Genomic DNA, 142239 nt, shown 5'->3' on the forward strand with positions numbered 1-142239 from the left:
CTTTCCTCAGTCCTAGATGTTCAGGTGGTTCTCACTGGATGGACTTGCAGCCTCAAGTGGCCATTTGAGGAACTGCAGTGGCGTCACGATGAAACCCCACAGAGCGCCGCTTGGCCCGCACGGTCGCTCCACTCGTCAATCGTTTGGTGCCCGTGTGCAAACGTCAAGGTCACGCCAAGGTCACGCCAAGGCCACGTCAAGGTCACGTCAAGGCCACGTCAAGGTCACGCCAAGGTCACGTCAAGGTCATGACCCGTTAACCGGGAACCGGTACGACCAGGAGGATTAGCCCAGTTGACCTCCAAACCACGACACCTTCCACAGCCTCTCACCTCCACCTCTGGGTGTGAAGGTGTCTGTCCCCTGGTGGTCAGGAGAGAGAATGCAGCAATAACACATGAAGCATAGACTTCTATACAACCAGAGGAGTCGCCCCCTGGTGGTCAGGAGAGAGAATGCAACTTTAACACATGAAGCATAGACTTCTATACAACCAGAGGAGTCGCCCCCTGGTGGTCAGGAGAGAGAATGCAGCTTCAACACATGAAGCATAGACTTCTATACAACCAGAGGAGTCGCCCCCTGGTGGTCAGGAGAGAGAATGCAGCTTCAACACATGAAGCATAGACTTCTATACAACCAGAGGAGGCGCCCCCTGGTGGTCAGGAGAGAGAATGCAGCTTCAACACATGAAGCATAAACTTCTATACAATCAGAGGAGTCGCCCCCTGGTGGTCAGGAGAGAGAATGCAACTGTAACACATGAAGCATAGACTTCTATACAACCAGAGGAGTCGCCCCCTGGTGGTCAGGAGAGAGAATGCAGCTTTAACACATGAAGCATAGACTTCTATACAACCAGAGGAGTCGCCCCCTGGTGGTCAGGAGAGAGAATGCAGCTTTAACATATGAAGCATAGACTTTATGGGAGTGTGTGTCTTTATGTCTGTGCTCGTTTATGTTTGTGCATGTTTGTGTGTGTGTGTGTGTGTGTGTATGTATGTGTGTGTGTATATGTGTTTATGTGTATATGTATGTGTATATGTGTGTATGTGTATATGTATGTGTGTGTATGTGTGTGTGTATATGTGTGTATATATAAATATGTGTGTGTATGTATATATGTATATATATATATGTGTTTATATATATATGTATATATATATATGTGTATATATATAGAAATATGTGTATATATACATGTATGTATATGTGTATATGTATATATATATATATGTATATATATGTGTATATGTATATATATATGTGTGTATATGTATATATATATATGTGTATATGTGTGTATGTATGTGTGTATATGTGTGTATGTATGTGTATATGTGTGTATGTATGTGTGTATGTGTGTATATATGCATGTGTGTGTATATATGTGTGTGTATATGTGTGTATGTGTATATGTATGTGTGTGTGTATATGTGTGTATATGTATGTGTGTATATGTGTGTATGTATGTGTGTGTATGTGTGTGTATATGTGTGTATGTGTGTGTGTACGTGTATATGTATGTGTATATGTATGTGTGTGTATTCAATTCAGTTTAATTCAGTTTATTTGTATAGCCCAATTTCACAAATTACAAATTTGTCTCGGAGTGCTTTACAATCTGTACACATAGACATCCCTGACCTTTGACCTCACATCGGATCAGGAAAAACTCCCAAATAACCCTTCAGGGGGGAAAAAAGGGAAGAAACCTGCAGGAGAGAACAGAGGAGGATCCCTCTCCAGGATGGACAGATGCAATAGATGTCATGTGACCAGAAGGACAGATTTAGAGTTAAAATACATTCAATGAATATGACAGAGTGTATGAATAGTTCATAGTAGGCATATTCCACGATGGAGACCTCCACGATCCATCAGGCAGATGGCGGTGGGGAGGAGGAGTGGGCGGAGTCTCAACAGGACAGTGTATATGTGTGTGTGTGTATTGTATATGTGTGTATGTGTATACGTGTGTAAATGTGTATATGTGTGTGTGTCTGTGTGTATGTGTATGTGTTGTGGCAACCCGGGGGGCTTGGAGGTGAGATTCGGTATACAATCAGGAGACTCAGAGACGTAGCGCAAAATAAAGTGTCTTTTAATAAAACGTAGAGGAGAAGGGGGAATGGGCATCTAACGGCAACAGAGGATTCTTCCCGGTCGGGTCTTTGGTCTTTGGTCTCACACCTGGTGTGAGACGGTTCTGATCTCCTGTATGGGCCGAGCAGAGGAGAGAGGTGAGAGGGTCCAGTTCCCTCCGGTCTGTTGCGGCTGCTCTCCTGAGGTTCCACCGTTCCTTCTCCTCTCCTGAGGTTCCACCGTTCCTTCTCCTCTCCTGAGGTTCCCCCGTTCCTTCTCCTCTCCTGAGGTTCCACCGTTCCATCTCCTCTCCTGAGGTTCCCCCGTTCCTTCTCCTCTCCTGAGGTTCCCGTTCCTTCTCCTCTCCTGAGGTTCCCCCGTTCCTTCTCCTCTCCTGAGGTTCCACCGTTCCATCTCCTCTCCTGAGGTTCCCCCGTTCCTTCTCCTCTCCTGAGGTTCCCCCGTTCCTTCTCCTCTCCTGAGGTTCCCCGTTCCTTCTCCTCTCCTGAGGTTCCCCGTTCCTTCTCCTCTCCTGAGGTTCCCCCGTTCCTTCTCCTCTCCTGAGGTTCCCTCGTTCCTTCTCCTCTCCTGAGGTTCCCCCGTTCCTTCTCCTCTCCTGAGGTTCCCCCGTTCCTTCTCCTCTCCTGAGGTTCCCCGTTCCTTCTCCTCTCCTGAGGTTCCCGTTCCTTCTCCTCTCCTGAGGTTCCCCCGTTCCTTCTCCTCTCCTGAGGTTCCCCCGTTCCTTCTCCTCTCCTGAGGTTCCCCCGTTCCTTCTCCTCTCCTGAGGTTCCACGGTTCCTTCTCCTCTCCTGAGGTTCCCCCGTTCCTTCTCCTCTCCTGAGGTTCCCCCGTTCCTTCTCCTCTCCTGAGGTTCCCCCGTTCCTTCTCCTCTCCTGTTCAGGCTGCTCTCCCCTGATGCCTTCCAGTGGAGGGTAGATAGAGTCTGTGTCTGTCATCAGCTGATTGGCTGCAGGTGTGACCACTCCCATGTGCCCATTGGCTGCAGCACCTGCACTGGGAGGTACGCCCCGTGGATCACTTCCCCCAACCTGAGCTTTGGGATCCGCCTCCTGGGCCCCGTCTGCTTTACCCCCTGGTCTGCCACAGTGTGTATGTGTGTGTAAATGTGTGTGTATGTGTGTATGTGTATATGTATGTGTGTGTATGTGTGTGTGTGTGTATGTGTGTATGTGTGTGTATATGTGTGTGTGTGTATGTGTGTGTGTGTGTATGTGGTCTCTGAGCTCCACCAGGTGGTCTCTGGGCTCCATCAGGTGGTCTCTGGGCTCCACCAGGTGGTCTCTGAGCTCCACCAGGTGGTCTCTGAGCTCCATCAGGTGGTCTCTGGGCTCCACCAGGTGGTCTCTGAGCTCCAACAGGTGGTCTCTGAGCTCCACCAGGTAGTCTCTGGACTCCATCAGGTGGTCTCTGAGCTCCACCAGGTGGTCTCTGGGCTCCATCAGGTGGTCTCTGGGCTCCACCAGGTGGTCTCTGGGCTCCACCAGGTGGTCTCTGAGCTCCACCAGGTGGTCTCTGGGCTCCATCAGGTGGTCTCTGAGCTCCACCAGGTGGTCTCTGGGCTCCACCAGGTGGTCTCTGAGCTCCACCAGGTGGTCTCTGGGCTCCATCAGGTGGTCTCTGAGCTCCATCAGGTGGTCTCTGGGCTCCAACAGGTGGTCTCTGGGCTCCACCAGGTGGTCTCTGAGCTCCATCAGGTGGTCTCTGAGCTCCACCAGGTGGTCTCTGGGCTCCATCAGGTGGTCTCTGGGCTCCACCAGGTGGTCTCTGGGCTCCATCAGGTGGTCTCTGAGCTCCAACAGGTGGTCTCTGGGCTCCATCAGGTGGTCTCTGGGCTCCACCAGGTGGTCTCTGAGCTCCACCAGGTGGTCTCTGGGCTCCATCAGGTGGTCTCTGAGCTCCATCAGGTGGTCTCTGGGCTCCACCAGGTGGTCTCTGAGCTCCATCAGGTGGTCTCTGAGCTCCACCAGGTGGTCTCTGGGCTCCATCAGGTGGTCTCTGGGCTCCACCAGGTGGTCTCTGAGCTCCACCAGGTGGTCTCTGAGCTCCAACAGGTGGTCTCTGGGCTCCATCAGGTGGTCTCTGGGCTCCACCAGGTGGTCTCTGAGCTCCACCAGGTGGTCTCTGAGCTCCACCAGGTGGTCTCTGGGCTCCACCAGGTGGTCTCTGGGCTCCACCAGGTGGTCTCTGGGCTCTGGGAGTTACAGTGATCGTTCTCCCCGCTTCACATTCAGGGGACTTAAAGTTCCTGAAGGGACGTTGGTCTCATGCTCACTGCAGCCAGGGTGAGAGGTGGACTGAGGTGGACTGAGGTGGACTGAGGTGGACCGGTCCCTACAGGATCTGGGTCTGAGGTGGACCGGTCTCTGCTGGGTCCGGCACTCGGCCCTGGTGGTCGGTCGTGGTAATGCAGCCGTGGTAATGCATGCAACAGATATTTTGATATATATATATATATATATATTGATGTATATATAAAACAATCTAAAATAGTTTATATGTATACAAATATTTCACTTTGGTATATATATATATAAATATAAAAGTAAAGTAGACTAAAATCAAATACATTTAAATAATAAATACAAATATTGAAAGAAACTTTTCATTATATTATGTTAAACAGCCTGATCAATAGTAATAATACATGTACAAGTACACACATATATATATATATATATATAATGATATAATGAGCTTCACTGCAGCTGCAATAATTAGCCGTCTCTCGGCTCCTCCGCGGTCCCTGAACGCGCCGCCGCAGAACACACACTCTTAACACACGCACACACACACACACACGCGCGCGCGCGCTCACACACTTCCGCGTTGTATGCGCCGTAAAGCAGGAAGCACTGTAGTAACGTGGAAGTTAATCTGCTGCTGCTCACAGGTATGTCACCTTAACGCCGCGTCCCCTCCGGACACGCGCACGCGCGCGCACACACGGACACAGCTAGACGAGGGGGGGTTCGCGTGTCGTGACGTCATAGCGGCGGTGTTGACGGTTGGAACGCGTTTTCCGCTCACGGGGTTTCTCGAGAGGGTTTTAATGAGTTCCGTCAATTCCGATGCCAGGTGTGACGTCACAGCGGCGCGGAGCAGCTACATGGGAGGCTAGCTGAAGCCTCTGGACCAATCAGCGCGCAGAGGGGACGCCAGGATGCCAGCCGGTAAAATCCGTGTGCGAGAGAGAGAGAGAGAGAGAGAGAGAGAGAGAGAGAGAGAGAGAGAGAGAGAGAGAGAGAGAGAGAGAGAGAGAGAGAGAGAGAGAGAGAGAGAGAGAGAGAGAGAGAGAGAGAGAGAGAGAGAGAGAGAGAGAGAGAGAGAGAGAGAGAGAGAGAGAGAGAGAGAGGATCGATGGGTTCAGTTGTTCCAGGAGTACAAGGGAGGAGTACTGTAGTATAAGAGAGTGTCTCTTGTCTCTTTCGTCTCGTGTGTCTCATGTGTCTCTTTCGTCTTTTGTCTCGTGTGTCTCTTGTCCCGTGTGTCTCTTGTCCCGTGTGTCTCTTGTCTCTCGTGTCCCATGTGTCTCTTGTCTCGTGTGTCTCTTGTCCCGTGTGTCGTGTGTCTCTTGTCTCGTGTGTCTCTTGTCTCGTGTGTCTCTTGTCTCATTCGTCTCTTGTCTCGTGTGTCTCTTGTCTCGTCTCGTGTGTCTCTTGTCCCGTGTGTCTTGTGTGTCTCTTGTCTCGTGTGTCTCTTGTCTCGTGTGTCTCTGGTCTCATGTGTCTCTTGTCTCGTGTGTCCCATGTGTCTCTTGTCTAATTCGTCTCTTGTCTCGTGTCTCTTGTCCCGTGTGTCTTGTGTGTCTCTTGTGTCTCTTGTCTCGTGTGTCTCTTGTCTCGTGTGTCTCTTGTCTCGTGTGTCTCTTGTCTCGTGTGTCTCTGGTCTCTTGTCTCGTGTGTCCCATGTGTCTCTTGTCTAATTCGTCTCTTGTCTCGTGTCTCTTGTCCCGTGTGTCTCTTGTCCCGTGTGTCTTGTGTGTCTCTTGTGTCTCTTGTCTCGTGTGTCTCTTGTCTCGTGTGTCTCTTGTCTCGTGTGTCTCTTGTCCCGTGTGTCTCTTGTCTCGTGTGTCTCTTGTCCCGTGTGTCTCGTGTGTCTTTTGTCTCGTGTCTCTTGTCTCGTGTGTCTCTTGTCCCGTGTGTCTCTTGTCTCGTGTGTCTCTTGTCCCGTGTGTCTTTTGTCTCGTGTGTCTCTTGTCCTGTGTCTCTCTTGTCCTGTGTCTCTTGTCTCGTGTGTCTCTTGTCCCGTGTGTCTTTTGTCTCGTGTGTCTCTTGTCTCGTGTGTCTCTTGTCCCGTGTGTCTCTTGTCTCGTGTGTCTCTTGTCCCGTGTGTCTCTCGTGTGTCTTTTGTCTCGTGTGTCTCTTGTCTCGTGTGTCTCTTGTCCCGTGTGTCTCTTGTCTCGTGTGTCTCTTGTCCCGTGTGTCTCTTGTCTCGTGTGTCTCTTGTCTCGTGTGTCTCTTGTCTCGTGTGTCTCTTGTCTCGTGTGTCTCTTGTCTCGTGTGTCTCTTGTCCCGTGTGTCTCTTGTCTCGTGTGTCTCTTGTCCCGTGTGTCTCTTGTCTCGTGTGTCTCTTGTCTCGTGTGTCTCTTGTCCCATGTGTCTCTTGTATCTTGTGTCTCTTGTCTCATTCGTCTCTTGTCTCATTCGTCTCTTGTCTCATGTGCCTCGTTTCATGTGTCTCATGTGTCTCTTGTCTCATGTGTCTCTTGTCTCATGTGTCTCTTGTCTCATTCGTCTCATGTGTCTTGTGTCTCATGTGTCTTGTCTCTTGTCTCATGTGTCTCGTGTCATGTGTCTCTTGTCTCATTCGTCTCTTGTCTCATGTGTCCCATGTGTCTCTTGTGTCTCGTCTCATGTGTCTCTTGTCTCATTCGTCTCTTGTCTCATGTGTCCCATGTGTCTCTTGTGTCTCGTCTCATGTGTCTCTTGTCTCATTCGTCTCTTGTCTCATGTGTCCCATGTGTCTCTTGTGTCTCGTGTCTCATGTGTCTCTTGTCTCATGTGTCCCGTGTGTCTTGTGTGTCTCTTGTCTCATTTGCCTCTTGTCTCATGTGTCTCTTGTCTCATGTGTCTCTTGTCTCATTCGTCTATTGTCTCATTCGTCTCTTGTCTCATGTGTCTCATGTGTCTCGTGTCTCGTGTCTCATGTGTCCCATGTGTCTCTTGTGTCTCGTCTCATGTGTCTCTTGTCTCATGTGTCCCATGTGTCTCGTGTCTCATGTGTCCCATGTGTCTCTTGTGTCTCGTCTCATTCGTCTCTTGTCTCGTGTGTCTCATGTGTCCCATGTGTCTCTTGTGTCTCGTCTCATGTGTCTCGTGTCTCATGTGTCCCATGTGTCTCTTGTGTCTCGTCTCTTGTCTCGTGTGTCTCATGTGTCTCTTGTCTCATGTGTCCCATGTGTCTCTTGTGTCTCGTCTCATTCGTCTCTTGTCTCGTGTGTCTCATGTGTCTCTTGTGTCTCGTGTGTCCCATGTGTCTCTTGTGTCTCGTCTCTTGTCTCGTGTGTCTCATGTGTCTCTTGTGTCTCTTGTCTCGTGTATCCCATGTGTCTCTTGTGTCTCGTCTCATTCGTCTCTTGTCTCGTGTGTCTCATGTGTCTCGTGTGTCCCATGTGTCTCTTGTGTCTCGTCTCTTGTCTCGTGTGTCTCATGTGTCTCTTGTGTCTCTTGTCTCGTGTATCCCATGTGTCTCTTGTGTCTCGTCTCATTCGTCTCTTGTCTCATGTGTCTCTTGTCTCATGTGTCTCGTGTCTCATGTGTCTCGTGTCTCATGTGTCTTTTGTCCACAACACAACACCTGCTGGAGGCTGCAGATGAAAACACTCAAAACCTCCATCGGTATGATGTTAAACACACACATACACACTCACACATACACACACACACACTTAACATCCTCTTTCAATCTGCATAATTGCACTCTAATCAGGACGATTAAAACTCAACCCGACACACTCAGTCATTCATGTCATGTTGTGTGTGTGTGTCTGTGTGTAAGTGTGTGTGTGAGAGGGTGTGTGCGTGTGTGTGTGTTTAAGATCATACCGATGGAGGTTTTGAGTGTTTTCATCTGCAGCCTCCAGCAGGTCTGCTGCTGGAGAGGAGAAACGAACACTGCAAGGTCAGACATGATAGTCGGGGGGGGGGGGAGAGAGGGAGGAAACAGAGAGAGAGAGAAGGGGAGAGAGAGAGACTCGAGGTCCACCTGGCAGGCCGTCCTCAGCCTTCACCTCTGACGAGATGGATTCTGAGAACAACAAGTCAGGTAGGAGGCTTTAAGAGGTGTGTGTGTGTGTGTGTGTGTGTGTGTGTGTGTGTGTGTGTGTGTGTGTGTGTGTGTGTGTGTGTGTGTGTGTGTGTGTGTGTGTGTGTGTGTGTGTGTGTGTGTGTGTGTGTGTGTGTGTGTGTGTGTGTGTGTGTGTGTGTGTGTGTGTGTGTGTGTGTGCTGCCTGGTTTCCTCTTGACTGACAGATCAAACGGCTCAGATGAATCCCCACGTAGCCATAACCTGTGTGTTGTTGTTGTTGTTGTCCCCTGCTGCGTGGCCTCAGCAGCTCGTCGCCCTCTGATTCACACGCTTATGATTTGATGCGTTTGTGTAACGGGAAGTATCATCGGGTTGTTGGCAGCACGGCTAACGGCTAACAGAGGTCCCGGTGCGTTCAGGCTCCGAGTGCTAGCTGAGGGTCAATAACGTTCTCATGATGCGTTCACAGGTAATCCAGTAAAATGCTCTATTTCCAGTCTGTTCGCCCCCTGGTGGCCTGGAGGATAATGCATCAGACCGTTAGCTCGTTTTTTTGCGTTTTTTGTCTCTTCTGTGTGCGTCGAGCCGCCAGATGTTTGTGTTGGCCAGAGGTCATCCGGGGCCTTTCATGCAAAGACACACAGACACACACACACACACACACAGAGACACACACACACACACACACACACAGAGACACACACAGACACACACACACAGACACACACACACACACGAGGGTCCTGTAGCTCAGCGTCTCTTCATGAGGTGAACGAGCTCCTCTCTGGTTCCTCGTGGTTGACGAGCTGTGAAGGACTTCTTGTCTCTGTCAGTCGTCGATGTCATTGGCTGCTCACCCATTCACTCATAAATATATTAATGAATGTATTCATTTGAAAAAAATTCACTCATTTATGTTTTAATTCATTCCTTCATTTATTTATTCATATATTCACTTATTCATTAATTTATACATTTTTAAATGTATTAATTAATTAATGTCTTCATTAATGAATTCACTCATTCATTCTGTGAGTCGTGTGGACGTCCTTCACACAGCGAAACATTCAAATGGTGGAGAGCTTTATTTTGGTAAACACAAATTGCACTTCCTCAAACGGCCACTGGAGGCTCCAAAGCGACTCAATCTCCGGTAAAATGCACGTAAAGCCTTAAGGGGTTCAGACCCCTCCCCTTAAGGTCTAAACGGACCCCTCCCCTTAAGGTCTAAACAGACCCCTCACCTTCTAATGGCCCCTTATCGTACCATTCAGGGTCTCTTCTTCCGCTCTCTGGAAGAAGAGAACCGAGGTTCTCTTGTGTGTCGGTCACACTGAGCTGTGGACACCTTGGTCGGAAACCCGATGCCCTCCACGCCGCGTGAGGCCCGGCGGCCTCTCGGCTCCTCTGTCCCCGTCGGCCGGTCAGATGGAGTTTCCTTAGAGAGCCGGAGCTACGACGGAGAATCCCTCTAGTCCCTGAAGAACCCGTCTAGTCCCTGGAGGCCTCGCTTCAGATGCCGCCGGGTTGTGTCCCGCTGAGCCGGGGGGTCCTGAGGAGATACCGCCGGGTCCCCCTGGCCGAGGCCGGCGTGGCCCTCAGCTACAGCCGGGCGCCACGCAGGCCCGGCCTGCTGAAGTCCGGTAGGTCCACGGCGCCGCCCCAGAACCAGGCTCAGTCCAGACCGGTGATAGGGTTGAACCTGCACTCGACGTGGAAGAGAAGATCATGAGAGCCTCTAGCATTCATGTTGAGGAGACACGTAACGAGGAGCGTAGAGACGTCGTAGAGACGTCGTAGAGCGGGAGAGATGTCGTAGAGACGTCGTAGAGCGGGAGAGACGTCGTAGAGTGGGAGAGACATCGTAGAGACGTCGTAGATCGGGAGAGACGTCGTAGAGACGTCGTAGAGCGGGAGAGACATCGTAGAGACGTCGTAGATCGGGAGAGACGTCGTAGAGACGTCGTAGAGCGGGAGAGACATCGTAGAGACGTCGTAGAGCGGGAGAGACATCGTAGAGACGTCGTAGATCGGGAGAGACGTCGTAGAGACGTCGTAGAGAGAGTCGTGAGCGGGAGAGACATCGAGAGACGTCGTGCGGGAGAGACATCGTATAGACGTCGTAGAGCGGGAGAGACATCGTAGAGACGTCGTAGAGCGGGAGAGACATCGTAGAGACGTCGTAGAGTTTACTCCCAGAACATCACGAATGCGGAGCATCACTTCATTCTGGTCCTGGGTCGTGGATCCCGTCCTGTGTGTATTTGTGTGTATTTGTGTGCGTATGTGTGTGTTCATGTAGGCACCTCCACCCTCTCCCCGTGGAGGTCAGTGACGAGCCGTCGTGATGTTGCTGGTGTGGGGTAAACGTGCCAAGAGAATTGACCACGTCTTTACCGTCTTTCTTCTCTGAGTGACGTCGGTTTGATTCCCAAACAACGAGCGACCACCGCGTTACACTTGTTGGTATATTTGTCGGTTTGTGGGCGGGACTACGAGGTGATTGACAGGTCTCTTCGTCTCCTCCAGTCCAGACGTGGTCCCTCCTGGTTGCATCAAACCAAGATGGCGACGACCTAAGAGCCAAACCTGAGGCTTCAACGGCAACGTGGTTGCCGTGGCGACGGCTAATGTTTGTGGTTGCGTACGGATGACGTTGGGTTGAGCCGGTTCTTCTTTGTTTCTGGACTTAATGAACTGTAAGACAAACAAAACAAACTAAAGAGGTGTGACCATGTGTCTGCAGGAGTGTGCGGCTGCTGTGGGCCGCTGAGGCCGAGGTACAAACGCCTGGTGGACAACATCTTCCCCGAGGACCCCAAAGTAAGTCCCCAACCCTCCTGCTTCTGAGACCAGCTGGATGGCTCAGTCGGTAGAGCATCAGACTCTTCATTTGAGGGTCCAGTGTTCAAGTCCCTGTTCAGGCGGTAAATCTTATTTTGGTGCGACTATTGGTCAGTGGGTAGCAGGTCCGTCCTTCAATCAGGGGGTTGGAGGTTCAATGCCCGCCCTAGTCCATGTGTCCTTGAGCAAGACACTTAACCCTGAGTGTCTCCCTGTAGCTGCTCTCCGATTTATGATTGTAACAGGATTGTAAGTCGCTTTGGATAAAAGCGTCAGCTAAATGACATGTAATGTAAAGGCCTCTTAAGGCCTCCAATGGACTCTAAAGGTCTTTAAAGACATCTAAAGGCCTCAAAAGGTCTCTTAAGGCCTCCAATGGCCTCTACATATCTGTAAAGGCCTCTAAAGGCCTCCAATGGCCTCTACATATCTGTAAAGGTCTCTTAAGGCCGCCAATGGCCTCTACATATCTGTAAAGGTCTCTTAAGGCCTCTAATGGCCTCTACATATCTGTAAAGGCCTCTAAAGGCCTCCAATGGCCTCTACATATCTGTAAAGGTCTCTTAAGGCCTCCAATGGCCTCTACATATCTGTAAAGGCCTCTAAAGGCCTCCAATGGCCTCTACATATCTGTAAAGGCCTCTAAAGGCCTCCAATGGCCTCTACATATCTGTAAAGGTCTCTTAAGGCCTCCAATGGCCTCTACATATCTGTAAAGGTCTCTTAAGGCCGCCAATGGCCTCTACATATCTGTAAAGGTCTCTTAAGGCCGCCAATGGCCTCTACATATCTGTAAAGGTCTCTTAAGACCGCCAATGGCCTCTACATATCTGTAAAGGCCTCTAATGGCCTCCAATGGCCTCTAAAGGCTTCTAGAGGCCTCCTACAAACTCTAAAGGCCCCTAAAATCCTCTTATGGCCTCTAAAGGCGTCTAACGACCTCTAAAAGCCTCATGGCTTTTGCTGTCCTTGAGTCGTCTAGAGCCTTTCATGACATATCACCTAATGCTCAGATTAGTTTGGGTCTCTTCCCGTCTCAGGGAAGCGTTACGCGTGATGCGTTCAAGGACCGGCGGAAAGGGGAACACGCTCTGGCTTACAGGCGGTGCAGTCGTGTGTTCTAACTACTAATTAATCTGCGAAATGTGTGTGCTTTGTTCTCCCCCACACACACACACACACACACACATCTTCACAGGCTGTTAGTGGACGCTAACGACTGCAGTGGGAGATGGAAACGTGGTCAATTTAATTATCATTCGCTGAGCGCCCGAGGATGGAGCGCTCTCACGGGACCTTAAGCCCCGCCCCTTTACGCACGACACAGGTCGTCACCCTTTGACGTAAAGACGTCGAGGGACGACTTAAAGAACGAGTCGTTATCGATGGGAAGGGGACAGTCAGAGGTCAAGAGGTCATAATCATGTTCTAGAGCAGCAAATGCAAGAAGTTCTGAAACCTTTAAAGTCTTTATGTTTCATTAAGGATCCAGTTGTGTGGCGTATGCCATCACCACGAATGACATCACTATGTATGACATCACCACATATGACATCAACATGTATGACATCACCACATATGACATCGCCATGTATGACGTCACTATGTATGACATCACCACATATGACATCAACATGTATGACATCACCACATATGACATCGCCATGTATGACATCACTACGCATGACATCACCACGCATTACATCAACATGTATGACATCACTACGCATGACATCAACACGTATGACATCACCACATATGACATCGCCACGCATAACATCACTACGCATGACATCACCACGTATGACATCACTACGCATGACATCACTACGCATACCATCACTACGCATGACATCACCACACATTACATCAACATGTATGACATCACCACGTATGACATCGCCACGCATAACATCACTACACATGACATCACCATGTATGACATCACCACGCATTACATCAACATGTATGACATCACCACGTATGACATCGCCACGCATAACATCACTACGCATAACATCACTACGCATGACATCACTACGCATGACATCACTACGCATGACATCAACATGTATGACATCACTACGCGTGACATCACTACGTATGACATCACCACGTATGACTTCACCACGTATGACTTCACCATGTATAGGGATGAGAATTGATACGATTTTAACGATTCCGATGCCTTATCGATTCCTGCTTATCGATTCGATTCTTTTATTGATTCTTATTGGGCAAGGGGTGAAAAAAGAGCACAAACGTGTTTATTTACATTAATTTTTTTTTCTATAATTTTCTATAATGCTGCACACACCATATACAGTATGTATACGTACACATTTAAAAAATTAAAAAAAACCAAAAACATTGATACATATTCCTCTTGAACTTAAAATAAAACTTACATAACTTAAATTAAATGTATTCTGTTTAATTTAAACATGTTCCTAGAAATTACAGTGCTCCTTCCTCTTTTTAAAGGGTATATGAACTGAGCTGCCAAAAATGAAACTAGCAGTGGCAAATACCAAGTGTGCAACCATCAGTTGTATGGATCATCAACAATTCTTGTGCAGAAAAATAAGCATGTCTGCTTTCTCCGGGAGGATCCGCGATCTCTCAGGACTTCTTGTGTCTCCAGCCGTGGAGAACACTCTCTCAGATGGGCTGGAGGATGAACACAAAGATATGAGGAGGTGGACAAGACGTGCTAGCTGTAGCCCAGTGGTCCCCAAACTACGGCCCGCCTCCCCATGTGGCCCCGCCCCCTGAACAATACCAGAGACGCGTTGCGATTTATTATTGTTTTCACCCGCTGCCGTTGAGATTTGCAGTGAGACGTCGAGAAAATGTGAAGTGGTGCTCTTCGCAATAGAACATCTTTGATGGGGCGTGTCGCGTCTCGGCCAATCAGCGTTCAGATGTCTTCAGCGTTTGGGAAGTTAGGTTAGCTTGAATGTTAGTCCGCTACATCTACTGCTGTCACGCTGCACGGTGTAGCGATGCTAACAAAGTACCCGTACGTTAAACACGATGTGATTTAGCATAGTTTTAGTATCGATACTTCATTAAAAGAGCGATCAGAGCACGCGCTGCTCCGCTAAATGCTGTCTGCACGCGCAGCGCTCACAGCGAGCGGTGCGCGCATCGCTCAGCCGTGATGCACACAGGTGAGCACACTCTCACTAGCCAATGCCGGAGCTCAAATGTCTGCTTCAAACGAAGGGACAGAAGATTACGTGATCGACTACACACATTAAAGGCAAATTGCTTCACACAGTGAGTGGTTGTGATCACTTCTGAGGAGTTTACCTTGGACAGAAAGAGATGAAGCGCCGACGTTAGCTGAGATGCATTTAGAACGCCTCTGCCTCGTTTCCATGTTTGCTGCAGTCTGAGGAAGAAACTAAAGAAGTTCGCGCATGCGCAACGCCACAGAGGGAACCGGTTCTAAAACAGAACCGGTTCTCGATTCCCATCCCTAACCACGTATGACATCACTACATATAACATCACTTCGCATGACATCACTACGCATGACATCACTACGCATGACATCACCACGTATGACATCACTACATATGACATCACCACGTATGACATCACCACGTATGACATCACTACGCATGACATCACTACGCATGACATCACCACGTATGACATCACTACATATGACATCACCACGTATGACATCACCACGTATGACATCACTACGCATGACATCACTACGCATGACATCACTACGTATGACATCACCACGTATGACATCACTACGCATGACATCACTACGCATGACATCACTACGTATGACATCACCACATATGACATCACTACGCATGACATCACTACGTATGACATCACCACGTATGACATCACCACGTATGACATCACTACGCATGACATCACTACGCATGACATCACTACGTATGACATCACCACGTATGACATCACTACGCATGACATCACTACGCATGACATCACTACGTATGACATCACCACATATGACATCACTACGCATGACATCACTACATATGACATCACCACGTATGACATCACCACGTATGACATCACTTCGTATGACATCACTACGTATGACATCACCACGCATGACATCACTACGCATGACATCACCACGTATGACATCACTACGCATGACATCACTACGCATGACATCACTACGTATGACATCACTACGTATGACATCACCACATATGACATCACCACATATGACATCACCACATATGACATCACCACATATGACATCACCACGTATGACATCACCACGCATGACATCACTACGCATGACATCACTACGCATGACATCACTACGTATGACATCACCACATATGACATCACCACGTATGACATCACTACGCATGACATCACTACGTATGACATCACCACGTATGACATCACTACGCATGACATCACTATGCATGACATCACTACGCATGATATCACTACGTATGACATCACCACATATGACATCACTACGCATGACATCACTACGTATGATATCACTACGTATGACATCACCACGTATGACATCACTTCGCATTACATCACTACGTATGACATCACTACGCATGACATCACCACGTATGACATCACTACGCATGACATCACCATGTATGACATCACTATGCATGACATCACTACGCATGACATCACTACGTATGACATCACCACGTATGACATCACTACGCATGACATCACCACGTATGACATCACTATGCATGACATCACTACGCATGACATCACCATGTATGACATCACTATGCATGACATCACTACGCATGACATCACCACGTATGACATCACTACATATGACATGTGTGTGGTGACCCCCTGACCTCTGTGTGTGTGGTGACCTCTGTACGCGCGCTGACCTCTGCCCTCCCCTCAGGACGGCCTCAGTAAGTCCGACATGGAGAAGCTGACCTTCTACGCCGTGTCTGCTCCGGAGAAGCTGGACCGGATCGGCGCCTACCTCGCCGAGAGGCTGAGCCGAGACGTGCTGCGCCACCGCTACGGGTGAGCCCCGCAGGACCCGTGGTCCGGACCGGGCCTGACCTTTGACCCCGTTGACCTGTATGTGTGTGTGTGCAGCAACGTGGTGGTCGCCATGGAGGCCCTGGACCAGCTGCTGATGGCCTGCCACTCTCAGAGCATCAAGCCCTTCGTGGAGAGCTTCCTGCACATGGTGGCCAAGCTGCTGGAGTCCGGGGAACCGGACCTGCAGGTCCTGGGGACCAACTCGGTGAGACGGAGAACCTCCAGGAGAACCTTACGTAAACACTACGGATGATGACATCACAGCAAATAAAGACAATAAGAAAGGAAATCAATTAATATATGCATATATACATGATACATATATATAAACAAATAGTAATTAATTAATGAAAAATTTAATTTAAATAGAACAATTAATTAATATATACGTGATGAATATACACAAACAAATGTATAGAAATATATATATAAATGAATACTAATTAATTATAATTATAAACAAATATGAATAAATAGATGACACAGACACTCTGGTGAGAAAGGCAAGGCAGCGCCTCTACCACCTCAGGCAGCTGAGGAAATTTAAAGTTTCCCAGAGGATCCTTCAGTCCTTCTACTCTGGAGCTGTAGAGAGCGTCCTGACAGGAAGCATCACAGCCTGGTTTGGCAACTGCTCCGCTCAGGACAGGAAGGCTCTGCAGAGAGTAGTGCGTTCGGCTGAGCGCACTATTGGAACTACACTCCCCACCCTGCAGGACTTGTACACCAGGAGGTGCAGAACCAGAGCCGGCAGGATCATGAAGGATCCTCACCACCCCAACAACAGACTGTTTCAGCTGCTGCGGTCAGGCAGGCGCCTCCGTAGTCACGCTGCAAGAACAGAGAGACTGAGACGGAGTTTCTTTCCTCAGGCCATCAGGATTGTGAACTCCGACCTCACCAGGACCCCCACATAGACCCACACAACTGCCCCTCTTAGGCACACACACACACACACACACACACACACACACACTTACTGTAAATATTGTGTTGTTTTTTATTGTAAATAGTGTGTACTTGTTGCCCTTGCACATTCCTGCTGAGCATTGCCACTTTCATTTCACTGCACACCCTGTGTGTGTATGTGACAAATAAAACATCTTGAATCTTGAATCTTGAATCTTGAATATATATAAACAAATACTAATACATTAATTATTAATAAATATATGATGAATATAAATAAACAAATGTATATAAATAAATACTTATACATTTATTATTCTAAAACAATTATTAATAAATTCATGATGTATATCCATAAACAAATATATAAGTGAACAAATCATCATGAATTATTATATTTAAAAATAATAATAAATACATGATAAATATATACAAATACTAATTACTTATAATTTTTTTAATTAAATACAAGATCAATATAAATAAACAAATGTATATAAACAAATACTTATAAATTGATTGTTATTACAAAATAAATAAATGCATTTTAATTAATAATAAACAAATAGAAAAAAATTAATATTTATAAATGAATTATTATTAAAGAAAATAAAAAACGTATTGTTGTTGTTGTTCTCGCTTCATCCAATCAGGAAACTAAGTCGTGGCTTTGAACGTTGAGGAGTCTCAATTATTTATATGTGGTATTTGGAGGAGGAGGAGTCCTCCCCACCGGTGGGATCATGTGACTATAAATATTAAAAGACGTGAGACGATTCTTTCTTTTGAGGACTGAACGTCGTCGGCAGCTTTCACCTAGTTTGTGTTAGTTCGTTTGTGGTAATTTGTGGTGGTTGCTGATGGTTTGTAGTACTTTGTGGTAGTTTGTGGCACTTTGGGGGAGCAGATCTTCAGTTCAGGTGCGGGTTACGAGGTCTTGAACTGGACGAGGTTTCTACTGATGTGTGAAATAAAACGCAAGTTACGTATGTAACTATGGTTCTATGAATCCTGGATGACCGCCAGAGGCGGTGCTTAGCACTGGATATCTTCCATCTTGCGCATAGCAGGTCGAGTATTAATAACGACAAAGTCACCCGTGACCTCGGATGACCCGCCCACCGGGTATAAGTTCCGGTGTCATCCCGAGATCAGTTCTACGGAATCTTCTCGCGAACTCACGAGATTCCGAGTGACTAAGAACTCTGGCGGTCATCCAGGATTCATAGAACCATAGTTACATACGTAACTTGCGTTCTATTTCATCCTTCCTGACCGCCAGAGGCGGTGCTTAGCACTGGATGACTTATATCAACAGAGTCACGAGGAATCCCAAGGAAACTACCTCATATGACTCAAGCAGAGGATTTGGACGGAGAACCACCTGCAATGCATGGAGCGTGTTCCCGTTCACTCTGTAGTCTCTGGTGAATGTGCGCAACGATGCCCCTGAGGCTGTTGCATACATATGCACCTATATTCCCTACGGGCATACCTCTCAGGGTCGCCCGTGATGTGGGAACGCTGTTGGTAGAACAACACCCTGCTCTGGATGGCAGAGCATGGACGTTCACCACCTATGCACAGGCAGTGGCCCCCACTATCTAGTGGAACAGGCACTGTTCTGCAGTGGCATAGCCCTTCTTAGATCCACCCTAACTGACTAGTTATGGTGGTCAGGCTGGACAGGCTGGTTGAGACCCGAGCGTGCCAGCACCCCTGGGGGAAGCCACTGCTTTAGGCCGCAGGGTGACACCCGAGCCCTCTGAGTTCCCCTCAGACAAGGCTCATTGACCGACAGGGCGTGTAGTTTGCCTACTTGCTCTGCCGCAGTTATGGCAAGGATGAAAGGTCCTTGCCGACAGCAACCACAGCTCTGCCTCTGCCAAGGGTTCGAAGGGAGGCGAGCATAGGGTGTCCAGTCCCACGGGCGAGTCCCCTGGAGGAGCCCTCGGGGGGGGGGGCTCAGGGGATAGTCACTGAGGCCCTCCTTATGAAGAGGGACACCAGCTTGTGGCTGTTCCGCATCATTGTCGGCTTTAGCATGCTGCCCTGAAATGGCAGCTATGTAGGCCCTCAGGATAGAGGCAGACATGCCCTTAGCTAGAAGGGATGATGGAGGCGTGAGTACCGTAGGCACGAGGCACCGTACTGGGTCCCTCCGTCCGCTGGTCGGGAAGCGGCTTCGGTCTGCACATGTCTTGTAGACGGATGGCACTCTGGCATTTAGAATAGTCCTTTGGACTGATTCTGTTCAGCTGCTTCTGCTCTCCCCTGCGGCCAAGCCCTTTGTTGGGCACGGCCGGGATCGGGATGGCAGGTCCCACCATCTAGCTGTGCTAGGGGTCCCGCATGTCAGCGAGGCGCCGTGGCGTCTCACAGCGAAGTCTGTGCGGCCAGGGGAACCAAGTCCTGGCTGGACGCAAGTGGGCCACCAGCAAAATTCGGTGGCCCTGTTGAAGACCCAGAGTAGTTGGCAAGATCAGCGGAAATGTGGGGAACGCCCTGGTTCTGTTCTCCTGGTCGATACCTCGCCCGACAATTGGTCAGGTGAAGGGTTACCGGAGTAAGAAAAGTCAGAAGGGCACGGGAGCTCCGTAGCAGCTCTGCATCCCTAGAGACCCCTGGAGGTTCAAGCCAACACGTGGTTGAGGCGATGTCTCGCCCAACAAGTACATATTCCCTCCAAAGTATGGCAGGAACTGTTTGAGCGCTAGGTGCATGGCCTGTGGCTCCAGACCCAAGTGTCGCGAATAGACTGTCCTCTGGAAGTCCTGTACCGCCAGACTGCGCCCCACCTTGAGAGGCGGAAGTCTGCTGTGGCGACCTCCCGGTGGGGCGGACCCCTTCCCTGGGGATACCCTCTGACGGGTATGCTCTCACCCTCTACGGGGATAGAGCCGAGGGCACCACTGTGACCCCCATCTTGTGCCTGTGGCCCCGGGCGAAGGCTGTTAGGCCCTCCATGCGAAGGGCGCCGCTAAGCAGCCCAAGCATTTGCCCGATAGGCAAGGAAAAAGGGGATAAAAGACCACTGCCTGCCCCCTCAGAGAGTACCTACCTGCTTGAGTGACGGGCAGGCCCACTTAGTGGCTGCATCTAGAGCTATACCAATGAAGGTTATGCTCCGAGAATAGCTCAGAAAACTCCTTATGTTCACGAAGGCCCAACCGGGCAGCGTGAGAAAGAGTGTAAGACAGCTGATGCTGCTGTCAATTTACCCGATAGGCAAGAAGAGGATAAAAGACAGCCATCTGCCCCCTCAGAGAGGGGAAGGCTGCAGAGGATGCTGTCCACCTGTCTGAGTGACGGCCAGGCCCGCTTAGTGGCTTCATCTAGAGCTACACCAATGAAGGTTATGCTCTGAGAATGGCTCAGACAGTTGTTTGTTCACGAAGGCCCAACCGGGCGGCGTGAGAGAGTGCAAGTAATGCACTGTGTGGCCCTAAATGGGTATGGCGCACATATCAGCCAGATCATCCAGGATGGCAGTTTCCTCACGCCCTGGTGATTGCAGGGTGGCAGTAATGCCCTTTTGTAGAAACTCCTGGGGAAGTCCACATGGAAGAAGCCTGGGAATAACGGCTTTGGAAAGCATAACAGAGCAACCGTCTGTGAAGCATTCTAGGAGCCTGACAAAAGGCCTCCCTTAAGTCGACAGACATGAGCCGATCTCCTCTGGAGACCACACGAAGGATGTCTGCTGGGCTCAGCCTGAGAAAGTCAAGACGTGGCGCCCCCGAGTCTGCGGGGTGTGGACACGGTCCTGCGAAGACCAGATAACTGCTGCCTGGTCTAACCGGCTTGCACCGTGCGCTGCTGCGCCTGTAGAGCAGGTCCCCTGATTTCACTGGGACAGTAGGGAGGTTGTTCCTACATGCCTCCAACAAGGGTGCCTGCGCCGGCCAAACAGCTGGTCTGAACCCTGGAGAGCATTAGGCGCCCAGGTTCTCTTGACGTAAGTGCACATGCCTGCAGCGAAGCATCACTGAGGCTGTAGTCAAGTATGACATATGAGGGGGTCACCTGAGAACCGACTGGGCTCGAGGGCACCGGTCATCCGGCCTCGGAGTCCCCTTGGGGAAAAACCGATGGATGCGATAGTCAGCTCAATGGATGGCATGGGACGAAGGCCACATTTGGCCATGTCCTGCATGGACGCCGGGGTTCGGTGATCTATCGTAAGATGGTAACCCCTCAGTCTCTGGAGGGGAGACTGAAAAGGTGGCAGGGCCGGGAATGCCCCTGAAGAATGCACTAGCGTGCGTGGGGTTCCGGCTGCTGTATATCCAGCAGTTCCTGTGCCCTGCGAATGACGAACCCGATGGGGCCGTCGACTGCCCCCTACAAGGGGCTATGGCCTGAGGAATGGGAACCAGGCCCAGAAGCGTGGGTGGGCCGCTCGTCCCCGTCCTCCAGTAAGGAGATTGGTGGACACTGCCACTGGGCTGTCCTCCCTTGGGAATGGATCAGCCGTGGGTGGATCTGATGCTTCAGTCCTCCCTGCACTAGGGTGGCGACTTATCTGAGCTAGTTCTGCGGTCAGCAGACCTACTCTATAAGCTAGCATGCCCGATTGCACTGCTAGGGGAGCCCCTGCGGCTCCTAGCCGGCGCTTGCAACTGGTCGGCTGGCCTGGAGCTGACCTGACCTGTCTGTTGGGGTCCTAGCAGGAGCTAGAGCGAGCGCACTCCGCTACTGCAGCGCAGGTCCTGTGGAGCAGGACAGAGACAGCCCGTCTAGTGAGGGAGGCGTGCGCTGCCCTCACTCGTACAGTAGCTGTAGCTGCTGGGGGTCGCAGCAGTAGCACTCCGCTACTGTGGCCCAGGTCCTGTGGAGCAGGACAGAGACAGTCCGTCTAGAGCGAGGACACCTCTTCAATACAGTAGCTGTGATTACTGGTGTCCTATCAGTAAACTTCAGCGAGAGCACTCTGTTACTGTGGAAACGGGTTCCGTGGAGACAGTTTAGAAAGCGGTCTAGAGAACAGCCTCTCTTAAAGAGAGGAAGTGAGGACACGCTCGACTAGTCCAGTAGCTGTAATTACAAGCATCCCACGAGTAGCCTGGGCGAAAGCCTGTGCTCCGGGGAGCAGGTCCTGTGGAAAACAGTCGTAGTGAGAGGGCAGGTCTCTTCGAGGACCCTCTCCACTAGTCTGGCAACTGTACTTACTGGTGCCTCCCAGTAAGCCTGAGCGAGAGCTCTGCGCTACTGTAGACGCTGATCCCGTGAACACGGGTCAGAACCCAGCATGTCTAGTGAGAGAGTGAGGACACACTTCACTCCTCTGGTCTGTCAGCGTTAGCGTGGCATCAGTTAGCCTGAGTGGAGACGCTCTGCTAGCTGCAACAGCAGCGATGTCATGGAGGTACATGTGCAGTATGCATCAGTATCGACTTAGAGCCTCCTTAGCGTCCCCCCGGTGAGCCTGAGCGGGACGCTCTGCTCACTGGAAGCCGGTCGCGGTGTAGCAGTGTGGCATCCAGCCGCAACGAGCGGACGCGCTCTCGTTAGCGCTGTAATCGCCCACCAGTAGCCTGAGCGAGAGCGCTCCACTACTTGGGCCGAGGTCCTGTGGAACAGGAGGTAGCTGTCGGATTTAGCGTAGGCTCCGTTAGCCTGAGTGGACACACTCTGCTAGCTATGCACGGCGGCAATGCTACCAAAGTCAACACACACGCTATCTCAATCGCTACAGAGAGCCGGTCACGCCGGTGTAGCAGCACCGAGCGGACGCGCTCCCGTTAGCACACAGTTAGCAGGACGAGAGCTCTGCTCCTGTGGGATATGCCGTCATAGACAACAATTGTATTCGATCTCACCCGATTGAAGCTTCGCGGTGAAGGCGCTCTGGTGAAGACCGAAAAAGACTCGTGCGTTCTCCGGTCCGCCTCGACGGACCGCCGTAGAGAAACGCAACGTCCTCCCCCGAGGAGGAGAGCTCGTCGCAGCCTCTGGAGGGCGACGGATCGCAACTCCGACCATTTGGTCACAAGGCTCCCCGCGACGAGCTGCAGTTAAACTTCAGCCTTAGCTGATGCCTGCGTTTGCGAGAAGATGAAAAAGAACTGATCTCGGGATGACACCGGAACTTATACCCGGTGGGCGGGTCATCCGAGGTCACGGGTGACTTTGTCGTTATTAATACTCGACCTGCTATGCGCAAGACGGAAGATATCCAGTGCTAAGCACCGCCTCTGGCGGTCAGGAAGGATGAAATAGAACCCCTAAACTCTTACTCTCATGACATAATTTCAAGTTTCTATCACTTAATTATCACTTACTATCTCATAATATATCATTATTCTCTCCTCCTCCTCTTCCTCCTCTAGTTTGTGAAGTTCGCCAACATCGAGGAGGCCACGCCTTCTTACCACAGGCGCTACGACTTCTTCGTGTCCCAGTTCAGCGTCATGTGCCACTCCACCCACCAGGACCCCGAGACCAGAACCAGGTGAGGGGACCAGGACCGTGTGTAAAGTCGGCTCGTCCAAATGATTCAAGTCCCTTTTTCATTTATAATGCACACATGTAGATGTATATGTTTCCAGAACCTCTCCGGTTCTAACGGTTCTCCGGTTCTCCGGGTCCTTCAGGATCCGCGTGGCCGGGATCAAAGGCCTGCAGGGCGTCGTGAGGAAGACGGTGAACGACGAGCTGCAGGCCATCATCTGGGAGCCTCAACACATGGACAAGCTGATCCCCTCCATGTTGTTCAACATGCAGGAGGAGGACCGGTACACACACACACACACACACACACACACACACACACACACACAGACACACACACACAGAGACACACACAGAGACACACACACACAGAGACACACACACACACACAGAGACACACACACACACACAGACACACACAGACACACACACACACAGAGACACACGCACACACAGAGACACACACACACACACACAGAGACACACACAGAGACACACACACACACACACAAGTTGGTCGATACTCTTTCATTTGATTTCTCCCCCTTTTTGTTTTTCAGCTGCTCTGATTGATTTATTCTCTCTCTCTCTCTCTCTCTCTCCTTTATTAAACATATTCTGATGTGTAACAGCGGCTTTGCTGCTTTTATTACCGATATGAACTATTTTATTATTTTATTGTTTTATTTAATTACTTAATTATTTTATTATTGTATTACTTTATTTTATTATTTAATTAAATTATTTGTAAAAAAAAAATTTCATTTCGTCCTGCATGAGTCTCCCACTACTGTGTTGTTGTTGTTGTTGTTTACTCTTCCTCCCCTGTCTGCCTGGCAGGGCGGGGCATCCCAGCACGCCGTCGCCGGCGGGTCCGGACGGCGAGGAGAACCCGGCGGCGCTGGCGGAGAGCTGCTTCAGGGAGCTGCTGGGCCGGGCGGCCTACGGCAACATGGACAACGCCGTGAGGCCGGTGCTGGTGTGAGTACACGTTGAGTCCACATGGCTCTCATCATGGTGTGAGTACAGGTTGAGTCCACATGGCTCTCATCATGGTGTGAGTACAGGTTGAGTCCACATGGCTCTCATCATGGTGTGAGTACACATTGAGTCCACATGGCTCTCATCATGGTGTGAGTACAGGTTGAGTCCACATGGCTCTCATCATGGTGTGAGTACAGGTTGAGTCCACATGGCTCTCATCATGGTGTGAGTACACGTTGAGTCCACATGGCTCTCATCATGGTGTGAGTACACATTGAGTCCACATGGCTCTCATCATGGTGTGATTACAGGTTGAGTCCACATGGCTCTCATCATGGTGTGAGTACACGTTGAGTCCACATGGCTCTCATCATGGTGTGAGTACAGGTTGAGTCCACATGGCTCTCATCATGGTGTGAGTACACGTTGAGTCCACATGGCAGTCATCATGGTGTGAGTACAGGTTGAGTCCACATGGCTCTCATCATGGTGTGAGTACAGGTTGAGTCCACATGGCTCTCATCATGGTGTGAGTACAGGTTGAGTCCACATGGCTCTCATCATGGTGTGAGTACAGGTTGAGTCCACATGGCTCTCATCATGGTGTGAGTTCTCTCAGCTCCTTCTGTCTCCTTCTCTCAGCTCCTTCTGTCTCCTTCTCTCAGCTCCTTCTGTCTCCTCTCTCAGCTCCTTCTGTCTCCTTCTCTCAGCTCCTTCTGTCTCCTTCTCTCAGCTCCTTCTGTCTCCTTCTCTCAGCTCCTTCTGTCTCCTTCTCTCAGCTCCTTCTGTCTCCTTCTCTCAGCTCCTTCTGTCTCCTTCTCTCAGCTCCTTCTGTCTCCTTCACTCAGCTCCTTATGTCTCCTTCTCTCAGCTCCTTCTGTCTCCTTCTCTCAGCTCCTTCTGTCTCCTTCTCTCAGCTCCTTCTGTCTCCTTCTCTCAGCTCCTTCTGTCTCCTTCACTCAGCTCCTTCTGTCTCCTTCTCTCAGCTCCTTCTGTCTCCTTCACTCAGCTCCTTCTGTCTCCTTCACTCAGCTCCTTATGTCTCCTTCTCTCAGCTCCTTATGTCTCCTTCTCTCAGCTCCTTCTGTCTCCTTCACTCAGCTCCTTCTGTCTCCTTCGCTCAGCTCCTTCTGTCTCCTTCGCTCAGCTCCTTATGTCTCCTTCTCTCAGCTCCTTCTGTCTCCTTCACTCAGCTCCTTCTGTCTCCTTCTCTCAGCTCCTTATGTCTCCTTCTCTCAGCTCCTTCTGTCTCCTTCTCTCAGCTCCTTATGTCTCCTTCACTCAGCTCCTTCTGTCTCCTTCTCTCAGCTCCTTATGTCTCCTTCACTCAGCTCCTTCTGTCTCCTTCTCTCAGCTCCTTCTGTCTCTCTCAGCTCCTTCTGTCTCCTTCTCTCAGCTCCTTCTGTCTCCTTCACTCAGCTCCTTCTGTCTCCTCTCAGCTCCTTATGTCTCCTTCTCTCAGCTCCTTCTGTCTCCTTCACTCAGCTCCTTCTGTCTCCTTCACTCAGCTCCTTCTGTCTCCTTCTCTCAGCTCCTTCTGTCTCCTTCACTCAGCTCCTTCTGTCTCCTTCTCTCAGCTCCTTATGTCTCCTTCACTCAGCTCCTTCTGTCTCCTTCACTCAGCTCCTTCTGTCTCCTTCACTCAGCTCCTTCTGTCTCCTCCTCTCAGCTCCTTCTGGCTCCTTCTCTCAGCTCCTTCTGGCTCCTTCTCTCAGCTCCTTATGTCTCCTTCACTCAGCTCCTTCTGTCTCCTTCTCTCAGCTCCTTCTGTCTCCTTCTCTCAGCTCCTTCTGTCTCCTTCACTCAGCTCCTTCTGTCTCCTTCTCTCAGCTCCTTATGTCTCCTTCTCTCAGCTCCTTCTGTCTCCTTCACTCAGCTCCTTCTGTCTCCTTCTCTCAGCTCCTTCTGTCTCCTTCTCTCAGCTCCTTCTGTCTCCTTCACTCAGCTCCTTCTGTCTCCTTCTCTCAGCTCCTTCTGTCTCCTTCACTCAGCTCCTTCTGTCTCCTTCACTCAGCTCCTTCTGTCTCCTCTCAGCTCCTTCTGTCTCCTTCGCTCAGCTCCTTCTGTCTCCTTCGCTCAACTCCTTATGTCTCCTTCTCTCAGCTCCTTCTGTCTCCTTCACTCAGCTCCTTCTGTCTCCTTCTCTCAGCTCCTTATGTCTCCTTCACTCAGCTCCTTCTGTCTCCTTCACTCAGCTCCTTCTGTCTCCTTCACTCAGCTCCTTATGTCTCCTTCTCTCAGCTCCTTCTGTCTCCTTCACTCAGCTCCTTCTGTCTCCTTCTCTCAGCTCCTTCTGTCTCCTTCTCTCAGCTCCTTCTGTCTCCTTCACTCAGCTCCTTCTGTCTCCTTCACTCAGCTCCTTCTGTCTCCTCTCAGCTCCTTATGTCTCCTTCTCTCAGCTCCTTCTGTCTCCTTCGCTCAGCTCCTTCTGTCTCCTTCGCTCAGCTCCTTATGTCTCCTTCTCTCAGCTCCTTCTGTCTCCTTCACTCAGCTCCTTCTGTCTCCTTCTCTCAGCTCCTTATGTCTCCTTCACTCAGCTCCTTCTGTCTCCTTCACTCAGCTCCTTCTGTCTCCTTCACTCAGCTCCTTCTGTCTCCTTCACTCAGCTCCTTCTGTCTCCTTCTCTCAGCTCCTTCTGGCTCCTTCTCTCAGCTCCTTCTGGCTCCTTCTCTCAGCTCCTTATGTCTCCTTCTCTCAGCTCCTTATGTCTCCTTCTCTCAGCTCCTTATGTCTCCTTCTCTCAGCTCCTTCTGTCTCCTTCACTCAGCTCCTTCTGTCTCCTTCTCTCAGCTCCTTCTGTCTCCTTCTCTCAGCTCCTTCTGTCTCCTTCACTCAGCTCCTTCTGTCTCCTTCTCTCAGCTCCTTATGTCTCCTTCACTCAGCTCCTTCTGTCTCCTTCTCTCAGCTCCTTCTGTCTCCTTCTCTCAGCTCCTTCTGTCTCCTTCACTCAGCTCCTTATGTCTCCTTCACTCAGCTCCTTCTGTCTCCTTCTCTCAGCTCCTTCTGGCTCCTTCTCTCAGCTCCTTCTGTCTCCTTCTCTCAGCTCCTTCTGTCTCCTTCACTCAGCTCCTTATGTCTCCTTCTCTCAGCTCCTTCTGTCTCCTTCACTCAGCTCCTTCTGTCTCCTTCTCTCAGCTCCTTATGTCTCCTTCACTCAGCTCCTTCTGTCTCCTTCTCAGCTCCTTGTCTCCTCTCTCAGCTCCTTCTGTCTCCTTCTCTCAGCTCCTTCTGTCTCCTTCACTCAGCTCCTTCTGTCTCCTTCCTCACTCAGCTCCTTCTGTCTCCTTCTCTCAGCTCCTTCTGTCTCCTTCTCTCAGCTCCTTCTGTCTCCTTCACTCAGCTCCTTCTGTCTCCTTCACTCAGCTCCTTCTGTCTCCTCTCAGCTCCTTATGTCTCCTTCTCTCAGCTCCTTCTGTCTCCTTCACTCAGCTCCTTCTGTCTCCTTCGCTCAGCTCCTTCTGTCTCCTTCGCTCAGCTCCTTATGTCTCCTTCTCTCAGCTCCTTCTGTCTCCTTCACTCAGCTCCTTCTGTCTCCTTCTCTCAGCTCCTTATGTCTCCTTCACTCAGCTCCTTCTGTCTCCTTCACTCAGCTCCTTCTGTCTCCTTCACTCAGCTCCTTCTGTCTCCTTCACTCAGCTCCTTCTGTCTCCTTCACTCAGCTCCTTCTGTCTCCTTCTCTCAGCTCCTTCTGGCTCCTTCTCTCAGCTCCTTCTGGCTCCTTCTCTCAGCTCCTTCTGGCTCCTTCTCTCAGCTCCTTCTGTCTCCTTCTCTCAGCTCCTTCTGTCTCCTTCTCTCAGCTCCTTCTGTCTCCTTCACTCAGCTCCTTATGTCTCCTTCACTCAGCTCCTTCTGTCTCCTTCTCTCAGCTCCTTCTGTCTCCTTCTCTCAGCTCCTTCTGTCTCCTTCTCTCAGCTCCTTCTGTCCCCTTCTCTCAGCTCCTTCTGTCTCCTTCTCTCAGCTCCTTCTGTCTCCTTCACTCAGCTCCTTCTGTCTCCTTCACTCAGCTCCTTCTGTCTCCTTCTCTCAGCTCCTTCTGTCTCCTTCTCTCAGCTCCTTCTGTCCCCTTCTCTCGGCTCCTTCTGTCTCCTTCTCTCGGCCCCTTATGTCTCCTTCACTCGGCCCCTTCTGTCTCCTTCACTCGGCTCCTTCTGTCTCCTTCACTCAGCTCCTTCTGTCTCCTTCTCTCAGCTCCTTCTGTCTCCTTCTCTCAGCTCCTTCTGTCTCCTTCACTCAGCTCCTTCTGTCTCCTTCACTCAGCTCCTTCTGTCTCCTTCTCTCAGCTCCTTATGTCTCCTTCACTCAGCTCCTTCTGTCTCCTTCACTCAGCTCCTTATGTCTCCTTCTCTCAGCTTCTTCTGGCTCCTTCTCTCAGCTCCTTATGTCTCCTTCACTCAGCTCCTTCTGTCTCCTTCTCTCAGCTCCTTCTGTCTCCTTCTCTCGGCCCCTTATGTCTCCTTCACTCAGCTCCTTCTGTCTCCTTCTCTCAGCTCCTTCTGTCTCCTTCTCTCAGCTCCTTCTGTCTCCTTCACTCAGCTCCTTCTGTCTCCTTCACTCAGCTCCTTATGTCTCCTTCACTCAGCTCCTTATGTCTCCTTCACTCAGCTCCTTCTGTCTCCTTCACTCAGCACCTTCTGTCTACTTCACTCAGCTCCTTCTGTCTCCTTCACTCAGCTCCTTCTGTCTCCTTCACTCAGCTCCTTCTGTCTCCTTCTCTCAGCTCCTTCTGTCTCCTTCTCTCAGCTCCTTCTGTCCCCTTCTCTCAGCTCCTTATGTCTCCTTCACTCAGCTCCTTCTGTCTCCTTCACTCAGCTCCTTCTGTCTCCTTCTCTCGGCCCCTTATGTCTCCTTCACTCAGCTCCTTCTGTCTCCTTCACTCAGCCCCTTCTGTCTCCTTCTCTCAGCTCCTTCTGTCTCCTTCTCTCAGCTCCTTCTGTCTCCTTCACTCAGCTCCTTCTGTCTCCTTCTCTCGGCCCCTTATGTCTCCTTCACTCAGCTCCTTCTGTCTCCTTCACTCAGCCCCTTCTGTCTCCTTCACTCAGCTCCTTCTGTCTCCTTCTCTCAGCCCCTTATGACTCCTTCTCTCGGCTCCTTATGATTTTTCCCCATTTCCTCCTAATCTCTTGGTCCGATTCATACACAACTTGTTGGGGTTCATTGTTGGTTCGATGTCATCCAGTCTTGTCAAAAGAGTGTTGATATCTCATTGGGTTCAGAAGATATGGACCAATGAACGTCTAAGGGGTGTGGCCTAATATGTAAAGACGCATAGCTTGTGAACCTCCTGTCCTCGCTGGTCTCCTCTGTCCACAAGGCGTCCCTGCCCTGCTCTGAGGGGAGGCTACTGATGGTGCTTCTTGTTCTCCTGTGTTCAGCCACCTGGACAACCACCAGCTGTGGGACCCCAACGAGTTCGCCGTCTCCTGCTTCCGGATCATCATGTACTCCATCCAGGTGCCTCATGAAACGTCTGCTTGGTACTCCTTTAACATTGGAGCACGAGGTGAACTACTAGCCCCGCCCTCCCATCTCTTGGGTCTGGCTCCGGAACCTGTCGATCATCTTGACGAGCCGTCGTCCAGCCTCAGGCGTCCCTGAAGGCACCGCGGGCGGATGGAGGACACAGCTGATCACCGGCCGTCTCACATCGACTCTGTTGTTTAGATTCATTTCAGGTCGATACGATTTCTGCCACAGGAAGTTATTTTAGCCCCCAAAATACTGGTCGACATCCCTGAAAAGCCTTTGATGCTTACATTGCAGATATCAGGACCTTGTGGTTGACAGGTCTACGGCTCTCCTCCTCAAATATGGTCACTTCCTGTTTGCTGGTTGCAGCAGCAAAACATCTGGTTAGATTTGGTGATTTGGTTAGTTTGTGTTTTTATCAAAGTAATCCCCCATGATTGCAAAAGTTTGTCAAATTTCGTCATTTTAGAACATTTTCCTGCTGTCCAACATTTTAAGACTAACTAAAGTGAGTTGAGGTCATTAGTTTAGTCTCAATTTCAATATCTGGATTGACTAAAGTGTTTTTTTTAACATGGTCCTTAAATCCTCCAGGTTCAGCACTCCCACCACGTCATCCAGCAGGTCCTGAACCACCTGGACACCAACAACAAGAACACGCCGCGGGTCCGAGCCGGCATCGTCCAGGTCCTTCTGGAGACGGTGGCCATCGCCGCCAAAGGCTCAGTGGGTGAGTTCACAGGCCGCCTCCCACTATCGGACCAGTGGGAAGATACCTGAATACCATCCGTTTACAATCGATTTGTGTTCTTACAAACTGGTCCAACGGAGCCGAATACTTTCTTTACCTTCTTTACCTTCTTTCTGAAGATATATATGAATGAAATACACAGGTCACAGATCTGTGAGACCGGCGTCTTCTTTAACCGACAAGGGTGTCTCAGTTGGAGTGTAAAGACAGAAGTGTTTAAAAGAAGCTGCCAACGAGATAATCGGCTCTAGAGGAAGGAACCAAGGAGGCTTCCCTCAAAGGAAGGCACCAAGGAGGCTTTCTCCCATTAACATCTGACGCAAGGAACCAATGAGGCTTCCCCCAAAGGAAGGAACCAAGGATGCTTCCCCCAAAGGAAGGCACCAAGGAGGCTTCCCCCAAAGGAAGGAACCAATGAGGCTTCCCCCAAAGGAAGGAACCAAGGAGGCTTCTCCCAAAGGAAGGCACCAAGGAGGCTTTCCCCAAAGGAAGGAACCAATGAGGCTTCTCCCAAAGGAAGGAACCAAGGAGGCTTCCCCCAAAGGAAGGAACCAAGGAGGCTTTCCCCAAAGTAAGGAACCAAGGAGGCTTCCCCCAAAGGAAGGAACCAATGAGGCTTCCCCCAAAGGAAGGAACCAATGAGGCTTCCCCCAAAGGAAGGCACCAAGAAGGCTTTCCCCAAAGGAAGGAACCAAGGAGGCTTCCCCCAAAGGAAGGAACCAATGAGGCTTCCCCCAAAGGAAGGAACCAATGAGGCTTCCCCCAAAGGAAGGAACCAAGGAGGCTTCCCCCAAAGGAAGGCACCAAGAAGGCTTTCCCCAAAGGAAGGAACCAAGGAGGCTTCCCCCAAAGGAAGGAACCAATGAGGCTTCCCCCAAAGGAAGGAACCAATGAGGCTTCCCCCAAAGGAAGGAACCAATGAGGCTTCCCCCAAAGGAAGGCACCAAGGAGGCTTTCCCCAAAGGAAGGCACCAAGGAGGCTTTCCCCAAAGGAAGGAACCAATGAGGCTTCTCCCAAAGGAAGGAACCAATGAGGCTTCTCCCAAAGGAAGGAACCAAGGAGGCTTCTCCCAAAGGAAGGCACCAAGGAGGCTTCCCCCAAAGGAAGGCACCAAGGAGGCTTTCCCCAAAGGAAGGAACCAATGAGGCTTCCCCCAAAGGAAGGCACCAAGAAGGCTTTCCCCAAAGGAAGGAACCAAGGAGGCTTCCCCCAAAGGAAGGAACCAATGAGGCTTCCCCCAAAGGAAGGAACCAATGAGGCTTCCCCCAAAGGAAGGCACCAAGAAGGCTTTCCCCAAAGGAAGGCACCAAGGAGGCTTTCCCCAAAGGAAGGCACCAAGGAGGCTTCTCCCAAAGGAAGGAACCAATGAGGCTTCTCCCAAAGGAAGGAACCAATGAGGCTTCTCCCAAAGGAAGGAACCAATGAGGCTTCTCCCAAAGGAAGGCACCAAGGAGGCTTTCCCCAAAGGAAGGCACCAAGGAGGCTTTCCCCAAAGGAAGGAACCAATGAGGCTTCCCCCAAAGGAAGGAACCAATGAGGCTTCTCCCAAAGGAAGGAACCAAGGAGGCTTCTCCCAAAGGAAGGAACCAAGGAGGCTTCCCCCTTAAAGAAGCCCTCCCAGCTTAGATCACGGGGTCACAGAGATCAGAACTACATGAACAAATAAACCATTAATTCATTATTTATATATTTAGAATTCAAACCAACGATCTGAGTTGATACCTTAAAACAAACTTTATTTAAATTTGAGAAAGAATGAAACCACTTTCTAGCTTGAGGTCATGGTTTTTTATGGCGTTTAATTCCTCCAACCTGTGTTTTACTGCCTCTGCCCTGGGAAAAACAACAACAACAACAACAGGAATGATTCAGGAGTCCAAAAGAAGTGACATGTACACCCTGGAGCGTGAAGCCACGCCTCCTCCCAACCTGTGGCTCGGTGCGGTATGCCTTCCAGTGAATGTTGGGCCAGTCTGCACAGTCCTGTCCTGGGTGTCTGGTTCTGTGGTTCTGGATCCAGACCCGGTTCCCTCAGTAGACTAAAGACCCTTTAGACCGTGCAGTCCCTCTGATGTGTTTAGCCTAGCTTAGCACAAAGACTGGAAGCGGGGGTAAACTGTTAGCCTCGCTCCTCCGTTTAACCACCCCGTGCCACAGCTTCCATGTCTGTCTCGTTTACATCTTTATCTTATTTAAAATATCATATTTTAAGATAATTTAACCGCTCAGAAGATAATAATAATAACTATTGTATTTAAATGTTAAAGTGTGTGTAAATAACTTGTTTGTGACGCTGAACTTCAATTTGTGCAACTGCTACGTGTAAATATTAATATTTGGTTATACATCTTCTCAATTCCTTTAAAGAATTACAAATCAAAATATATTACAATAATAAAAAAATAAAATTACCAATAATATAAATTCCTCATGTTAAATATATTATAAACAAAGTATACATTTATTAATATTTGTAAATATTTATAAATTATTAATAATATTTATTTATACTTAAATATATTAATATTTTTAAATACATTTATAAATTTGTATATATTAATTGGTATTTAAATGTATACATTTATATTTATTTATACATATTTATATATATGAGTTAATATTTAAACATATCTAATAAATAAATCAGATTCTTCGCCTCATTCCTTCGAGCCGGTCGGCGCTGACTGAACATGAGGAGACGAACCCCCCCGTCTGGGTGTCTGGACGTGGTTCAGTCCCCCCCCCCCCCATGTGGTCTCAGGGCCCACGGTGCTGGAGGTCTTCAACACGCTGCTCAAACACCTGAGGATGAGCGTGGACCTGGAGCTGGGCGAGGACGGCCGCAGGAACTCCAGCAGCAGCGGCAAGGAGAGCGAGGAGAGGATCGTCCAGAACGCCATTATCCAGACCATCGGTACCGCCGCGACTTCCTGTCCCTCGACTTCCTGTCTCTGTTGTTGTTGTTGTTGCTGCTGAACACAGCGCTGTGTGGCTCCTCCCCCTCAGGCTTCTTTGGGGGGAACCTCCCTGACTACCAGCGGGCCGAGGTCATGATGTTCGTGATGGGCCGGGTGCCCGTCTACGGGACCCCGTGCCACACGTTGGACACCAGCAAGATCGGGTGAGTCACGCCGTTAGCCCTCCTCCTCTTCTTCTCGTCCTCTTCCTCACCTCCTCCTCCACTTCCTCTCTTCCTCACCTCTTCTTTCTCTCGTCCTCTTCCTCACCTCCTCCTCCACTTCCTCTCTTCCTCACCTCCTCTTCCTCTCGTCCTCTTCCTCACGTCCTCTTCCTCACCTCCTCTTCCTCACCTCCTCTTCCTCACCACGTCCTCTTCCTCTCGTCCTCTTCCTCTCGTCCTCTTCCTCACCTCCTCTTCCTCTCTCTCAGGCATCATGGCACCAAGAGGATCCAGACCATGCTGCTCAGCTCCCTCATCATGGTGAGTCAGATGATCAAAGAGCTCATTTATACTTATGTTTATAATTATATTTATACTTATATTCATATCTCTATGTTCGATGTAGTTTTTTGTGTCATAAAGACGTTAAACGATGTATGAGAGCGTTTACCAGTCGAGTGTCTTCAACGCTTCCTTCATCTCTCCGACTCAAGGAGGCCCAGGTGGCACACACACACACACACACACACACACACACACATACACACACACATCCTCAGAGCGATCTATGCCTCCTCTCCTCGGACCACCTGGCCTCTCAGGAGGAGGATGGTGCAGCTGGAGGAGGGGTGAAAGGTCAACATATTTATGACACTGTGTGTGTGTGTGTGTGTGTGTGTGTGTGTGTGTGTGTGTGTGTGTGTGTGTGTGTGTGTGTGTGTGTGTGTGTGTGTGTGTGTGTGTGTGTGTGTGTGTGTGTGTGTGTGTGTGAATCCTGCAGACAGCTTTCATTTCAGTGGATGAAGGCAGAATGGTAAAGTTACTTGAGGCTTCTTGAGAACTCCGGCGTCGGGAGAGACGTTGTTGCGTTGTGTTGTTGTTGTTGATCATAACTCATGTGCACGGGGTCGTTGGAGAGGTCAACATGTCAGCTGCTTGTGAACCTTCCAGAGCGGTTGCTGTGGATTGATTGCATCACGCTCTGACCCCCAGGTGACCTCTGGCTTCAAGTCCAAGTCCATGGCGGCCGCGCTGCCGGCTCCCTTCCTGGAGCCGCTCTTCTCCCTCTCGCTGATGGAGGACAGCGAGCTGAGGCAGCTGGTGTCTGAGATCCTGCACAACATCATCGATCGCCACGACAACCGCGCCAAGCTGCGCGGCATCAGGTACAAAGGACACACGAGCCGGCACCCCATGTACCCCCATGTACCCCGATGTACCCCCATGTACCCCCATGTACCCCGATGTACCCCCATGTACCCCCATGTACCCCGATGTACCCCGATGTACCTCGATGTACCCCATGTACCCCGATGTACCTCGATGTACCCGATGTACCCCCATGTACCCCCATGTACCCCCATGTACCCCGATGTACCCCCATGTACCCCGATGTACCCCCATGTACCCCCATGCACCCCGATGTACCCCGATGTACCCCCATGTACCCCGATGTACCCCCATGTACCTCCATGTACCCCCATGTACCCTGTACCTCCATGTACCCTGATGTACCCCCATGTACCTCGATGTACCTCCATGTACCTCGATGCACCCCATGTACCCATGTACCCCATGCACCCTGATGTACCTCCATGTACCCTGATGTACCCCGATGTACCCCATGTACCATGTACCCCGATGTACCCCTATGTACCCCCATGCACCCTGATGTACCCCCATGTACCCCGATGTACCCCGATGTACCTCCATGTACCCCGAGGCACCCCGATGTACCCCGATGTACCCCCATGTACCCCGATGTACCTCCATGTACCCCGATGTACCCCCATGTACCCCCATGTACCCCGATGTACCCCCATGTACCCCGATGTACCTCCATGTACCCCGATGTACCTCCATGTACCCCCATGTACCTCCATGTACCCTGATGTACCCCCATGTACCCCGATGTACCTCCATGCACCCCCATGTACCTCCATGTACCCTGATGCACCCCGATGTACCCCCATGTACCCCGATGCACCCCCATGTACCTCCATGCACCCCCATGTACCTCCATGCACCCCCATGTACCCCCATGTACCCTGATGCACCCCGATGTACCTCCATGTACCCCCATGTACCCCGATGTACCCCCATGTACCTCCATGTACCCCCATGTACCCCCATGTACCCCGATGTACCTCCATGTACCTCCATGTACCCCCATGTACCTCCATGTACCTCGATGTACCCCCATGTACCCCCATGTACCCTGATGCACCCCGATGTACCTCCATGTACCCCCATGTACCCCGATGTTGACTGTGTACTCCTGCACAGTACTTACATGTATTGAGTACATTTACTGAAGTACACATGCTTGAGGTTCTCTGCTTCTGTTTCAGGATTATCCCAAACGTCTCAGCGTTGAAGATCAAAAGAGAAAAGATCTCCAAGCAAGACGTGGCGTTCATGAAGAAGGTAGAACGTCTGACTTCTGAGCACTGTTTCCACAGAGCTCGCTTTGTTGTTCTGTAATCCTGACAGATAAACAAACAAACAAACAAACCAGCCGCCGAGCTGCTCGTGGCACCAGCCGGTTCTCCTCAGCACGAGACCTTCAGAAGGAAGAACCCCGTGAGAGTCGTTTGAACCTGTGGATCTCACCTGAGCCGCGACCTTTACGCCAAACACCTGAGCACCTGAACGCACCGCCGGCGGCGGGAAGCCGTCCGCGGCCCCCCCCCCTGGAGCCCAGCAGTTAGATGCTCTTCAGGCAGAGCGGTCATGATGGAGATAGTTAGTGCGCCTCTGAGCACCAGCTGTGTGGAGGGCCTCGCCGCGGGGCCCCGAGGGGCCACGTCTCGGGCCTCCAGCTGATGAGGGGGTCAGGGCTCGCAGCAGCAGAGCTCTCCCCTCTTGAAGGTGTTCTCAAGTCCAAACCCCACCAGCTCCACGGCGTGTGGTGTGGCGCCGGTGGAGCCGGTGGAGTCGGTGGAGCCGGTGGAGCCGGTGGCGCCGGTGGAGCCGGTGGCGATGGTGGAGCCGGTGGAGCCGGTGTAGCTGGTGGCGCCGGTGGAGCCGGTGGCGCCCCGGCGTCTCTCCGGAGTGCTCATGAAGGTCTCTCCTGCAGCACGGCCAGCAGCTCTACCGACACGTGTACCTGGGCTGCAAGGAGGAGGACAACGGCCACAAGAACTTTGAGCTGCTCTTCACCACCATGGCCATCCTCACCATCGAGCTGGCCAACGAGGAGGTGGTCATCGACCTCATCCGGCTCGCCATCGCCCTGCAGGTAACGCTCCTGACCACCAGGGGGCGACTTCTCTGGTTGTATAGAAGTCTATGCTTCATGTGTTAAAGCTGCATTCTGTAACCTCCTGTGACCTCCTGTGACCTCTGTGACCTCCTCTGACCTCCTGTGACCTCTGTGACCTCCTGTGACCTCTGTGCAGGACATGGTTCTGGCCAACGAGGAGAACATGCCGATGCTCACCCGCTGTGGCATCATGGCGTTGGTGGCGGCGTACCTCAACTTCCTGAGCCAGATGATCGCCAACCCTCCGTTCTGCCAGCTGGTCAGCAAGGTGAGGTCACTTCCTGTGTGGGAGGAGCCTGCAGTCACTTCCTGTCTGGAAGAATCCTGTGGTCACTTCCTGTCTGGGAGGAGCCTGCAGTCACTTCCTGTCTGGAAGAATCCTGCGGTCACTTCCTGTGTGGGAGGAGCCTGCAGTCACTTCCTGTGTGGGAGGAGCCTGTGGTCACATCCTGTGTGGGAGGAGCCTGCGGTCACTTCCTGTGTGGGAGGAGCCTGCGGTCACTTCCTGTCTCCTCCTCTCCAGGTGCTGGAGCTGAGGAGCATGGACGCGGCGTTCCTCCTCCCGGAGAACATCTTCAGAGATAAGTGTCCGTACGTAGCGCTGCTCCCTGTAGTTAATATCTCTGACACTGGACTACTCTGAGTCTAGTTGACCCCCCCCCCCCCCCCCAGACTCCCAGACTCCCTGGACCAGGAGGACCGGCTGCTCTACTTCCAGACGGCCGACATGGCCGAGTGTCTGTGTGGGCCGGGCTACAGCGTGGAGCGCCTCTCCATCCCCTACATCCCCCAGGTCACAGGTAGCGCCACTTCCTGTTGTTAATATGGACTGATGGACATATTATCATACGGATTATATTATATTATATCATATATATATATTAAATCATATATATTATATATATAGATATAATATATATATATATATAATATATATAATATATATTATAAGCGACTGAGTGTCTAGAGAAGCGCTATATAAAATAAATGATGATTATTATTATTATTATAATACATATGTATTATAACACATATACACACACATCCTCAGAGCGATCTATGCCTCCTCTCCTCGGACCACCTGGCCTCTCAGGAGGAGGATGGTGCAGCTGGAGGAGGGGTGAAAGGTCAACGTGTGTGTGTGTGTGTCTGTGTGTGTGTCTGTCTGTGTGTGTGTGTCTGTGTGTGTATGTGTGTGTGTCTGTGTGTGTCTGTGTGTGTGTCTGTGTCTGTGTGTGTGTGTGTGTCTGTGTGTGTGTGTATGTGTGTGTGTGTGTGTGTGTGTGTGTGTGTGTGTCTGTGTGTGTGTGTGTGTGTATGGATTCAAGATTCAAGATGTTTTATTTGTCACATACACACACAGGGTGTGCAGTGAAATGAAAGTGGCAATGCTCAGCAGGAATGTGCAAGGGCAACAAGTACACACTATTTACAATAAAAAACAACACAATATTTACAGTACAATATTTACACTAAGTGTGTGTGTGTGTGTGTGCCTAAGAGGGGCAGTTGTGTGGGTCTATGTGGGGGTCCTGGTGAGGTCGGAGTTCACAGTCCTGATGGCCTGAGGAAAGAAACTCCGTCTCAGTCTCTCTGTTCTTGCAGCGTGACTACGGAGGCGCCTGCCTGACCGCAGCAGCTGAAACAGTCTGTTGTTGGGGTGGTGAGGATCCTTCATGATCCTGCCGGCTCTGGTTCTGCACCTCCTGGTGTACAAGTCCTGCAGGGTGGGGAGTGTAGTTCCAATAGTGCGTTCAGCCGAACGCACTACTCTCTGCAGAGCCTTCCTGTCCTGAGCGGAGCAGTTGCCAAACCAGGCTGTGATGCTTCCTGTCAGGACGCTCTCTACAGCTCCAGAGTAGAAGGACTGAAGGATCCTCTGGGAAACTTTAAATTTCCTCAGCTGCCTGAGGTGGTAGAGGCGCTGCCTTGCCTTTCTCACCAGAGTGTCTGTGTTCGTTGACCATGTCAGATCCTCGGTGATGTGGACTCCCAGGTATTTATACCCGCTCACCCTCTCCACAGTAGTCCCGTTAATCCCCAGTGGTGAGATCGTCCTCTGTTGTTGTGCCCTCCTAAAGTCCACAATCAGCTCCTTAGTTTTGGTGACATTCATGAGGAGGCTGTTGTCCTGGCACCAGAGTGACAGATCAGCAACTTCCTCCAGGTAGGCCTTCTCGACGTTGTCGGAGATCAGGCCCACCACCACTGTGTCATCCGCAAACTTGATGATGGTGTTGGAGCTGAACCTGGCCACACAGTCATGTGTGTACAGGGAGTACAGTAGGGGCTGAGGACGCAACCCTGGGGATCCTGTGTTCAGGGTGAGGGGTTTGAGGTGTGTCTGCCCACCCTGACCACCTGTGGCCTGGCGGTCAGGAAGTCCAGGATCCAAGCACACAGGGGTGTTCAGTCCCAGCTCAATCAGCTTGCCGGCCAGTCTGGAGGGACTATGGTGTTGAAAGCTGAACTATAATCAATGAACAGCAGTCTCACATAGCCCCCTCTGGCTGTCCAGATGAGAGAGTGTGGTGTGCAGTACCTGGGAGACAGCATCATCTGTGGATCTGTTTGGGCGATAAGCAAACTGCAGCGGGTCCATGGAGGAAGGGAGGAAGGCGCAGATGTAGTCCTTTATCAGCCTCTCAAAGCATTTCATGACCACCGAGGTGAGGGCCACCGGTCGGTAGTCATTCATACATGCTGGAGAAGCATTCTTGGGCACAGGGACAATAGTGGATCTCTTGAAGCAGGCGGGACCACGGACTCAGCCAGGAGAGGTTGAATATTGTGGTGAACACTGGAGCTAGCTGGTTAGCACAGGTCTTCAGTACTCGCCCAGATATGCCATCTGGACCTGCAGCTTTCCTGGTGTTCACCCTCAACAGAGCCCTCCTCACACTGTGCTCGGTCACAGAGAGTGTGTGTTCATCCCCAGCGGTAGAACTCACCTCGGCTACGCTTAACGGTGTTGTTGTTATCCGGCGAGCTAGCGCTGTTGTTGCTAGCCTCAATCCGTGCATAAAATGAGTTCAGGTCGTCCGCTGGGATGCGTCGGCACTCACCATAGCGCGGGTCTGCTCTGGTAGTTTGTGATAGTCCGTAGCCCCTGCCATAGGCGCCTGGTGTCGCGCTGCTCCATCTGTGCTTCCACTCTGTCTCGGTACCTCCTCTTGGCCTCCTTCACGCCCTCCTCAGTCCATAGACCGCTGCCTTGTACTCGTCCATGTTGCCGGATACAAGACCGGAGTTATAGGCAGCATGCGGGCGTTCACAGCTTCAAGGATGGATCTATCAACCCACGGCTTTTGGGTAGGACTGGCCCCAACTTTTACCGTGGTGGCGATGGTGTCCGCTAGCGTTGCTATGAGGCTCATTGCTACGTCCCAAACTCGCTGACGTCACTGGAACTGGATTGGATCATGTCCCAGTCGGCGACACGCAGGCGTCCTGTAGCTCAGCCTCTGATTGGTCAGACCACCGCTTCGCCTCGTCACTACCGCTTCCCGTGCTATCCTTTGTTGGTACTCCGGTAGCAGGAAAATGGCGGCATGGTCCGATTTCCCTAACGGAGGGAGAGAGACAGCCTTGTAGCCTCTCTTGAATGGCGTATAGCAGTGGTCCAACGTTCTTTCCCCTCTGGTAGCACACGTAATGTGCTGGTGAAAGTTCGGCATTACTTTTTTTAGGTTTGCCCTATTAAAGTCCCCAGCCACCACCACAGCCGCGTCGGGATACTTGTTCTGATGCCGACATAACACATCATGTAGGTCCGATAGTGCTACGTCGGTGTCCGCTTGTGGTGGAATGTAGACGGCTGTGGTGATGACCGAGCTGAACTCCCGTGGAAGGTAGAATGGACGGCATGAGATCGTCAGATGTTCCAGGTTCGAGCAGGAACGAAAGAGTCTTAATGTTCTTGGGGTTGCACCACTTGTTGTTAGTCATGAAGCAAACCCCTCCACCCTTAGATTTACCAGACTCTTCCGTTCTGTCTGCACGGAAAACAGAGAAGGACTCGGTTGGGCATATGACTCGATCCGGCACCAGCGGGGTCAGCCATGTTTCCGTCAGACAAAAGATGTTACAGTCCCTCATGTCCCGTTGGAATCTGATCCTTGCCCTAACATCATCCAGCTTATTTTATGTGTGTGTGTGTGTGTTTGAACCGGCCACATTCTCTCATCCTCCCGTGTCACGTGACTCTGGATGATGACGTCATAGTTGACGATTCACATTTCATAGAATAAAAACCTTTTCTTGAATCGTCACGTTTAGGTTTCGGGTTCTTTTCGCCGTCGCAGCCGTTCAGCTCAAATGATGCGTTCAAGGGCCGTCGGGAAAAGACGGGCAAAGAAAACGCGATTTAAAAAGCTCTTTAACGAAGAAGAGTGAGCCTTGATGATGTCATCGGGCTCAAAACAAACAAACGGCCATGTTGTTTTTCTGGTGACTGGACCCGGTTGGTGGATTCAAAACAGATGTTAGAAGAGATGCATCATGGGAACAGATGTTGTCCTCCGTATTAAAACATCCCGTAAGCTCTTCTGGTCGGTGCACATTGAGGGATTGAACCTTTTTAAAGCTCTGGAATGATGAGAAAACTTCACAATAATGGATGCAAAGTTATTTAAAAAAAAGGTATTTTATTTTGAAGGTTAACCTGTAGTTGACCTCAAAGCTCATTTTATTTTGAAGGCTAACCTGTGTCTGTCCTTAAAGCTCATTTTATTTTGAAGGCTAACCTGTGTCTGTCCTTAAAGCTCATTTTATTTTGAAGGCTAACCTGTGGTGTCTCCCGTCCTGCAGATCTAGACCGTCTGAGCCGGAGGAAGAGCTTCGCCGACACCGTCTCCCTCCAGGTGGACATCGTGTCCACCGGCCTCCCCGACAAGGTCAACACACACAGCACGACACCACAGGTCATGGAAGGTCAAAGAGAGGGCATAGAAAGGTCATGGAGAGGTCATGGAAAAGTCATGGAAAGATCATAAACAAGTTATATAAAGGTCATGGAAAGCTCATAGAGAGGTTATGGTAAAGGTCATAGAAAGGTCATGGAATCCATTGGTCAACATGTGTATGAATCCTGCCGATTCTATTCTCACAACCATCATGAGGGGGACATTTAAAGGGCCAGCGTGCGCGGTGTAGTGCCCTCTAGTGGCGAGGGCGCAGGTTGCACTGACCGCGTTGTCCCTCCAGTCCCAGCTGGCGGAGGAGATCACGTTCGAGACGCTGAAGAAGGCCATCGGTGAGTCCACAACACGATGAGGTCGTGACCCCGATGCGGCGCTCTAGGAATCGAACTCACGACCCTGCGCTGCTGTTTCCAGACACCACCGGCCTGGAGGAGCAGGAGAGGGAGAAGAGACGTCAGCTCATGGAGAAGTTCCAGAAAGCTCCGTTTGAGGAGATCGCTGCCCACTGCGAGTCCAAGGTAGTTAATCAATGTTGATTACTATTCATGTTAATTACTATTCATGTTTAATTAATGTTAATGGATATTAATGGTTGTCAATGGTTGTTAATGGATATTAATGGATGTTAATGGTTATTAATGGATGTTAATAGTTATTAATGGATGTTAATGGGTATCAATGGATGTTAATGTATATTAATGGCTGTTAATGGTTATTAATGGATGTTAATGGATGTTAATGGTTGTTAATGGATATCAATGGTTATTAATGGATGTTAATGGATGTTAACGGTGCCTTCATGTCGACTCTGCAGGCCAACATGCTGCACGACCGTCTGGCTCAGATCTTTGAGCTGACCATCAGGTGAGTCGTGTTCACCTGGGGACTGTTGATCACTCCACTGGGATCTAACCCCCCCCCCCCCAGGCCTCCGCCCAGCCCCTCCGGGGTGGTCTCCATCTCCTCGGGGCTGTCTCAGCAGCACCAGTCCGTCCCCGTCTACGAGATGAAGTTCCCGGACCTGTGCGTCTACTGATCCTGATCCTCCAGAACAGAACCCTCCAATCAGCATCAGAGCCACTTCCTCCAATCAGCACGAAGGAGCAACATGTGGCTCCAACGGACCAATCAAAAGAAAGAAACCTGAACTAAACCTGAACTGAACCTGAACTAAACTTTATCTGAACCTGAACTAAACCTCAACTAAACCTCAACTGAACCTGAACTAAACCTCAACTGAATCTGAACTAAAACCTGAACTGAACCTGAACTAAAACCTGAACTGAACCTGAACTAAAACCTGACCTAAACCTACACCTGAACTAAAACCTGAATTAAACCTGAACTAAACCTAAACCTAAACTAAAACCTGAACTAAACCTACACCTGAACTAAAACCTGAACTAAACCTGAACTAAACCTAAACCAAAACCTGAACTAAACCTAAACCTGAACCAAAACCTGAATTAAACCTGAACTAAACCTAAACTAAAACCTGAACTAAACCTACACCTGAACTAAACCTGAACTGACCCTAAACCTAAACAAACCCGTGGAATATATACTCTTAAGAAAGTTGTAGATGATCCAGACTTCATTGCATCGTGTAGATTCAGAGGATTGAAGGAAGGAGAAGAAGAAGAAGGAGGAGGAGGAGGAGGAGGAGGTGGAGGTGGTGTTGGGTTTCAGATGGTTTTGTATGTTGAAGGTCGTAGGGCAAAGGGTCCAGAGTGGAGAGGGGGGGGGGCTCTAGTGGCCTCTATTGAGCTCTAGTGACCTCTAGTGGCCTCTAGTCACCTCGAGTGGCCTCTAATGGCCTCTAGTGACCTCTAGTGGCCTCTAGTGGCCTCTATTGAGCTCTAGTGACCTCTAGTGACCTCTAATGGCCTCTAGTGAGCTCTAATGGCCTCTAGTGAGCTCTAGTGAGCTCTGGTGACCTCTAATGGCCTCTAGTGAGCTCTAGTGACCTCTAGTGACCTCTAATGGCCTCAAGTGAGCTCTAATGGCCTCTAGTGAGCTCTAGTGACCTCTAATGGCCTCTAGTGAGCTCTAGTGGCCTCTAGTGAGCTCTAGTGGGCTCTAGTGACCTCTAGTGATCTCTAATGGCCTCTAGTGAGCTCTAGTGGGCTCTAGTGACCTCTAGTGATCTCTAATGGCCTCTAGTGAGCTCGAGTGGCCTCTAGTGGCCTCTAGTGAGCTCTAGTGAGCTCTAATGGCCTCTATTGAGCTCTAGTGAGCTCTAGTGACCTCTAGTGAGCTCTAGTGACCTCTAGTGATCTCTAATGGCCTCTAGTGAGCTCTAGTGGGCTCTAGTGACCTCTAGTGATCTCTAATGGCCTCTAGTGAGCTCGAGTGGCCTCTAGTGAGCTCTAGTGGGCTCTAATGGCCTCTAGTGGGCTCTAGTGAGCTCGAGTGCCCTCTAGTGAGCTCTAATGGCCTCTAGTCACCTCTAGTGGCCTCTAGTGAGCTTCCGATGTAAACTACCACCATAATGTCCAATTATGTCTGGGATAAAGTTCTGACTCTTGGTGAGAGGGCAGAATAATAATAATAATAACAATAACAATAAGCCTCATCGACTTCACATGCAACCTGTTCTTTAACATCACCGCTTAGAAACATGCGTCTTATGGACAAACTGTGTTCCTCTGGGGCCTGAGGCCCCCATGACCCCGAGGCCTCCAAGGGACCCGGAGGAACACGGACCCCCGAGGCGAGGCCCCTCTGGGCGTCGGTCCTTTATGAATGTCGTAGCCGTGTATCAGAGATATTTTTGTACATGCATCACGAGCGGATACATTGTTGCTAGGTAGAGATTAGGAGATCCTTGTTGTTGTTGTTTACCATGTCGTGGCGGATCGGCCTCGTGTGATGGTAAACATGCTGCTTATGAATCGATATCTGAGGTTTCTTGAGATGTTTAGGGAAGCCGGATTCACTCCGATTATGAATATAATTCGTCTTGTAGTTCTCGTCTGGTTCCTTTATTTCTAAGCGTGCTCTCTGGAGAGCCCAAATCATCCGATCCAGATCCTCATGAGTCCGAAGAGTTCACATTGTTCTTCCGGGTGGATCTGGACCTGCAGCTCCACTTCCTGTCAACCGGCGACTGATCAATAAAGTTTCAATCAGACGCTTTTGATAAAGTTGATTTTAAAGTTGATTTTGCTCCTTCAAGTGTATTAAAAAATAAAATGCTAATAACCGTCGGCATGAAATATGATGTTTGCACTTTGATCACTGGGTACCCGTTACCATGGCAACGCATGACTGAGTGAGCTTCAGAGGGAAGCTGAGAGAGGGCCCTCCTGATTGGTGGAGAGCCTCCGCCGGCTTCACCCATTGGACGCTTTTCAAGATGGACTTTAACACCAGGAACAAAATGCGCTGAGGGCTTTAACCACTAGGGGGCGCTGAGGGGTTTAACCACTAGGGGGCGCTGAGGGCTTTAACCACTAGGGGGCGCTGAGGGCTTTAAATCCTTTGACTTCATATCTTAGTTACACATTTAACCCTTTGTGTGTTTATTTTGGAACGAATCAATAAAATGAGAAAAAGTTTCCAGAAGCTTCGTTTGTGTTTTATTTAAACCCGAAAACATAACATTTATAATCAGAGGCTCCTCCTCTCCTCTTTGTTTTAACTCAAAAGTGTTTTTGTTTTTTAAAATGATCTTTTTGTTCTTTCGGATGAAAAAAAACTCAAACATTTTATTATATTTTTTAACTACAACTTTTATTGATTTAAAATAATCTCTGAACCAATATTCCCCAGAGCTGCTTTTTGAAGAGCAAAGCATTCACTTCTAGTTTCACTCCTCCTCTTCTTCCTCTTCCTCCTCTTCCTCCTCCTCCTCCTCCCCGGTACCTCCTGGTGTCCCTGCACTCGGCCTGTGGTTGTGGGTTTGAATCCCACCGAGTGTCGGCAGGTCTCTGCTCTCCTCACTAGAGGGAGGAGGTGGAGAAGGAGGAAGAGCAGGAGGAGCAGAGGATCCAGCTGGAGGACTCTTTGACTTCTCCTCAGAGCTCTCCTCCCTGGAGGGAGGAGCAGGAGGCCTCTGGGACTCCTCGGAGCTCTCCTCCCTGGAGGGAGGAGCGGAGGAGCAGGAGGCCTCTGGGACTCCTCAGAGCTCTCCTCCCTGGAGGGAGGAGCAGGAGGCCTCTGGGACTCCTCGGAGCTCTCCTCCCTGGAGGGAGGAGCAGGAGGAGGAGCAGGAGGCCTCTGGGACTCCTCAGAGCTCTCCTCCCTGGAGGGAGGAGCAGGAGGCCTCTGGGACTCCTCGGAGCTCTCCTCCTGGAGGAGGAGCAGGAGGAGGAGCAGGAGGCCTCTGGGACTCCTCAGAGCTCTCCTCCCTGGAGGGAGGAGCAGGAGGCCTCTGGGACTCCTCGGAGCTCTCCTCCCTGGAGGGAGGAGCAGGAGGAGGAGCAGGAGGCCTCTGGGACTCCTCAGAGCTCTCCTCCCTGGAAGGAGGAGCAGGAGGCCTCTGGGACTCCTCGGAGCTCTCCTCCCTGCAACAGAGAGGTGTTTGCTGTTCTTAGTTCTCAGGAGGAGGTGACCGGCTGCACAGCTGCTCTCGTTAGCGCCTCCTCACCCGTGTTGGCGTCCCCGGGTTGGCGGCGTGTTGGTGGACTGCTCAGCGCTCCCTCCCGGCGCCTCCTCGCTCTCCTCGCTGGACTGGGGGGAAAGCTGTGGCTTGGGGGGCCGGCTGGCCCGCCGGCAGGGGGGGGCGGGGCCCCGACACTGCTGCGCCGACAGGCTGTGGTTGAAGCGAGCCGCCGCCAGACACTCCGCGGTGGCTTTGTCACACACACACTGCAGCCTGTCGCACACACTGACGCCCTGACCTGGAATCAGTCGTCATGACGACATGTAGTTATAACATATTTACGATGAAGTCATCCATCCATCCATTATCAATACCGCTTCATCCTCATTAGGGTTGCGGGGCGCTGGAGCCGACGATGAAGTCGTGATGTTTAATTAATTAAATGTATTTTTTTTTTTAATATATTTTTTAAAAATTCATTTCATTTTTAAAATTTAATTTATTTCATTTATTTAAAAACTTTAAAAATTACACTTTTTTATTTTATTTGTAATTTTTAATTTGTGTTTTTCAAATTTAATTAAAAATTTTATTTATTTATTTTATTTATTTACAGCAGGTGATTACATTGAGAGAAAGAAAATAGAATTTTCCGAGTTCAAAGTTGTAAATTTGTCAAAATAAATGAACTACAAATAATAATAATAATTATCTGAGATTATAAAATCAAACATTTACACACAAAAAACTATAAATAAGAATAAGAATATAAGATAGCTAAAACTCAGTCATGCATTTACCAGAAATAACATAAAAATATGAACAGTAAATATAACAGATGTAATAAAATAACTCACAGCGCGGCTTCCCGGCCTCACAGGAAACACGAGCGCGGAGCTTCCTGTCGGAGCGGCAGCCCAGCAGGCCGAGCCGCTCCCCGCAGCACCGGTGGGAGAAGCAGCACCTGAGGAACCAGACCAGGTGAGACCACGTCAGACCACGTCAGACCAGGTGAGACCACGTCAGACCACGTCAGACCAGGTGAGACCACGTCAGACCACGTCAGACCAGGTGAGACCACGTCAGACCACGTCAGACCAGGTGAGACCACGTCAGACCGGGTCAGACCAGGTCCCCGTGAGCCCGCGGTCTCAGCTCTGCGTCTCATCCTTGTCGTTGCTGTCTTCCGCCTCACCACCAGAGGGCGCCCCTCCTCTGAATGCAGTCTTCCCTAAAGGCCCCTGACCTGTCCATCCGGTCCCGGGGCCGGCCCCCGCCCTCCTGTCCGCAGTAGCAGCCGTACATCTCGTACTCGTGGGGGCAGCGGCCCGTCAGGCAGCGCAGCATCTCGCCGAGCGCCGGCAGCTCTCGCCGGGCGCGCCCGTCGGCGCCGTACTGGGTGAAGGGCCGGCTGCAGCCTGTAGGGGGCGCAGGTTGACTCACGCTCCAACCACCTGCGACTGAAACCCGACCCGGTCCCCCGGCTTACCTTCGCCGGCCGGCGGATGGACGTCGGTCAGCCCGGCGGACTCCAGCAGCGACCAGGCGAAGGACGGCACCGCCCTCTTCTGGGCCGCCGCCCAGCCTGAGAAGGGACAGCGAGTTGAGGGACCTCTAGTGGCGTCTAGTGGCCTCTAGTGGCGTCTAGAGACCTCTAGTGACCTCTAGTGGTGTCTAGAGACCTCTAGTGACCTCTAGTGACCTCTAGTGGCGTCTAGTGACCTCTAGTGGTGTCTAGTGGCGTCTAGAGACCTCTAGTGGCGTCTAGTGACCTCTAGTGGCATCTAGAGACCTCTAGTGGCCTCTAGTGGCGTCTAGAGACCTCTAGTGGCCTCTAGTGGTGTCTAGTGGCGTCTAGTGACCTCTAGTGGCCTCTAGTGGCGTCTAGTGACCTCTAGTGGTGTCTAGTGGCGTCTAGAGACCTCTAGTGACCTCTAGTGGCCTCTAGTGGCGTCTAGAGACCTCTAGTGGCGTCTAGTGGCGGCTAGAGACCTCTAGTGACCTCTAGTGTCCTCTAGTGGCGGCTAGAGACCTCTAGTGACCTCTAGTGTCCTCTAGTGGCGTCTAGAGACCTCTAGTGACCTCTAGTGGGGTCTAGTGGCGTCTAGAGACCTCTAGTGGCCTCTAGTGACCTCTAGTGGCCTCTAGTGGTGTCTAGTGACCTCTAGTGGTGTCTAGTGGCGTCTAGAGACCTCTAGTGGTGTCTAGTGGCGTCTAGTGGCCTCTAGTGGCGTCTAGTGACCTCTAGTGGTGTCTAGTGGCGTCTAGTAGCCTCTAGTGGCGTCTAGAGACCTGTAGTGACCTCTAGTGGCGTCTAGAGACCTCTAGTGGCGTCTAGTGGTGTCTAGTGACCTCTAGTGGTGTCTAGTGGCGTCTAGAGACCTCTAGTGGTGTCTAGTGGCGTCTAGTGGCCTCTAGTGGCGTCTAGTGACCTCTAGTGACCTCTAGTGGCGTCTAGTGGGATCTTGAGAACTCTAGTGACCTCTAGTGGCGTCTAGTGGCCTCTAGTGACGTCTAGTGGCGTCTAGTGACCTCTAGTGGCGTCTAGAGACCTCTAGTGGCCTCTAGTGGCGTCTAGTGACCTCTAGTGGCCTCTAGTGGCGTCTAGTGGCGTCTAGTGACCTCTAGTGGCGTCTAGAGACCTCTAGTGACCTCTAGTGGCGTCTAGTGACCTCTAGTGACCTCTAGTGGCGTCTAGTGACCTCTAGTGACCTCTAGTGACCTCTAGTGGCGTCTAGTGACCTCTAGTGGCCTCTAGTGGCGTCTAGAGACCTCTAGTGGCCTCTAGTGGTGTCTAGTGGCGTCTAGAGACCTCTAGTGGCCTCTAGTGGTGTCTAGTGGCGTCTAGTGACCTCTAGTGGTGTCTAGTGGCGTCTAGAGACCTCTAGTGGCGTCTAGTGGCGTCTAGAGACCTCTAGTGGCGTCTAGAGACCTCTAGTGACCTCTAGTGGCGTCTAGTGGCGTCTAGAGACCTCTAGTGGCCTCTAGTGGCGTCTAGTGACCTCTAGAGACCTCTAGTGGCCTCTAGTGGCGTCTAGTGACCTCTAGTGGTGTCTAGTGGCGTCTAGTGGCCTCTAGTGGCGTCTAGTGACCTCTAGTGGCGTCTAGAGACCTCTAGTGACCTCTAGTGGCCTCTAGTGGCGTCTAGAGACCTCTAGTGACCTCTAGTGGCGTCTAGTGACCTCTAGTGGTGTCTAGTGGCGTCTAGTGGCATCTAGAGACCTCTAGTGGCCTCTAGTGGCGTCTAGTAGCGTCTAGAGACCTCTAGTGACCTCTAGTGGCCTCTAGTGGCATCTAGAGACCTCTTGTGACCTCTAGTGGCGTCTAGTGGCGTCTAGTGACCTCTAGTGGTGTCTAGTGGCATCTAGTGGCATCTAGAGACCTCTAGTGGCCTCTAGTGGCGTCTAGTGGTGTCTAGTGACCTCTAGTGGCCTCTAGTGGCGTCTAGTGACTTCTAGTGGCCTCTAGTGGCGTCTAGTGGCGTCTAGAGACCTCTAGTGGCCTCTAGTGGTGTCTAGTGTTGTCTAGTGGCGTCTAGTGACCTCTAGTGGCCTCTAGTGGTGTCTAGTGGCGTCTAGAGACCTCTAGTGACCTCTAGTGGTGTCTAGTGGCGTCTAGAGACCTCTAGTGACCTCTAGTGACCTCTAGTGGCATCTAGAGACCTCTAGTGACCTCTAGTGGCGTCTAGTGACCTCTAGTGGTGTCTAGTGGCGTCTAGAGACCTCTAGTGACCTCTAGTGGCCTCTAGTGGCGTCTAGAGACCTCTAGTGACCTCTAGTGGCATCTAGTGGCGTCTAGTGACCTCTAGTGGCGTCTAGTGGCGTCTAGAGACCTCTAGTGGCGTCTAGTGGTGTCTAGTGACCTCTAGTGGTGTCTAGTGGCGTCTAGTGGCGTCTAGTGACCTCTAGTGACATCCAGTGTCCTCTAGTTTCCTCTAGTGACCTCTAGTGACGTCTAGTGACCTCTAGTGACATCTAGTGTCCTCTAGTGGTGTCTAGTGGCGTCTAGTGACCTCTAGTGGTGTCTAGTGGCGTCTAGTGACCTCTAGTGACCTCTAGTGGCCTCTAGTGGCGTCTAGAGACCTCTAGTGGTGTCTAGTGGCCTCTAGTGGCTTCTAGTGACCTCTAGTGGCCTCTAGTGACCTCTAGTGACGTCTAGTGACCTCTAGTGACCTCTAGTGGCCTCTAGTGCGTCTAGTGACCTCTAGTGGGGTCTAGTGACCTCTAGTGGTGTCTAGTGGCATCTAGTGACCTCTAGTGTCCTCTAGTGACATCTAGTGACCTCTAGTGACCTCTAGTGACCTCTAGTGACATCTAGTGACCTCTAGTGACCTCTAGTGACCTCTAGTGACCTCTAGTGACCTCTAGTGACCTCTAGTGACCTCTAGTGACCTCTAGTGGTCTAGGACCTCTAGTGGCCCTAGTGGCTCTAGTGGCGTCTAGAGACCTCTAGTGACCTCTAGTGGCCTCTAGTGGCGTCTAGTGACCTCTAGTGGTGACCTCTAGTGGTGACCTCTAGTGGCGTCTAGAGACCTCTAGTGTCTAGTGACCTCTAGTGGCGTCTAGTGGCGTCTAGAGACCTCTAGTGACCTCTAGTCTAGTGGCGTCTAGTGACCTCTAGTGACCTCTAGTGACGTCTAGTGACCTCTAGTGACCTCTAGTGGCGTCTAGAGACCTCTAGTGACCTCTAGTGGCGTCTAGTGGCGTCTAGAGACCTCTAGTGACCTCTAGTGGCGTCTAGTGACCTCTAGTGGCATCTAGTGGCGTCTAGAGACCTCTAGTGACCTCTAGTGGCCTCTAGTGGCGTCTAGTGGCGTCTAGAGACCTCTAGTGGCCTCTAGTGGCGTCTAGTGACCTCTAGTGGTGTCTTGTGGCATCTAGTGGCGTCTAGAGACCTCTAGTAACCTCTAGTGGCGTCTAGTGACCTCTAGTGGTGTCTAGTGGCGTCTAGTGGCGTCTAGAGACCTCTAGTGACCTCTAGTGGCGTCTACTGACCTCTAGTGGCCTCTAGTGACCTCTAGTGGTGTCTAGTGGCGTCTAGAGACCTCTAGTGACCTCTAGTGGCGTCTAGTGGTGACCTCTAGTGGCCTCTAGTGGCCTCTAGTGGCGTCTAGAGACCTCTAGTGACCTCTAGTGGCGTCTAGTGACCTCTAGTGGTGTCTAGTGACCTCTAGTGGTGTCTAGTGGCGTCTAGAGACCTCTAGTGACCTCTAGTGGCGTCTAGTGACCTCTAGTGGCCTCTAGTGGCGTCTAGTGACCTCTAGTGGCGTCTAGTGACCTCTAGTGGTGTCTAGTGGCGTCTAGAGACCCTAGTGGCCTCTAGTGGCGTCTAGACCTCTAGTGACCTCTAGTGGCGTCTAGTGGCGTCTAGTGACCTCTAGTGACCTCTAGTGACCTCTAGTGACATCTAGTGACCTCTAGTGACATCTAGTGTCCTCTAGTGACCTCTAGTGACCTCTAGTGACGTCTAGTGACCTCTAGTGGTGTCTAGTGGCGTCTAGAGACCTCTAGTGACCTCTAGTGGCGTCTAGTGACCTCTAGTGGCCTCTAGTGGCGTCTAGTGACCTCTAGTGGCGTCTAGAGACCTCTAGTGGCGTCTAGAGACCTCTAGTGACCTCTAGTGGCGTCTAGTGACCTCTAGTGGCCTCTAGTGGCGTCTAGAGACCTCTAGTGACCTCTCTAGTGGCTCTAGTGGCGTCTAGTGACCTCTAGTGACCTCTAGTGGCGTCTAGTGACCTCTAGTGACCTCTAGTGGCCTCTAGTGGCGTCTAGAGACCTCTAGTGACCTCTAGTGGCGTCTAGTGACCTCTAGTGACCTCTAGTGGCGTCTAGTGACCTCTAGTGGCGTCTAGTGACCTCTAGTGGTGTCTAGTGGCGTCTAGAGACCTCTAGTGACCTCTAGTGGCGTCTAGTGACCTCTAGTGACCTCTAGTGACCTCTAGTGGCGTCTAGAGACCTCTAGTGACCTCTAGTGGCGTCTAGTGACCTCTAGTGGCGTCTAGTGACCTCTAGTGACCTCTAGTGGCGTCTAGTGACCTCTAGTGGCGTCTAGAGACCTCTAGTGACCTCTAGTGGCCTCTAGTGGTGTCTAGTGGCGTCTAGAGACCTCTAGTGGCCTCTAGTGGCCTCTAGTGGCGTCTAGAGACCTCTAGTGACCTCTAGTGGCGTCTAGTGACCTCTAGTGGCCTCTAGTGGCGTCTAGTGACCTCTAGTGACCTCTAGTGACCTCTAGTGGCGTCTAGTGGCCTAGTGGCTCTAGTGACCTCTAGTGGCCTCTAGTGGCCCTAGTGACCTCTAGTGGCGTCTAGAGACCTCTAGTGACCTCTAGTGACCTCTAGTGGCGTCTAGTGACCTCAGTGGTGTCTACCTCTAGTGACATCTAGTGACCTCTAGTGACCTCTAGTGACCTCTAGTGACATCTAGTGACCTCTAGTGTCCTCTAGTGACCTCTAGTGACCTCTAGTGTCCTCTAGTGACCTCTAGTGACCTCTAGTGACGTCTAGTGACCTCTAGTGACATCTAGTGGCCTCTAGTGACCTCTAGTGGTGTCCTCTAGTGACCTCTAGTGACCTCTAGTGACCTCTAGTGACCTCTAGTGACCTCTAGTGACATCTAGTGTCCTCTAGTGTCCTCTAGTGACCTCTAGTGACCTCTAGTGTCCTCTAGTGACCTCTAGTGACCTCTAGTGTCCTCTAGTGTCCTCTAGTGGCGTCTAGAGACCTCTAGTGGCCTCTAGTGGCGTCTAGTGACCTCTAGTGGTGTCTAGTGGCGTCTAGTGACCTCTAGTGGCCTCTAGTGGCGTCTAGAGACCTCTAGTGACCTCTAGTGGCCTCTAGTGGCGTCTAGAGACCTCTAGTGACCTCTAGTGGCGTCTAGTGGCGTCTAGAGACCTCTAGTGTGTCTAGTGGCGTCTAGTGACCGTCTAGTGACCTCTAGTGGCTCTAGTGGCCTCTAGTGGCGTCTAGAGACCTCTAGTGGCCTCTAGTGACCTCTAGTGGCGTCTAGTGACCTCTAGTGGCGTCTAGTGACCTCTAGTGGCCTCTAGTGGCGTCTAGAGACCTCTAGTGACCTCTAGTGGCGTCTAGAGACCTCTAGTGGCCTCTAGTGGCGTCTAGTGGCGTCTAGTGACCTCTAGTGGTGTCTAGTGGCGTCTAGTAGCCTCTAGTGGCGTCTAGAGACCTCTAGTGACCTCTAGTGGCGTCTAGTGGCATCTAGAGACCTCTAGTGACCTCTAGTGGCCTCTAGTGGCGTCTAGAGACCTCTAGTGACCTCTAGTGGCCTCTAGTGGCATCTAGTGGCGTCTAGTGACCTCTAGTGGCGTCTAGTGGCGTCTAGTGACCTCTAGTGGTGTCTAGTGGCGTCTAGTGGCGTCTAGAGACCTCTAGTGGCCTCTAGTGGTGTCTAGTGGTGTCTAGTGACCTCTAGTGGCCTCTAGTGGCCTCTAGTGGCGCCTAGAGACCTCTAGTGGCGTCTAGTGGCGTCTAGTGGCGTCTAGAGACCTCTAGTGGCCTCTAGTGGTGTCTAGTGGTGTCTAGTGACCTCTAGTGGTGTCTAGTGGCGTCTAGTGACCTCTAGTGGTGTCTAGTGACCTCTAGTGGCGTCTAGTGTCTAGTGACCTCTAGTGGTGTCTAGACCTCTAGTGACCCTAGTGGCGTCTAGTGACCTCTAGTGTCATCTAGTGTCCTCTAGTGACCTCTAGTGACCTCTAGTGACCTCTAGTGACATCTAGTGACCTCTAGTGACCTCTAGTGACGTCTAGTGACCTCTAGTGACATCTAGTGTCCTCTAGTTTCCTCTAGTGACCTCTAGTGACCTCGAGTCATCTAGTGACCTCTAGTGTCCTCTAGTGACCTCTAGTGTCCTCTAGTGACATCTAGTGACCTCTAGTGACATCTAGTGACGTCTAGTGGCGTCTAGAGACCTCTAGTGGCGTCTAGTGGTGTCTAGTGACCTCTAGTGAGACCTAGTGACCTCTAGTGGCCTCTAGTGGCTAGTGGTGTCTAGTGGCTCTAGTGACCCTAGTGACCTCTAGTGACCTCTAGTGGCGTTTCCTCTAGTGACCTCTAGTGGTGTCTAGTGGCGTCTAGTGACCTCTAGAGACCTCTAGTGACCTCTAGTGGCCTCTAGTGGCGTCTAGAGACCTCTAGTGGCGTCTAGAGACCTCTAGTGACCTCTAGTGGTGTCTAGTGGCGTCTAGAGACCTCTAGTGACCTCTAGTGGCGTCTAGAGACCTCTAGTGACCTCTAGTGGCCTCTAGTGGCGTCTAGAGACCTCTAGTGACCTCTAGTGGCGTCTAGTGACCTCTAGTGGCGTCTAGTGACCTCTAGTGGTGTCTAGTGGCGTCTAGAGACCTCTTGTGACCTCTAGTGGCCTCTAGTGGCGTCTAGAGACCTCTAGTGACCTCTAGTGGCCTCTAGTGGCCTCTAGTGGCCTCTAGTGGCGTCTAGAGACCTCTAGTGACCTCTAGTGGCCTCTAGTGGCGTCTAGAGACCTCTAGTGGCGTCTAGAGACCTCTAGTGACCTCTAGTGACCTCTAGTGGCGTCTAGAGACCTCTAGTGACCTCTAGTGGCCTCTAGTGGCGTCTAGAGACCTCTAGTGACCTCTAGTAGCTTCTAGTGACCTCTAGTGGTGTCTAGAGACCTCTAGTGGCCTCTAGTGGCGTCTAGAGACCTCTAGTGACCTCTAGTGGCCTCTAGTGGCGTCTAGAGACCTCTAGTGACCTCTAGTGGCCTCTAGTGGTGTCTAGAGACCTCTAGTGGTGTCTAGTGGCGTCTAGAGACCTCTAGTGGCCTCTAGTGGCGTCTAGTGGCGTCTAGAGACCTCTAGTGACCTCTAGTGGCCTCTAGTGGTGTCTAGTGGCCTCTAGTGGCGTCTAGAGACCTCTAGTGACCTCTAGTGGCCTCTAGTGGCGTCTAGAGACCTCTAGTGACCTCTAGTGGCGTCTAGTGGCGTCTAGAGACCTCTAGTGACCTCTAGTGGTGTCTAGTGGCGTCTAGAGACCTCAAGTGACCTCTAGTGGCGTCTAGTGACCTCTAGTGGCGTCTAGTGACCTCTAGTGGCCTCTAGTGGCGTCTAGAGACCTCTAGTGACCTCTAGTGGCGTCTAGTGACCTCTAGTGGTGTCTAGTGGCGTCTAGTGGCGTCTAGAGACCTCTACTGACCTCTAGTGGCGTCTAGTGACCTCTAGTGGTGTCTAGTGACCTCTAGTGGTGTCTAGTGGCGTCTAGAGACCTCTAGTAACCTCTAGTGGCGTCTAGTGACGTCTAGTGGTGTCTAGTGGCGTCTAGTGGCGTCTAGAGACCTCTAGTGACCTCTAGTGGCGTCTAGTGACCTCTAGTGGTGTCTAGTGACCTCTAGTGGTGTCTAGTGGCGTCTAGAGACCTCTAGTGACCTCTAGTGGCGTCTAGTGACCTCTAGTGGTGTCTAGAGACCTCTAGTGGCGTCTAGAGACCTCTAGTGACCTCTAGTGGCGTCTAGTGACCTCTATTGGTGTCTAGTGACCTCTAGTGGTGTCTAGTGGCGTCTAGAGACCTCTAGTGACCTCTAGTGGCGTCTAGTGACCTCTAGTGGCCTCTAGTGGCATCTAGAGACCTCTAGTGGCGTCTAGTGACCTCTAGTGGTGTCTAGTGGCGTCTAGTGACCTCTAGTGACCTCTAGTGGCCTCTAGTGGCGTCTAGAGACCTCTAGTGACCTCTAGTGGCCTCTAGTGGTGTCTAGAGACCTCTAGTGACCTCTATTGGCGTCTAGTGACCTCTAGTGGCGTCTAGAGACCTCTAGTGGTGTCTAGTGGCGTCTAGAGACCTCTAGTGACCTCTAGTGGCGTCTAGTGACCTCTAGTGGCGTCTAGTGGTGTCTAGAGACCTCTAGTGGCGTCTAGAGACCTCTAGTGGCGTCTAGAGACCTCTAGTGACCTCTAGTGGCGTCTAGTGGCGTCTAGTGACCTCTAGTGGCGTCTAGAGACCTCTAGTGGCGTCTAGTGACCTCTAGTGGTGTCTAGTGGCGTCTAGAGACCTCTAGTGACCTCTAGTGGCCTCTAGTGGTGTCTAGAGACCTCTAGTGATCTCTAGTGGCGTCTAGACACCTCTAGTGACCTCTAGTGGCGTCTAGTGACCTCTAGTGGCGTCTAGTGACCTCTAGTGGTGTCTAGTGGCGTCTAGAGACCTCTAGTGACCTCTAGTGGCGTCTAGTGACCTCTAGTGGCGTCTAGAGACCTCTAGTGGCGTCTAGAGACCTCTAGTGACCTCTAGTTGCGTCTAGTGACCTCTAGTGGTGTCTAGTGGCGTCTAGTGGCGTCTAGAGACCTCTAGTGGCGTCTAGAGACCTCTAGTGACCTCTAGTGGCCTCTAGTGGTGTCTAGTGACCTCTAGAGACCTCTAGTGGCCTCTAGTGACCTCTAGAGACCTCTAGTGGCGTCTAGTGACCTCTAGTGGTGTCTAGTGGCGTCTAGTGGCGTCTAGTGGTGTCTAGAGACCTCTAGTGACCTCTAGTGGCGTCTAGTGGCGTCTAGTGACCTCTAGTGGCGTCTAGTGGCGTCTAGAGACCTCTAGTGGCGTCTAGTGGCGTCTAGAGACCTCTAGTGACCTCTAGTGGCCTCTAGTGGCCTCTAGTGGCGTCTAGAGACCTCTAGTGGCCTCTAGTGGCGTCTAGAGACCTCTAGTGACCTCTAGTGGCCTCTAGTGGTGTCTAGAGACATCTAGTGGTCTCTAGTGGCCTCTAGTGGTGTCTAGAGAACTCTAGTGACCTCTAGTGGTGTCTAGTGGCGTCTAGTGGCGTCTAGAGACCTCTAGTGGCCTCTAGTGGCGTCTAGTGACCTCTAGTGGTGTCTAGTGGCATCTAGTGACCTCTAGTGACCTCTAGTGGTGTCTAGTGGCGTCTAGAGACCTCTAGTGACCTCTAGTGGCCTCTAGTGGCGTCTAGAGACCTCTAGTGGCCTCTAGTGGCATCTAGAGACCTCTAGTGACCTCTAGTGGTGTCTAGTGACCTCTAGTGGCCTCTAGTGGCGTCTAGAGACCTCTAGTGACCTCTAGTGGCGTCTAGTGACCTCTAGTGGCGTCTAGTGACCTCTAGTGGTGTCTAGTGGCGTCTAGTGGTGTCTAGAGACCTCTAGTGGCCTCTAGTGGCGTCTAGTGACCTCTAGTGGTGTCTAATGGCGTCTAGTGACCTCTAGTGGTGTCTAGTGGCGTCTAGAGACCTCTAGTGACCTCTAGTGGCCTCTAGTGGCGTCTAGAGACCTCTAGTGACCTCTAGTGGCGTCTAGAGACCTCTAGTGACCTCTAGTGGTGTCTAGTGGCGTCTAGAGACCTCTAGTGACCTCTAGTGGCCTCTAGTGGCGTCTAGTGACCTCTAGAGACCTCTAGTGGCGTCTAGTGGCGTCTAGTGACCTCTAGTGGCGTCTAGAGACCTCTAGTGACCTCTAGTGGCCTCTAGTGGCGTCTAGAGACCTCTAGTGACCTCTAGTGGCGTCTAGTGGCGTCTAGAGACCTCTAGTGGTGTCTAGTGGCATCTAGAGACCTCTAGTGACCTCTAGTGGCCACTAGTGGCGTCTAGAGACCTCTAGTGACCTCTAGTGGCCAGGAAATACTCCATAAACTTTCATTGTTATGCAGATGATACTCAACTATATTTATCGATAAAACCAGAGGAGAGCAACCAACTCGGTAAAATTCAAGCATGTCTTAAAGACATAAAAACATGGATGACCTGCAACTTCTTAGTGTTAAACTCAGACAAAACCGAAGTAATTTTAATCGGCCCTGAGCACCTCAGAGATCAATTATCTGGTGATGTGGTTTCTGTAGACGGCATTGCCCTGGCATCCAACACCACTGTAAAGAATCTTGGCGTTATCTTTGATCGGGACTTGTCCTTTAACTCCCACGTAAAGCAAATCTCAAGGACTGCATTCTTTCATCTACGTAATATTTCAAAAATCAGGCACATCTTGTCTCAAAAAGAATTGGTTCACGCGTTCGTTACTTCGAGACTGGATTACTGCAACTCCTTATTATCAGGCTGCTCTATAAGTCTCTTAGGTCAACTCCTTATTATCAGGCTGCTCTAATAAGTCTCTTAGGTCCCTCCAGTTGATCCAGAATGCTGCAGCTCGTGTTCTCACTAAAACTAAGAAAAGAGATCACATCACTCCTGCACTAGCTGCTCTGCACTGGCTCCCCGTAAAATCAAGAATCACTTTTAAAATTCTTCTCTTAACGTACAAAGCCTTGATTGGTGATGCACCATCATATCTTAAGGAGCTAGTAGTACCATATTGCCCCACTAGAGAGCTACGCTCACTAAATGCGGGACTACTTGTAGTTCCTAGAGTCTTAAAAAGTAGAATGGGAGCCAGAGCCTTTAGTTATCAAGCTCCTCTTTTATGGAACCAGCTTCCAATTTCAGTCCGGGAGGCAGACACAGTCACCTCGTTTAAGAGTAGACTGAAGACCTTCCTCTTTGACAGAGCTTATAGTTAGGGCTGAATCAGGTTCACCTGGTCCAGCCCCTTGAGACGCTGCTATAGGCTTATAGCTGCCGGGGGACGTTTAGGATGCACTGAGCACCTATCTCCTCTTTTTTCTCTCCTTAAGGATGAATGTTCATCTCTCAATCACACGTTACTAACTCTGCTTTCTCCCCGGAGTCCTTTTGACTTCACGTCTCATGGGGTCATCGGACCCTATGAGACGGCATAGATCCTATCTGCTGATGGATCATCGAGGTCTGGGTCGTGGAGTTCCTGCTCCTGACTACGCCACTGTCCTGTTGAGACTCCGCCCACTGTTGAGACTCCGCCCACTCCTCCTCCCCACCGCCATCTGCCTGATGGATCGTGGAGGTCTCCATCGTGGAATATGCCTACTATGAACTATTCATACACTCTGTCACATTCATTGAATGTATTTTAACTCTAATCTGTCCTTCTGTACACATTACATCTATTGTTCTGTCCATCCTGGAGAGGGATCCTCCTCTGTTCTCTCCTCCAGGTTTCTTCCCTTTTTTTCCCCCTGAAGGGTTATTTGGGAGTTTTTCCTGGTCCGATGTGAGGTTTTGGGGCAGGGATGTCTATGTGTACAGATTGTAAAGCACTCCGAGACAAATTTGTAATTTGTGAAATTGGGCTATACAAATAAACTGAATTGAATAGTGACCTCTAGTGTTATTTAGTAGCCTCTAGAGACCTCTCGTGACCTCTAGTGGTGTCTAGTGACCTCTTGTGGCCTCTAGTGACCTCTTGTGGCCTCTAGTGACCTCTAGAGACGTCTAGTGACCTCTAGTGACCTCTAGTGGCCTCTAGTGGCGTCTAGTGACCTCTAGTGTTATTTAGTAGCCTCTAGTGGCTGAAGTAAATATTGTAACTGCAAACCATCTGCATCTTCCTCCTGCGAGCTGTCTGCCGTCTCCTCCTCCTCCTCCTCCTCACCCGGGGAGGAGGTGCTGACCTCTGACCTCAGCCTGACGGAGGTGACTGGTGCCCCGGGTGTCGTCTGAGAGGCGCTCCACACTGAGGTGGATGGAGAGGGCGGAGCCTCTGGAACCAGTTCTTGAGTTAGTAAACATAAAGTTCTATTAAACATAAAGTTCTATTAAACATAACATTCTAGTCGTGGAGTTAAAGGCGCAGCGCGCTAAACCAATGTATCCTCCTCCCGCTCTTAAAGGCGCAGCGCGCTAAACCAATGTATCCTCTTCCCGCTCTTAAAGGTGCAGCGCGCTAAACCAATGTATCCTCCTCCCGCTCTTAAAGGCGCAGCGCGCTAAACCAATGTATCCTCCTCCCGCTCTTAAAGGCGCAGCGCGCTAAACCAATGTATCCTCCTCCCGCTCTTAAAGGCGCAGCGCGCTAAACCAATGTATCCTCCTCCCGCTCTTAAAGGCGCAGCGCGCTAAACCAATGTATCCTCCTCCCGCTCTTAAAGGCGCAGTGCGCTAAACCAATGTATCCTCCTCCCGCTCTTAAAGGCGCAGTGCTTTCAGCTAGTGCTCCTTTGGTTCTGCTCACCTCGGCTCAGCGGAGCAGCACTGAGTCCCAAGCCCTCCTCCCCAGAACCGGGAGACGCAGTTCTTGCTGGTTCAGTTCTTGTTGGGTCGGTTCTTGTTGGGTCGGTTCTGGTTGGGTCGGTTCTTGTCGGGTCGGTTCTTGTCGGTTCGGTTCTTGTCGGGTCGGTTCTTGTCGGGTCGGTTCTTGTTGGTTCGGTTCTTGTTGGGTCGGTTCTGGTTGGTTCGGTTCTTGTTGGGTCGGTTCTGGTTGGGTCGGTTCTTGTTGGTTCGGTTCTTGTTGGGTCGGTTCTGGTTGGGTCGGTTCTTGCCGGTTCGGTTCTTGTTGGTTCGGTCCTTGATGGTTGGGTTCTTGTTGGGTCGGTTGTTGTTGTTGTTGTTGGGTCGGTTGTTATTGTTGTTGTTGGGTGGGTTCTTGCCGGGTCGGTTCTTGCTGGTTGGGTTGTTGTTGTTGTTGTTGTTGGGTCAGTTCTGGTTGTTGTTGTTGGGTCAGTTGTTGTCGTTGTTGGGTGGGTTCTTGTTGTTGTTGTTGTTGTTGTTGTTGGGTAGGTTCTTGTTGTTGTGGGTCTCCGGGTCGCCCTGGTTCTGGTTCCGGGCCCTTTGGAAGAAGCTGTGCTCACAAACAAGTTACTGGATGAGGTTAAAATATGAATGTTTACATTTTTAACCAACTTTATTTTTATAATGAAACTTTTAAAAATATTGTTTTACTTATTTTTAAAATTCAATTTTTACTAATAATTTGACTTTTCTATTACATTTGTTTCATTTACTTTTTGCACTCTCAGAGAGTAAGAGAGGCTTTTATTGTGAAACACCGACAGGAAGTGCAGCCAGACCCAAAAACTAAAAAACAACAACGTAGAATCATGAAAAGCGTGAACAGATATAAACAAACCAAAGTGACTCATTATTAGACATGTCTGCATGAATCTGAGTTTGTTATAGTTCGGATAAAAATAAAAATAAATAAAATGTTGAAACTGATGAAATCAACTGAATCAATTTGTATTTTTAATATCCAGAGATACAAAAGAAGTTTCTTTAGTTTCAACTCACCGTGCTGCTCATCTTCATCATCTTCATCATCTTCATCTTCTTCATCTTCAGATGATCTGTTTCTCTCAGACGGGCGGATATGTGGTTTTGCTGAACCATGGGTGTTATTTGTTATAATTCATAATAACTGAATAAAAGATATAATTCATAATGACTGGACACATTGTTTAGCCACCTTCCTCAGAGGACTCCTCTAGACCAGCTGGCGCTCTGGGAGTTGTAGTCCTGGGATGTGTTGTAGTCCTGGGACCAGTTGCAGTCCTGGGACCAGTTGTGGTCCTGGGATGTGTTGTAGTCCTGGGATCTGCAGCAGAGGACGTGAGAGGTAGAAGGTTCCCGATTGGCTCATCCCGGCCAGCCGCTGTGGGATTGTGGGTCGTCTCCCTCTCTTCCTGTCGGAGAGCTTCCTCCTTCCAGGCCTCGTTCAAACCTGTACAACACAAAATAAACATTAATTAATACACATATTTATTTGTAATTTGTAATAATTTGTATCTATTTTTTTACATCAAATAATTTTGTTATCAATTTGTGATTTTTTTTATTTTTTATAATTTTGTATTTCTTTCTGATTTTTTAATAATTTTGAGATTTATTAATGATTTTTCAAAGTGTTTTGTTATTTTGGGGGGAAATATTTTATTGTTATCTATTCTATAATTTGGATAATTTTGATGTATTTCTGGTTTTGGATCATTTTCTTATCAATTACCGATCTTTAAATTGAGATTTTTGATTTTTTAAAATCTATTTGTGATTTTAAATAATTTTAATATCAATTTGTGATTGTTCACAATTTTCTACATGTATTTGTGATTTTCTATATATTTTTATAATTCTTTAGATAATTTGACATTTATTTGTGATTTTTCAAAAGATTTTACTGTATGTGTGATTTTTGATAATTTTTGATAATTTTTAATTTTTAATTTTACTTATCTATTCATGATTTTTCACAATTCGTTGTTTTTTGTTTTTTTCCATCTTTTTTATCTAATTGTGATTTTCAAGAATTTGTATCTATTTGTAATTTTGTATCTTTTTATTTATTTATGATTTATATCATCCTAATATCAATTTCAGATTTTAGATTTTTAATTTTTTTAATTTGTCATCTTTTTGATCTATTTGTGATTGTTGATCATTTTTATATATTTGTGATTTTCCCCAATTTATTTACATGTAGTTATGATTTTTGGCAATTTTTTATTTATTTGAGATTTTTGAATTTTTTTGGATCTATTTGTTTTTTCAACAACAAAAAAATCATCTTTTTTTTAAATCTTTGTGATATATATTTATATGTATTTTTGTGTCTATTTATGATTTGTAACAATTTTTTTTTTCTTTTCATTTTTTAAATCTATTTGTGATTGTTGATCATTTTTTTATATTTGTGATTTTTCAAAATTCTTTACATGTATTTCTGATTTTCTTCTATTTTTTATTTATTCGCGATTTTTGAACTCTTTTTGATTTATTTGTGATTTTTAAATTGTTTTGATCTATTTATTTTCAATTTGTTTTCATATTTTTTATATATTTTTGATTGATTGATTGATTTTTTAATGATTTTTAAAAGGAATTTTCTTTTGGTATTTTTTTTTACTTTATCTATTTGTGATTTTTGCCAACTTTTATATTTATTTTGTGATTTTCATCTTAACATCAATTTGTGATTTAAAAATAATAATTATTTATTTGTAATTTTTTGAAATGTTTCAATATTTCTGATAATTACTATTGATTTTTCATCTTTTTTATCTACTTGTGACTTTGTATCTTTTTTTTTATCTATCTGATTTTATGTAATTTTACCATCAATTTGTGGTTTTTCAATTTTTGAATGTTTTTGTGATTTTTTACCATTTTTATATATATTTCTGAATTTTGATAATATTTGAATCTATTAATTATTTTTTATGTTTTTTATGTATTTGTCATTTATTATTATTTTGATCTATTTGTATTTTTACATCATTTATTATGAATTTGGGATTTTTCATATTTTATTAATCTGTCAGTGATTATTGATCATTTATTAATCTGTCAGTGATTATTGATAATTTATGAATGATCAGTGATTATTGATCACTCATGAATGATCAGTGATTCATGCGGTCGTCTCTCACCTGCTGAGAACATCTTAAAGCTGTTTTATATTTCATGGAAGCCACAAATATAAAATATTATCTTATTTCTACGTGCGGTTTTAAAAGTGCACCTGAAAGCCCCGTGCAGGTGAGTCGGCCTGTGGCGGTGCGCTTACCTGTCCGGTTGGAGGCGGAGCATGCCGACTGGGCGACGCCCCTCAGCGCCACGTTGTACGCGCTGCGCGTCAAGCAGCCGACGGCCGCCGCGTCGCAGCCGCAGAGCGTCCGCTGACACCCGTCGCCCGCATCTCAGAGGCCAGGAGAACAACCGTTAGTCATGCTACTGGTTAGCTTAGCACAGGTTAGCTTAGCACAAAGGCTAGCAGCAGCAAGCCGATCCCCGTGAATCCTCGCGGAAGTTTTTCTGGTAGACTTTTTTTTACGCTAGCCATAATAAGCATTCCAATGATAGTTAAGTTAGCACCGCCGTTAGCCGGTAACTTAGCGGTTGCTATGCTAACGGTTGCTCCAGCGAGGCGAGCTCAGATGCTTCCTCCATCACGAGAGTTACTATTCACCGTAACTCACCACAGCCGGCAGAGGAGCAGGTGAAGCTGTGGGGGAGGGGCAGCAGCTCCTTCCTGCAGGGGGCGGCGTCCTGATAGCACTTCCTGTGAGTCGCACAGCAGCTGGGAGGAGGAGGAGGAGGAGGGAAGAGGAGGAGGAGGAGGATGGAAGAGGAGGAGGAGGAGGAGATGGAGGAGGAGGAGGAGGGAAGAGGAGGAGGAGATGGAGATGGAGATGGAGGAGGAGCATGATCCACAGGGTCTCCGTGGACCCCAGGGCCCCTGCTCCGGGTCCAGGTGCTCCTCACGTGTCCAGGGGGTCCAGGGCGTCTCCGGCGGCCTCGTATCTGCAGGAGCAGCCGTAGTCCTCCAGGTCTCGGGGACAGAGGCCCGACGCACAGCGCAGCCTGAGGGCAAAGGTCAGCAGGGAGGGCCAGCTGTCCATCAGCGAGTTGAGCCACGTGAAGCGGAGGCCCAGGCAGGCTGGGGGGGGGGGGGGGGGGGGTTAATATCCAATCAGCTGCACCGGGAGTCACGCTGACGCCTCACCCGTCATGGGGTCCGTCATGGGGTCCGTCATGTGACCCGTCATGTGACCCGTCATGGGATCCGGGTCCGGGCAGAAGACGGATCTGGAAGAGCAAACTGAAGAACAGATGAAGACATGAAACACCGGCATCGACTTCAGCTCCACAGGTTCTCTAGAGAGAGGTTCTCCATAGAGAGGTTCTCCGTAGAGAGGTTCTCTGTAGAGAGGTTCTCTGTAGAGAGGTTCTCCGTAGAGAGGTTCTCTGTAGAGGTTCTCCATAGAGAGGTTCTCTGTAGAGAGGTTCTCCATAGAGAGGTTCTCCGTAGAGAGGTTCTCCATAGAGAGGTTCTCTGTAGAGAGGTTCTCCATAGAGAGGTTCTCCATAGAGAGGTTCTCTGTAGAGAGGTTCTCCATAGAGAGGTTCTCTGTAGAGAGGTTCTCCATAGAGAGGTTCTCTATAGAGAGGTTCTCCATAGAGATGTTCTCCGTGGAGAGGTTCTCTATAGAGAGGTTCTCCGTAGAGAGGTTCTCTATAGAGAGGTTCTCTGTAGAGAGGTTCTCTATAGAGAGGTTCTCTGTAGAGAGGTTCTCTGTAGAGAGGTTCTCCGCAGAGAGGTTCTCTATAGAGAGGTTCTCCATAGAGATGTTCTCTGTGGAGAGGTTCTCCGTAGAGAGGTTCTCTATAGAGAGGTTCTCCGTAGGTTCTTCAGGAACTCACCGGTTGGAGCAGCAGACGACACGAAGAACCAAATCAGCAACATGACCTGCAGAGGGAGAAGATGCTGCAGGTTCAGGGTTCGACTAGTAATGTCTGAACACTATAACAAGTACTTCACTGGGCCACAGGAAGCCAGACAGGAAGCCAGACAGGAAGCCAGACAGGAAGCCAGACAGGAAGTCAGAAGGTGCTGAGAGACAAACAGGACCTCAACGGCCTCAAAGTTCTCCATAGAGCCGAGCTCCACCTGATTGATAGAGTTCTACAGAAGTTCTACCCAACGGAACCGGAGGAGGAACCTACCGTGTGTTCTGGGTCGGGTCTCCTCCCTGAAGTGAAGACCAGCGTGTGCTCCCAGAACCCGGGCAGCAGAGGAAGAGGAGGAGGAGGAGGAAGAGGCTTCAGTTCCCCCAGAAGAAAGACCTGTGAGTCGGGCTGAGGACTGAGCAGCTGACGGGGAGCAGCTCCTGGGCAGGTATTTAAAGAGGGGGGGAGGGGGGGGGCACAGAGTGGTCTTTGTGCCGCTTATCTGATCCTCCGGGGGCATTGTGTGGACAGGTGCAGCCGTGGGGAGGACAGGTTGTGATGTCATCGCGTTAACACTATATTACAGTTTTTCTCCATTGCTTTGGCTCAATTCTTGAAACAGAAATGACATTCTCAAAGCTCTGAGTGCATTTGGTAAAATAGCCTCTATGGTTCAGCACAACGACATAGATCCCCTTCAAAAGGTCACATCTCACCCAAAACAGCTCAAGCTTCAAAACCAAATCATTTTCTCATAAAAAGTCAGTGCCCCCAAAATGAAAACTTCCTTCTCGATTGCTGTGGCTCATCTCTCTCTCGAAAAAAAGATAATTCTCAAAGCTTTAAATACATTTGTCAAAATAACCTCGATGGTTTAGCAAAACACTGGCACACCTGCAAAAGGTCATATCTCTCCCAAAACAGACTCATCAGTCAAAACGAATTCCTTTTCTCATACAAATAGTCAGTGCCCCCAAAATGAAAAGTCCCTTCGTCATTGTTTAAACACTGCAGGTCAGAATGTTTAGATGTTTTGTCAGTATGGCAGTGGACCATAGAAATATCCCTCATGTGCACATTTCAATCTTGGCTTAGTCCTTTGACACTGAATGGTTACTGTAGGAGATGTTTTCTTTCCAGAATACTATATGTGTATCAAACAGAACAAAGATTCATTCAAGAGGAGCCAACAAGGTTTCACATCACACTGTATTGCACTTATACTGTCATGGAAATTATTACAGTAATTAAGTAATTGTTACAGTAATTGTTCCATGATGTTTTTCATGGTATTATGTGCCTGAATGATTTTGACAGTGGAGTGAACTATTGTGCAGGTGATGATGTCCACAAGGAAATGATGCCAAGATGTTTTGCAGAGAACAACCACTTGACTGAGAAGCAACAGTCGGTTTAGACCAGCCAGATGTATTCCATTGGTGATTGGGCGAACTGAAGGCAATTGTACCGAACCGTTTCACAGATGTGCTAAATCATTTGAAATGTGTGCAAGCTGTAGGCAATTGTACTTGTCATTTGCAAGGAGTTTCTAAAACAATTGCAATTTGATTAAAGGAATGAGAAATTCAAATCTGTTGTGAACAAGTGCCCAGTGGTTTGGAGGTTTGCACGAGTTGTTTTGAGAATGTCATTTCTGTTTCAAGAATTGAACCAAAGCAATGGAGAAAAACTGTAATATTAATAATCTACATTCACAGAGATGATCTCCACACATGAAACGCCTCAAAGGACGGAGAGAGACGATCAGACGGTTTATTAAACTGAAAGAGTTTTCAATCCAGAATGTTTTAAATGTTCATTTGAAATGTTTTAAATACGTTTTATAAATCCTCAGTTTCATGATTCTGTATATTTAGTCCTCTAAAAACTAACTTCACATCACGCTGGAGATTATAGTGATAACGTATATATATACTATTTAAATATATAAACATATATATATATTTAAATATTTAGATTTATATTAATATATGTCTTTATATATACATATATATATAGATATACATATATATATATATATATATATATATACATATATATATATATATGTATATATATGTATATACAGGACTGTCTCAGAAAATTAGAATATTGTGATGAAGTTCTTTATTTTCTGTAATGCAATTAAAAAAACAAAAATGTCATGCATTCTGGATTCATTACAAATCAACTGAAATATTGCAAGCCTTTTATTCTGATTTATTGCTGATTATGGCTTACAGCTTAAGAAAACTCAAATATCCTATCTCTAAATATTAGAATATCATGAAAAGTATACTAGTAGGGTATTAAACAAATCACTTGAATTGTCTAATTAACTCGAAACACCTGCAAGGGTTTCCTGAGCCTTGACAAACACTCAGCTGTTATAAATCTTTTTTTTTACTTGGTCTGAGGAAATATTAAAATTTTATGAGATAGGATTTTAGAGTTTTCTTAAGCTGTAAGCCATAATCAGCAATATTAAAAGAATAAAAGGCTTGCAATATTTCAGTTGATTTGTAATGAATCCAGAATGCATGACATTTTTGTTTTTTTAATTGCATTACAGAAAATAAAGAACTTTATCACAATATTCTAATTTTCTGAGACAGTCCTGTATACATGTAGATATATATATGTATATGACGTGAGGCGTAAAAGTTGCTGTAAAACTTTCACGTTGAACAATTCTAAATTTTTCCAGATTGAGGAACAAAACAAAACCAAAAATCTTCCGTTTGCTCCAGAAGCCGTTGAGTCGGTCCCGGTGGGTCGGTCCCGTTGAGTCGGTCCCGTTGAGTCGGTCCCGGTGGGTCGGCCCCGTTGGGTCGGCCCCTTCCCGGCACGATGAACGGCCCTTTGTTGCTCTCGGGTCACAGCTTGGTGCACATCTTTGTCAAGCATCTCTGTTTGAGACCTGCAGAGGGCGGAGAGGAGGTCAACGAGGTCATCGGGGTCATCGTTGGACCACTTGGGGTCGACGGTTGTGTAGAAACCCAGAAGAGCAACAGACACACATGTTGAGGGACTCGAACACACGGCCCTTTGTTCCTGTGGGGGGGAGGGGCCTGAGAACCTGAGCTGCTCTCATCCCACCGGAGAGCCTCCCCACTGTGGAGGGACCACTGCTCCTCTCTCTGATTGGTCGAGCCTCCACCAATCAGCCCACAGGACACTATGGGCTGCTGACTGGATCGATACATCTCTTATGACTTTCATATCACATCAAACATCTTGAAGACTCTCCGTTTACAGCCACGTGGATGTGGTAGAGCGGTGACCTCTAGTGGCCCGTGTGAGGAAATACAATTTAAAAGATGAGGAAGCGAGGACGCGAGTCCTGAGCGCCATTTTACATGTGAAGGTCGTTAGACGGCGACCTTCAGGAACACGTCCTGGTCCAGTCCGTCCTCCAGGAATCTGACTCCTGAAATCTGAATCTGAGAGGAAGCAACTCTTTCCTGGGGGGGCGGGGCCTCATGTATTCAAGGGGGAGGCGGGGCCTCATGGATCTAAGGACCACTTACTCCTGGAGAAGGAGAACCTCCTGACCCGCCCACATAACTCCTCTGCGTGGGTCCGGTACCAGAAGAGGTCGTCCTCACAGAACCTGAGAGACCAGAGGAGCTTCAGTCATCATCTGTCATCATCTCAGTCATCATCTCAGTCATGTTGCTATGGAAACAGAACCCTGTAGAACCTCTTCCTGTGGTTCTGGAGGCCGGCCGGTCCACAGAGGCACTGAGAGAAGAAGCTGCAGAGCTCCAGGATGCACGGCTGCAGCTTGTGGGCGCCGACGGTCGTCACGGCAACGGAGAGCGGGGCGCCGGCCGGCTGGGGCCTCCTCCTCCACGGGCAACCTCAACGACAGAGCCAGAGGTCACGCCAGAGGTCAGAGGTCACATTAGAGCATCTGGAACCGCTAGTGAGTCCTCGATGCTACGCTGTGATTGGCCAGGCTGTGTTCGAGGGTCGGGACTTTGCTGAGTCAAAAGTTAAGAACTTCACTCACAAAATCTCACTCTCTCACTCTCTCTCACTCTCTCACTCTTTTATTCATTCACTCTCTCTCACTCTCACTCCCTCACTCTCAAACGTCTCCGGCCTTCTTCTTGTTGCTAGGCAGAACTCGGAGGGGGGGCGGCTCCCTCCTCCTCAGTGAGGTGTGACCGCCACCTAGTGGCAGTGCCAGGAACAGCCGAACATGAATGTGCTTGTTGGAGATCTTAAATCATTTCCTCTGGTCAAGAAACAACTTGACAGAAGAGGAGAAGCTCCCTGAGACTGAGACGCATGTTCATAGTCCACCTGGTTTATAATCCACGTGATGCGTATGTACATGAAAGACCAAGCGTGAGCGATCGACCCGAAAACAAGCGGGTCAATAAAGCAAAGAAGGGAACAGAACCCAGCTCAGTCCAACATCCGGCACCGGAGGACGACATCGCTTTACTGGAAACACTGGGTCACTCTCATTGTATATATTTATTATTTATTTAGCAGATTAATTAACTAAAAATGTCAATCAGAGAGCGTTGAATAATTTTGTCCAGTGGCATATTTTAAATTTAATAAATGTTTTTATTAAATTCAGCTACAAAATCTTTTAGGTGAATTTATTATATTTATTTAAAACAAAATTTTATTGTTATTATTATTATTTTATTTTTATTGCGAAGCTAAATTAATTCACCCAAAAAAATCTTTACGGAAAAAAAAGTACATTTTTATAACATGTAATTTCTGTATTTGTGGCCTATGCAGGGAACCGTGCTAAATGAAACAGAAGCTAATGAGTTCATGTTGTCATGGTGATGTTGTGTGTTTGAAGTCGTGTGGCTGTCTGAGCTTCACCGCTCCTCTTCATCAGGTGATGTAATAACTCATTTGAACTTGTATTGTTTGTTTCCTCGAGTTGCTTTTAACCTTAAAATCATCAAAGCGTTCACACAAAAGAGGAGAGGGGGGGGGGGGGGGGTAACCATAGTGACTATCTTAGCCTCCGGCTCACTTCCTCCTTCACACACACACACACCTTTCCCCGGGCTGAAATGTAATCAGTGTCCTTTGGTGTCCAAAAATGACATATATATATATACATGTATACATATTTACATTTGTATATTTATATATAATAAAATAATATAAGCATATGAATATATATATAAACATAATATACATGTATATATATTTATATATTAAATTGTATAAGATTATGAATATATATATATTATTTATATATATAATCAGTGTCCTTTGGTGAGACCAAAAATGACATATATAATAAAATAATATATATATATATTATTTATATATGTATATATATAATACAATTATATATATATATTATTTATATATAAATTATATATATATATATTTATATATACATATGTATATATATATATACATATATATAGTAGTGCTGTGAAAAATAATGCATTAACTCAGTTAATTAAATTACAGGTTTAACTAGTTGTTGTTTTTAACGCATTTAACGCATGCGCAGAATGAGCTTCCGATCCGTCTGTTGTTGGTCGTCTCTCCAGCAGCATGTCATTCCCGTCAACAACTCTTCTCTCGGCTCGCGCCGCAGAGCTCCGATGCTGGCGTGCGCACTGGTGAGCAATGCAGGGCTCTCAAGTGTCACGCATTGAGCGTGAGACTCACGCATTTCGGTCTTAGCTCACGCACTCCCGCCACACATCGTATTTCTCACGCTGAAAAAAACTCGGCTTTTTAATGTTTTAATGCAGGGGTGTTCAATATGTCGATCGCGGTCATGTTATAATAGGAGGGGAAACACTGGAGTTGATAAGCGTGTCTTCTTGTCTGATCAATACGCAACTGTGAGGTGCGCGAATGGACCGAGCGGCCAGCTGCTGATCACTCACTCAACGAACAGACGGTGCGCGCGCAGCGCGCAAAAACATTTTTTGGGAGCACCGAAGACCCATTTTGACCCAGGAAAAACCCTGAATGTATATATGGGATTAATCATGATTAATCCACAGAAACCTGTGATTAACCTGATTAATTTTTTTTTGCGTTTCACAGCCCTAATATATAGATATATATTATTTATATATAAATTATATATATATTTATATATACATATATATACATATATGTATATATATATGTGTGTAGTTGAATATGTGACTTTGTTTATCATATCTCTGGAGCCGGGCTGTGGTGATGAAGCAGCCTCTTGATGGAGGTCTTCGTTCTCTGACCTCTGAACTCTGACCTCTGACATGTCCACAGTTCACACAGAGACGACTCACTGTTACCCTTCATCACTTTACCTGCTTCTTCGGTCCCCACAGGCCTGCTGGGAGTTGTAGTTCTGCTTTGGGGCCCTGCAGTCCTTCCATCCACCGTAGGTGCTGCTGAGGGTCTTGTGGGAGGAGCTAAAGAAGCTGTGTGCTGCGCCGGGGAACCGGCCGGCTGGGGGGTGACCCACCGGGCCGGGGAACCGGCCGGCTGGGGGGTGACCCACCGGGCTGGGGAACCGGCCGGCTGGGGGGTGACCCACCGGGTCGGGGAACCGGCCGGCTGGGGGGTGACCCACCGGGTCGGGGTGATAAACGGCAAGAATGGAGAGGGTTTGGTGGAAGCTGCCCACAGTTGGGTTGTGCCTGTGGTGGGCGGAGCTTGCTCAGTGGTGGGCGGAGCTACCGCAGTGGTTGTTGGAGCTTCTTCTGAGGTTGATGGAGCTTGTTGTGTTGTCTCTGGTTGTGTAGTCCCTCGTTGTGTAGTCCCTGGTTGTGTAGTCCCTCGTTGTGTAGTCTCTGGTTGTGTAGTCTCTGGTTGTGTAGTCCCTCGTTGTGTAGTCTCTGGTTGTGTAGTCTCTGGTTGTGTAGTCCCTCGTTGTGTAGTCCCTGGTTGTGTAGTCCCTCGTTGTGTAGTCCCTCGTTGTGTAGTCTCTGGTTGTGTAGTCTCTGGTTGTGTAGTCCCTCGTTGTGTAGTCTCTGGTTGTGTAGTCCCTGGTTGTGTAGTCTCTGGTTGTGTAGTCCCTGGTTGTGTAGTCCCTCGTTGTGTAGTCCCTCGTTGTGTAGTCTCTGGTTGTGTAGTCTCTGGTTGTGTAGTCCCTTGTTGTGTAGTCTCTGGTTGTGTAGTCTCTGGTTGTGTAGTCCCTCGTTGTGTAGTCTCTGGTTGTGTAGTCTCTGGTTGTGTAGTCCCTCGTTGTGTAGTCTCTGGTTGTGTAGTCTCTGGTTGTGTAGTCCCTCGTTGTGTAGTCCCTCGTTGTGTAGTCTCTGGTTGTGTAGTCTCTGGTTGTGTAGTCCCTTGTTGTGTAGTCTCTGGTTGTGTAGTCCCTCGTTGTGTAGTCTCTGGTTGTGTAGTCTCTGGTTGTGTAGTCCCTCGTTGTGTAGTCTCTGGTTGTGGAGTCTCTGGTTGTGTAGTCCCTCGTTGTGTAGTCTCTGGTTGTGTAGTCTCTGGTTGTGTAGTCCCTCGTTGTGTAGTCTCTGGTTGTGTAGTCCCTCGTTGTGTAGTCCCTCGTTGTGTAGTCTCTGGTTGTGTAGTCTCTGGTTGTGTAGTTCCTCGTTGTGTAGTCTCTGGTTGTGTAGTCTCTGGTTGTGTAGTCCCTGGTTGTGTAGTCCCTTGTTGTGTAGTCCCTCGTTGTGTAGTCTCTGGTTGTGTAGTCTCTGGTTGTGTAGTCCCTCGTTGTGTAGTCTCTGGTTGTGTAGTCCCTCGTTGTGTAGTCCCTCGTTGTGTAGTCCCTCGTTGTGTAGTCTCTGGTTGTGTAGTCTCTGGTTGTGTAGTCCCTCGTTGTGTAGTCCCTCGTTGTGTAGTCTCTGGTTGTGTAGTCTCTGGTTGTGTAGTCTCTGGTTGTGTAGTCCCTCGTTGTGTAGTCCCTCGTTGTGCAGTCCCTCGTTGTGTAGTCTCTGGTTGTGTAGTCCCTCGTTGTGTAGTCCCTCGTTGTGTAGTCCCTCGTTGTGTAGTCCCTCGTTGTGTAGTCCCTGGTTGTGTAGTCTCTGGTTGTGTCGTGTTGTGTTGCGTCACATTCTCATCGATAGTTTCCGGTGAAACTGATAATTGAAACACAGTGATTGGTCGATATGATCCTGAAACACTTCAGAACGTCTCTTATGTCATAAAACATGTAAAACTGACAGTAAGTCTCTTAAGTCAACTCCTTATTAAACAGGAGGAGGAGCCAGAGCCTTCAGGTATCAAGCTCCTCCTCCTTTATGAACCAGCTCCACCTTCAGTCCTGGAGACTCCGCCCCCTCATGGAGACTGAAGACTTTCCTCTTGATGGTCTGATAGTTAAACCTGAACCAGGTTCACCTGGAGATGCTGCTAGAGGCTGAGAGGCTGAGGGGGACGCTTAGGATACACTGAGCTCCTCTCTCCTCTCTCCTTAAGGATGCTTAGGATACACTGAGCTCCTCTCCTCTCTCCTTATGGACGTTTAGGATACACTGAGCTCCTCTCTCCTCTCCTCTCTCCTTATGGACGTTTAGGATACACTGAGCTCCTCTCTCCTCTCTCCTTATGGACACTTAGGATACACTGAGCTCCTCTCTCCTCTCTCCTTATGGACGCTTAGGATACACTGAGCTCCTCTCTCCTCTCTCCTTATGGACGCTTAGGATACACTGAGCTCCTCTCTCCTCTCCTCTCTCCTTATGGACGCTTAGGATACACTGAGCTCCTCTCTCCTCTCCTCTCTCCTTATGGACGCTTAGGATACACTGAGCTCCTCTCTCTCCTCTCTCCTTATGGACGTTTAGGATACACTGAGCTCCTCTCTCCTCTCCTCTCTCCTTATGGGCGCTTAGGATACACTGAGCTCCTCTCTCCTCTCTCCTTATGGACGTTTAGGATACACTGAGCTCCTCTCTCCTCTCCTCTCTCCTTATGGACGCTTAGGATACACTGAGCTCCTCTCTCCTCTCCTCTCTCCTTATGGACGCTGAGGATACACTGAGCTCCTCTCTCCTCTCTCCTTATGGACGCTTAGGATACACTGAGCTCCTCTCTCCTCTCTCCTTATGGATGCTTAGGATACACTGAGCTCCTCTCTCCTCTCTCCTTATGGACATTTAGGATACACTGAGCTCCTCTCTCCTCTCTCCTTATGGACGCTTAGGATACACTGAGCTCCTCTCCTCTCCTCTCTCCTTATGGACGCTTAGGATACACTGAGCTCCTCTCTCCTCTCTCCTTATGGACGTTTAGGATACACTGAGCTCCTCTCTCCTCTCTCCTTATGGACGCTTAGGATACACTGGGCTCCTCTCTCCTCTCCTCTCTCCTTATGGACGTTTAGGATACACTGAGCTCCTCTCTCTCCTCTCTCCTTATGGACGCTTAGGATACACTGAGCTCCTCTCCTCTCCTCTCTCCTTATGGACGTTTAGGATACACTGAGCTCCTCTCTCCTCTCCTCTCTCCTTATGGACGCTTAGGATACACTGAGCTCCTCTCTCCTCTCTCCTTATGGACGTTTAGGATACACTGAGCTCCTCTCTCCTCTCTCCTTATGGACGCTTAGGATACACTGAGCTCCTCTCCTCTCTCCTTATGGACGCTTAGGATACACTGAGCTCCTCTCTCCTCTCTCCTTATGGACGCTTAGGATACACTGAGCTCCTCTCCTCTCTCTCTCCTTATGGACGTTTAGGATACACTGAGCTCCTCTCTCCTCTCTCCTTATGGACATTAGGATACACTGAGCTCCTCTCTCCTCTCTCCTTATGGACGCTTAGGATACACTGAGCTCCTCTCTCTCCTCTCTCCTTATGGACGCTTAGGATACACTGAGCTCCTCTCTCCTCTCTCCTTATGGACGCTTAGGATACACTGAGCTCCTCTCTCCTCTCTCCTTATGGCTTAGGATACACTGAGCTCCTCTCTCCTCTCTCCTTATGGACGCTTAAGATACACTGAGCTCCTCTCTCCTCTCTCCTTATGGACGTTTAGGATACACTGAGCTCCTCTCTCCTCTCCTCTCTCCTTATGGACATTTAGGATACACTGAGCTCCTCTCCTCTCTCCTTATGGACGTTTAGGATACACTGAGCTCCTCTCCTCTCCTCTCTCCTTATGGACGTTTAGGATACACTGAGCTCCTCTCTCCTCTCTCCTTATGGACATTTAGGATACACTGAGCTCCTCTCTCCTCTCTCCTTATGGACGCTTAGGATACACTGAGCTCCTCTCCTCCTCTCTCCTTATGGACGTTTAGGATACACTGAGCTCTCCTCTCCTCTCTCCTTATGGATGCTTAGGATACACTGGGCTCCTCTCCTCCTCTCTCCTTATGGACGCTTAGGATACACTGAGCTCCTCTCTCCTCTCCTCTCTCCTTATGGACGCTTAGGATACACTGAGCTCCTCTCTCCTCTCTCCTTATGGACGCTTAGGATACACTGAGCTCCTCTCTCTCCTCTCTCCTTATGGGCGCTTAGGATACACTGAGCTCCTCTCCTCTCCTCTCTCCTTATGGACGTTTAGGATACACTGAGCTCCTCTCTCCTCTCCTCTCTCCTTATGGACGCTTAGGATACACTGAGCTCCTCTCCTCTCCTCTCTCCTTATGGATGCTTAGGATACACTGAGCTCCTCTCTCCTCTCTCCTTATGGACGCTTAGGATACACTGAGCTCCTCTCTCCTCTCCTCTCTCCTTATGGACGCTTAGGATACACTGAGCTCCTCTCCTCTCCTCTCTCCTTATGGACGCTTAGGATACACTGAGCTCCTCTCTCCTCTCCTCTCCTTATGGACGCTTAGGATACACTGAGCTCCTCTCTCCTCTCCTCTCTCCTTATGGACGCTTAGGATACACTGAGCTACTCTCCTCTCTCCTTATGGACGCTTAGGATACACTGAGCTCCTCTCTCCTCTCTCCTTATGGATGCTTAGGATACACTGGCCCCCTCTCTCCTCCCTCCTCCTCTCTCCTTATGGACTTTAGGATACACTGAGCTCCTCTCCTCTCTCTCCTTATGGACGCTTAGGATACACTGAGCTCCTCTCTCCTCCTCTCTCCTTATGGGCGCTTAGGATACACTGAGCTCCTCTCTCTCCTCTCTCCTTATGGACGCTTAGGATACACTGAGCTCCTCTCTCCTCTCTCCTTATGGACGCTTAGGATACACTGAGCTCCTCTCTCCTCTCTCCTTATGGACCCTTGGGATACACTGAGCTCCTCTCTCCTCTCCTCTCTCCTTATGGACTTAGGATACACTGAGCTCCTCTCTCCTCTCCTCCTCTCTGGGCCTTGGGTGGGCCTGAGCTCTCTCCTCTCCTCTCTCTCCTTATGGACGCTTAGGATACACTGAGCTCCTCTCTCCTCTCTCCTTATGGACGTTTAGGATACACTGAGCTCCTCTCTCCTCTCTCCTCTCCTTATGGACGCTTAGGATACACTCCTCTCTCCTCTCTCTCCTCTCTCTCCTTATGGACGTTTAGGATACACTGAGCTCCTCTCTCCTCTCTCCTTATGGACGCTTAGGATACACTGAGCTCCTCTCTCCTCTCTCCTTATGGACGTTTAGGATACACTGAGCTCCTCTCTCCTCTCCTCTCTCCTTATGGACGCTTAGGATACACTGGGCTCCTCTCTCCTCTCTCCTTATGGACTTTACACTGAGCTCCTCTCTCCTTATGGCTTGGGATACACTGAGCTCCTCTCTCCTCTCTCCTGTCTCCTGTCCTTATGTACGTTTGGGATACACTGCGCTCCTCTCTCCTCTGCTCTCTCCTTATGGACGTTTAGGATACACTAAACTCCTCTCTCCTCTCTCCTTATGGACGCTTAGGATACACTGAGCTCCTCTCTCCTCTCCTCTCTCCTTATGGACGTTTAGGATACACTGAGCTCCTCTCCTCTCTCCTTATGGACTTAGGATACACTGAGCTCCTCTCTCCTCTCTCCTTATGGACGTTTAGGATACACTGAGCTCCTCTCTCCTCTCTCCTTATGGACGTTTAGGATACACTGAGCTCCTCTCTCCTCTCCTCTCTCCTTTTGGACGTTTAGGATACACTGGGCACCTCTCCTCTCTCCTTATGGGCGCTTAGGATACACTGAGCTCCTCTCTCCTCTCTCCTTATCCTTAGGATACACTGAGCTCCTCTCTCCTCTCCTCTCTCCTTATGGACGTTAGGATACACTGAGCTCCTCTCTCTCCTCTCTCCTTATGGACGTCTAGGATACACTGAGCTCCTCTCTCCTCTCTCCTTATGGGCGCTTAGGATACACTGTGCTCCTCTCGCGTCTCTCCTCTCTCCTTATGGGACGTTTAGGATACACTGAGCTCCTCTCTCCTCTCCTCTCCCCTTATGGACATTTAGGATACACTGAGCTCCTCTCTCCTCTCTCCTTATGGACTTAGGATACACTGGCTCCTCTCTCCTCTCTCCTTATGGACGTTTAGGATACACTTAGCTCCTCTCTCTCCTCTCTCCTTATGGACGTTTAGGATACACTGAGCTCCTCTCTCCTCTCTCCTTATGGACGTTTAGGATACACTGAGCTCCTCTCTCCCTCTCTCCTTATGGACGCTTAGGATACACTGAGCTCCTCTCTCCTCTCTCCTTATGGACGTTTAGGATACAGAGCTCCTCTCTCCTCTCTCCTTATGGACGTTTAGGATACACTGAGCTCCTCTCTCCTCTCTCCTTATGGACGTTTAGGATACACTGAGCTCTCTCTCCTCTCTCCTTATGGACTTAGGATACACTGAGCTCCTCTCCTCTCTCCTTATGGACGCTTGGGATACACTGGGCTCCTCTCTCCTCTCTCCTTATGGACGTTTAGGATACACTGAGCTCCTCTCTCCTCTCTCCTTATGGGCGTTAGGATACACTGAGCTCTCTCTCCTCTCCTTATGGACGCTCCTCTCTCCTCTCTCCTTATGGACGTTTAGGATACACTGAGCTCCTCTCCTCTCTCCTTATGGACGTTTAGGATACACTGAGCTCCTCTCTCCTCTCTCCTTATGGACGTTTAGGATACACTGAGCTCCTCTCCTCTCTCCTTATGGACGCTTAGGATACACTGAGCTCTCCTCTCCTCTCTCCTTATGGACGCTTAGGATACACTGAGCTCCTCTCTCCTCTCTCCTTATGGGCGTTTAGGATACACTGAGCTCCTCTCTCCTCTCTCCTTATGGACGCTTAGGATACACTGAGCTCCTCTCTCCTCTCTCCTTATGGACGTTTAGGATACACTGAGCTCCTCTCTCCTCTCTCCTTATGGACGCTCTCTCCTTATCCGTTTAGGATACACTGAGCTCCTCTCTCCTCTCCTTATGGACCTTTGGGCGTTTGAGGCCTCTCCCTCTCCTCCTATGGACGCTTAGGATACACTGAGCTCCTCTCTACTCTCTCCTTATGGACGCTTAGGATACACTGGCTCCTCTCTCTCCTCTCTCCTTATGGATTTAGGATACACTGGGCTCCTCTCTCCTCTCCTCTCTCCTTATGGACGTTTAGGATACACTGAGCTCCTCTCTCCTCTCTCCTTATGGACGCTTAGGATACACTGAGCTCCTCTCTCCTCTCTCCTTATGGACGTTTAGGATACACTGAGCTCCTCTCTCCTCTTCTCTCCTTATGGACGTTTAGGATACACTGAGCTCCTCTCTCCTCTTCTCTCCTTATGGACGTTTAGGATACACTGAGCTCCTCTCTCCTCTCTCCTTATGGACGTTTAGGATACACTGAGCTCCTCTCCTCTCCTCTCTCCTTATGGACGTTTAGGATACACTGAGCTCCTCTCTCCTCTCCTCTCTCCTTATGGACGTTTAGGATACACTGAGCTCCCTCTCTCTCCTCTCTCCTTATGGACGTTTAGGATACACTGAGCTCCTCTCTCCTCTCTCCTTATGGACGTTTAGGATACACTGAGCTCCTCTCTCCTCTCCTTATGGACGCTTAGGATACACTGAGCTCCTCTCCTCTCCTCTCTCCTTATGGACGCTTAGGATACACTGAGCTCCTCTCCTCTCTCCTTATGGACGCTTAGGATACACTGAGCTCCTCTCTCCCTCTCTCCTTATGGACGTTTAGGATACACTGAGCTCCCTCTCTCCTCTCCTTATGGACGTTAGGATACACTGAGCTCCTCTCCTCTCTCCTTATGGACGTTTAGGATACACTGAGCTCCTCTCTCTCCTCCCTCCTTATGGATGCTTAGGATACACTGAGCTCCCTCTCTCCTCTCTCCTTATGGACGTTTAGGATACACTGAGCTCCTCTCTCCTCTCTCCTTATGGACGCTTAGGATACACTGAGCTCCTCTCTCCTCCTCTCCTTATGGACGTTTAGGATACTGAGCTCCTCTCTCCTCTCTCCTTATGGGCATTGGAGGATACACTGAGCTCCTCTCTCCTCTTCTCTCCTTATGGACGTTTAGGATACACTGAGCTCCTCTCTCCTCTCTCCTTATGGACGCTTAGGATACACTGAGCTCCTCTCCTCTCCTCTCTCCTTATGGACGTTTAGGATACACTGAGCTCCTCTCTCCTCTCTCCTTATGGACGTTTAGGATACACTGAGCTCCTCTCTCCTCCTCTCTCCTTATGGACGTTTAGGATACACTGAGCTCCTCTCTCCTCTCTCTCCTTATGGACGTTTAGGATACACTGAGCTCCTCTCCTCTCTCCTTATGGACGCTTAGGATACACTGAGCTCCTCTCTCCTCTCTCCTTATGGACGTTTAGGATACACTGAGCTCCTCTCTCCTCTCTCCTTATGGACGCTTAGGATACACTGAGCTCCTCTTACCTCTCCTCTCTCCTTATGGACGTTTAGGATACACTGAGCTCCTCTCTCTCTCTCTCCTTATGGACGCTTAGGATACACTGGCTCCTCTCTCCTCCTCTCTCCTTATGGGCTTAGGATACACTGAGCTCCTCTCTCCTCTCTCCTTATGGACTATTAGGCTACACTGAGCTCCTCTCTCCTCTCTCCTTATGGACGCTTAGGATACACTGAGCTCCTCTCTCCACTCTCCTTATGGACGTTTAGGATACACTGAGCTCCTCTCTCCTCTCTCCTTATGGACGCTTAGGATACACTGAGCTCCTCTCTCCTTATGGACGTCTAGGATACACTGAGCTCCTCTCCTCTCCTCTCTCCTTATGGACGTTTAGGATACACTGAGCTCCTCTCTCCTCTCTCCTTATGGACGTTTAGGATACACTGAGCTCCTCTCTCATCTCCTCTCTCCTTATGGACGTTTAGGATACACTGAGCTCCTCTCCTCTCTCCTTATGGACGTTTAGGATACACTGAGCTCCTCTCTCCTCTCTCTCCTTATGGACGTTTAGGATACACTGAGCTCCTCTCTCTCCTCTCTCCTTATGGACGCTTAGGATACACTGAGCTCCTCTCTCCTCTCTCCTTATGGACGTTTAGGATACACTGAGCTCCTCTCTCCTCTCTCCTTATGGACGTTTAGGATACACTGAGCTCCTCTCTCCTCTCTCCTTATGGACGCTTAGGATACACTGAGCTCCTCTCTCTCCTCTCTCCTTATGGACGTTTAGGATACACTGAGCTCCTCTCTCCTCTCTCTCCTTATGGACGTTTAGGATACTGAGCTCCTCCTCTCCTCTCTCCTTATGGGCCTTAGGATACACTGAGCTACCCTCTCCTCTCTCCTTATGGGTGCTTAGGATACACTGAGCTCCTCCTCTCCCTTATGGGCCTTAGGATACACTGGGCTCCTCTCTCCTCTCTCCTTATGGACGTTTAGGATAGACTGAGCTCCTCTCCTCTCCTCTCTCCTTATGGACGTTTAGGATACACTGAGCTCCTCTCTCTCTCCCTTATGGACGTTTGGATACACTGAGCCTCTCTCCTCCTCTCTCCTTATGGGCCTTGGGATACACTGGGCTCCTCTCTCCTCTCCTCTCTCCTTATGGACGTTTAGGATACACTGGGCTCCTCTCTCTCTCCTCTCTCTCTTATGGGCGCTTAGGATACACTGAGCTCCTCTCTCCTCTCTCCTTATGGACGTTTAGGATACACTGAGCTCCTCTCTCTCTCCTCTCTCCTTATGGACGTTTAGGATACACTGAGCTCCTCTCTCCTCTCTCCTTATGGACAGGATACACTGAGCTCCTCTCTCCTTATGGACGTTTAGGATACACTGAGCTCCTCTCTCCTTATGGATGCTTAGGATACTGGGCTCCTCTCTCCTCTCCTCTCTCCTTATGGACGTTTAGGATACACTGAGGCTCTCTCTCTCCTCTCTCCTTATGGACGCTTAGGATACACTGGGCTCCTCTCTCCCTCCTCTCTCCTATGGACGTTTAGGATACACTGAGCTCTCTCTCCTCTCCCTCTCTCCTTATGGTTAGGATACACTGAGCTCCTCTCTCCTCTCTCCTTATGGACGTTTAGGATACACTGGGCTCCTCTCTCCTCTCCTCTCTCCTTATGGGCGCTTAGGATACGCTGAGCTCCTCTCCTCCTCTCTCTTATGGACGTTAGGATACACTGAGCTCCTCTCTCTCTCCTCTCTCCTTATGGGCGCTTAGGATACACTGAGCTCCTCTCCTCCCTCTCCTTATGGGCGCTTAGGATACACTGAGCTCCTCTCTCCTCTCTCCTGATGGACGTATGGATACACTGAGATCCTCTCTCCTCTATCCTTATGGACGTTTAGCATACACTGAGCTCTCTCCTCCTCTCTCCTTATGGACGTTAGGATACACTGAGCTCCTCTCTCCTCTCTCCTTATCTACATTAGGATACACTGAGCTCCTCTCTCCTCTCTCCTTATGGACGTTTAGGATACACTGAGCTCCTCTCCCTTTATGGACGTTTAGGAAACACTGACTCTCCTCTCTCCTTGGGCGTTTAGGATACACTGAGCTCTCTCCTCTCTCTCCTTATGGACGTTTAGGATACTGAGCTCTCCTCTCCTCTCTCCTTATGGACGTTTAGGATACACTGGCTCTCTCTCCTTATGGACGCTTAGGATACACTGGGCTCCTCTCCTCCTCTCCTTATGGGCGTTTAGGATACACTGAGCTCCTCTCCTCTCTCTATGGACGTTTAGGATACACTGAGCTCCTCTCTCTCCTCTCCTTATGGGGCTTAGGATACACTGGCTCCTCTCCTCTCCTCTCTCCTTATGGACTTAGGATACACTGAGCTCTCTCCTCTCCTCTCCTCTCTCCTTATGGACCTTAGGATACACTGAGCTCCTCTCTCTCTCTCTGGGGCGCTTAGGATACACTGAGCTCCTCCTCTCCTCTCTTATGGACGTTTAGGATACACTGGGCTCCCTCTCCTCTCTCCTTATGGACGTTTGGGATACACTCTCTCTCTCCTCTCTCCTTATGGACGCTTAGGATACACTGGGCTCCTCTCTCCACCTCCTCTCTCCTTATGGACGTTTAGGATACACTGAGCTCCTCTCTCCTCTCTCCTTATGGACGTTTAGGATACACTGAGCTCCTCTCTCCTCTCTCCTTATGGGCGCTTAGGATACACTGAGCTCCTCTCTCCTTATGGAGCCTTAGGATACACTGAGCTCCTCTCTCCTCTCTCCTTATGGACGCTTAGGATACACTGAGCTCCTCTCTCTCTCTCTCCTTATGGACCTTAGGATACACTGAGCTCCTCTCTCCTCTCTCCTTATGGACTTAGGATACTGAGCTCTCTCTCCTCTCTCCCTATGGACGTTTAGGATACACTGAGCTCCTCTCTCTCTCCTCTCCTTATGGGCCTTGGGATACACTAGCTCCTCTCTCCTCTCCTCTCTCCTTATGGGCGCTTAGGATACACTGGCTCACTCTCTCCTCTCCTTATGGACTTGAGATACACTGAGCCCTCTCTCTCTCCTTGGGCGCTTAGGATACACTGAGCTCTCTCCTCTCCTCTCCTTATGGACGCTTAGGATACACTGAGCCCCTCTCTCCTCTCCTCTCTCCTTATGGACGCTTAGGATACACTGAGCTCCTCTCTCCTCTCCTCTCTCCTTATGGACGCTTAGGATACACTGAGCTCCTCTCCTCTCTCCTTATGGACGCTAGGATACACTGAGCTCCTCTCTCCTCTCCTCTCTCCTTATGGACGTTTAGGACACTGAGCTCCTCTCTCCTCCTTATGGACGCTTAGGATACACTGAGCTCCTCTCCTCCTCTCTCCTTATGGACGTTTAGGATACACTGAGCTCCTCTCTCCTCTCTCTCTCCTTATGGACACTTCCCCCTCACTGAGCTCCTCCTCTCCTTATGGTTTAGGATACACTGAGGCTCTCCTCTCTCCTCTCTCCTTATGGATGCTTAGGATACACTGGGCACCCCTCTCCTCTCTCCTTATGGACGTTTAGGATACACTGAGCTCCTCCTCTCCTCTCTCCTTATGGGCGCTTGAGGATACACTGAGCTCCTCTCTCCTCTCCTCTCTCCTTATGGACGTTTAGGATACACTGAGCTCCCTCTCCTCTCTCCTTATGGACGCAGGATACACTGAGCTCCTCTCTCTCTCTCTCCTTATGGACGTTTAGGATACACTGAGCTCCTCTCCTCTCCTCTCTCCTTAGATGCTTAGGATACACTGAGCTCCTCCCTCTCTCCCTATGGGACGCTTAGGATACACTGAGCTCTCTCTCTCCTCTCTCCTTATGGACGCTTAGGATACACTGAGCTCCTCTCTCCTCTCCTCTCTCCCTTATGGACGTTTAGGATACACTGAGCTCCTCTCCCTCTCTCTCCTTATGGACTTTAGGATACACTGAGCTCCTCTCTCCTCTCCTCTCTCCTTATGGACGTTTAGGATACACTGAGCTCCTCTCTCCTCTCCTCTCTCCTTACGTTTAGGATGCACTGAGCTCCTCTCCTCTCTCCTTATGGACGCTTAGGATACACTGAGCTCCTCTCTCCTCCTCTCTCCTTATGGACGCTTAGGATACACTGAGCTCTCTCTCCTCTCCTCTCTCCTTATGGACGTTAGGATACACTGAGCTCCTCTCTCCTCTCTCCTTATGGTCGTTTAGGATACACTGAGCTCCTCTCTCCTCTCTCCTTATGGACGCTTAGGATACACTGAGCTCCCTCTCTCCTCCTCTCCTTATGGACGTTTAGGATACACTGAGCTCCTCTCTCCTCTCCTCTCTCCTTATGGACGTTTGGGATACACTGAGCTCCTCTCTCCTCTCTCCTTATGGACGCTTAGGATACACTGAGCTCCTCTCTCCTCTCCTCTCTCCTTATGGACGTTTAGGATACACTGAAATCTCTCCTCTCCTCTCTCCTTATGGACGTTTAGGATACACTGAGCTCCTCTACTCTCTCCTTATGGACTTAAGGATACACTGAGCTCTCCTCCTCTCCATATGGACGCTTAGGATACACTGAGCTCCTCTCTCCTCTCTCCTTATGGACGCTTAGGATACACTGAGCTCCTCTCTCCTCTCTCCTTATGGACATTTAGGATACACTGAGCTCCTCTCTCCTCTCCTCTCTCCTCTCCTTATGGACGCTTAGGATACACTGAGCTCCTCTCTCCTCTCTCCTTATGCTCCTCCTCTCCTTATGGACGTTTAGGATACACTGAGCTCCTCTCTCCTCTCTCCTTATGGACGCTTAGGATACACTGAGCTCCTCTCTCCTCTCTCCTTATGGACGTTTAGGATACACTGAGCTCCTCTCTCCTCCTCCTCTCTCCTTATGGACGCTTAGGATACACTGAGCTCCTCTCTCCTCTCTCCTTATGGACGTTTAGGATACACTGGCTCCTCTCTCCTCTCTCCTTGGGCACTTAGGATACACTGAGCTCCTCTCCCTCTCTCCTTATGGACGTTTAGGATACACTGGCTCCTCTCCTCTCCTCTCTCCTTATGGACGCTTAGGATACACTGAGCTCCTCTCTCCTCTCCTCTCTCCTTATGGACGCTTAGGATACACTGAGCTCCTCTCTCCTTATGGACGCTTAGGATACACTGAGCTCCTCTCTCCTCTCCTCTCCTTATGGACGCTTAGGATACACTGAGCTCCTCTCTCCTCTCCTCTCTCCTTATGGACGTTTAGGATACACTGAGCTCCTCTCTCCTTATGGACGCTTAGGATACACTGAGCTCCTCTCCTCTCTCCTTATGGACTTAGGATACACTGAGCTCCTCTCTCCTCTCCTCTCTCCTTATGGACGTTTAGGATACACTGAGCTCTCCTCTCCTCTCTCCTTATGGACGCTTAGGATACACTGAGCTCCTCTCTCCTCTCTCCTTATGGACGCTTGGGATACACTGAGCTCCTCTCTGCTCCTCTCTCCTTATGGGCGCTTAGGGACACTGAGCACCTCTCTCCTCTCTCCTTATGGACGTTTAGGATACACTGAGCTCCTCTCTCCTCTCCTCTCTCTCCTTATGGACGCTTAGGATACACTGAGCACCTCTCCTCTCCTCTCTCCCATGGACGCTTAGGATACACTGGGCTCCTCTCTCCTCTCTCTCCTTATGGATGACTTGGGATACACTGGGCTCCTCTCTCTCCTTATGGACTTAGGATCCTGGGCTCCTCTCTCCTCTCCTTATGGGCGTTTAGGATACACTGAGCTCTCTCCTCTCCTCTCTCCTTATGGGCTTAGGATACACTGAGCTCTCTCTCTCCTCTCTCCTTATGGACGTTTAGGATACACTGAGCTCCTCTCTCCTCTCCTCTCTCCTTATGGACGCTTAGGATACACTGAGCTCCTCTCTCCTCTCCTCTCTCCTTATGGAGACTTAGGATACACTGAGCTCCTCTCTCCTCTCTCCTTATGGACGCTTAGGATACACTGAGCTCCTCTCTCCTCTCTCCTTATGGACGCTTAGGATACACTGAGCTCCTCTCTCTCCTCTCTCCTTATGGACGTTTAGGATACACTGAGCTCCTCTCTCCTCTTCTCTCTCCTTATGGACATTTAGGATACACTGAGCTCCTCTCTCCTCTCTCCTTATGGACGTTTAGGATACACTGAGTTCCTCTCTCCTCTCCTCTCTCCTTATGGACGTTTAGGATACACTGAGCTCCTCTCTCCTCTCTCCTTATGGACATTAGGATACACTGAGCTCCTCTCTCCTCCTCTCTCCTTATGGGCGTTTGGATACACTGAGCTCCTCTCTCCTCTCTCCTTATGGGCGCTTAGGATACACTGAGCTCCTCTCCTCTCTCCTTATGGACGTTTAGGATACACTGAGCTCCTCTCCTCTCCTCTCTCCTTATGGACGTTTAGGATACACTGAGCTCCCCTCTCTCCTCTCCCTCTCTTATGGGACGCTTAGGATACACACTGAGCTCCTCTCTCTCTTATGGACGCTTAGGATACACTGAGCTCCTCTCTCTCCTCCTTATGGGCGTTTAGGATACACTGAGCTCCTCTCCTCTCCTCTCTCCTTATGGACGCTTAGGATACACTGAGCTCCTCTCTCCTCTCTCCTTATGGACGTTTAGGATACACTGAGCTCCTCTCTCCTCTCTCCTTATGGACGCTTAGGATACACTGAGCTCTCCTCTCCTCTCTCCTTATGGACGTGTAGAATACACTGGGCTCCTCTCTCTCCTCTCTCTTATGGACAGGATACACTGAGCTCCTCTCCTCTCTCCTTATGGACGTTTAGGATACACTGAGCTCCTCTCTCCTCTCCTTATGGACGCTTAGGATACACTGGGCTCCTCTCTCTCCTCTCCCTTATGGTTTGGATACACTGAGCTCCTCTCTCCTCCTCTCCTTATGGACGTTTAGGATACACTGAGGCTCCTCTCTCTCCTCTCTCCTTATGGACTTAGGATACACTGAGCTCCTCTCTCCTCTCTCTCTCTCCTTATGGGCGACTAGGGTACACTGGGCTCTGCTCTCCTCTCTCCTTATGGACGCTTGGGATACACTGGGCTCCTCTCTCCTCTCCTCTCTCCTTATGGGGCTTAGGATACACTGGGCTCCTCTCTCCTCTCCTCTCCTTATGGACGTTTTGGATACACTGAGCACCCCTCTCCCCTCTCCTTATGGACATTTAGGATACACTGAGCTCCTCTCTCCTCTCCCTCTCTCCTTATGGACGTTTAGGATACACTGAGCTCCTCTCTCTCTCCTCTCTCCTTATGGACGTTTAGGATACACTGAGCTCCTCTCCTCTCTCCTTATGGGCTTAGGATACACTGAGCTCCTCTCTCCTCTCTCCTTATGGGCTTAGGAGACACTGAGCTCTCTCTTATGGGCGTTTAGGATACACTGAGGCTCCCTCTCTCCCTCCTCTCTCTCCTTATGGACGTTTAGGATACACTGAGCTCCTCTCCTCTCCTTATGGACGCTTAGGATACACTGGCTCCTCTCTCCTCCTCTCCCTTATGATTAGGATACACTGAGCTCCTCTCTCCTCTCTCTCCTTATGGGCGACTTAGGATACACTGAGCTCCTCTCTCCTCTCCTCTCTCCTTATGGACGTTTAGGATACACTGAGCTCCTCTCTCCTCTCCTCTCTCCTTATGGGCGCTTAGGATACACTGAGCTCCTCTCTCCTCTCTCTCCTTATGGACGTTTAGGATACACTGAGCTCCTCTCTCCTCTACTCTCTCCCTATGGATGCTTAGGATACACTGAGCTCCTCTCCTCTCCTCTCTCCTTATGGACGTTTAGGATACACTGAGCTCCTCTCTCCTCTCCTCTCTCCTTATGGCTGTTTAGGTTACAGTGAGCTCCTCTCTCCTCTCTCCTTATGGATTTAGGATACACTGAGCTCCTCTCTCCTCTCATGGACGTTTAGGATACTGAGCTCCTCTCTCCTCTCCTCTCCTTATGGGCCTTAGGATACACTGAGCTCTCTCTCCTCTCTCTCTCCTTATGGGCGTTTAGGATACACTGAGCTCTCTCTCCTCTCCTTATGGGCGCTTAGGATACTGAGCTCCTCTCTCCTCTCTCTCCTTATGGACATTTAGGATACACTGAGCTCCTCTCTCCTCTCTCCTCTCCTTATGGACCTTAGGATACACTGAGCTCTCTCCTCTCCTCTCTTTATGGGCCTTTAGGATACACTGAGCTCCTCTCTCCTCTCTCTCCTTATGGGCGCTTGGGATACACTGGGCTCCTCTCTCCTCTCCTCTCTCCCTTATGGGCCTTAGGATACACTGAGCTCCTCTCTCCTCTCTCTCCTTATGGGCGTTTAGGATACACTGGGCTCCTCTGCTCCTCCTCTCCTTATGGACATTTAGGATACACAGGCTCTCCTCCTCTCCTCTCTCCTTATGGACGTTTAGGATACTGAGCTCCTCTCTCTCCTCCTCTTATGGACGTTTAGGATACACTGAGCTCCTCTTTCCTCTCCTGTCTTATGGGCGCTTAGGATACACTGAGCTCCTCTCTCCTCTCTCCTTATGGACGTTTAGGATACACTGAGCTCCTCTCTCCTCTCTCCTTATGGACGCTAGGAGACACTGAGCTCCTCCTCTCCTTATGGACGTTTAGGATACACTGAGCTCCTCTCTCCTCTCCTTATGGACGTTAGGATACACTGAGCTCCTCTCTCCTCTCTCCTTATGGACGTTTAGGATACACTGAGCTCCTCTCCTCTCTCCTTATGGCGCTTAGGATACACTGGGCTCCTCTCCTCCTCCTCTCCCTTATGGGCGTTTAGGATACACTGAGCTCCTCTCTCCTCTCCTCTCTCCTTATGGACGTTGGGATGCCCTCCTCTCTCCTCTCTCCTTATGGACGTTTAGGATACACTCTCTCCTCTCCTCTCTCCTTATGGACATTTGGATACACTCTCCTCTCTCTCCTCTCTCCTTATGGACGTTTAGGATACACTGAGCTCCTCTCCTCCTCCTTATGGACATGGACATTTACACCTCCTCCTCTCCTCTTTGGATCCTTAAGATGCTCTCTCCTCTTTACACAGGATTGGCTACTCTCCCTCTCCTCTCTCCTTATGGACGTTTAGGATACACTGAGCTCCTCTCCCTCTCTCCTTATGGACTCCTTGGATACACTGAGCTCTCTCTCTCTCTCCTTATGGACGCTTAGGATACACTGGGCTCCTCTCTCCCTCTCTCCTTGGACTTATGGATATACAGGATCCTCTCTCTCCTCTCTCCTTGTCTCTCCTTTTAGGACACTGGTCCTCTCCTCTCTCTCTTGCTTTGGATAGATACTCCTCTCTCCTCTCTCCTTTAGATAGGATACACTGGCTCCTCTCCTCCTCTCTCCTTATGGACGTTTAGGATACACTGAGCTCCTCTCTCCTCTCTCCTTATGGCTTAGGATACTGGCTCTCTCTCTCTCTCTCTCTCTTTCTCCTCTCCTCCTCTCCTTATGGCCGTTTAGGATACACTGAGCTCCTCTCTCCTCTCTCCTTATGGACTTAGGATACACTGAGCTCCCTCTCTTCTCTCCTTATGGACGTTTAGGATACACTGAGCTACTCTCTCTCCTCTCTCCTTATGGGCCTTAGGATACACTGGCTCCTCTCTTCTCCTCTCTCCTTTAAATTTAGGATACTCTCCTCTCTCCTCTCCCTTAGGGCCTTGGGATACACTGAGCTCCTCTCTCCTCTCTCCTTAGGATCTCCTCTCTCCTCCTTATGGACGTTTAGGATACACTGAGTTCCTCTCTCCCCTCTCCCTTCTCCTTAGGACACTAGCCTCTCTTATACACTAGGCTCCTCTCTCCTCTCTCCCTTATGGACCTTAGGATACACTGGGCTCCTCTCTCCTCTCCACTTATGGACTTAGGATACACTGAGCTCCTCTCCTCTCCTCTCCTTATGGCTTTTGGGGCACTACCCGTTTAGGATACACATGGGCTCTCTCCTCTCTCCTTATGGACGTTTAGGATACACTGGGCTCCTCTCTCCTCTCTCCTTATGGGCCTTAGGATACACTCTCCTCTCTCCTTATGGCTTAGGATACACTGGGCTCCTCTCACTGGCTCCTCTCCTCTCTCCTTTATGGACGTTTAGGATGCACTGAGCTCCTCTCCTCCTCCTTGTAGACCTTTAGGACGTAAACTGGCTCCTCTCCTCTCTCTCCTTATGGCCGTTTAGGATACACTGAGCTCCTCTCCTCTCTCCTTATGGACGTTTAGGATACACTGAACCTCTCTCCTCCTCTCTCCTTATGGGCGCTTAGGTCCCTCTCCTCTCTCCTTCTCTCCTTTATACACTGAGCTCTCCTCTCTCCTTATCTCCTTTAGGATACACTGAGGCCTCTCCCCCTCTCCTTATGACGTTTAGGATTCCTTCCTCTCTCCTCTCTCCTCTCTCCCTTATGGACGTAGGCTCCTCTCTCTCTCTCCTTATGGACGTTTAGGATACCTGAGCTCTCTCCTCTCCTCTCTCCTTATGGACGCTTAGGATACACTGGCTCCTCTCCTCTCTCCTTATGGACGTTTGGATACACTGACTGTTCTCCTCTCCTCCTCTCCTTGGATTTAGGATACACTGGGCTCCTCTCCTCTCTCCTTATGGACGTTTAGGATACACTGGGCTCCTCTCCTCTCTCCTTATGGACGCTTAGGATACACTGAGCTCCTCTCTCCTCTCTCCTTATGGACGCTTAGGATACACTCTCCTCCTCTCCTCTCCTCTCTCCTTATGGCGCTTAACACTGGGCTCCTCTCTCCTCTCCTTCCTCTCCTCTCTCCTTATGGACGTTTTGGATACCTGCTCCTCTCTCCTCTCCTCTCTCCTTATGGGCGCTTAGGATACACTGGCTCTCCTCTCCTCCTCTCCTTATGGGCGCTTAGGATATACTGACCTCTCTCTCTCCTCTCTCCTTATGGACGTTTAGGATACACTGAGCCTCTCCTCTCCTCCCTCTCTCCTTGGCGGGCCATTTAGGATACACTGAGCTCCTCTCTCTCCTCTCCTTTTGGACGTTTAGGATACACTGGGCTCCTCTCTCCTCTCCTCTCTTATGGACGTTTAGGATACACAGCTCTCCTCTCTCTCCTCTGACCTTTTGGACGTTTAGGATACACTGGGCTCCTCCTCTCCTCTCTGGACCTTATGGGGGATACACTGGGCTCCTCTCTCTCTCCTCTCTCTCCTTGTGCTTGGATACACTGGGCTCTCCTCTCTCCTTATGGACGTTTCGATACACTGGGCTCCTCTCCTCTCCTTTCTCCTTGGATGTTTAGGACGCTTAGGATGCACTCCTCCTCCTTATGGCGTTTAGGGCCACTTTGAAGCTCCTCTCTTTCTCTCCTCTCCTCCTCTTTCCTTATGGGCGTTTGATTGCTTTAGGAGAGGGGTGCACTCTCTCCTCCTCCTCTCTTATGGGCGCTTGGGATACACTGACCTCTCTCTCTCCTCTCTCCTTATGGGTTTGGGATACACTGAGCTCCTCTCTCCTCTCTCTCCCTCTCCTTGTGGGCGCTTAGGATACACTGGCTCTCTCTCCTCTCTCCTTATGGACTGGGTCTGGGCTCCTCTCTCTCTCTCTCTCTCCCTTCACACACACACACACACACACACACACACACACACGGTCCTGGCCAGTGGACCCCCCCCCCCCCTCCAGTGGTCTCCACTCACCCTTCGCTGCCATCACACAGATGTAAATGCAGTCCGAGTTGTTCCTCTGGCTCACTGAGGCACAGACACACGGGGAGGGTGGATATGTGTGTACATGTGTGTACAAGTGTACATCTACATATAGTTACCACAAGCTTTAGATCTAACCATGACAACCAACCTGATAATATGGAGGCGGACTTAAAGAGCTCCTGGAGGTAACTGCTGGAGTTCATCACGTCCAACAGGATGGCTGTGAATTCTACACACACACACACACACACACGCACGCACGCACACACACATACACACACACACACACACACACGCAGACACACACACTCACAGAGTTATAGAAACAGTCACAGAAACAGAGTTATAGAAACAGAGTTACAGAGTTACAGAAACAGAGTTATAGAAACAGAGTTACAGAAAGAGAGTTATAGAAACAGAGCCACAGTGTGACAGGTTCGTGGCCGTCACCGGTAGGTTTCCCCCTCCTAAGCACCAAGGAATGCGCAACCAGAGGGAGCTTTGGTAACGTGCTTTATTTGAGCGCTCTGACCGCCGACTGCGTCTCTGCTCATGGCTCCCGATCTTCCTTCTGTCCAGCTCCTTTATGGAGACAGACTCAGATACACAAACACTGATCGTCATCAGCTGGACTGATTACCCAACTGATTACCAATCAGTCCAGCTGATGACAATCAGACACCATTCCCTGAACCACACCCCCGCTCCACCCACTCTGCAGCCGAGCTTAAACACACCCCGCTGCCACACACAGAAACGGAGTTACAGAAACAGAGTCACAGAAACAGAGTTATAGAAACAGAGTTACAGAAACAGAGTTCTAGAAACAGAGTTACAGAAACAGAGTTATAGAAACAGAGTTATAGAAACAGAGTTATAGAAACAGAGCCACAGCTCGAGGCAGAGCGGCTTCAACGACTCAAGAGAACCAACAACCAGCTTCACGTGAGACTCTGATTTAAACCTCTCAGTCCTTTTGCTTCCTTACATGCACCTGCACATCCACACCACCAGGGGGCAGTGCAGTCATCTCACTCCTCTGGCAATACGTTCGATAGAGCATCAGAGTACAGTAGTATTGGTAGTACTCAGACCTCTATACACACAGAGTACAGTAGTATTGGTAGTACTCAGACCTCAATACTGTATATACACAGAGAACATAAGTATTGGTAGTACTTATACCTCTATACTGTATATACACAGAGTACAGTAGTATTGGTAGTACTCATACCTCTATACACACAGAGTACAGTGGTATTGGTAGTTCTCATACCTCTATACACACAGAGTACAGTAGTATTGGTAGTACTCTGTGGTAGTCGTGGTGTACTTACGGTTGTAGACCAGCAGGGTGAGCTTGTGCAGAGCGAGCGAGCTGTATGACGTCACACTGAGGAGGGAGAAGAGCCTCCTGGAGCCTGGAGGATGCATGAGGAAGAGGAGGAAGAGGAGGAACGATGTTTATATTTATATACATGTGTTTTAAACTGGGATGGCGCCATGGCAACGAGGAAAAGACTACTGTCGCTTTAAGAGACGTGAACAATTAGAAAAGGACCAATGGTTGTGTCTCTGTCACTGAGACACCAGTAAGCTGTAAACGATGTTTACAGGATGGATGTGTTTGTTTATGTCCAACGACAAACACACCGACACGTTATATCGCTACGTTATATCGCTACGTTATATCGCTACGTTATATCGCTACGTTACGTTACGTTATATCGCGTTGTTACGTTACATTGTTACGTTACGTTGTTACGTTACGTTGTTACGTTGTCACGTTACATTGTTACTTTACATTGTTATGTTACGTTGTTACATTACATTGTTACGTTACGTTGTTACGTTACGTTGTTACGTTACATTGTTACGTTGTTACGTTACGTTGTTACATTGTTATGTTACGTTGTTACATTACATTGTTACTTTACATTGTTACGTTACGTTGTTACGTTACGTTGTTACGTTACATTGTTACGTTACATTGTTAAGTTACGTTGTTACGTTACGTTGTTACGTTACGTTGTTACATTATATTGTTACATTACATCGTTACGTTACATTGTTACGTAACTAACTCTTTTCTCAAGTGTCGTTGTGTATTATTTATATATATTAGTATATTAGGTATTCTATATATATTCGTATTTGACCCTTAACTTTATGTTTTATCAAGCGTTGTGTTGGCGCTGTTCCTTTAGAGCAGGTTGACCTTCAGTTTGACCTCTGGAGGGGAAGCAAAGCCTGAGCGGGTTACCCACGCCTTCGTGACCACGTACCCGATTGGCTGCCATTCACCAGCGTGTTGACCAGCGCCGTGAGGTCGATGGCGGCCGGGTCGATGCGCGCCGCTGGGACTTCTGGGAAAATAAAAGGCGACAGGAACGTCGACGGAGCTGGATCTGGTTTGATCTGGATTGATCTGGATTTATCTGGTTTGATCTGGTTTGATCTGGATTTATCTGGTTTGATCTGGATTTATCTGGTTTGATCTGGTTTGATCTGGATTGATCTGGTCTGGAATCATCCGGCTCAACAGACGTCGTCACTGGATGAATCAAAACATTCACCGGGTCGTAAGTTACTAACGTAACCCGAGCTCCGAGAGCTCAGACAATGACGTCATCCAGCTTCTGTTTCCTTTCAGCTACGAGTTACTTCCTATACTCATGATGAAACATGGAGGACTAAACCCTAAACCCTAAACCCTAAACCTCTAACCTCTAAACCCTAAACCCTCAATCCTAAACCCTAACCCCTAACCTCTAAACCCTAACCCAACCGTCCTGACCCACAATGCAGTGCAGCTGACCTACCTCTGCTGAGGAGGACGAGCAGCACAGTGGAGGAGACGGTGATCAGGAAGCCGAGGCGTGGACGCCCAGCGGCGCTCTGGAAGACCTCCATGATGCACCTGAGGGGGACCCACAGAACCACGGAGCTGGATCGAGGACCTCTACGCCCCCCAAGTCCTCGAGTCTCAGGTGAACTGGTCTCAGGGAGAAACAAGGTTACTCCACAATGACGTCATCAGGTTCTAGTCCACACTACACAAAGCAGTGGACCCTGGTCTCCCTGGTGGACCCTGGTGGTCCCTGGTCTCCCTGGTGGACCCTGGTGGTCCCTGGTGGACCCTGGTGGTCCCTGGTCTCCCTGGTGGACCCTGGTCTCCCTGGTGGTCCCTGGTCTCCCTGGTGGACCCTGGTCTCCCTGGTGGACCCTGGTGGACCCTGGTCTCCCTGGTGGACCCTGGTCTCCCTGGTGGACCCTGGTGGTCCCTGGTGGACCATGGTCTCCCTTGTGGTCCCTGGTGGACCCTGGTGGTCCCTGGTCTCCCTGGTGGTCCCTGGTCTCCCTGGTGGTCCCTTGTGGTCCCTGGTGGTCCTGCGTTCTAGAGCAGCTTCAGACCCGTGGTCAGGTGTTTAGCTTCAGACCCGGGGTCAGGTGTTTAGCTTCAGACCCGGGGTCAGGTGTTTAGCTTCAGACCCGGGGTCAGGTGTTTAGCTTCAGACCCGGGGTCAGGTGTTTAGCTTCAGACTCAAAACATTCATTATTTCCTCTTTTTTTAAATTGTTTAAATCTTGTCGACTCACCGGCTGCTCGATTCCTCCCGTGAGCGGACGGCAGCATCCACCTCGCCGAGCTTCCACACCTCAGCCAGAGAAGGAGGAAGTGATGCCTGTTCTCTCTCCTCTAGGTTGACATGCCCCCCCCCCCCCCCCCCCACACACACACACACACACACACTAAACATGGTGTCTGGCTGGAAGCCTGGGCACTGATCCATAAACCCACCGACTCCACTGCAAGAAATATCACCACTAATATCACAACATGATGATCTGCAGGACACGTTATGCTGAGTGGTCTCCTTGTTTCAGGGAAGCTGTCGTCCAATCAGCTTGCTTAAAAAAAAAAAAAAAAAATTTATTATTAAAAAATGTAAAAGAAAGAATAAAAATTTTTTTTAATTCTTACAAAATGTAAAATCTGTAAAAATGCAAAAAATTTAACATTTAAATTTAAATGTTGTAAAAAATTTAAACTCTAAATACATTTTTAAGTTAAAAAAATAAATAACAAAATTTTAGAAAAGTGGAAAAAAAATATTAATTAATTGATTAAAAATTTACATTTAATAATATTTAAATAATACAATATTTTAAAATAGAAATGTAATGAATATGAAATTTATGAAATGGAAAATATTAGATATATATATATTTGAAATGATATATAATTATTTTTGGTGACTTTAACTAGATTTTTACTACATATATATTATTTTTACTAGTGTAAGAGACTGAAAATAAAATTGAAAAAATACTGGAAAATTACTTTAAGAATTTAAGATTTTTATAGTGGTAATATTTCAGCTTCGATGATAATGGCGTGTGTTGTGGTGTTGAATCTGGAGACGTTCATGTCTCTTGTTCAGCTCTTCTTGCAGTGGAGCGCAACGAGCCAACAGAGCGACATCCGAGCCGCGCGAGGATCAGAGAACAGAGTCCTCACCGACGGAGCGGGGAGCACTTTGCTCGCCTGGCATTCACCTTCGGACACATCGGCTCACAGCGGTGATTTGGCAGAAGAGGAAACGGAGCTGCCGAGGGCCTGGGAACCGCGGCCCCCCGGCAGAGGACACGCCGAGCGAGTCATCGCCATGACAACGACACGCAATTAATGCAGAGCAAAGGATCCTAAACACATCAGCAAGGTCATCAGCCAGACACTCGAGTGGGTCGCTCTGTAAACAAAAGAAAGTTCTAAAATGATGTTTACGTTTGTACGTAACATTATTACGTTGTCACGTTAAGTTGTTCCATTGTTATGTTGTTACGTTGTTGTGTTGTTACATTGTTACGATGTTCCGTTGTTACATTGTTGTGGTGTTACATTGTTAGGTTGTTACGTTGTTACATTGTTACATTGTTACGTTGTGACATTGTTACATTTGTTATGATGTTACATTGTTACATTGTTGTGTTGTTACATTGTTACGTTGTTATGTTACGTTGTTACATTACGTTGTCACATTGTTACGTTGTTACGTTGTGACATTGTTACATTGTTATGATGTTACGTTGTTACATTGTTGTGTTGTTACATTGTTACGCTGTTACGTTGTTACGTTACGTTGTTACATTGTTATGTCGTTACGTCGTTACATTGTTACGTTGTCACATTGTCACGTTGTCACATTGTCACGTTACATTGTTACGTCACAATGCTACATCACAATGCTACGTCACAATGCTACGTCACAATGCTACATCACAATGCTACGTTACATCTATCGTAACATCCCAAGCTAACTCTGGTGTCGTCGTTAGCGTGTCGTATTTCTACGAGACGTTGCTCTCGCGTTGGTTCGGGTCTCAGTCGACACGTTTCAGTTCAAGACTTTATTAATAACTGGTGCGATGGAAAAGACAACAAAATAAAAAAATAAAGTAAGAATACATTTGCATATTATATCATCAAATCAGAATAGAAACAGCGAGTTGTTGAGTCGTGACGCTCAGCGCCTCGGGGGAGGCGGCCACACGTCCTTTAAAGTAAACAAGAAAACCTTTTAGAGCCCAGAAGCCGAGAACTGACAGGAAGCGCCGAGTTCAAGCGTCACGGAGAAAACACGAGAGCAGAGAGACGGTGACAACAACAACAATAACAACCCGATGAGGTCATCAATACTGAAAGACACCGCGCAGCAACTTGTTGTGCAGGTTTTGTGTTGAGCTGGTGTCATAAGTTATGTTTAAGTTATGTTTAAGTTATGTTTGAGTTATGTTTGAGTTATGTTTAAGTTATGTTTGAGTTAACTTTAAGTTATGTTTGAGTTATGTTTAAGTTATGTTTGAGTTAACTTTGAGTTATGTTTAAGTTATGTTTGAGTTATTTTTAAGTTATGTTTAAGTTATGTTTGAGTTAACTTTAAGTTATGTTTGAGTTATGTTTAAGTTATGTTTGAGTTATGTTTAAGTTCTGTTTAAGTTCTGTTTGAGTTAACTTTAAGTTATGTTTGAGTTATGTTTGAGTTAACTTTAAGTTATGTTTGAGTTATTTTTAAGTTATGTTTAAGTTATGTTTGAGTTATGTTTAAGTTATGTTTAAGTTATGTTTGAGTTTATTTTAAGTTATGTTTAAGTTATGTTTGAGGTATGTTTAAGTTATCTTTATGTTATGTTTAGGTTATGTTTAAGTTATGTTTGAGTTATCTTTACGTTATGTTTGAGTTATGTTTAAGTTATGTTTGAGTTATGTTTAAGTTATGTTTGAGTTATCTTTAGGTTATGTTTGAGTTATCTTTAAGTTATCTTTAAGTTATGTTTAAGTTATGTTTGAGTTATGTTTAAGTTATGTTTGAGTTAACTTTAAGTTATGTTTGAGTTATGTTTAAGTTATGTTTGAGGTATGTTTAAGTTATGTTAAAGTGATGTTTGAGTTATGTTAAAGTTATGTTTGAGTTATCTTTAATTTATGTTTGAGTTATCTATAAGTTATGTTTGAGTTATGTTGAGTTATGTTTAAGTTATGTTTGAGTTATGTTTAAGTTATCTTTACGTTATGTTTAAGTTATGTTTGAGTTATGTTTGAGTTATGTTTGAGTTATGTTTAAGTTATGTTTGAGTTATGTGAGTTATTTTTAAGTTATGTTTAAGTTATGTTTGAGTTAACATTAAGTTATGTTTGAGTTATGTTTGAGTTATGTTTGAGTTATGTTTGAGTTAACTTTAAGTTATGTTTGAGTTATGTTTAAGTTATGTTTGAGTTATGTTTGAGTTATATTTAAGTTATGTTTGAGTTATGTTTAAGTTATCTTTAAGTTATGTCTGAGTTATGTGAGTTATTTTTAAGTTATGTTTAAGTTATGTTTGAGTTAACTTTAAGTTATGTTTGAGTTATGTTTGAGTTTTATTTAAGTTATGTTTGGGTTATGTTTAAATTATCTTTAAGTTATGTTTGAGTTAACTTGAGGTTATATTTAAATTATGTTTAAGTCATGTTTGAGTTAACTTTCGGTTATATTTAAATTATGTTTAAGTTATGTTTTGGTTATGTTGAGTTATGTTTAAATTATCTTTAAGTTATGTTTGAGTTAACTTTAAGTTATGTTTAAGTTATGTTTGAGTTATGTTGAGTTATGTTTAACGTCATCTTCGGTTTAAAGGTTTTTGGCACATTCTTCGAGTGGCTTTCTTTTGTTTCAAGAATCGTGTTTTGATCCAGACAAAAGAAAACTTCATAAACAAATATCCTCAACACATCGTGTGGTTAACTCCAGAGTTAACTCCGTTAAGTCTCAAAAGGCCTGAATTATTTATGTGTATTATAGTTTATTGACTATTTTTAGTAGTTTTAACAAACACTTCGCTGTGCTAATGTGAAGCATAGACTTATATACAACCAGAGGAGTCGCCCCCTGGTGGTCAGGAGAGAATGCAGCTTCAACACATGAAACATAGACTTCTATACAACCAGAGGAGTCTCCCCCTGGTGGCCAGGAGAGAGAATGCAGCTTTAACACATGAAGCATAGCCTTCTATACAACCAGAGGAGTCTCCCCCTGGTGGTCAGGAGAGAGAATGCAGCTTTAACACATGAAGCATAGACTTCTATACAACCAGAGGAGCCCCCTGGTGGTCATTAAGATTAAATTACTGTTTCAAAATAAATACGCTTCCCCAGCGTGGCGTGGGGCTTCAGCTCTGGATTAAACCCAGCGGTGTAAATACTCCATGTTGTTTCTAGAGAACTTGTCTGATGGTTTCTCTCCTCCTGGTTGTTAGAAGCAGCTTTGAGCTCCAGCAAGAAAAGAAAAAAAAAAAAGATCCAACACATTGAAAATAACCGCACCGTAAAGGCCAAGGCACAAATCATTCACTAGGACGTCTGTAACGGACCGGCCGGGGGAACCAGAACCAGTAGACCCAGAACCAGTGGACCAGTGGACCGGTGGGACCAGTGGACCGGTGGAACCAGAACCAGTGGACCAGTGGACCGGTGGAACCAGAACCAGTGGACCAGTGGACCGGTGGAACCAGAGGACCAGTGCTCGGTGCACTTTGTTTATCGAGATATAATTAATAAGATTCATTTATGAACAACAGATACAACCAAAGACTGTCATGGACCTGAAGGTGGTTCAGCTTCACCGACCAGAACCTCAACCACCAGAGCTCTCTGCAGCAGGTCTGACCCAGGAACCACTGGGCTGTGCAGGTCGTGGTCTCCTTGCAGGTCGTGGTCTCCTTGCAGGTCGTTGTCTCATTGCAGGTCGTGGTCTCCTTGCAGGTCGTGGTCTCCTTGCAGGTCGTGGTCTCATTGCAGGTCGTGGTCTCCTTGCAGGTCGTGGTCTCCTTGCAGGTCGTGGTCTCATTGCAGGTCGTGGTCTCCTTGCAGGTCGTGGTCTCGTTGCAGGTCGTGGTCTCCTTGCAGGTCGTGGTCTCCTTGCAGGTCGTGGTCTCCTTGCAGGTCGTGGTCTCGTTGCAGGTCGTGGTCTCGTTGCAGGTCGTGGTCTCCTTGCAGGTCGTGGTCTCCTTGCAGGTCGTGGTCTCGTTGCAGGTCGTGGTCTCGTTGCAGGTCGTGGTCTCGTTGCAGGTCGTGGTCTCGTTGCAGGTCGTGGTCTCTTGCAGGTCGTGGTCTCGTTGCAGGTCGTGGTCTCGTTGCAGGTCGTGGTCTCATTGCAGGTCGTGGTCTCCTTGCAGGTCGTGGTCTCCTTGCAGGTCGTGGTCTCCTTGCAGGTCGTGGTCTCGTTGCAGGTCGTGGTCTCGTTGCAGGTCGTGGTCTCGTTGCAGGTCGTGGTCTCCTTGCAGGTCGTGGTCTCGTTGCAGGTCGTGGTCTCGTTGCAGGTCGTGGTCTCATTGCAGGTCGTGGTCTCCTTGCAGGTCGTGGTCTCGTTGCAGGTCGTGGTCTCGTTGCAGGTCGTGGTCTCGTTGCAGGTCGTGGTCTCCTTGCAGGTCGTGGTCTCGTTGCAGGTCGTGGTCTCCTTGCAGGTCGTGGTCTCATTGCAGGTCGTGGTCTCGTTGCAGGTCGTGGTCTCGTTGCAGGTCGTGGTCTCATTGCAGGTCGTGGTCTCATTGCAGGTCGTGGTCTCCTTGCAGGTCGTGGTCTCTTTGCAGGTCGTGGTCTCCTTGCAGGTCATGGTCTCATTGCAGGTCGTGGTCTCTTTGCAGGTCGTGGTCTCATTGCAGGTCGTGGTCTCATTGCAGGTCGTGGTCTCCTTGCAGGTCGTGGTCTCTTTGCAGGTCGTGGTCTCCTTGCAGGTCGTGGTCTCCTTGCAGGTCGTGGTCTCTTTGCAGGTCGTGGTCTCATTGCAGGTCGTGGTCTCCTTGCAGGTCGTGGTCTCATTGCAGGTCGTGGTCTCCTAGCAGGTCGTGGTCTCCTTGCAGGTCGTGGTCTCATTGCAGGTCGTGGTCTCCTTGCAGGTCGTGGTCTCATTGCAGGTCGTGGTCTCATTGCAGGTCGTGGTCTCCTTGCAGGTCGTGGTCTCGTTGCAGGTCGTGGTCTCGTTGCAGGTCGTGGTCTCGTTGCAGGTCGTGGTCTCGTTGCAGGTCGTGGTCTCGTTGCAGGTCGTGGTCTCTTTGCAGGTCGTGGTCTCATTGCAGGTCGTGGTCTCCTTGCAGGTCGTGGTCTCCTTGCAGGTCGTGGTCTCATTGCAGGTCGTGGTCTCCTTGCAGGTCGTGGTCTCCTTGCAGGTCGTGGTCTCATTGCAGGTCGTGGTCTCATTGCAGGTCGTGGTCTCCTTGCAGGTCGTGGTCTCATTGCAGGTCGTGGTCTCATTGCAGGTCGTGGTCTCGTTGCAGGTCGTGGTCTCGTTGCAGGTCGTGGTCTCCTTGCAGGTCGTGGTCTCATTGCAGGTCGTGGTCTCATTGCAGGTCGTGGTCTCATTGCAGGTCGTGGTCTCCTTGCAGGTCGTGGTCTCGTTGCAGGTCGTGGTCTCGTTGCAGGTCGTGGTCTCGTTGCAGGTCGTGGTCTCTTTGCAGGTCGTGGTCTCATTGCAGGTCGTGGTCTCCTTGCAGGTCGTGGTCTCATTGCAGGTCGTGGTCTCATTGCAGGTCGTGGTCTCCTTGCAGGTCGTGGTCTCATTGCAGGTCGTGGTCTCTTTGCAGGTCGTGGTCTCATTGCAGGTCGTGGTCTCGTTGCAGGTCGTGGTCTCGTTGCAGGTCGTGGTCTCCTTGCAGGTCGTGGTCTCATTGCAGGTCGTGGTCTCATTGCAGGTCGTGGTCTTTGCAGGTCGTGGTCTCATTGCAGGTCGTGGTCTCCTTGCAGGTCGTGGTCTCATTGCAGGTCGTGGTCTCATTGCAGGTCGTGGTCTCCTTGCAGGTCGTGGTCTCATTGCAGGTCGTGGTCTCTTTGCAGGTCGTGGTCTCGTTGCAGGTCGTGGTCTCGTTGCAGGTCGTGGTCTCGTTGCAGGTCGTGGTCTCATTGCAGGTCGTGGTCTCCTTGCAGGTCGTGGTCTCATTGCAGGTCGTGGTCTCATTGCAGGTCGTGGTCTCCTTGCAGGTCGTGGTCTCATTGCAGGTCGTGGTCTCTTTGCAGGTCGTGGTCTCGTTGCAGGTCGTGGTCTCGTTGCAGGTCGTGGTCTCGTTGCAGGTCGTGGTCTCCTTGCAGGTCGTGGTCTCATTGCAGGTCGTGGTCTCATTGCAGGTCGTGGTCTCTTTGCAGGTCGTGGTCTCATTGCAGGTCGTGGTCTCTTGCAGGTCGTGGTCTCATTGCAGGTCGTGGTCTCATTGCAGGTCGTGGTCTCCTTGCAGGTCGTGGTCTCATTGCAGGTCGTGGTCTCTTTGCAGGTCGTGGTCTCATTGCAGGTCGTGGTCTCGTTGCAGGTCGTGGTCTCGTTGCAGGTCGTGGTCTCGTTGCAGGTCGTGGTCTCGTTGCAGGTCGTGGTCTCCTTGCAGGTCGTGGTCTCATTGCAGGTCGTGGTCTCATTGCAGGTCGTGGTCTCATTGCAGGTCGTGGTCTCATTGCAGGTCGTGGTCTCCTTGCAGGTCGTGGACTCTTTGCATGTCGTGGTCTCATTGCAGGTCGTGGTCTCATTGCAGGTCGTGGGTCTCCTTGCAGGTCGTGGTCTCTTGCAGGTCGTGGTCTCATTGCAGGTCGTGGTCTCTTGCAGGTCGTGGTCTCCTTGCAGGTCGTGGTCTCCTTGCAGGTCGTGGTCTCATTGCAGGTCGTGGTCTCATTGCAGGTCGTGGTCTCGTTGCAGGTCGTGGTCTCCTTGCAGGTCGTGGTCTCATTGCAGGTCGTGGTCTCTTTGCAGGTCGTGGTCTCATTGCAGGTCGTGGTCTCCTTGCAGGTCGTGGTCTCCTTGCAGGTCGTGGTCTCATTGCAGGTCGTGGTCTCCTTGCAGGTCGTGGTCTCCTTGCAGGTCGTGGTCTCATTGCAGGTCGTGGTCTCCTTGCAGGTCGTGGTCTCCTTGCAGGTCGTGGTCTCATTGCAGGTCGTGGTCTCCTTGCAGGTCGTGGTCTCGTTGCAGGTCGTGGTCTCGTTGCAGGTCGTGGTCTCCTTGCAGGTCGTGGTCTCGTTGCAGGTCGTGGTCTCCTTGCAGGTCGTGGTCTCCTTGCAGGTCGTGGTCTCCTTGCAGGTCGTGGTCTCGTTGCAGGTCGTGGTCTCGTTGCAGGTCGTGGTCTCATTGCAGGTCGTGGTCTCCTTGCAGGTCGTGGTCTCGTTGCAGGTCGTGGTCTCGTTGCAGGTCGTGGTCTCGTTGCAGGTCGTGGTCTCATTGCAGGTCGTGGTCTCCTTGCAGGTCGTGGTCTCGTTGCAGGTCGTGGTCTCGTTGCAGGTCGTGGTCTCGTTGCAGGTCGTGGTCTCATTGCAGGTCGTGGTCTCATTGCAGGTCGTGGTCTCTTTGCAGGTCGTGGTCTCATTGCAGGTCGTGGTCTCATTGCAGGTCGTGGTCTCTTTGCAGGTCGTGGTCTCATTGCAGGTCGTGGTCTCATTGCAGGTCGTGGTCTCCTTGCAGGTCGTGGTCTCTTTGCAGGTCGTGGTCTCATTGCAGGTCGTGGTCTCCTTGCAGGTCGTGGTCTCGTTGCAGGTCGTGGTCTCCTTGCAGGTCGTGGTCTCATTGCAGGTCGTGGTCTCATTGCAGGTCGTGGTCTCGTTGCAGGTCGTGGTCTCTTGCAGGTCGTGGTCTCATTGCAGGTCGTGGGTCTCTTGCAGGTCGTGGTCTCATTGCAGGTCGTGGTCTCATTGCAGGTCGTGGTCTCTTGCAGGTCGTGGTCTCTTGCAGGTCGTGGTCTCGTTGCAGGTCGTGGTCTCGTTGCAGGTCGTGGTCTCGTTGCAGGTCGTGGTCTCATTGCAGGTCGTGGTCTCATTGCAGGTCGTGGTCTCCTTGCAGGTCGTGGTCTCTTGCAGGTCGTGGTCTCATTGCAGGTCGTGGTCTCCTAGCAGGTCGTGGTCTCCTTGCAGGTCGTGGTCTCATTGCAGGTCGTGGTCTCCTTGCAGGTCGTGGTCTCTTGCAGGTCGTGGTCTCTTTGCAGGTCGTGGTCTCTTGCAGGTCGTGGTCTCTTGCAGGTCGTGGTCTCATTGCAGGTCGTGGTCTCATTGCAGGTCGTGGTCTCCTTGCAGGTCGTGGTCTCATTGCAGGTCGTGGTCTCATTGCAGGTCGTGGTCTCCTTGCAGGTCGTGGTCTCATTGCAGGTCGTGGTCTCTTGCAGGTCGTGGTCTCATTGCAGGTCGTGGTCTCGTTGCAGGTCGTGGTCTCATTGCAGGTCGTGGTCTCGTTGCAGGTCGTGGTCTCATTGCAGGTCGTGGTCTCATTGCAGGTCGTGGTCTCTTTGCAGGTCGTGGTCTCATTGCAGGTCGTGGTCTCCTTGCAGGTCGTGGTCTCATTGCAGGTCGTGGTCTCATTGCAGGTCGTGGTCTCTTGCAGGTCGTGGTCTCATTGCAGGTCGTGGTCTCTTGCAGGTCGTGGTCTCATTGCAGGTCGTGGTCTCTTGCAGGTCGTGGTCTCTTTGCAGGTCGTGGTCTCATTGCAGGTCGTGGTCTCGTTGCAGGTCGTGGTCTCATTGCAGGTCGTGGTCTCATTGCAGGTCGTGGTCTCTTGCAGGTCGTGGTCTCATTGCAGGTCGTGGTCTCATTGCAGGTCGTGGTCTCATTGCAGGTCGTGGTCTCTTGCAGGTCGTGGTCTCATTGCAGGTCGTGGTCTCATTGCAGGTCGTGGTCTCCTTGCAGGTCGTGGTCTCATTGCAGGTCGTGGTCTCTTGCAGGTCGTGGTCTCATTGCAGGTCGTGGTCTCATTGCAGGTCGTGGTCTCCTTGCAGGTCGTGGTCTCATTGCAGGTCGTGGTCTCATTGCAGGTCGTGGTCTCTTGCAGGTCGTGGTCTCATTGCAGGTCGTGGTCTCATTGCAGGTCGTGGTCTCCTTGCAGGTCGTGGTCTCATTGCAGGTCGTGGTCTCTTGCAGGTCGTGGTCTCATTGCAGGTCGTGGTCTCATTGCAGGTCGTGGTCTCTTGCAGGTCGTGGTCTCATTGCAGGTCGTGGTCTCTTGCAGGTCGTGGTCTCATTGCAGGTCGTGGTCTCATTGCAGGTCGTGGTCTCTTGCAGGTCGTGGTCTCATTGCAGGTCGTGGTCTCTTGCAGGTCGTGGTCTCATTGCAGGTCGTGGTCTCTTTGCAGGTCGTGGTCTCGTTGCAGGTCGTGGTCTCCTTGCAGGTCGTGGTCTCTTGCAGGTCGTGGTCTCATTGCAGGTCGTGGTCTCTTGCAGGTCGTGGTCTCATTGCAGGTCGTGGTCTCATTGCAGGTCGTGGTCTCATTGCAGGTCGTGGTCTCATTGCAGGTCGTGGTCTCATTGCAGGTCGTGGTCTCTTGCAGGTCGTGGTCTCATTGCAGGTCGTGGTCTCATTGCAGGTCGTGGTCTCATTGCAGGTCGTGGTCTCTTGCAGGTCGTGGTCTCATTGCAGGTCGTGGTCTCATTGCAGGTCGTGGTCTCATTGCAGGTCGTGGTCTCTGCAGGTCGTGGTCTCATACAGGTCGTGGTCTCATTGCAGGTCGTGGTCTCGTTGCAGGTCGTGGTCTCGTTGCAGGTCGTGGTCTCATTGCAGGTCGTGGTCTCATTGCAGGTCGTGGTCTCGTTGCAGGTCGTGGTCTCCTTGCAGGTCGTGGTCTCATTGCAGGTCGTGGTCTCTTTGCAGGTCGTGGTCTCATTGCAGGTCGTGGTCTCCTTGCAGGTCGTGGTCTCTTTGCAGGTCGTGGTCTCATTGCAGGTCGTGGTCTCCTTGCAGGTCGTGGTCTCGTTGCAGGTCGTGGTCTCGTTGCAGGTCGTGGTCTCGTTGCAGGTCGTGGTCTCATTGCAGGTCGTGGTCTCATTGCAGGTCGTGGTCTCCTTGCAGGTCGTGGTCTCTTTGCAGGTCGTGGTCTCATTGCAGGTCGTGGTCTCATTGCAGGTCGTGGTCTCCTTGCAGGTCGTGGTCTCTTTGCAGGTCGTGGTCTCCTTGCAGGTCGTGGTCTCCTTGCAGGTTGTGGTCTCATTGCAGGTCGTGGTCTCTTTGCAGGTCGTGGTCTCATTGCAGGTCGTGGTCTCCTTGCAGGTCGTGGTCTCATTGCAGGTCGTGGTCTCCTAGCAGGTCGTGGTCTCCTTGCAGGTCGTGGTCTCATTGCAGGTCGTGGTCTCCTTGCAGGTCGTGGTCTCCTTGCAGGTCGTGGTCTCGTTGCAGGTCGTGGTCTCATTGCAGGTCGTGGTCTCGTTGCAGGTCGTGGTCTCTTTGCAGGTCGTGGTCTCATTGCAGGTCGTGGTCTCCTTGCAGGTCGTGGTCTCATTGCAGGTCGTGGTCTCCTTGCAGGTCGTGGTCTCATTGCAGGTCGTGGTCTCTTTGCAGGTCGTGGTCTCATTGCAGGTCGTGGTCTCCTTGCAGGTCGTGGTCTCATTGCAGGTCGTGGTCTCGTTGCAGGTCGTGGTCTCGTTGCAGGTCGTGGTCTCGTTGCAGGTCGTGGTGTCCTTGCAGGTCGTGGTCTCTTTGCAGGTCGTGGTCTCTTTGCAGGTCGTGGTCTCGTTGCAGGTCGTGGTCTCGTTGCAGGTCGTGGTCTCATTGCAGGTCGTGGTCTCCTTGCAATCCAATCCAATCCAATCCAATTCATTTATATAGCACATATTAAAAACAGAGGGTTTAACGAAGTGCTTCACAGTAAGCATAGCATAATAATAAAATATAATATTACAGTAGTAGATAAAAGGCATACAAACAAAATAGAGAGAAATCAATACAAAACATAGCTCAAACTGACTCGAAAGCGAGGGAAAAGAGGTGGGTCTTCAGGCGGGACTTAAAGGTTTGGAGGGTGGGCGACAATTTGACCTGGGGGGGCAGGTCGTTCCAGAGCCTGGGGGCTACTGCTGAGAAGGCCCGGTCTCCTCTGGTAATTTTCTTAGTTTTAGGGACTACTAGGAGGAGCTGGTCAGCCGATCTCAGACCCCTTGAGGGGGTGTACACCTGTATGAGGTCAGAGATGTACTGAGGCCAGCCCATTAAGCGCTTTTAAAAACAAACAATAAAATCTTAAAATGAACTCTAAAGTGGACAGGAAGCCAATGGAAGGGAAGACAGGACTGGGGTGATGTGATCGTACTTGCGGTTCCTGTAAGCAACCGAGCCGCAGCGTTTTGCACACGCTGCAGGCGGCCAGCGAAGTCTTGTTTAAGCGGCATAAAGTGCATTACAGTAATCTAAACGCGTAGAAACAAATGCATGAATTACACGCTCAAAATCAGAAGCGGATAAAACCGGTTTAATTTTGGACAGCAGCCTCAGGTGATAAAACTGGACTTAACCACAGAGTTTATCTGTTCATCTAATTCAAAAGCACTGTCGATTTTAACGCCCAGATTAGAGACCATGGCTTTTGCATACTGTTGCAGGAACCCAGGTCAATGGAGGGACATCGCCATTTGGTCCAAACACAATTACCTCCGTTTTACTCTCATTTATGTTTAAAGTTTCGCCATCCAGGCCTTTATGTCATTGAGACAGTCAACCAGGGCGTCAGAGAGCAGGTGCGTTTCTTTAGGGGTATGTATATTTGGGAGTCGTCCGCATAAAGGTGGTAGGAGACGCCATGTTTTCTAAAAATGAGCCCAAGGGGGAGAAGGTATAAGGAAAATAAAATGGGCCCTAAAATGGAACCTTGGGGAACTCCACAGGATAGGGGGGCAGAAGACGATGCGAAGTCACCAAGCCTAACAGAGAAAGATCGCTGGGACAGGTAGGACCTGAACCACTCTAAGGCAGTGCCCCTGATACCCACACAGTGCTCTAGGCGAGAGATAAGGATGGAATGGTCAATCGTATCGTGGTCTCTTTGCAGGTCGTGGTCTCATTGCAGGTCGTGGTCTCATTGCAGGTCGTGGTCTCGTTGCAGGTCGTGGTCTCCTTGCAGGTCGTGGTCTCCTTGCAGGTCGTGGTCTCATTGCAGGTCGTGGTCTCCTTGCAGGTCGTGGTCTCTTTGCAGGTCGTGGTCTCATTGCGGGTCGTGGTCTCCTTGCAGGTCGTGGTCTCATTGCAGGTCGTGGTCTCCTAGCAGGTCGTGGTCTCCTTGCAGGTCGTGGTCTCATTGCAGGTCGTGGTCTCCTTGCAGGTCGTGGTCTCATTGCAGGTCGTGGTCTCCTTGCAGGTCGTGGTCTCGTTGCAGGTCGTGGTCTCATTGCAGGTCGTGGTCTCGTTGCAGGTCGTGGTCTCTTTGCAGGTCGTGGTCTCATTGCAGGTCATGGTCTCCTTGCAGGTCGTGGTCTCATTGCAGGTCGTGGTCTCATTGCAGGTCGTGGTCTCCTTGCAGGTCGTGGTCTCATTGCAGGTCGTGGTCTCTTTGCAGGTCGTGGTCTCATTGCAGGTCGTGGTCTCCTTGCAGGTCGTGGTCTCATTGCAGGTCGTGGTCTCGTTGCAGGTAGTGGTCTCGTTGCAGGTCGTGGTCTCGTTGCAGGTCGTGGTCTCGTTGCAGGTCGTGGTCTCATTGCAGGTCGTGGTCTCCTTGCAGGTCGTGGTCTCTTTGCAGGTCGTGGTCTCATTGCAGGTCGTGGTCTCATTGCAGGTCGTGGTGTCCTTGCAGGTCGTGGTCTCTTTGCAGGTCGTGGTCTCATTGCAGGTCGTGGTCTCCTTGCAGGTCGTGGTCTCATTGCAGGTCGTGGTCTCCTTGCAGGTCGTGGTCTCGTTGCAGGTCGTGGTCTCGTTGCAGGTCGTGGTCTCCTTGCAGGTCGTGGTCTCCTTGCAGGTCGTGGTCTCATTGCAGGTCGTGGTCTCGTTGCAGGTCGTGGTCTCTTTGCAGGTCGTGGTCTCATTGCAGGTCGTGGTCTCCTTGCAGGTCGTGGTCTCATTGCAGGTCGTGGTCTCATTGCAGGTCGTGGTCTCCTTGCAGGTCGTGGTCTCATTGCAGGTCGTGGTCTCTTTGCAGGTCGTGGTCTCATTGCAGGTCGTGGTCTCGTTGCAGGTCGTGGTCTCGTTGCAGGTCGTGGTCTCCTTGCAGGTCGTGGTCTCCTTGCAGGTCGTGGTCTCATTGCAGGTCGTGGTCTCCTTGCAGGTCGTGGTCTCGTTGCAGGTCGTGGTCTCGTTGCAGGTCGTGGTCTCCTTGCAGGTCGTGGTCTCCTTGCAGGTCGTGGTCTCATTGCAGGTCGTGGTCTCGTTGCAGGTCGTGGTCTCTTTGCAGGTCGTGGTCTCATTGCAGGTCGTGGTCTCCTTGCAGGTCGTGGTCTCATTGCAGGTCGTGGTCTCATTGCAGGTCGTGGTCTCCTTGCAGGTCGTGGTCTCATTGCAGGTCGTGGTCTCTTTGCAGGTCGTGGTCTCATTGCAGGTCGTGGTCTCCTTGCAGGTCGTGGTCTCATTGCAGGTCGTGGTCTCGTTGCAGGTCGTGGTCTCGTTGCAGGTCGTGGTCTCGTTGCAGGTCGTGGTCTCATTGCAGGTCGTGGTCTCCTTGCAGGTCGTGGTCTCTTTGCAGGTCGTGGTCTCATTGCAGGTCGTGGTCTCATTGCAGGTCGTGGTGTCCTTGCAGGTTGTGGTCTCATTGCAGGTCGTGGTCTCCTTGCAGGTCGTGGTCTCATTGCAGGTCGTGGTCTCGTTGCAGGTCGTGGTCTCTTTGCAGGTCGTGGTCTCATTGCAGGTCGTGGTCTCCTTGCAGGTCGTGGTCTCCTTGCAGGTCGTGGTCTCATTGCAGGTCGTGGTCTCATTGCAGGTCGTGGTCTCCTTGCAGGTCGTGGTCTCGTTGCAGGTCGTGGTCTCCTTGCAGGTCGTGGTCTCCTTGCAGGTCGTGGTCTCCTTGCAGGTCGTGGTCTCATTGCAGGTCGTGGTCTCCTTGCAGGTCGTGGTCTCATTGCAGGTCGTGGTCTCCTTGCAGGTCGTGGTCTCATTGCAGGTCGTGGTCTCATTGCAGGTCGTGGTCTCCTTGCAGGTCGTGGTCTCCTGGCAGGTCGTGGTCTCATTGCAGGTCGTGGTCTCCTTGCAGGTCGTGGTCTCATTGCAGGTCGTGGTCTCATTGCAGGTCGTGGTCTCCTTGCAGGTCGTGGTCTCATTGCAGGTCGTGGTCTCCTTGCAGGTCGTGGTCTCCTTGCAGGTCGTGGTCTCATTGCAGGTCGTGGTCTCCTTGCAGGTCGTGGTCTCCTTGCAGGTCGTGGTCTCATTGCAGGTCGTGGTCTCATTGCAGGTCGTGGTCTCCTTGCAGGTCGTGGTCTCATTGCAGGTCGTGGTCTCATTGCAGGTCGTGGTCTCCTTGCAGGTCGTGGTCTCCTTGCAGGTCGTGGTCTCATTGCAGGTCGTGGTCTCATTGCAGGTCGTGGTCTCATTGCAGGTCATGGTCTCCTTGCAGGTCGTGGTCTCCTTGCAGGTCGTGGTCTCCTTGCAGGTCGTGGTCTCATTGCAGGTCGTGGTCTCATTGCAGGTCGTGGTCTCCTTGCAGGTCTCAGAGTTTATATGTTTCTGTTTAAATATTTTTGGGGTCGTTTAAAAAAAGCTCTTTACGTATTTTCTAAAGCTTTGATTTATAGTGAGATTATTATTATGAAATTATTCATGTTTATTGTTTATTTATTCGTTCGTACGCATGAAAGGTGAAGAGCACACACACACACGCACACACAGACGTTTGGTTTCCAGCCGTCAGAATGTTGCATCATCATGCAAACCATGCAACAAAAAAATAGAAAAATAATTGACCAATGGCGTCGCAGGCCTGCGTGTCTCATGCATCTCATGCGGTCGGCTTAGCAACGATGAAGCTTTGGTGCGTATTATAGGATGAATATGAATGTTCTTCATTATTCGGCCTGAAGAGGGCGCTGTTCAGAGTTTTAACCGCGGCTCTCCGTCCGGACGGCGGTCGGTCGGGGAGATCGGCCTCCGAAGGTCGGCGACCTCGTGGCATCTCGGCCCCCCCCGCATGGCGGGGCTTCGATCCGGTGAGCGTTCAGAGGCGGGGACCCGGCGGCGGGTGGACCCGAGGTTCAGTGTCGCACCGCTCAGGACGGCGTGTTCCACACGGCGTCACCAAACCCCTCCCCCGTGGAGGAGAGAGGCAGGGGCCCCCCGCTAGACGTGAAGGGGTCCGAGTCCGTGTCCGTCTCGCCCTCCGCCAGGTAGCTCGGGCGAGTTCTCGTCCACCCGGCGCCCGTCCCGGCCTCATCCCGCTCCCCGGAGACGCTGAACCCGCTCAGCGAGCGCTCCAGCTCCTCGTGGTTCACCGACAGCATGGAGAGCGGCGAGTCGGCACTCCGCCCCCCCGCGGTCCTGCCCGGCCTCGCCGACAAGTCCTGCAGGGAGCTGATGGGCAACACCGTGGGACGCTCGGCGTAGGTGGGGATGTCGGCCGCGGGGAGGCGTCGGTGCTGCGGAGGGACGTGGCTCCCGCCGGTGGACCCGGTGCCCTCGGCGCCTCCTCTTCCCGTTCCGCAGTACGGACCCAGTGTGCCGCCGGGCATCTGGCACGGCGTGAACGCCTCGGCGTAGTTGAAGAAGACCCGCCGGATCTCGCCGGTCCCCGCCGGGTCCTCGCAGGTCTCCAGAGTCATGTGGGCGGCGCCGGCAGAGTCCACTTGCAGGAGCTCACTGTGCTGGATGTGCATGTCCACCAAGAAGTCCAACTTCTTCTCCATGTCCTCCACCTGAGACGCAGCAGATGATTGACAGTTGCTAACGGAGAACATTTCCTACATGGCGCCCCAAAAAGGGATTTGAACCAACAGCACGTGGAACCCCATCTCGTTAAGATCCCGGTTGGGCCACGCTGATGCTCCTCCAGTTCTATAAGTGTGATGGAATCAAAGGTTCTCGTCCTCACCTGTCGCTCCACACGGACAAATCTTCCCATCATGCTCTGGTCGTCGGCGTCGGGCATGGAGGCCTTGGCGAGGTCGGACTCGTGCCTGGAACACAGGGACACTGAGTAGACTCTCCTCACAAATAAAGAGTCACTTCTCGTTTCAGTGTTTTGTAAAAGATGAATGGAAATGAACGCCGGCCTTTACACGGGACAGAACATGCTTCTGAGCGGCCGACATGAGGTGCTGGCGTGGCTGTACCTGGGCGACTGACTGGACGGGTAGCTGAAGGGCGTTTTGGGAGTTTTCTTTTGTTTGGGGGTAAGAGGGGGTCCAGGGGCCAAAATCATGTCGATCCTGAAAGGAGGAGAAACGGGATGAGCTGGAGGAAGAGGAGGAAGAGGAGGCAGAGGAGGCTGACCTGGTCTGGAGGTACTTGATCCGACACAGCATGTCTAGGTGTCCGGCGGAGTACTGCTCGATCACGTCTTTCACATCGTATGGCCTCAGAGTTTCCTTGAACCGCTTCTTGTTCAAGAGAAATTGCATAATCCTGTGAGACAAAGACGTGGGAATACATATTCAGACCTATTCAGTGCGACCAAAACTGGGCCCAGCTCAATGAGTCCCTCCCAGGACCCACACAGTCTTTCCCTAGGGGGGCACCAGCTCCCGTGGCTTTGTGAAACCTCTAAAGGGAAAGTAAGACCCTTACAGACTTGTAGCTGGGCTCAAAGACCAGCTCCATCAGACCCCGATCTCCCCCTGAGCTCATTGAGCTGCTTCCCACTCTCAGCGGACTTCAACACGACTCAGTGTTTGGCAGAAAGTCTCGGGTCCTGAACCTGAAACCCCCTCCAGGTCTGAGCGTTCCCATTCAGACCCATTCAGAACCAAAATTATGGCGTGGAAGGAAGCAGCACTTTCACAGGGTTGATCACTCATCTCGGGGATTGAATTCCGGCATCACGTCAACGGATGGAACCAGCATACCGTCAGCCAGGCTGGATCCGGTCTCCGGTTCTCTCTGCTCACCCTGCACCAAACACGCTCTGACGCGTGATTGGGCAACCGTTCCTCAAACATTGTTAATCCTGATCTGAACCATCATCTTTCACTGTTAAAATACCAATGACACCACAACAATACCTCTTCCTTTACACTACACCACCGTGAGATGTTTACGGCTCCCCACCTGACGGCCCTGATGACCAGCTTCAGCGTGGGGATCATCTCCTCCATGAGGATGTCCGGGGGGAAGCCCCGCTCCTCCAAGGCCGGTTCTGCCAGGCCGCCACCGTCTGCCGAGGAGAAAAAACCTTCGAGGCGCAAATTCATAGAAAGTTAACACGATGGTACGACAAACCAGACTGAAACCTCGTGCTATCTTGGATTGAGGCCTTCGCTCCCGTACCTTCAGAGCTCTGGCGCAGCGTGTAGGCCTTCATGCGGAAGGCGGTGCGGAAGCGTTCGCGGTTACTGAAGCCGGCTGGCTTGGGCTCCTTGGAGGGGCTTTCCTCGATGGAGTCGGCGTGACTCATCAGCCTCTTGGTCGTCCCGACCGATGGCCGCGTGGTGGGGAGGCGGACGCGCTCGAGTAGACTCAGCTTCTGGCTGAAACGGGACCAAAGGAAAAGGGGGGGGGGGGGGGGAGAGGTACAGTATGGAGGATGAGGACGTCCCGATATTGTACAGCGCTATACAACCGTCTCCCAACACGTGATCACAAGGGTGAGAACGATTGTTTAAAAATGTTGATGTCAAGAGCTAAAGAGGCATTCAGCTTTGGGGAGATGTTTCCTGAGCACACCTACTGGAGGGCCTTCCAGACATCGAAGGGCCTTCCAGACATCGGAGTTCCTTCTAGACATCGGAGGGCCTTCCAGACATCGGAGGGCCTTCTAGACATCGGAGGGCCTTCCAGACATCGGAGGGCCTTCCAGACATCGGAGTTCCGTCCAGACATCGGAGGGCCTTCCAGACATCGGAGGGTCTTCCAGACATCGGAGGGCCTTCCAGACATCGAAGTTCCTTCCAGACATCGGAGGGCCTTCCAGACATCGGAGTTCCTTCCAGACATCGGAGGGCCTTCTAGACATCGGAGGGCCTTCCAGACATCGGAGTTCCTTCCAGACATCGGAGGGCCTTCTAGACATCGGAGGGCCTTCCAGACATCGGAGGGCCTTCCAGACATCGGAGGGCCTTCCAGACATCGGAGTTCCTTCCAGACATCGGAGGGCCTTCCAGACATCGGAGGGCCTTCCAGACATCGGAGTTCCTTCCAGACATCGGAGGGCCATCCAGACATCGGAGTTCCTTCCAGACATCGGAGGGCCTTCCAGACATCGGAGGGCCTTCCAGACATCGGAGTTCCTTCCAGACATCGGAGGGCCTTCCAGACATCGGAGGGTCTTCCAGACATCGGAGGGCCTTCCAGACATCGGAGGGCCTTCCAGACATCGGAGTTCCTTCCAGACATCGGAGGGCCTTCCAGACATTGGAGGGCCTTCCAGACATTGGAGTTCCTTCCAGACATCGGAGGGCCTTCTAGACATCGGAGGGCCTTCCAGACATCGGAGTTCCTTCCAGACATCGGAGGGCCTTCTAGACATCGGAGGGCCTTCCAGACATCGGAGGACCTTCCAGACATCGGAGTTCCTTCCAGACATCGGAGGGCCTTCCAGACATCGGAGGGCCTTCCAGACATCGGAGTTCCTTCCAGACATCGGAGGGCCATCCAGACATCGGAGTTCCTTCCAGACATCGGAGGGCCTTCCAGACATCGGAGGGCCTTCCAGACATCGGAGTTCCTTCCAGACATCGGAGGGCCTTCCAGACATCGGAGGGCCTTCCAGACATCGGAGTTCCTTCCAGACATCGGAGGGCCATCCAGACATCGGAGTTCCTTCCAGACATCGGAGGGCCTTCCAGACATCGGAGGGCCTTCCAGACATCGGAGTTCCTTCCAGACATCGGAGGGCCTTCCAGACATCGGAGTTCCTTCCAGACATCGGAGTTCCTTCCAGACATCGGAGGGCCTTCCAGACATCGGAGTTCCTTCCAGACATCGGAGTTCCTTCCAGACATCGGAGGGCCTTCCAGACATCGGAGGGCCTTCCAGACATGAAGAAGAACCAAACAACACCGGCATCTTCTCAAGGAATCTCTCTTGAACCTCCATGTAATCTCTGCCGGTCTGCCGCCTCAAACGTGACCAATGCGGTTCTCCTGGCGCGTGGAGGCCTAGGAGAGCTTTGTTGTCCGGTAGCAAGGCAATATTTGGCGGCACAAAGACAAGAGCTCCCGTGGTAAAATAAGACTCCCGGGTGCCTCGGGGTAACCGGAGCCTCTGAAACAAGGAGCTCCCACAGCAGACGCACTAGATGAGGCTCTTTGTGGAGAGTTGCGGTGCTGAGGCTGCAGAATGGGAGAGAGGACCTCCTTCTGACTGCTTCCCCATCGAAAACCACCACCTCTGCAGATGAGGGGCCAACGAAGCTCCTCCTCTCCCACAGCCCCACGACACAAACGGACCATTTTAAACATGAACATCCCGATCGCCTCAAACTGTTTTGATAAAATAGTTTTGAGTTAATCTGGAAACATCCGGAGAACTCAAGACGATAGAAACCAACTTCCACTGATTCTGAACCACATAAAAAACATGTTTGTATGGGAAGGAGCTGCATATGTTATATCACTGAATTAGCAATAAAACAATCAGTTCAAGGACAGTTATGTTTAAATATCTGAATGCTAACGCTCCCGTTAGCTCACATTGACACAGGGTGAGCTTGTTTTGTTTGTTACGCTAATAGTGATGTGAGATATCAAAGGTAAAGAAGTAAAAGGCGTGTGTTGGGAGAATATGACCTTGAGTACATGACACTGGGATTCATAACAACGGGCAGAGGAATCCAGCTTCACGGATCGTTATTCAAACCGTTTCATATTCTCATTTATTGTCTGATTATGTTTACAACAGGTTGAGAAACGGTGACGACTGAACTCTTCTAGTTCTGCAGCGTAAAGATCCTCAGGAAGGGAGGGCCCACTCCACCAACTTTACACACACACTCCAAGGGTCTGAAACATTAACACAACGAGGACACACACCTACACACACACACACACACACACAGTGGACTCTCAGGTGGGATATCATGTTCTTTCAGTGCTGTGTTGAGGAGACCACACGACAGCTGGATCACTCAGATAAAAGCTCCAAGACCGTTCATTGCAGTGAAATACACACACACTCACACACACACACTCACACACACACTCACACACACACACACACACACACACACTCACACACACACACACACACACACACTCACACACACACACACACACACACACACTCACTCTCACACTCACACACACACACACACACACTCACTCACTCACACACACTCACACACTCACACACACACTCACACACACACACACACACACACACTCACACTCACACACACACACACACACACACACTCACACACACACACACACACACACACTCACACTCACACACACACACACACACACACACACACACACACACACTCACACACACACACACCACACACACACACACACACTCACACTCACACACACACACTCACACACACACACACACTCACACACACACACACACTCACACACACACACACACACACACACACACACACACACACACACACTCACACTCACACTCACACTCACTCACACACACTCACACACACACACTCACACTCTCACACTCACACTCACACACTCACACACACACACTCACACACACACACACTCACACACACTCTCACACTCACACTCACACTCACACTCACACACACACTCACACACACACACACACACACTCACACACACACACACACTCACACTCTAGTCGGAGCTGGCTGTGGTTGCTGGCAGTCGTCCACGTCTTCGCTCTGAGCAACAAGATAATGTCAGACGACTAATTTCCCTGTTAAATCTCTAAGTCTTGGCTCTCTCTCTCTCTCCTTTTTCTTTCCCTTACTTCCTTCCCTGACTTCTAGCTCTGTGTTCTCCGTCCATCGTCTCTGTGGTTCCTGCCTGTTCTACTGGATGTCTTGTCCAGACCACGGTGTCGTCCTCACACTCTCTTCACAGTCCACAACCTGACATTGAAGAAGACATGTTTCATTTGTCCTCCTTGAGCTGCTTCTATACAACCAGAGGAGTCGCCCCCTGGTGGTCAGGAGAGAGGATGCAGCTTTAACACATGAAGCATAGACTTCTATACAACCAGAGGAGTCGCCCCCTGGTGGTCAGGAGAGAGAATGCAGCTCTAACACATGAAGCAGAGACTTCTATACAACCAGATGAGTCGCCCCCTGGTGGTCAGGAGAGAGAATGCAGCTTTAACACATGAAGCATATACTTCTATACAACCAGAGGAGTCTCCCCCTGGTGGTCAGGAGAGAGAATGCAGCTTTAACACATGAAGCATAGACTTCTATACAACCAGAGGAGTCGCCCCCTGGTGGTCAGGAGAGAGAATGCAGCTTTAACACATGAAGCATAGACTTCTATACAACCAGAGGAGCACCCTGGTGGTCAGGAGAGAGAATGCAGCTTTAACACATGAAGCATAGACTTCTATACAACCAGTGCTTCCAGATGGTAGTAGACAACAGCTGATGCAGTGTTTTAACTCTTGGGTCCTGATCGATGCTTCAGGTTGTATTTAAAGAACAGCGTCCTCTAACTGTGAAATATGTCGTGTCGTTGCAACAAGGTCACCAGAAGCGACTGCGTATCGATTCCTGGAGCAGACCCGAGACATCGTTCCATCTCACGGAGATGAGACGCATTAAGTCCACGACTCAAACCTCCTCGGTCACATTTCCCATGACAGCTTTTGACTGCAGGGACTCGTTAATGTTCCCCCGCCGCTCGGCCACTAATTACTGCTTCTCACCCGCCTGAATGGAACAGAACTAATGTTCTCACTGATGGCTTTCTGAAGAACGAATCCCTCAGCCTCGGTGTCATCAGAGTTGACGTTCACATATTCACCAAATTACATCTGAGATCCATTTGATGAATTAAGACGAGAAGCTATTTAAAGTGGACGAGGGGACATTCTGGGTCTCGTTACGGGGTTCAGTTCTCATCTCAAAGTAAATGTGACGGAGTCTAGAGAGCTATTAATTATTCTACAATCAACAAAAACACCTTAAAAAAGAATACATACGGGTTAATGTGAGGTCAATTATCTTTAACACTCATAATTCAATAAACATCATTTAAGTGTTTCTCTTTCATGTGACGAAAGAGAAACAAAACCACAAATAAATACAAAAATAAATAAAATAACAACCAAGAGACACACAACAACTACAAAGAGACACACAACAACCTCAGAGACACAACACAACCACAAAGAGACACAAAACAACCTCAAAGAGACACACAACAACTACAAAGAGACACACAACAACCACAAAGAGACTCAAAACAACCTCAAAGAGACTCAAAACAACCACAAAGAGACACACAACAACTACAAAGAGACACACAACAACCACAAAGAGACTCAAAACAACCACAAAGAGGCTCAAAACAACCACAAAGAGACACAAAACAACCTCAAAGAGACACACAACAACCACAAAGAGACTCAAAACAACCTCAAAGAGACTCAAAACAACCACAAAGAGACACACAACAACCTCAAAGAGACACACAACAACCACAAAGAGACTCAAAACAACATCAAAGAGACTCAAAACAACCACAAAGAGACTCAAAACAACATCAAAGAGACTCAAAACAACCACAAAGAGACACACAACAACCACAAAGAGACTCAAAACAACCACAAAGAGACTCAAAACAACCTCAAAGAGACTCAAAACAACCTCAAAGAGACACACAACAACCACAAAGAGACTCAAAACAACCTCAAAGAGACACACAACAACGACAAAGAGACTCAAAACAACCTCAAAGAGACTCAAAACAAACACAAAGAATCTGAAAACAACCTCAAGGAGACTCAAAACAACCTCAAAGAGACACACAACAACCACAAAGAGACTCAGAACAACCTCAAAGAGACTCAAGACAACCACAAATAGACACACAACAACCACAAAGAGACTCAAAACAACCACAAAGAGACACAAAACAACCTCAAAGAGACACAACACAACCACAAAGAGACACAAAACAACCTCAAAGATACACAAAACAACCTCAAAGAGACACAAAACAACCTCAAAGAGACTCACCTGAAACAGGGGAGAGAGATGATGGTCTCATAAAATCTCCACGTGCCAATGAGGTCTTCCCTGATTGGATTGGTGGAGTAATATCGCCAGGCGGACTTGAGGGAAACAGGAAGTGATGTCACGGTTGAACAGCGGGGGCGGTTTGATTCCGTGGGCGGCGGCCGGTCTCACCTGGATGAGTCCGGCGGCGGGTTGCCTCCTCTTCTCAAAGTGCTTCTGCCGCTGCTGCTCCTGGACCTTCAGGGCCAGGCCGGACCCCAGGATGCCCTGCAGAGACACACAGAGACATGGGAGGAGTCCCAGAGGCTCCGCCCACAAATAAACACGACAACAAGCCGCTGCTGGACAAAAGACACATGACACCAACAGGAAGAGACTCAACATGTCCACAGAGAACAACAACAACAAACAAATACAGTGACCAGATGACCACAAAGAGACCAACACAACCAGAGAGATGCAAAGAGCAGCTGACTCAGAGACCACAAAGACACAAAGAGGCAAACAAGCACAGAGAGATTAAACAGCAACTACAAAGAGACACAAAACAACCACAAAGAGACACAAAAGAACCACAAAGAGACTCAACACAACCACAAGGAGACACAAAACAACCACAAAGAGACAAAAACCTACCACAAAGAGACACAAAACAACCACAAAGAGACACACAACAACCACAGAGACACAAAACAACCACAAAGAGACACACAACAACTACAAAGAGACACACAACAACCACAAAGAGACCCAAAACCACCACAAAGAGACACAAAACAACCACAAAGAGACACACAACAACCACAGAGACACAAAACCACCACAAAGAGACACAAAACAACCACAAAGAGACACACAACAACCACAAAGAGACACACAACAACTACAAAGAGATGCACAACAACTACAAAGAGACACAAAACTACCACAAAGAGACACAAAACAACCACAAAGAGACAGCAGAACGTGGTGCATGTGGCGGGGAGGTCTTCGTCATGTGAAGATGAAGAGTACCCACTGCAGGCAGAGCGAAGAAGGACACCCCGATCAGAGCGAAGGTGCCGGCCAGCAGCCGCCCGGCCCACGTCTTCGGGGTCTTGTCCCCGTAGCCGATGGTGGTCAGCGTGATCTGAAGAGAGAGAAGAGCGGACTGGAGGTCACAGGACCACACGGAGACCGCCTCCTCTCGGCACGACACACACCGTGACCCCCGTGACCCCCGTGACCTCCGTATGAATCGGCTGTGAGCCGGCTCAGGGTTTCAAAGGGTTTACGACGCCATCTAGCTGAAGATGATCGAGTATCTTGCTCAAGGGCACCTCAGCTGTCGTGGAACTTGGACTCCGACACTCCTCTTAAAGAGACAGGCGCTCTCTCTATAAGAGGGGGGTCTTAAAGAGACAGACACCTAAAGGGGGTCTGACTGGCTTGTGAGAAGATTCATGACATGTCCCCTTTGAGGATTGCAATTTAAGGAATGTTGCCGGTTAGGACTTCATTAAATTAATTATATATATATATATATATGTATATAAATACATATATATATATATATGTATCTGAGTCTGACGGAACGTACCAGCCCCCACCACAGAGCGTCGGCGTAGGTGTCGAAGTCCTGCGGTGGCGTCTGGCTGGAGGGGTGGTGGTGGCCGGACACGTCCACGGAGACGTCGTCCTTCTCCACCAGGTAGACCAGGAAAGACGCCAGGATCAGAGACAGGAAGCCGATGTACCAAGCGGTGATCAGCTCCTGGGGACCACAGACATGGATTACCCCCACACAGGGGTCAGAGGTCGCGTTGGACGTTAACCTGACACCTTCACCTTTCACTGACAGATGGCATTTAACTTTAGGGGATTCAACAGAGGTCAGGTCCTACTCTACTGTGGGCATAGCTGGAGGACCCCGGGGGGATCCAACAGGTCCTACCTCCAACAGGTCCTACCTCCAACAGGTCCTACCTCCAACAAGTCCTACCTCCAACAGGTCCTACCTCCAACAAGTCCTACCTCCAACAGGTCCTACCTCCAACAAGTCCTACCTCCAACAAGTCCTACCTCCAACAGGTCCTACCTCCAACAAGTCCTACCTCCAACAAGTCCTACCTCCAACAGGTCCTACCTCCAACAAGTCCTACCTCCAACAAGTCCTACCTCCAACAGGTCCTACCTCCAACAGGTCCTACCTCCAATAGGTCCTACCTCCAACAGGTCCTACCACCAACAAGTCCTACCTCCAACAGGTCCTACCTCCAACAAGTCCTACCTCCAACAAGTCCTACCTCCAACAGGTCCTACCTCCAACAGGTCCTACCTCCAACAAGTCCTACCTCCAACAAGTCCTACCTCCAACAGGTCCTACCTCCAACAGGTCCTACCTCCAACAAGTCCTACCTCCAACAGGTCCTACCTCCAACAGGTCCTACCTCCAACAGGTCCTACCACCAACAAGTCCTACCTCCAACAGGTCCTACCTCCAACAAGTCCTACCTCCAACAGGTCCTACCTCCAACAGGTCCTACCTCCAACAGGTCCTACCTCCAACAGGTCCTACCTCCAACAGGTCCTACCTCCAACAGGTCCTACCTCCAACAAATCCTACCTCCAACAAGTCCTACCTCCAACAGGTCCTACCTCCAACAAGTCCTACCTCCAACAGGTCCTACCTCCAACAAGTCCTACCTCCAACAGGTCCTACCTCCAACAGGTCCTACCTTGCTGTGGGCGTAGATGGCGGACCCCAGCAGCTTCCAGGTGCCCCCCCTCCGGTCCATGCGCAGCATGCGCAGGATCTGCAGGAAGCGCAGGCTGCGCAGCGAGGTGGCCACCACGTTGCCCTGGTTCCTCACCGCCACCACGGGCACCGAGGCGATCAGCACGAAGATGTCTGACCGACACACACCGTGGGTTTGGTTCATATTCATGTGTCACAACAACACGACTGAGGCTCACGTCAAACCCACCACAGGACCTTCTCGTGACCTTCAGGCTCAATTATTTAACTTATTCAACTTGTTCAGTCCCACATGTGTAACATCAATCACTGTTTCATAAAGTCTTTATTGAACTCTGTTACCAACTTATTCATTTCACTTTTTGTGTCTTTATTTCATTTTCGTGCATTTTTAGTTCTTCCTGGTAATTTTGCCCAGATAGTAATTTTTTGGGATGAGTTCATGCACCTTGGGGAAAATGACAACTTCTAGAGGCTTTTTGTAACAATCGACAATAAGAATTTCAATAACACGCAGATCATATATTATATATTATATAAATATTAGTATATATATTATACATATTATATGATATACATATTATTTACATATTATTTACATATTATATTATATACATATTATTTAGATATTATATATATATATATATACTACCGTTCAAAAGTTTGGGGTCACTTAGAAATGTCTTTATTTTTCAAAGAAAAGCACAGTTTTTTCAATAAAGATAACATTTATCAAAAATACCCAGTATACATTGTTAATGTGGTAAATGACTATTCTAGGTGGAAACGTCTGGTTTCTAATGAAATATCTCCAGAGGTGTATAGAGGCCCATTTCCAGCAACTATCACTCCAGTGTTCTAATGGTACATTGTGTTATCGCCTTAGAAGACTAATGGATGATTAGAAAACCCTTGTGCAATTATGCTAGCACAGCTGAAAACAGTTATGCTGGTGATAAGCTATAACTGGCCTTCCTTTGAGCTTGAAGTTTGTAGAACAAAATTAATACTTCAAATATTAATCATTATTTCTAACCTTGTCAATGTCTTGACTATATGTTCTTTGAAATGTTCAATTCATTTGATAAATAAAAGTGTGAGTTTTCATGAAAGACACGAAATTGTCTGGGTGACTCCAAACTTTTGAACGGTAGTGTATATATATTATGTATAATATATAGGGCTGTCAGCGTTAACGCGTTAATCTATGCGATTAATTTGGCCGCGTTAACGCACTAAAATATTTTAACGCAATTAACGCAAATGTTTTTTTTTGTTTTTTGTTTTTTTTAAACCGCGGCAGTACGGTTTGACACTGTTTCCGTTTTTAAAACAATCATTTCTCCGCGAAAATAAGGAGCATAAATCAGTTTAACTCGTGGATGAATCAGTCGGGTTTCCTCCTGCTCCTCCTTCCTCCCGTCTCCCCCTCTGATACACAGAGGAACGGAGGGGCGACGTGTCGGGGGACGCGGCGCGGAAAGAACTCGTCACACGAAACCTTCAACGTGATTGGTCAATCCGTTTGTCTGTCAACATTTCGGGGTAAAAAACCCCAATGAACACTCAGTAAATCACAAAGGACCTCCCACCTCACAGGTCAGGCTCATTTAGCAGCCTGTCAGTCAGAGAACCAGAGGACACGGCGCGAGGACAATGAGGCTCATTTCAGAGCTGAGATTGTTCTGGAATGTTTGATGTATAACACGTGGGGGTGTGTCACATGCAAAAGACTTTAAACGGTGAATTTAATTTATTTTGTAAAATGTATAAAATGCCCCCAGCCTCCAGAGGGTTAACGTGACATATGTGAATGTCTGTCAGTTCCCAAGGCCACTGGTTCTGCTGCTGTTCAATGTTAAAGATGACAGGACCAATGGGGTCTCAATATACTTCTTTTTTTTTACTAATCTGATGTTTCACTGAAGAAACAATTTATCATCCACAATATTAAATACCTCGCTGGCACTGTATATGTAGGAGCCTCTTTGAAAACAGCTCTGTGTGAAGTTTTGTCTTTAAAAAGAAGGAAAACACTTTTAACCCTTGTGTTGCCTTCGGGTCATTTTGACCCGATTAAATATGTAACCCTCCCCCCGCCTTTGGGTCATTTTGACCCAAATCAATATTACACCCCCCCCCCCCGCCTTTGGGTCATTTTGACCCGATTCAATGTTTCACCCTCCTGTTACCTTTATATTTACTAACATATTTTACCTTTTGGGTTCAATTTGACGCCAGCAATTAAAACCTCCAGAAAATTATTAGAATTAATATTGTTTTCCAAGTTTAAGTGTGAGGCACTTTATGTTTGTTTGTTGACTACCGAAAGAACACCGACATTAAACATTGAATGGGGTCAAATTAACCCGAAGGCGGCAGGAGGGTGTAATATTGATTCGGGTCAAAATGACCCGAAGGCAACACAAGGGCTAAGCGCGATTAATCGCGATTAATCTCGATTAATTAATCGCAATTTCAAAATGTGCGATTAATTAGTTAATTGTTTTTAATCGATTGACAGCCCTAATAATATATAATTAATATTATTTATTATATATTATATATAATATACATATTATATTTCCTTTATATTATACATATATTATATATATTTTATATATACATTATATTAGATATATTATACATAATGTATTATATATGTATACATTATATATCATATATATGTAATATATATATAACATTATATATAATATAATAAAAAACATATATATATTGTATGCAAATATATAATATATATAATGTATGAAAATGTATATAGATATATATAGCGGTATTTTTAGGATGTTCAGCTGTTTACCCAGAATGCACAGGGGCTTGCGAGCGAACTTCAGCCTCCCCCTCCATCCCTTGTAGCGACAGCAGCATCCGGCCGCCCAGACCCTCAGGATGAACTCAGCTCCAAAGATGAAGATGGCGAAGGTTTCCTGGACGAGGAAAACACGTCAACGATGACATCACCCAGAGTGACGTTTTATAATTTATATCAATATTATATCATATATATATATAATCAATATATATATTATATATTTTATCTATTATATCTATTATATATACAGGACTGTCTCAGAAAATTAGAATATTGTGATGAAGTTCTTTATTTTCTGTAATGCAATTTAAAAAACAAAAATGTCATGCATTCTGGATTCATTACAAATCAACTGAAATATTGCAAGCCTTTTATTCTTTTAATATTGCTGATTATGGCTTACATCTTAAGAAAACTCAAATATCCTATCTCTAAATATTAGAATATCATGAAAAAGTATACTAGTAGGGTATTAAACAAATCACTTGAATTGTCTAATTAACTCGAAACACCTGCAAGGGTTTCCTGAGCCTTGACAAACACTCAGCTGTTATAAATCTTTTTTTTTACTTGGTCTGAGGAAATATTAAAATTTTATGAGATAGGATTTTAGAGTTTTCTTAAGCTGTAAGCCATAATCAGCAATATTATAAGAATAAAAGGCTTGCAATATTTCAGTTGATTTGTAATGAATCCAGAATGCATGACATTTTTGTTTTTTAATTGCATTACAGAAAATAAAGAACTTTATCACAATATTCTAATTTTCTGAGACAGTCCTGTATATAGATATTATATATATATATATATATTATATATGTTATATATTATATATATCAATATAATATATATAATATATATATATTATATATTGTATCTATTATATATTATATATATGTTATATATATAATATATATATATATATATTATATATTATATTTATATATATTATATATTATATTATATTATATGAATATTATATAATATATATATAGATTATATATATTTATATATATGATATAATATATATAAAATATTGTGTTTTATATATTATATAATATACATATACAGTATAGTTACATCCCAGTCCTCCCAGTTACATCCCAGTCCTCCCAGTTCCCCCAGTCCTACCAGTATGACCAGCCAGTGAGCAGAGGCGTTCTCGTGTTCCTTGAATGTCGTCAGAATGGCCAGAATCAAACATGCCAGAACGATCAGAAACCTGCAGACAGGAAGCAAAGAGACATGAAGAACATGAGCATACACACATGTGTGTGTGTGTGTGTGTGTGGAGGGGGGGGTCTGGAGAATGCCACTAGGGGGCGCTACGTCTCAGCTGTTCACTTCAAAGATACTGAAACGCTCCTCTCTCTTCTATGTTGTAAGAAGCGAGATGAAAGCTGAGATGACTGAAAGAATCACGGAGTGTTAAACGTCATGTGACGTTTAACGTGAGGTCGTATGACATCACGTGAGGTCGTACGACATACAGTGACCCGGGTCTCCTGTCAGAGGAAGTCATGAAACTCTTCATCACGAGACACAATGGAACATTCTGAGAGAAGAGTGCAGCCCAACATGTCTTATACATCTGTGTGTGGTTGTTCTGTGTGTCTTTGTGGTTGTTTTGTCTCTTTGTGGTTGTTCTGTGTGTCTTTGTGGTTGATTTGTCTCTTTGTGGTTTTTCTGTGTGTCTTTGTGGTTGATTTGTCTCTTTCTGGTTGTTTTGTCTCTTTGTGGTTGATTTGTCTCTTTGTGGTTGTTCTGTGTGTCTTTGTGGTTGATTTGTCTCTTTGTGGTTGTTCTTTGTGTCTTTGTGGTTGTTTTGTCTCTTTGTGGTTGATTTGTCTCTTTGTGGTTGTTCTGTGTGTCTTTGTGGTTGATTTGTCTCTTTGTGGTTGTTCTTTGTGTCTTTGTGGTTGTTTTGTGTCTCTCTGTGGTTGTGTTGTGTCTCTTTGTGGTTGATTTGTGTCTCTTTGTGGTTGATTTGTGTCTCTTTGTGGTTGTTTTTTGTGTCTTTGTGGTTGTTCTTTGTGTCTTTGTGGTTGGTTTGTGTCTCTTTGTGGTTGTGTTGTGTGTCTTTGTGGTTGTTCTTTGTGGTTGATTTGTGTCTCTTTGTGGTTGTGTTGTTTCTCTTTGTGGTTGTTTTGTGTCTCTTTGTGGTTGTTTTTTTGTCTTTGTGGTTGTTCTTTGTGTCTTTGTGGTTGGTTTGTGTCTCTTTGTGGTTGTGTTGTGTCTCTTTGTGGTTGTTCTTTATGTCTTTGTAGTTGGTTTGTGTCTCTTTGTGGTTGTTTTGTGTCTCTTTTTGGTTGATTTGTGTCTCTTTGTGGTTGTTCTTTATGTCTTTGTGGTTGTTTTGTGTGTCTTTGTGTTTGTCTTTTGTCTCTTTGTGGTTGTTCTGCATGTCTTTGTGGTTGTTTTGTGTGTCTTTGTGTTTGTCTTTTGTCTCTTTGTGGTTGTTCTGTGTCTTTTTGTGTCTCTTTGCGGTTGATTTGTGTCTCTTTGTGGTTGTATTGTCTCTTTGTGGTTGTTCTGTGTCTTTTTTTATCTCTTTGTCGTTGTTTTGTGTCTCTTTGTGGTTGTTTTGTCTCTTTGTGGTTGATTTGTGTCTCTTTGTGGTTGTTCTTTGTGTCTTTGTGGTTGTTCTTTGTGTCTCTTTGTGGTTGTTTTGTGTCTCTTTGTGGTTGATGTGTGTCTTTGTGGTTGTTCTTTGTGTCTCTTTGTGGTTGTTTTGTCTCTTTGTGGTTGTTTTGTGTCTCTTTGTAGTTGTGTGTCTTTGTTGTTGATTGTTGTCCTTATTTATCAGTGAACATATTACTTTGATAAACTCGTCTTCATCGTGTTGACGCTCGTCTCTTCATCGGCTCCTCAGAGTCAGAAGGTCACGAGTTCATCGACCTCGCGACCTCGCAACCTCGGCCTCTCGGCCTCCTTCAGGCCCCGGTGCTGCCATGAGCTCTGAAGTGCTGCGCAACCATAACATCATTTATGTTTTACGGCCGTGACTCGGCCATTACTCAGCGAGCTCCGTCAGCCGGGGAGACGCTCCACCGACTTCCTGAAGCGAAGAGGGCCAGAGGACGAAGGTCGATGGTCACCGGATCCTCCGGTGAGGAAGAGGAGGAACCGTGTCCGAGGACTGGAGTCAAAAGGACAGTAAATGTCGGTGAATTACATTCTATGTCCTGGAGGCGCTCCGGTCAACGTCTTCATGTCTCGTGAGAGGAGGCGGAGCTCCTCCTGCTGGACACGATGGTACGACATCACACAGCTCAGGAACATCAAACTGATTATCTATTATTGATTAGCCCTCAACATGTGATCAGACTCTGTTGGGCAAAGAGACGACAAGAGACAAAGAGACACAGAGACAAAGAGACACAGAGACAAACAGACAGACAGACAGAGAGACACAGAGACAGAGAGAGAGACAGACAGAGACAGAGAGACAGAGAGAGAGACAGACAGAGACAGAGAGACAGACAGACACAGAGACACACAGACAGAGAGACAAACAGACAGAGAGACAAAGTGACAAAGAGACAAAGTGACACAGTGACAAAGAGACAGAGACAAAGAGACAAAGTGACAAAGAGACAAAGTGACAAAGAGACAAAGAGACAAAGTGACAAAGAGACAAAGAGACAGAGACAAAGAGACAAAGAGACAAAGTGACACAGTGACAAAGAGACAAAGAGACAAAGTGACAAAGAGACAAAGAGACAGAGACAAAGAGACAAAGTGACCCTCTGCCCTTCACTGACGTCTGGAGTAAAGAAGAGGAATCTGCTGAGTCAGCCCCCCCCCCCCCCCCCCGCTGTGTCCTCTCCCGCCCTTCACATGGCGCCGTGGGCCGCCGTCTTTGCCATTTGGCTTCAATGTGTGTTGAACACGAGCAGGTGAACCTGAACGCCCCCCTCCCCCCCTCCCCTGCAGAGATGGACTGATGTTGTATTCTGAGGGTCACATGATGAACATTCGGCTAACTGTCATCGTGACACCAGGTGGGCGGAGTCACTTGGTTTTTTCCACTTTCTCCAAAGCCTCCTGTAAACAACAACAACAACAGCCCTCAGTCACCCGAGGCCTCATCGCCGTCAAGAAGCAGGGTGCATTATGGGAAGGCAGGCGAGCCCCGGAGGCTCCATTCGAGGGGGGGGGGGAGGGCATGAATAAAGGATGAGGTAGTCTCTAAGTGCAGGATGGGGGGGGGGGGGCTGCTACACACACACACACACACACACACTGACACCGACTTCCTGCTAACGTCAACTTTTAGAAGTAGAAGAGCAAACCAACAGGAAGTAGAAGAGCAAACCAACAGGAAGTAGAAGAGCCACCAAAAGGAAGTAGACGAGCCACCCGACAGGAAGTAGAAGAGCCACCGAAAGGAAGTAGAAGAGCCACCCGGCAGGAAGTAGAAGAGCAACCAAAAGGAAGTAGAAGAGCCACCCGACAGGAAGTAGAAGAGCCACCGACAGGAAGTAGAAGAGCAACCGAAAGGAAGTAGAAGAGCAAACCAAAAGGAAGTAGAAGAGCAACCGAAAGGAAGTAGAAGAGCAACCGAAAGGAAGTAGAAGAGCAAACCAAAAGGAAGTAGAAGAGCAACCCGACAGGAAGTAGAAGAGCAAACCAAAAGGAAGTAGAAGAGCAAACCAAAAGGAAGTAGAAGAGCAACCAAAAGGAAGTAGAAGAGCCACCGAAAGGAAGTAGAAGAGCAAACCAAAAGGAAGTAGAAGAGCAACCAAAAGGAAGTAGAAGAGCCACCCGACAGGAAGTAGAAGAGCAACCGAAAGGAAGTAGAAGAGCAAACCAAAAGGAAGTAGAAGAGCAACCAAAAGGAAGTAAAAGAGCCACCAAAAGGAAGTAGAAGAGCAAACCAAAAGGAAGTAGAAGAGCAACCAAAAGGAAGTAGAAGAGCCACCTGACAGGAAGTAGAAGAGCAACCGAAAGGAAGTAGAAGAGCAAACCAAAAGGAAGTAGAAGAGCAAACCAAAAGGAAGTAGAAGAGCAACCAAAAGGAAGTAGAAGAGCCACCGAAAGGAAGTAGAAGAGCAAACCAAAAGGAAGTAGAAGAGCAACCAAAAGGAAGTAGAAGAGCCACCAAAAGGAAGTAGAAGAGCAAACCAAAAGGAAGTAGAAGAGCAACCAAAAGGAAGTACAAGAGCCACCCGACAGGAAGTAGAAGAGCAACCGAAAGGAAGTAGAAGAGCAAACCAAAAGGAAGTAGAAGAGCAAACCAAAAGGAAGTAAAAGAGCAACCAAAAGGAAGTAGAAGAGCCACCGAAAGGAAGTAGAAGAGCAAACCAAAAGGAAGTAGAAGAGCAACCAAAAGGAAGTAGAAGAGCCACCGAAAGGAAGTAGAAGAGCAACCAACAGGAAGCAGAAGAAAACCACTGAAGGGGCAGATTATGGTGGGTGTGAAATTACAGACTTAAAGCATTAAACACACACACAGATACACACTCACACACTCACACTCACACACTCACACACACTCTCTCACACACAAACACTCACTCACACACTCACACACACTCTCTCACACACACACACTCACTCACACTCACACACTCACACACACTCTCACACACACACTCACTCACACACACACACTCTCACACACACACACTCTCACACACACACACACACTCTCTCACACACACACTCTCTCACACACACACACACACTCACTCACAGGGGTCGATGGTCCTGAGGAGGATGGTCTTACCGGGAGGAGAAAGGAGATCTGGCCTCTGGCCCCTCTGGCCCCCCTCCCTCCAATCCCACAAGCCCTTTCTCCTCCTCAGCCACGTATATGATATTGTGTGTGTGTGTGTGTGTGTGTGTGTGTGTATCACTCAACACTCACACTTTCTTAAGAAGTTGTGTGTCTTCATGGAGACAGGAAGTGTCTCTGAGATCAATACAGAAACCAATCAGCTTCAGGAGGAGAGATGATGCCACGGTAAAGATACTAATATATATATATACACACATATATATATGTGTGTATATATATATATGTGTGTATATACACTCATATATATATACATATTGTGGCATCACAAGGGGCCAGGTAGTGGAGGGACGCTATGTTCCCACTCTATTACAGCGGCCACCTGACAAAATGGCCGCTCAGTTGAAAACTACAGCTCCCAGCCTGCCTCACCACTCACCAGCTGCAGGTGCTTAGGACATCTAATTGAGGCAGGGCTGGGAAGCTTAAGAGGAGACAGAGGGCAGAGCACAAGAAGGGAAGGAGCTGGACAAGCCAGGAGAAGGGCCTCCAGGACGAACCCCAGCCCAAGAGAACAACCCAGAGGAGGACTTTGTTTGAAGATAAGTTTTGTTTAACCCTTGTGTTGCCTTCGGGTCAATTTGAGCCGATTCAATGTTTAACCCTCCTGTTACCTTTATATTTACTAACGTATTTTACCCTTGAGGTCAATATGACCCCAGCTATTAAAATCTCCAGAAAATTATTAGAATTAATATTGTTTTCCAGAATGCGGGCACTGGGGCCGAAGTGCGGATGATTGGGAGTGAAGATATTGACGACTTGGCCCTGTTTTTTTTCAGAACTTTAAATACCAGGCCACCCATCCCAAATGGAGTCGCTGGTGCAGATGCTGGTGGAGAGCCAGAGGGCCCAGCAAGAAATCAATGCAGCCTTGTTGCAACAACAAGTAAGGTCTAATGAACTCAAAGAGCAGGAGCTCCAACAGGTACCAAGGGTGAAACCCAAGGTAGCAGACTTCATCCCTAAACTAGGAGTGACTGATGATGTGGACGCTTCCCTTCATGCCTTTGAAGCTACGGCCGTTCGAGAGGAGTGGCCGAGGAGGCAGTGGGTTGGACTCCTGGCTCCTTTCCTCTCAGGTGAGGCACTTAAAGCCTTTCAGGATGTTGAGGCCCATATTGCCCAAGACTATGATCAATTAAAATTAGAGATTTTGAGTCGCCAGGGCCTTACTAAATTTAGCATGGCCCAACGTTTCCATAACTGGTCTTTCCAAAGGGGAGATACGCCCCGGTCCCAAATGCATGAATTGATAAGAGTGACAAAAAGGTGGCTGGAACCAGACCGACGCAGCCCGGCCGACATCATCGAGACCCTGGTTATGGACCGGTATTTACGGGCTCTGCCTTATGAAGCAAAAAGTGTAATTAGTCACCAGAAAGTAAGAACGGCTACTGAGTTAATAGAAGCTGTTGAGCAGTACCAGGCCGCTGCAGAAATGCTCCGCCCACCCTGTAAAGAGCCGGGGTTTTTTGTGCCCAGCCAAGGGCGTGTCGCCAAAGAGGTTCTACGCCGGCCAACCCCCACTCCAGCCCACCCTATAGAGAGGATAGGCAACCTGGGAAGCCACGAGCATGGCCGACCCCAGAGCTCCGCCAGTGTTATCGCTGTGGTGAGTTAGGCCACATCTCTTGGCAGTGTCAAAAGCTAGATGAGCCCATGCCTACAGCTGGTTCCGCCAGTGGCCCCCATGTTCATTTTGCTGCCCTCCTGGGTGAAGGAGGAGGCCGGCGACCCACTTGCCCCGTAACTGTGACTCAACGGGATGTAGAAGCCTTGCTCGATTCAGGAAGTTCCAGGACTCTGATACAGGAGGCCATCCTGGAAGCGTCTTCCCCTGCTCAAGGCGACCCCCATCCCGGTGGTGTGTGTCCACGGAGACACCCATGAGTACCCCACCACTGTGGTGAAACTAACCACAACTAAGGGCACTTTTCAAGTCGAGGTGGGAGTAATCCGAAATCTTCCTGTCCCGGTCCTGATTGGGCGTGACTGCCCGGCCTTCCCAATGCTGTGGAGGGAAGCCCTGAAGATACTCGGTCGTGAGCCCCGGAAACGTAAGGCAAACCATTGTGAAACAAATGACACCTGGGTTAATGTTGCCACACCCTGTTCTTTCCCACCAGTTTCAGTACAAGCCTTGGCCGAGGCATCTAGTGGCTCAGAATCGGACGGCTTCGAGCCACAACCGGGGCCAAGTGAGGAGGATGCTGAGGGTCCCCTTGAAAGGTCGCCCCTTAAGGGTCAGTATGGAACAGCGCAGTTGCAGGACCCCACACTGGGAAATTCCCTAGCGAATGTCCAGGTGCTAGAGGGAACATTGGTGGGAACCCGGGAGGCTCTTTCCTACCCTCATTTTTCTGTGAAAAATTGCCTCTTATATCAGGTTACCAACAGTAAGGAGCAAATTGTGGAACAACTACTTGTGCCCAAACCTCACCACTCCACCGTGCTGCAGTTAGCCCACACCCACTTGTTAGGAGCCCACTTGGGGGTAGAAAAGACCAAAGAGAGGGTGTTGCAGAGGTTCTTTTGGCCAGGAGTCCACAAAGAGGTAGAGGACTACTGCCGCAGCTGCCCAGATTGTCAGATCACCGCACCAAAACCCACTTATAGAAACCCCCTTATCCCATTGCCAATCATAGAAACTCCCTTTGAAAGGGTAGGCATGGATATTGTGGGGCCGCTGCCCAAGAGTGCCCATGGACACCAGTACATCTTGGTCATAGTAGACTACGCCACCCGGTACCCGGAAGCCGTCCCCCTGAGAAAGGCAAATGCTAAGCAAATAGCAAAAGAACTCGTCCTCTTCAGCAGCCGTGTAGGGATACCCAAGGAAATTCTTACTGACCAAGGAACCCCCTTTATGTCCAGAGTCACCAGGGAACTGTGTGCGCTTTTGCAGGTGAGAACCTCAATCTACCACCCCCAGACAGATGGGCTAGTGGAGCGTTTTAACAAAACCCTCAAAGCCATGCTAAGGAAGGCCATCGACAAAGACGGAAGAAACTGGGACCAGCTGCTACCCTACCTTCTGTTCGCGATAAGGGAAGTTCCTCAGGCTTCCACCGGTTTCTCACCCTTTGACCTGTTGTATTCTCACAAACCCAGGGGCCTGCTAGACATAGCCAAAGAGACTTGGGAGGAGCAGCCCTGTCCCCATCGGACTATGATTGAGCACGTGGGGATGATGAAAGACAGGATGGCAGCTGTTTTTCCCATTGTGAAGGAGCACATGGAGAGGGCCCAGAGGAAGCAGAGGGCAACGTACAGCCGAGCAGCTCAACCAAGAGAATTCAGCCCAGGAGACAGAGTCCTAGTTCTGGTGCCCACTGTGGAATGCAAGTTCTTGGCTACTTGGCAGGGGCCATATGAGGTAATTGAAAAGGTTGGGGAAGTCAATTATAAAGTGCGGCAACCAGGGAAGAGGAAAGTGGAGCAAATATACCATGTTAACCTCTTAAAGAAATGGCATGTTCGGGAGGCGCTGTTCAATTGTCTTCCACCCAGAGTGCCAGAAGAACCTGCCCGGGACCAAGTGCAGTTTGGCCCGGACCTGTCCCCTCACCAGCTGCAGCAGGCAAAGGAGCTTGCGGACGGTAACCAGGATGTATTTTCATCCCTCCCAGGCTGCACCCACCTGGTGGAACATGAAATACGCACCCCACCAGGAAAAACGGTCAACCAAAAGCCGTATCGGGTGCCCGAGGCCCGTAAAAAGCTTATTGACGAGGAGGTAAGGAAGATGTTGAATGTGATTGAGGAATCCAAGAGTGCCTGGTCAAGCCCCATTGTTCTGGCCAACAAGCCGGACAAATCTGTGCGATTTTGTAATGATTTCCGAAAAGTGAACGACGTGTCTGAATTTGACGCCTATCCCATGCCTCGTGTTGACGAGCTGATTGAAAGCCTGGGCTATGCACGATTCCTAACTACACTGGATCTCACAAAGGGTTATGGGCAGGTTCCCTTATCGGCAGAATCAAAAGAAGACGGCCTTTGCCACCCCGGGAGGCCTTTGGCAGTACCGGATGATGCCCTTTGGACTGTTTGGAGCGCCTGCCACGTTCCAGCGCTTGATGAATCAGGTACTCAAACCCCATCAAGAGTATGCTTCTGCCTATTTGGATGACGTTGTGATTCAGAGCCCAGACTGGGAAAGTCACCTACCGAGGGTGCAGAAGGTGCTGGAGTCCCTCCGACAGGCAGGCTTGACGGCGAACCCCAAGAAATGTAAGCTGGCCTTCGGGGAGACAAACTACTTGGGATACACTATCGGGCGGGGCCTTGTCAAACCCCAGGAGGCAAAACTCTGTGCCATACAAGACTGGCCAAAACCAGTGACTAAGAAGCAGGTGAGATCCTTTTTGGGACTTGCTAACTATTACCGGCGGTTCATCCCTGACTTTTCTACGATAGCGGCCCCTCTTACAGAACTGACGACCAAGAAACACTCCCGGATGGTGACATGGTCCCCGGATGCAGAAGAAGCGTTTGAGAACCTGAAGAGGACCTTGTGTTCAAAACCGGTCCTTACTGCCCCTGACTTCAGCAAGGAGTTTGTGGTCCAGGCAGATGCCTCGGAGGTGGGTCTGGGGGCGGTGCTAGCCCAGATCAAGGAAGGGGAGGAACACCCCATTCTTTATTTGAGTCGGAAGTTGCTTCCCAGAGAGAAGAACTATGCCACCGTGGAAAAAGAGTGCCTCGCCTTAAAATGGGCTCTGGAAACCCTCAAGTACTACCTGCTTGGAAGGAGATTCACTCTGGTGACGGATCATTCACCGTTGCAATGGATGGCAAAAAACAAAGACGAACAGCAGGGTAACTAGGTGGTTCTTAAGCCTCCAGCCTTTTAACTTCTCTGTTGTTCACAGGCCAGGACGGCGCCATGGAAACGCGATGCCCTGTCCCGCCGTGATGCCTTCTGGTCTTTCACCCTGCCGAGGACGTCAGGCCCGGGGAGAGGGATATGTGGCATCACAAGGGGCCAGGTAGTGGAGGGACGCTATGTTCCCACTCTATTACAGCGGCCACCGGACAAAATGGCCGCTCAGTGGAAAACTACAGCTCCCAGCCTGCCTCACCACTCACCCAGCTGCAGGTGCTTAGGACATCTAATTGAGGCAGGGCTGGGAAGCTTAAGAGGAGACAGAGGGCAGAGCACAAGGAGGGAAGGAGCTGGACAAGCCAGGAGAAGGGCCTCCAGGACGAACCCCAGCCCAAGAGAACAACCCAGAGGAGGACTTTGTGAAGTGGACTTTGTTTGAAGATAAGTTTTGTTTAAAGAACCTTTTTCTCCCCCGGGACGCTTTTTGTTGGACTATGGACTTTTTCTTATTTTTGTTGGAATGAATAAACCTTCCTGTTCATTTTAAACATTGCATTTTGCCAGTTTTTATTGCTCCCTTGCACTGCCCCACCCTAGACGGCACTAGGGACAGCCCGTGACGTGACAATATATATATGTGTGTATATACACACATATATATAGCTCGTGTTCTCACTAAAACTAAGAACAGAGATCACATCACTCCTGCACTAGCTGCTCTGCACTGGCTCCCCGTAAAATCAAGAATCACTTATAAAATTCTTCTCTTAACGTACAAAGCCTTGATTGGTGATGCACCATCATATCTTAAGGAGCTTGTAGTACCATATTGCCCCACTAGAGAGCTACGCTCACTAAATGCGGGACTACTTGTAGTTCCAAGAGTCTTAAAAAGTAGAATGGGAGCCAGAGCCTTTAGTTATCAAGCTCCTCTTCTATGGAACCAGCTTCCACCTTCAGTCCGGGAGGCAGACACAGTCACCTCGTTTAAGAGTAGACTGAAGACCTTCCTCTTTGACAGAGCTTATAGTTAGGGCTGAATCAGGTTCACCTGGTCCAGCCCCTTGAGATGCTGCTATAGGCTGATAGCTGCCGGGGGACGTTTAGGATGCACTGAGTACCTATCTCCTCTTTTCTCTCCTTAAGGATGAATTTTCATCTCTCCATCACACGTTACTAACTCTGCTTTCTCCCCGGAGTCCTTGTGACTTCACGTCTCATGGGGTCATCGGACCCTATGAGACGGCATAGATCCTATCTGCTGATGGATCGTCTGGGTCGTGGAATTCCTGCTCCTGACTACGCCACTGTCCTGTTGAGACTCTGCCCACTCCTCCTCCCCACCTCCACCTGATGGATCGTGGAGGTCTCCATCGTGGAATATGCCTACTATGAACTATTCATACACTCTGTCATATTCATTGAATGTATTTTAACTTTAAATCTGTCCTTCTGGTCACATGACATCTATTGCATCTGTCCATCCTGGAGAGGGATCCTCCTCTGTTCTCTCCTGAAGGTTTCTTCCCTTTTTTTTCCCCCTGAAGGGTTATTTGGGAGTTTTTCCTGGTCCGATGTGAGGTTTTGGGGCAGGGATGTCTGTGTACAGATTGTAAAGCACTCCGAGACTAATTTGTGAAATTGGGCTATACAAATAAATTGAATTGAATGTATGTATATATTAGTGCTGTGAAAAATAACGCGTTATGATTAAATTACAGGATTAATTAGTTAATTTTTTTTACCGCATTTAACGCATGCGCAAAATGAGCTTCCAATACACCTTCAATCTGAACTCTGTCCGCTCTCATGCAGACGGTCTGTTCATCGGTAATGATCCTTCCGCAGGTTCACTTCCGGAAACCTTGTTACGACTTTTACTTCCTGTAGATCAGGGTCTCAACACGTCGATCGCATGACATTAAAAAGATTGGCCCGCCCCCTGACATGTTTTCTAGAGCACGTCTTTGTTCTTTTATTAAACTAAACGTCTGTTGTTGATCGTATCTCCACAGCAGCATGTCATTTCTGTCTCTTCGCGTTGCGTTAACACTTATCGATCTCCGTCTGGCGCGCCACAGAGCTCCGTGCGCGCGCATCGGGACCGAGCAAAAAAAAAAGTCACTTGTCAATCTGTCCACCTGTCCGGGCCGGTGAGGGTTCCCGTGTTGAGTCACATGAAGCCACAGGCTCCACTCCTGCTGGTGCCCTTCGGTCAATTCCTTTAACCCTCCTGTTATGTTGCGGGTCAAATAGACCCGTTTGAAAATCTAGGAAAAATACTTCTAAGTACTTTTTCTGTATAAAACTTCTTCTGCTTACCTTATTTAGTGTAATCAACGTTAAAAAAAATATTTTAAAAATATCATTTATTTGCAACCACCCCCTGCAGGTTTATATAACAGAGATGATGTTCCCGGGTCAATTTGACCCGGCTGTGAAAGTGAAGGCTAAAAGTCACCAAAAGAGTCACGTTTAGACTTTCTTTCTTTGTAAATGTAGGGCAGTCTTTCTTACTCCCTCCCACCAAGTTTCAACACACACTCACACCAACACACACACACACTAACACACACACACAAACACACATATCAGCACACACACACCCCGTTCACAACCCCATATATAAAGTTGTACACATTTCAAACTTCAAACAAAAGAATCAGGTGGTTGTTATGGGAACCGTCTCTGTCCTGCTGTGTGCCCATCACCCTACATGAGAAGCACACTTTACAGAACAAACAATGTTCATCATCTTCTAACTTTCCCCCTAAATACACCTTTATTGGACATGGGACACTAATGTGAGGGTTTCTTTCATGTCAACTAATAAATATGTTGTATAGTACTTCTAATATACTGTCTGTCTGACTGGGAGAAACACACACCCTGTCTCATCCCAATCTCAGACCCACACACATTCTCTTTCTAAAGACCCCACCTGTGCGAGAAATACAGATACTATTTTGACGGGAACCTTTATTTTTCCCTGCGGGAAAACTCCACCCACACGTATCAGGGGAGGGCCAAACATACAAAATGGTTGCTGAGAAGTCCTACAACATTACACTCTGCAGATACATACGACTGCACCAAGAGGATGACTGTGTGCTGGCCTTTGGTCATCTTTTATCATATAATGTATGCATCTTAACACTAAAAATAAACATAACTAACGTTTACTTTCAATACAAATCCTTTATGACTCATTTGGCTTGATTTTTAGTGGGCGGGTCATTATGACCCTGAACAGCACAGGTGTCTCATCTCTATTTATCTACATCACCCCATGAAAAATAAAAACTTGCAAAATGCAAATAAAATTTAGGAGAAAATAGATGTTATAGTAGACTAATGCAATTTAGATTTAGATTCTTTCAATGTTCCTAAAAAATTGTTTGAACATGTATTTTTCATTAAAACCAGTGAGTGCTCCTGATTGAACTCTGATCTATGGAGGGGTGAATAACTCAATTCCACTAAAAACTGATTTAATTGTTAGTAATGTTGTTGGTGATGATGTACAAACTATAGTTTCTAGAATTTTTGGGTTTCTGACCACTTTTGGATGATTCAACATTAACCGGGTCAAATTGACCCGGGAACATCACGGCTGTATGTAAGAAACAAACATAACAGGAGGGTTAAGTTTCAGCTTTGCAGCGGTGTCCCCGCCGTCCCTTTCATCACGGCCCAGTTCATGAAGAAAACCCACACAGTCAGTTTGCCTCAGCAGCTGCTAGAGGAAGACTAGAGGCCTTTAGATTGTATCATGGTGGAGTTAATAGTTGACAAACAAGAGAAAAATGTTCTGTTTAACCCTCCTGTTACCTTTACATTTACTAACATATTTTACCCTCGGGGTCAATTTGACCCCAGCAATTAAAACCTCCAGAAAATTATTAGAATTAATATTGTTTCCCAAGTTTAAGTGTGAGGTACTTTATGTTTGTTTGTTGACCTAACTATCCCTTTAAATAAATAAAAAAGTTGATATTTCTTATATGTTTGACACAGTGAAAAACAGCCTGGGGTCAAATTGACCCCAAAGAACACCGACATTAAACATTGAATGGGGTCAAATTGACCCGAAAGGTAACAGGAGGGTTAAACATTCTGTTTAGGATGAAGATGTATTAATGTTCCATATGGAAGAAAACTGCTAAATAACTGCTGAGTTGCAGCACCATTGTATAGAAAAATGTATAAATCCATCTTTTGTCATAAATCTTTATGTTCTCACAAAATATACCGAGAATATCGGTAATATGTGATTAATCATGATTAATCCACAAAAACCTGTGATTAACCCGATTAAAAAATGTAATCGTTTCACAGCCCTAGTATATATGTATATATATATGTTTATATATATCCATATATATATATATATTAAGGCTGTCAGCGTTAACGCGTTAATCTATGCGATTAATTTGGCCGCGTTAACGCACAAAAATATTTTAACGCAATTAAAGCAACTTTTTTTTATTTTTTATATACTTTATTAATCCCCAAGGGGAAATTAGTTCTCTGCATTTAACCCATCCTTAGTTATTAAGGAGCAGTGGGCTGCAGTGATGCGCCCGGGAAGCAACTGGGGGTTCAGTGCCTTGCTCAAGGACACTTCGACTTGCTTCCGGTGTTCGTTGAAGTTTTTACACTCCTCTGAGTGTCAAGCCGCGGCAGTACGGTTTGACACTGTTTCCGTTTTTAAAACAATTATTTCTCCGCGAAAATAAGGATCATAAATGAGTTTAACTCGTGGATGAATCAGTCGGGTTTCCTCCTGCTCCTCCTTCCTCCCGTCTCCCCCTCTGATACACAGAGGAACGGAGGGGCGACGTGTCGGGGGACGCGGCGCGGAAAGAACTCGTCACACGAAACCTTCACCGTGATTGGTCAATCCGTTTGTCTGTCAACATTTCGGGGAAAAAACAACCAATGAACACTCAGTAAATCACAAGGACCTCCCACCTCACAGGTGAGGCTCATTTAGCAGCCTGTCAGTCAGAGAGCAGAGAACACGGCGCGAGGACAATGAGCCTCATTGAATAGAGCTGAGATTGTTCTGGAATGTTTGATGTATAACACGTGGGGGTGTGTCACATGCAAAAGACTTTAAACGGTTAATTTAATTTTTTTTGTAAAATGTATAAAATGCCCCCAGCCTCCAGAGGGTTAACGTGACATATGTGAATGTCTGTCAGTTCCCAAGGCCACTGGTTCTGCTGCTGTTCAATGTTAAAGATGACAGGACCAATGGGGTCTCAATATACTTCTTTTTTTTTACTAATCTGATGTTTCACTGAAGAAACAATTTATCATCCACGATATTAAATACCTCGCTGGCACTTTATAGGTAGCAGCCTCTTTGAGAACAGCTCTGTGTGAAGTTTGGTCTTTAAAAAGAAGGAAACAACTTTTAATCGCGATTAATCACGATTAATTAATCGCAATTTCAAAATGTGCGATTAATTAGTTACTTTTTTTTAATCGATTGACAGCCCTAGTATATATATATATGTTTATATGTATATGTATATATATACATTTCTCTTCTGATGTTCATGATATAGAGAGACATCCTCTTATTACGTGTCTGGCGTTTCCTGAAGCCCTCGAGGACCCTGAAGGGGTCCAGAGTCCGTCGCTGACGTCAGAAGAAAAAAAATAACCTCAAAGAAAAGGAGCGGCAGCTTGAATTAAATTAATGTGGCTATCAGTCAAAATGTCAGAAGGAGAGATGGAGAGGAGGAGAGGAGGAGAGGTGGAGAGAGGAGGAGAGGAGGAAAGGAGGAGAGAGGAGAGGAGGAGGAGGAGAGGGAGAGAGGAGGAGAGGTGGAGAGGAGGAGGAGAGAGGAGGAGAGGGAGAGGAGAGGAGGAGAGGGAGAGACATTTTTAACTTTAAATAAATATAATTTGTAATTGTATTTATTTTAATTGTATTACCTTCGCATTGAAAATGCCGGAAGGTTATGTTTTGATCGCCGTGTATTTATTTATTTGTATGCGTGTTATTCGCAAAACTCAAAAAGTATTGAACCGAATCGCATGAAATTTGGTGGGATGATTGTTTATTATCCGGGGACCAGTTGATTAGATTTTGGGATCGATCGGGTCAAAGGTCAAGGTCAAAGGTCATGAACAGGTCAAAATCTTTCGCAGAACTCAAAAAGTATTGAACCGAATCGCATGAAATTTGATGGGATGATTGGTTATTATCCGGGGACCATTTGATTAGATTTTGGGATCAATCGGGTCAAAGGTCAAGGTCAAGGTCATGGAAAGGTCAACATCTTTTTTTTACCATAGCACGATACATTTTTGTCCAATTGGCATGCAACTAATGCCAACATGTTCATAATTC

The 142239-nt window shown here is 49.0% G+C and overlaps 3 protein-coding genes across 4 annotated transcripts in view; 1 reads left to right on the forward strand and 2 right to left on the reverse strand.

Moving 5' to 3' along the window:
* Positions 1 to 4973: 4973 nt before the first annotated feature.
* efr3a (EFR3 homolog A (S. cerevisiae)) lies at positions 4974 to 45693 on the forward strand. 2 transcript variants are annotated; one of them, XM_056410514.1, is made up of 24 exons: positions 4974 to 4996; positions 5182 to 5276; positions 11099 to 11175; positions 16106 to 16233; positions 16309 to 16459; positions 23496 to 23617; positions 23760 to 23900; positions 24457 to 24597; positions 29973 to 30051; positions 30661 to 30796; positions 33580 to 33732; positions 33825 to 33939; positions 34209 to 34260; positions 34933 to 35105; positions 36291 to 36366; positions 37019 to 37180; positions 37341 to 37472; positions 37728 to 37795; positions 37877 to 38004; positions 42014 to 42099; positions 42410 to 42458; positions 42541 to 42644; positions 42941 to 42990; positions 43054 to 45693. In XM_056410514.1, exons 2-24 carry the CDS (start codon positions 5267 to 5269, stop codon positions 43160 to 43162), a joined length of 2442 nt encoding a protein of 813 aa, XP_056266489.1. In that variant the 5' UTR covers positions 4974 to 4996; positions 5182 to 5266; the 3' UTR covers positions 43163 to 45693. The 2 variants fall into 2 exon arrangements, with proteins under 2 accessions (XP_056266489.1, XP_056266488.1); XM_056410513.1 differs by lacking the exons at positions 4974 to 4996; positions 5182 to 5276 and adding an exon at positions 8314 to 8370.
* A 147-nt stretch (positions 45694 to 45840) lies between these two features.
* Positions 45841 to 66075, reverse strand: oc90 (otoconin 90). The gene is made up of 15 exons (XM_056410512.1): positions 65938 to 66075; positions 65635 to 65680; positions 64937 to 65032; positions 64696 to 64870; positions 64410 to 64510; positions 63998 to 64129; positions 61904 to 62158; positions 61729 to 61818; positions 60674 to 61279; positions 60038 to 60214; positions 48162 to 48257; positions 47919 to 48090; positions 47530 to 47636; positions 46718 to 46970; positions 45841 to 46634 (listed from the first exon to the last, which is right to left on the reverse strand). The coding sequence occupies exons 2-15, from the start codon at positions 65675 to 65677 to the stop codon at positions 46358 to 46360; spliced, it is 2580 nt and encodes an 859-aa protein (XP_056266487.1). The 5' UTR covers positions 65678 to 65680; positions 65938 to 66075; the 3' UTR covers positions 45841 to 46357.
* A 45058-nt stretch (positions 66076 to 111133) lies between these two features.
* kcnq3 (potassium voltage-gated channel, KQT-like subfamily, member 3) overlaps positions 111134 to 142239 on the reverse strand; it is a 35878-nt gene continuing 4772 nt past the window's right edge. The window contains exons 3-15 of the mRNA XM_056410516.1: positions 126373 to 126463; positions 125230 to 125356; positions 122389 to 122561; positions 121251 to 121424; positions 120690 to 120800; positions 119843 to 119938; positions 119672 to 119766; positions 113806 to 114005; positions 113587 to 113710; positions 112813 to 112944; positions 112653 to 112748; positions 112412 to 112496; positions 111134 to 112235 (exon numbers count right to left, since the gene is read on the reverse strand). Coding sequence (XP_056266491.1) covers positions 111594 to 112235; positions 112412 to 112496; positions 112653 to 112748; positions 112813 to 112944; positions 113587 to 113710; positions 113806 to 114005; positions 119672 to 119766; positions 119843 to 119938; positions 120690 to 120800; positions 121251 to 121424; positions 122389 to 122561; positions 125230 to 125356; positions 126373 to 126463 — 2146 coding nt within the window. The 3' untranslated portion in view covers positions 111134 to 111593. The remainder of the gene's footprint in view (positions 112236 to 112411; positions 112497 to 112652; positions 112749 to 112812; positions 112945 to 113586; positions 113711 to 113805; positions 114006 to 119671; positions 119767 to 119842; positions 119939 to 120689; positions 120801 to 121250; positions 121425 to 122388; positions 122562 to 125229; positions 125357 to 126372; positions 126464 to 142239) is intronic.

This window comes from Pseudoliparis swirei, unplaced genomic scaffold, assembly GCF_029220125.1.
Source record: "Pseudoliparis swirei isolate HS2019 ecotype Mariana Trench unplaced genomic scaffold, NWPU_hadal_v1 hadal_25, whole genome shotgun sequence".
Taxonomy (NCBI): Eukaryota; Metazoa; Chordata; class Actinopteri; order Perciformes; family Liparidae; genus Pseudoliparis; species Pseudoliparis swirei.

What these genes read in the sequence shown, in the direction of transcription:
- oc90 (XM_056410512.1), bottom strand. Translation starts at nt 65,677, where the DNA reads ATGTTGCTGATTTGGTTCTTCGTGTCGTCTGCTGCTCCAACCG. An exon ending in GCCCTGGACCCCCTGGACAC is followed by an intron (nt 64,511 to 64,695) that starts GTGAGGAGCACC and finishes TCCTCCTCCCAG; the next exon opens with CTGCTGTGCGACTCACAGGA. An exon ending in TGATGAAGATGAGCAGCACG is followed by an intron (nt 61,280 to 61,728) that starts GTGAGTTGAAAC and finishes TTGTGAGCACAG; the next exon opens with CTTCTTCCAAAGGGCCCGGA.
- efr3a (XM_056410513.1), top strand. Translation starts at nt 8,346, where the DNA reads ATGGATTCTGAGAACAACAAGTCAG. An exon ending in TCATCATGTACTCCATCCAG is followed by an intron (nt 30,052 to 30,660) that starts GTGCCTCATGAA and finishes TAAATCCTCCAG; the next exon opens with GTTCAGCACTCCCACCACGT. An exon ending in GGCTCGCCATCGCCCTGCAG is followed by an intron (nt 37,181 to 37,340) that starts GTAACGCTCCTG and finishes ACCTCTGTGCAG; the next exon opens with GACATGGTTCTGGCCAACGA.